This window comes from Salvelinus alpinus, chromosome 13 (assembly GCF_045679555.1).
Source record: "Salvelinus alpinus chromosome 13, SLU_Salpinus.1, whole genome shotgun sequence".
Taxonomy (NCBI): Eukaryota; Metazoa; Chordata; class Actinopteri; order Salmoniformes; family Salmonidae; genus Salvelinus; species Salvelinus alpinus.
Window position 1 is genome coordinate 710,324 of NC_092098.1, and position 144,179 is coordinate 854,502.

The 144,179-nt window shown below is 41.9% G+C and overlaps 3 protein-coding genes, 3 long non-coding RNA genes, 2 other non-coding genes and 2 pseudogenes across 9 annotated transcripts; 6 read left to right on the plus strand and 4 right to left on the minus strand.

The window, feature by feature from the left end:
* Positions 1-9,645: 9,645 nt before the first annotated feature.
* Positions 9,646-38,744, plus strand: LOC139536777 (rho guanine nucleotide exchange factor 15-like; annotated as a pseudogene).
* LOC139536776 (uncharacterized) lies at positions 38,732-56,261 on the minus strand. Of its 2 annotated transcripts, XM_071337387.1 has the most exons (19): positions 55,867-56,261; positions 55,126-55,178; positions 54,950-55,039; positions 54,077-54,201; positions 53,691-53,834; positions 53,482-53,550; positions 53,071-53,271; positions 52,704-52,800; positions 50,694-50,911; positions 50,148-50,301; positions 49,496-49,692; positions 49,229-49,346; positions 48,827-49,032; positions 48,539-48,656; positions 39,925-40,094; positions 39,606-39,703; positions 39,368-39,513; positions 39,162-39,208; positions 38,732-38,910 (listed from the first exon to the last, which is right to left on the minus strand). In XM_071337387.1, the coding sequence occupies exons 1-18, from the start codon at positions 56,013-56,015 to the stop codon at positions 39,174-39,176; spliced, it is 2,388 nt and encodes a 795-aa protein (XP_071193488.1). In that variant the 5' UTR covers positions 56,016-56,261; the 3' UTR covers positions 38,732-38,910; positions 39,162-39,173. The 2 variants fall into 2 exon arrangements, with proteins under 2 accessions (XP_071193488.1, XP_071193489.1); XM_071337388.1 differs by lacking the exon at positions 55,126-55,178.
* A 779-nt stretch (positions 56,262-57,040) lies between these two features.
* LOC139536779 (mitochondrial fission 1 protein-like) lies at positions 57,041-63,586 on the plus strand. Its single transcript, XM_071337389.1, has 5 exons — positions 57,041-57,239; positions 57,656-57,788; positions 57,969-58,045; positions 58,621-58,726; positions 60,731-63,586. The coding sequence occupies exons 1-5, from the start codon at positions 57,123-57,125 to the stop codon at positions 60,835-60,837; spliced, it is 540 nt and encodes a 179-aa protein (XP_071193490.1). The 5' UTR covers positions 57,041-57,122; the 3' UTR covers positions 60,838-63,586.
* A 1,079-nt stretch (positions 63,587-64,665) lies between these two features.
* Positions 64,666-64,773, minus strand: LOC139538076 (5S ribosomal RNA; annotated as a pseudogene).
* Positions 64,774-70,063: 5,290 nt separating this feature from the next.
* Positions 70,064-72,261, minus strand: LOC139538003 (uncharacterized). The gene is made up of 4 exons (XM_071339928.1): positions 72,075-72,261; positions 71,448-71,932; positions 70,365-71,033; positions 70,064-70,230 (listed from the first exon to the last, which is right to left on the minus strand). Exons 1-4 carry the CDS (start codon positions 72,143-72,145, stop codon positions 70,064-70,066), a joined length of 1,392 nt encoding a protein of 463 aa, XP_071196029.1. The 5' UTR covers positions 72,146-72,261.
* Positions 72,262-76,420: 4,159 nt separating this feature from the next.
* LOC139536780 (uncharacterized) lies at positions 76,421-79,909 on the plus strand. Its single transcript, XR_011667391.1, has 2 exons — positions 76,421-76,511; positions 77,386-79,909. It is a non-coding gene; the product is annotated as an uncharacterized lncRNA (long non-coding RNA).
* Positions 79,910-87,287: 7,378 nt separating this feature from the next.
* Positions 87,288-87,969, minus strand: LOC139536646 (uncharacterized). Its single transcript, XR_011667360.1, has 3 exons — positions 87,787-87,969; positions 87,467-87,585; positions 87,288-87,334 (listed from the first exon to the last, which is right to left on the minus strand). It is a non-coding gene; the product is annotated as an uncharacterized lncRNA (long non-coding RNA).
* A 3,469-nt stretch (positions 87,970-91,438) lies between these two features.
* On the plus strand, positions 91,439-93,055 carry LOC139536647 (uncharacterized). Its single transcript, XR_011667361.1, has 2 exons — positions 91,439-91,520; positions 92,402-93,055. It is a non-coding gene; the product is annotated as an uncharacterized lncRNA (long non-coding RNA).
* Positions 93,056-99,412: 6,357 nt separating this feature from the next.
* On the plus strand, positions 99,413-99,599 carry LOC139538078 (U2 spliceosomal RNA). Its single transcript, XR_011667653.1, has one exon. It is a non-coding gene; the product is annotated as a U2 spliceosomal RNA (small nuclear RNA).
* Positions 99,600-99,903: 304 nt separating this feature from the next.
* On the plus strand, positions 99,904-100,019 carry LOC139538083 (U5 spliceosomal RNA). Its single transcript, XR_011667657.1, has one exon. It is a non-coding gene; the product is annotated as a U5 spliceosomal RNA (small nuclear RNA).
* The last annotated feature ends 44,160 nt before the right edge of the window (positions 100,020-144,179 follow it).

Consider the following 144,179-nt stretch of genomic DNA (forward strand, 5'->3'; position numbering starts at 1 on the left):
AGCCGGCTCTATTTTGCCATGCTGGGAGGACAGCTCCATGTGATCCGACCATGAGCCCAGATCCACCCCTCTATCCTGCAACTCAGGATCAGCACGCCCTCCTTAAGTGTAACAGTTAAGTTGAAGTAAAGACTGATACATTTCGCGTTCCAATTAATTGTGAATTGTTCTGCTAAGCTCTAGCTGAAGAGTGGAAGAATTTAATAAATGAATCAGGCATGATTCTAATATTCTTCAGCAGAGGGTGCTAGCATGCAAACTCCCCATAGCTGAAAGGGAACTGACAGACAATTGAGAGAATTTCCAATGAAGTGGCAGTTTCATTTCTCCAAAATAAATGTCCTGTTGTCATGAATGAAATCTACAAGACGGCATCAAAAGCACTTTTTCTTATTACTCTCATTTTAAATAACCTTTTTATTTCTCCAATAGGTTGCATTATAACAGTGAGGGTGAATCTCAATTGTATTTCCTTGATTCCTCATGTCCTCCCTCCTCGTTTCCCTCTCAAAACAAATTGGAGAACAAGATCTGATGTTCGTCAACTTGGATCTTCTCTTCAAGTGTGTGTTGAGAAGGAGACAAGGAGATAGGACATGAGGAATCAAGATAATACAATTGAGATTCACCCTGAGTGACGTGATCTGCCATGCAGCTAATCCCATAGCACCACTTCTGTGACCTTCCCTCTGGGCCAACAGTAGCCCTGGATGATGAGGACATGTGATGACACGCCAGGCATCGTCCGAGCAGAGCAGAGCAGGCCAGGTGACATCAGACACCTCTGTACCTGGACGGTTTAGGTCTTTGATTGACAGCTCCCTGTCACTTCAGGCAGGGATTCCATCATCCCGTCTGTGCGCACACACACACACACACACACACATGCATACACGCACACATGCACAGACACAAGCACATACACACGCACATACACCCACTATGTTCGGTCTGTGGTGTGTGAGCACAGCAAACTTGCAGGCCCCAGGTGAAGGTGAGGAATGCTCAAGCCCAGGTTCAGGTTCCATGATGAACCCAGCACAGTTCAGAGGTCACAATCCTCCCAGCCTGTCAGGGTTGAGCTGTGGGGTTCACTGGCTGTCAAAGAAGAACACACATATAGAAACAGGAACACAGGATTTCAAAATAGTATATTTGGTAATGCCATTTGACTTATTACTGTTATCAGGAATTTACATATTACAGTGATAAGTCATATACGGCATTACAGAATATCCCATATCATAAGAGGAAACTTTAACATTCTACATGTACATTCTATCTGACAGGTAATTACATATATCACAAATGCTCTGCTTCCTTTTTAAGCATAGCCACACATATACCACCAGTATGTCAACAAATATGTCCATTTGTGGGACAGTACCATAATGAGTACAAAAACACTTTTTTCTCATTCTAATGAGGAATAGATGGGACAGTAGCATCTTCAATGTTGGTAAATGGAATGACCTCTAATAAGCTCTGCTTATTAGTCAGGTGGTGGAGGGCACCTAGCTTATTAATAATTAGTGCCCAGAACACAGAGGGACATTAACATCCCATTAAGTCTCCACATGGCTGGCATGCTGCACACTGTCATGACAGATGATAAATGTAGCTAATATCTGCTCAATACTCAAGGAGCCTCCCCGATGGTAGACTACTAGCTTTACATTCACATCCACATTATAGGCCTGTTCAATAGTTAAACTGTCTGAAAACTTTACTTTATTGTATATGTACAATATATTTTCCACTGTTTCACTTCATTCCTGCTCAGTTCAAACTGATCTGTGCTATAGCCAGTGTGGCGATCTGATTCTGTATAATTGCAGTTGTTTTCCTGATGAAACACCGCCATCTAGTGGAAAATGATTAGATTGCACACTCATCCAACGGACGCTCAAAGAGCACCGCACTGGGCACAGGCGTCAGTTTAACGTCTGCCTGTGATTTACATTTGAATGAGTTGTCAACTAATGTGAATTCAACGTGAAATCCCCCCAAAAATCACCATGTCATTGGATTGAGGTTAAAAGTTGGGTGAAAAAAATACGAGATACCCTTACGTTGATGACTTTTGCATATCCAATTAGTTTTCCACATTTGTTCAATGTCGTCACATAGATTTTTGGGGTTGAAATACATGGGAAAAATGTTGATTCAACCAGTTTTTGGCTAGTGGGACTGGACAAGGCAACAAGGCTACACCACATGTTTTTACTTAGATAGAAACACACACTTGCAAAACTCAAATATATATATTCATTCTCAACAACAGCAACTAAACTCCACATTTCTTTATCCACTCCTTATTCCCATAATGATGTAGTTATTTTCATTGGTGGATTGACCAGGCTAGAGAATAGTGAGAATTGGCAGTGAACTCCCTTGCACACTGTGAGGTGGAGCGGAGAAGTCTCCATCTCAAACCCAGGTTCTCCTGCTGCCCAGCCCAACCCAGCCCCCCTACTGTGCTCATTAGCAAGAAGCAGCTGGCAGCTGGGTGTGAGAGGGAAGCTTGGGCCTTTTATTTTATTTTCAATCCGGAAAATTGTATAAAATGGCTGGGTTGGAAGATTCAACTGCTGGTCTTAAATTTTTTTTTAAAGTGCTGCTGGTTGTTCCCCCATAGTAATTGGGTTGTTCAGGGGTCAGTTTGAATTTAAAGGGGGAATGGTCACAACAAGGTGTATTTAGTAGTAGTAGCTAGTGGTTTAATAATAATATTACATCTATGCTGTACTTGGCAGCGAAAAATTGAATTGCAGAACATAACACATAAGTAATTTGAGTCGTCAGGACGGAATCTACTGGGCACACACCACATCATTTCAACGTGGACACTTGGGTAACATTTGTTTGAGACGTTGATCAATGAGATTACAACGATATTCACCCACTCAAAAAGAAAACCAAAAGTTTGTTGAATTTCCATTGTGTTATCCTTTTGCTTTCAACGATCTGAAAGCACAACCAAATTCCAATGAAAAACAATGTCAGATTTGTTGTTTATTTATACAACAGATTAATATGTTATGACTGTGCTTCATTTGATAGCTGAACCAAACTATCTGGATTGCAGTTGAAATTACATTACATTACAAATCAAATCAAATATTTGTCACATACACATGGTTAGCAGATGTTAATGCGAGTGTAGCGAAATGCTTGTGCTTCTAGTTCCTGGTGTACATGGTGCAAGTGATCAATGCCGTTTGAGATTCTGCACAGATTATTACAGCAATTGTGAACATCTCCACAGACCTGCAACGACCTACAGTATGCACGCTATCTTGAACATGCAAGCTTTATATGATTACATAAGAAGAAATGCATAGTTACAGTAACCTCAATGTGGCCATGGATGTGATACTCATTTTAAAATTGAATGTTACATTAGTTTGTACATTTTCTTACCATTAGGTTATTTACTGTATTACAAAAGTAATATTGAATTGTGTTTGGTTGACAAAGCAAGTAAATATCAACATTTAAAGGAGACGTACCTACTGCTCGGTGTCACGAATACTACCGAAGGTGACTCCCCTTCCCGTTCGGGTGGCGCTCGGCGGTCGTCGTCGCCGGTCTACTAGCTGCCACCGATCCCTTTTTCCTTTTCGTTTATGTCTGTCTAATTGTTTTCACCTGTTTCTTGTTGGGGTTTTGGGAGGTGTACTATTTAGGTTAGTTTCGCCCGCTAGTGTTTGTGCGGGCTTATTTTGTGTGTTCATGTTACGTCGGGAGTGGATTATTTGATTGTGGGTTTTTCGCTGTCCAGCTTATTTTAAACAGTGGTCTGTGGGTTGTGTTTGCGCCTGTGTTTTGGCGTCACCCCTTTTGTACCTGTTCCTGTTTTCACTGTGGACATTAAAGCGTTTTGTTCCCGTAAAACTTTTGCTCTCTCTGCGCCTGACTCTACACCCATCATTCACCTGACGTTACACTCGGATAGTTCCATCTGAGCAACTGGCTTAATCCCGTTCTTTATCTTTTATTTTTGGTTGAGTTGGAGACGTAAATCCAACATATAATTTCTTAACTTGTGGTCAATGTTATTTATTGTATTTCAAACGTGATATTGAATTGTGTTTGGAATTAAGCCAGACTAAGGCAGCAGTACAAATGGAACTAACCAAGCAGAAGATACATCTACTTCAAATTATGATGATATTTGGTCGTGTTGACAACCAAAGAAAATTTCATTTCACTAAATATCATAACATTTTAAATCAACCAGAGCTTGAAACACTAGGTCTATTGTGGGTCGAATTGAAACAATAGCTGTTAAATACTTACGCCTATACTTTACGCCTGTAAATAGCATCATTGATGATGAGTGATAAAGTAGGGTCACATTTCATTTGCTCTTTTAACTTTTTACAGCAGAAAGAGAAGACAGAGGGCTGCGAGACAGAGGTTTAAGCCTGGATACATGAAACGTGGGATGTATACGAAGGGTGCGAGGCAACAGAAGACGTACAGCAGAGGGGCTAATGATCTTGGAGATGGGGAAAGGGACGATAAAACGGGGGGAAAGTTTGCGGGACTCTACCCGGAGGGGCAGATCCCGAGCAGACAGCCATACCCTCTGCCCGAGACGATAGCGGGGAGCCGGGGGTCCGGTGGCGGTCCGCCTGTTGACGATACTTGGAGGTGGTCTTGAGAAGAGTGGACGGAGCTCTCTTCCAGGTACGCCGACAGCGGCGACCGTGTTGCTGGCCTGGTTTGAAAGAACTCTTGAATAAATATGTTAGCACTGTCAGAAATGCCACAAAAAGGTAACACATTGTTGTTTCTTAATGGACAGAAATGTAAATGTGAGAGTGATAAATTATACATTTAATGAAAAGTGTTGCACCTTCAAATTGAGTCAATCCGTAATTTCTTTAATTTAATGGTCACTTTATGGACGCTACAGTTTCGTTTTAATCCGATGTCTAGAATTTTATCTAGGTAGCCGCAAAAAATACTCTTAAATAAATTGCTAACAATCCTGTAAAAAAATCTAGATGTGTTTCTTTGTAACAGACGGACAGCTCGTGACGTTGTGTACCTCCAATGAAGTTGGTATTATGCATTTTCATTGTGATTGGTGTCATATTGGCTTAGATATGATGGTAGGGAAATATGAATTTAACAGTGAGCTTCAACCAATAGCTATATAGACAGATTGACCAAACTCCATTACTCCAAACTTACAGGACTTGTTAGAGTAAGTAATGGATAAGAATTGTGATGATGTTTAATGCTTTATAACGTAATCTCAGCAAAAAAAGAAATGCCCCTTTTTCAGGACCCTGTCTTTCAAAGATAATTCGTAAAAATCCAAATAACTTCACAGATCTTCATTGTAAAGGGTTTAAACACGGTTTCCCATGCTTGTTCAATGAACCATAAACAATTAATGAACATGCACCTGTGGAATGGTCGTTAAGACACTAACAGCTTACAGACGGTAGGCAATTAAGGTCACAGTTATGAAAACTTAGGACACTAAAGAGGCCTTTCTACTGACTATGAAAAACACCAAAAGCAAGATGCCCAGGGTTCCTGCTCATCTGCGTGAACGTGCCTTAGGCATGCTGCAAGGAAGCATGAGGACTGTAGATGTGGCCAGGGCAATAAATTGAAATGTCTGTGCTGTGAGACGCCTAAGACAGTGCTACATGGAGACAGGATGGACAGCAGATCGTCCTCGCAGTGGCAGGCCACATGTAACAACACCTGCACAGAATCGGTACATCCGAACATCACACCTGCAGGACAGGTACAGGATGGCAACAACAACTGCCCGAGTTACACCAGGAACACACAATCACTCCATCAATGCTCAGACTGTCCACAATAGGCTGAGAGAGGCTGGACTGAGGGCTTGTAGGCCTGTTGTAAGGCAGGTCCTCACCAGACATCACCTGCAACAGCGTCGCCTATGGGCACAAACCCACCGTCGCTGGACCAGACAGGACTGTCAAAAAGTGCTCTTCACTGACGAGTCGCTGTTTTGTCTCACCAGGGGTGATGGTCGGATTCGCCTCCTTGTCATTGCAGGAAATCTCAATGCTGTGCGTTACAGGGAAGACATCTTCCTCCCTCATGTGGTACCCTTCCTGCAAGCTCATCCTGACATGACCCTCCAGCATGACAATGCCACCAGCCATGCTACTCGTTCTGTGTGTGATTTCCTGCAAGACAGGAATGTGTTCTGCCATGGCCAGCGAAGAGCCCGGATCTCAATCCCATTGAGCATGTCTGGGACCTGTTGGATCGGAGGGTGAGGGCTAGGGCTAGGGCCATTCCCCCCCAGAAAGGCCTGGGAACTTGCAGGTGCCTTGGTGGAAGAGTGGGGTAACATCTCACAGCAAGAACTGGCAAATCTGGTGCAGTCCATGAGGAGATGCACTGCAGTACTTAATGCAGCTGGTGGCCACACCAGATACTGACTGTTACTTTTGATTTTGATCCCCCTTTGTTCAGGGACACATTATTCCATTTCTGTTAGTCACATGTCTGTGGAACTTGTTCGGTTTATGTCTCAGTTGTTGAATCTTGTTATGTTCATACAAATATTTACTCATGTTAAGTTTGCTGAAAATAAACTCAGTTGACAGTGAGAGGACGTTTCTTTTTTTGCTGCGTTTATATATGTTGTAGTTGTTTATAACCATCAGATAAAACATCTTTGTAGTTGACTTTCAGATTGATTTGTCTTGTATGAGCCTGTATAAAACCCTGCCATGCACTCCTGTAAATGCACACTTATTTATTCTCATTCAGTTTTACCTCACAATCCAGAAGAGGTTTCTGTACACACTCAAGTTGTACAACTACTGTACAACACATTTGGCACAAAAGTTTTGATAGAACGGAAAGTCTGTCCACACAAAAAAAGTATGTGTTGTGGGAACACCGCACAGTGGTAAACATTTTTGTGCAGACAAATTCTCCATTATATCACAAAAATATGAATTGTATTACAACCATTGTGTCAAATGCGTTGTACATGAGTTGTACAACCTGAACCTGCATAGTACCCAGGATTGTGGTGTACTGTAGCACTTGTCAAAAAAATACACTTAACATGTTCCTCATTATATCTTTGAAAGAGAAATGAAATTAAGATGCGTGAAAGTAGTTCCCCATACGATAAGCACATTCCAAACTTCCTGTGCCTACATCTACCTCAAAAGCACACTGCTTCCAACCCAGTCACAGTCAGAATGGACTCTACAGTATCTCTTATCTCCCAGGGGATGAGACATGTTAGACTATCAGACACGCCAATCTATCGCTAAATGTTCTCCCTGATTGTCATACAGTATAAAGTGAAGGACGAAAATAATGTTGTAAAGTCAGAGCGATTAAAAAAAAAAAGTGTCAATCCACAATGATACAATAATTAGTTTAAAGACATGGTAGGTTATCATAGGCAAACAGTACAATGTGTTGTAACAAACGCATCACGTTGGATACACAGTATACATCATAAACAAAGTGAACCAAAAGCACAAGTTAAAGGGGAAGTTTACCCAAAAAACACATCTGGACCCTTTATAACAATTGCCTGTCAATGCCCCAGACAGTTTTAGGTCCATTGTTTGAGTATTTAGCATTCTGTATTTTTATATCAAAATGCAGATTTTTTCCCGAAATTACCTAAAATGCTTTAAAAACAGTGTATTTATTGTTACATAAACAACGATTGATGTCGCTGCATTGAATTGCCAAATAAATGTGGTGTTTAATGTAAAAAAAATAAAGAAAAACAAAGACCTTCTTCATGTTAGCGCAAAAGTCTTCCATATGGTCTGTAATCCGGTAGATACTGTTCTTCGTGGTTCTAAAATGGATAATTACAGGATGCGGGATGAAGGAGTGTCTTACTATTGGTCTTCAAGAAAGGAAATTAAAATGAAAGGAAGTAAACAAAGAGATGGTAGCTAGCTAGGCTACCGTTTAGTAATCTCTGAAGGTAAAGTAAGGTTAACCGAATAATCGTCTCTTATGACCGAAAAGAGCTTCTGGTTATCAGGACAGCGATTTTTCACCTCGTACTGGACAAAACATTTTTCTTTAACGAGTCGGACACAAAGGATTTATTTTCAGACACCCGATAAGGCCCACATCCCCATCATTCGCATGGGAAAGAGACAGAGATATTGGGGACATAGGTTGGGGTGCCTTGTAAGGATCCAAAGGCGAGTGGGTAATCTGCCTCTACCATCAGTCCTGTTAGCTAACGTACAATCATTGGATAACAAAGTAGACGAGCTATGATCACGAATATCCTACCAACGGGACTATAATAAAACTATAATATCTAATAATATAATATATAATATAATAAAATAATATATAATATAATATTTTAATATTACTATAATATAATATTAAAACTATAATATCTTATGTTTCACCGAGTCGTGGCTGAACGACGACATTCATAAAACACAGCTGGCGGGTTTTACGCTGTATCGGCAAGATAGAATAGCTGCCTCCGGTAACAGCTGCCAGACGGATTATCAGGACGTGTTCTCCAAACATGTGCTGACCAACTAGCAAGTGTCTTCGCTGACATTTTCAACCTCTCCCTGTCTGAGTCTGTAATACCAACATGTTTCAAGCAGACCACAATAGTCCCTGTGTTTAATAACACTAAGGTAACATGTCTAAATGACTACCGACCTGTAGCACTCACGTCTGTAGCCATGAAGTGCTTTGAAAGGCTGGTCATGGCTCACATCAACACCATTATCCCAGAAACCCTAGACCCACTTCAATTTGCATACCGCCCCAACAGATCCATAGATGATGCAATTTCTGTTGCACTCCACACTGCCCTTTCCCACCTGGACAAAAAGGAACACCTTTGTGAGTAGGCTTTTCATTGACTACAGCTCAGCGTTCAACACCATAGTGCCCTCAAAGCTCATCACTAAGCTAAGGACCCTTGGACTAAACACCTCCCCCATGCAGTTGGATCCTGGACTCCCTGACGGGCCGCCCCCAGGTGGTAAGGGTAGGTAACAACACATATGCCAAGCTGATCCTCAACACGGGGGCCCCTCAGGGGTGCATGCTCAGTCCCCTCCTGTACTCCCTGTTCACCCATGACTGCATGGCCAGGCATTCCCCATCCAACGTGACATAGCTTCAGAGGATCTGCAGAGAAGATTGGGAGCAACTCCCCAAATACAGATGTGCCATGCTTGTAGCATCATATCCAAGAAGACTCGAGGCTTTAATCACTCCCAAAGGTGCTTCAACAAAGTACTGAGTAAAGAGTCTGAATACCTACATAAATGTAATATATATATATTTTTTTAATGATCTAAAAAACTGTTTTTGCTTTGTCATTATGGGGTATATTGATGAGGGGGGAAAATATTTAATACATTTTAGAATATGGCTGTAACATAACAAAATGTGGAAAAAGTCAAGGGGTCTGAATACTTTCCGAATGCACTGTACATCTAAATACTGAAGCAATGACCCGAAAAACTGTCTGGGGAACTGACAAACGACCAGGCAACTGTTATAAAGGGCCCAGAAGTGTTTTTGGGTGAACTTCCCTTTTAAGGACTTCCCCTATGACTAAAAGAGTACGGGGTAAATCTACAGACAAAACGCAGAAGTGACCCCCTATCTGGCCCACTGTAAAATGAAAGTAGTCTACAGCACACCACTCTCAGTCTCACAGAGGACTGCATTGCAGGAAAAGACATGATCGGGGTATGTAAATATTCATAATATCTACTAATTATCATCAAAGTCATTCTGGCGTCCCAATTGGCACCCTATTCAACTTCATGGTTCAACTTCACATGCTGAAAGTGTCACCGACAGTTATTTATGATGCTTTGGATTAACGTGTCTGCTGAATGATCATTTTATGAAAGTGATTGAGTTCTCCTGTGTCAACTCCCTTGTGGTGATCTTTAACTTATTTTCCCAGCTGATCTACGTAGCGTTTCAAAGATCTAGAGAGTAATAGCGGAGGCCCTTTTCAGCTGCACTGAACAAAAATATAAAAGCAACTTGATACAATTTCAAGGATTTTACTGAGTTACAGTTCATATAAGCAAATCAGTCAATTGAAATAAATGAATTAGGCCCTAATCTATGGATTTCACATGACTAGGAATACAGATATGAAGCTGTTGGTCAAAGATACATAAAAACAGTAGGGGCGTGGATCAGAAAACCAGACAGTATCTGGTTTGACCACTATTTGCCTCACGCAGCGCAACACATCTGTTTTGCATAGAGTTGATCATGCTGTTGATTGTGGCTTGTGGATTGTTGTCCCCCTCCTTTTCAGTATCTCTGTGCATTCAAATTGCCATCGATAAAATGCAATTTTGTTCGTTGTCCATAGCTTATGCCTGACCGTACCATAACCACACTGCCACCATGGGTGCGCTCTGTTCACATCAGCAAACCGCTCGCCCACACAACGCCGATATGTGCAGAGATTCTTTAATCGTGCAAACCAACAGTTTCATCAGCTGTCCGAGTGGTTGGTCTCAGACGATCCTGTAGTTGAAGAAGCCGGATGTGGTCTGCGGTTGTGAGGCCGGTTGGATGTGCTGCCAAGTTCATCTCGAAAACAACTTTGGAGGTGGCTTATGTTAGAGAAATGAACATTCAATTATCTGGCAACAGCTCTGATGGCATGAGACTATCTGGCAACTTGAGATCTGTGGCATTGTGTTGTGTGACAAAACTGTACATTTTAGAGTGGACTTTTATTGCCCCCCGGCACAAGTGCACCTGTGTAATCATTATGCAGTTTATTCAGCTTGTGTATATGCCACATTTGAGAGAAATACAATTTTTTTGTGCCTATGGAAAATGTCAGGGATCTTTTATTTCAGCTCATGTAACATGGGACCAACACTTTACATGTTGTGTTTATATTTTTGCTCAGTGTAAAAGTAACAAATAGTGGTGAGTCATAAGAATAATTGCTTTGATAATAACGTTTTTAATCAATGTTCTTGTTGTTAATGAAGTCCAGACTTCGACCCAGAGCCGTCGTTCCCCCAAATCCTTCCAACCTCAAACCCTTGGGGCCAAACATCCCAAACCACTTCCAGACCAGAAACCAGAACAGACCAAACCCGAACCAACCCCCATCAGGGGAGAGGAGCCAGGAGAGGAAACAACATCAACCACCGGAGGGGAAGGTGAAGAGGATTGTGCGTAAGTTCAGCAGCCAGGAGAATGAGGTGATGGGGCAGGCAGGACTAGAGACAAGAACAGGGGTAGAGGCAGGGGCAGAGACCGTGACTGGGGCAAAGCAGGGAGACGGTGGGGTGCTGGGGTGGACAAGGACAAGGACAGAGGCAGGACAGCAGGCAGACAGTAACAGAGGACAGACAAGGGCCCGGCAGGCCGACTATGATGCTATAATAATGAGCCCTTCTGTGGAACTCAGCATCATACCACCTCCGGTACCATTGAGAAAGCCACGTTCTGGCCCTCACACACAACCTACAGCACAGAGTGTTGCCGTGCCCCTGGGGCAGGAGACAGACAACCATCCGTGCACCCTTCTCACACCTGGACATGGACGAGGAAACAGATCAGGTAAGCCGAGTCACATCTCTTAACCTCAGAACGTTCCTTTGTAAAATGATTAGAAGTCAGCGCTATTTTCTGACAACGAATTACGTGAGAAAGGGTGCGTTGCTGCACATGAAGGAACAGAGAAAACCTTGTGGTATATTGATGTTCCTATATATCCATGTCCATAGGTCTATGAGGAAGAGAAAGAGTAAATAACGATCATGTCTCAGACGTACAGAATCTGTTTTATGTTCCAAGTAGTCTCTTGTGACATCAATGTAAAAATTGAGTAGCTGGAGATTTGGTTCTGGGTGCCGAGGTTAGGTTCACATGGAATGGATTATTTGATATAATAATGTTGCACTAAGTAAGTAACAAATGAACAAACAAGCACAGTGTATTTCAGACTCACAACACAATATCACGCACTGTCTTTCAGCTCCCGATGGTAGTGAGGTGGATGAAGCGCCTGTGTGTGTTGCCATTGAGAGCGGACAAACCACAGGCTCGGCAGCCACCCCTAGTGGTCACCATGGCAACACGGCACAGTGCCAGTGCATCTGTCACCTGAGGAGAACTGGCATGAAGTTAGTCTGGGTTCCCCTGGAGGAAGAGGAAGATAACTATTTAGAGGTGATAGGGGATGAAGAAAAAGACAAACGAGGAAATGAGCACCAGAAGAGGGTGGTGAAGGAGGGGAAGGAAGAGGAGGAAGATGACTACATAGACGTGGCAGGGGATGAAGAGAAAGAAAAACAAGGGAATGAGGACCAGAAGAGGGAGAGGAAGGAGGTGAATGAAGAGATGTTGGGACCTTTCAGAGCAGATGAGCGAGGGGGGAAAAGTCAGACAGGGTGCCAGACAGAGACAGCTGCAGTGTTCAGTGAGCACAGAGAGGTCAGAGTTCACGAGGTCAGCGAGAATAACAGCCAGAGATCCTTCCCTTCAAAACATAACACATCATCCAATGCAGAATCTTCCCTGGCCCTGATGATCTGCTCACAGCACAGCTCATATCGCATAGCACACAACAGCACAGCTCACACCAGCACAGCTCACACCAGCACAGCTCACACACCAAGCAGATTAGACCCCCTCAAAACAAAACTGAGACATATGATGAGGTTACATATGAGGCCATGCCCATGTTTGACAGAGAAGAACCACATCCACCCCCACCCCCACCCCCACGCCTGATGAAACCTCCACTGACACACAAGACGCAGCATCCCTCTCCTCCGAAGGATCATCTCCAAAGAATCCTTCTCCAGAGCATGTCCACTCCCTCTCGCTCTGGCCTACTAACCTCAATTTCAAAGTCAGACATCCAGAAGAGTACCCCTTCCCCTCAGACTCCTCCCTCCATCTCCAATGGCAACTCCCATCAGCCAATCCTGCGACCTCTGCCTCCACTTCCTGTTTTACATGATCTCCGCCTTCTCCCCAGCCCCATCATGCCCCGCCCTCCTCAACTCAGACCTCAGATTCCAATGAAACCTCTTCCACCTAACCCTGAGCCCAGTGGCCCTAGCTGTCCCAGGCGACGCTCATCCACAGGTGGGTAGAAGAAGAACTTTAAAATATGGATTTTATGGTTGATTTGGTTATGAATCTAGAAATTCTATTTATATGGGGAAAATGCTCACAATTGAATAATGAATCAATGGAGAAATATTAGAAACCAGATGAAATCACCACTTTCCCTCCCAGATGCTGATGTTAGGGATGACTGGGTGACTGTGGACGAGGAGGACATAGAGGAGTAAGTCTGAGCTGCCATAGAAGCAACTCTCAACATACAGTACAACACAAACACTGTACATGTGTTTACATCTATGCTATGAATCATCTCAAACGTTTAAAAGATTGATAGATATGTTTTACATTCAGCATTGTGCTTCCACAGGCCACAGGAACAGGCAGATCGTCCCAGGAGGATCTCCTCAGACTGGGGACCTTTGAGGCTGGACGGTACAGACTCTCGGTTTTGTTTTATTTCTGATATTACAACACAGAGATATATACACCGAGTATACCAAATAGGAACACATATTGAGTTGCACGCATTCTTGATACACACGGGTAACTGTTGAGCGTGGAAAAACCCAGCAGCATTGCAGTTCTTGACACAAACCAGTGCGCCTGGCACCTACTACCGTACCCTGTTCCAAGGCACTTAAATATGTTGTCTTGCCCATTCACCCTCTGAATGACACACCTACACAATCCATGTCTCAAGGCTTAAAAATCATTCTTTATCCCGTCTCCTCCCCTTAATCGACACTGATTGAAGCAGATTTAACAAGTGACATCAATAAGGGATCATAGCTTTCACCTGAATTGACCTGGTCAGTCTATGTCATGCAGAGAGCAGGTGTTCTTAATGTTTTGTTTACTCAGTGTATCTTTTTACCTCTCCTCTCTTCCTCTCTCTCCCTGACCCTGAATATCTCTCCCTGGCCCTCTCTCTCCCCCCCTCCTCCCTCATTATTGCTCCCCCACCTCACCTCACCCCACCACTGCCAACCCCCTCCCCTCCACTCTCAGAACCTCTGTACCAGATCTACCAGGCTAAGTCCATCAAGGAGGCGATCCAGCTCCAGAGCATCAGCCGGAGTGCCAGCAGGGCCACCGTGGACCTCCATATGAGGCTGAGGGGCGGTGGGTCCTTAGGGGCCCCTATGGGCCAGTCCTCCAGGGCCAGGAAGGGCCCCGCAGAGGTCAGTCTCAGTAAAAAATGAGAGTGCTCAACTCTAAATCCTCTCCTGTAAACAAGTAAAAAGGGTGTTTTGAACCAAAAATGTATCACATAAAAATGAAAAAGGCCAGCACTCGAATATGATGATTTTTTGGGGATAATAATATCATATATATGATTATTTTTTTGGACTCCGCGGAGGTCACACTGTGGCAGGAGTTACCGGTGGTCAGAGACAGTGGGATCCTGGAGAGACTCAGTCCAGAGGAGCTGCAGAGACAGGAGGTGAGAGGAGGGGAGGAGGAGAGGGGAGGGGAGAGGGAAGGGAAGGGCAGGGGGAGGAGGGAGGGAAGGAAGGAGAAGGAGGGAAGGGTGGATATGTGGGAATGGGAGGACGGGGTGAGGAAAGGAGGGGAGAGGAGAGAGAGGAGTCAGTTATATTGTCAGTTACCAGTCCTTTATACCAGTCCTTTATCGTACCAAATTCCTATGTGAAACATTTTCTTAACAGTTCAACAATATTTCACTAATGTTTTTTCTATCAGAGCATGTTTGAAGTATTGACATCGGAAGCCTCGTACCTCCACTCACTGAACGTTCTCACTGATCACTTCCTAATGTGTCGGGACCTTGATGACACACTGGTGATCCATGACAAGAAGACCCTCTTCTCCAACATACTCCAAGTGTATGAGGTCAGCCAGAGGTAAATGTTGTCTGGAAAACAGACAGATGGAGGAGGAGTGGTAGGAAGGCGGGAGGGAAGGAGAGAGAGGGGATGGAGGGAGAGGGACGGAGTGGATGAAAGGAGAGGGGATGAAAGAGATGGGATGGAAAGAGAGTGGATTAGGGGGAAGGGATGGAGAGAGGGGATGGAGGGAGAGGGGATAGAAGGAGAGTGGATGGAAAGAGAGGGGATGGGGAGAGGGTTTGGAGAGAGAGGGGGAGGGAGTGAGCGGGACTAGAGAAAGGATGATACAGGGGACTGCAAAGAAAGAGAGATCCAACCTACGTAAGTTGAAACATCCCTCACTCAAATTCTTCTCACAGGTTCCTGAAGGATCTTCTGAATAGGATCGATGAGAACATTCTGATAACTGATGTGTGTGACATCATCCACCAATACGCCCTGTACGACTTCTCAGTCTACATTGATTACATCCGTAACCAGGGTTACCAGGAGAGGGCCTACAGCTCCCTCATGTGAGTAAATAAGTTCACCCACAACACCTTATAAGGCCCATGTACTTATGGATTGTGTGCTTCTGAGTTTTGAAATAAATATATATATTTATTTATCTTAAGACTATTGGGCAAAACATAACCCAAAACACAACCAAAACAAACTGCAAATGCATCCAACAAGTTTGTAGAGTCACAAGCTTGATGTAGTCATTGCATGCAAGGAATATGGGACGAAATACTGAACTGAATATACAGTACTATAAGAGAATTTGTCCAAATACTTATGACTTCTTCGGGGGCTAGATACATTTCTAAACGGTAAAACATATGTATGAAAATACCCTCAAATAAAAGGTGACCTTTTGTCACCTCATACAAAATATTTGATCTCCAATCCAAAATGCTGGAGCATAGAGCCACATTTGAAATTATAGCTTCCCTCTTATGTATTTGGACAGTGACGTAACATTTTCACATTTTGCTCTGTACTCCAGCATATCTTTTGTTTTTTTTGTCTACAAATGTCTTTTATTGTTATTGGTAAAACAAGTACACATGGACAAATTGACAGACGGAACAAGAACAAGACAAACATGTCCCTCCCACTCACAGGACTTCCCTAACTAATAGTTAGATTAGTAGTTCATACTAGCAATCTTACTGAGTCACATGCTGATGAAAGAACTGTTATGTTTCTTTCGCTAGCCTCATGCATATGTGCTACAGATATTTCCATGTTTATAATGTCTTTGAATGACAGCAACCACTGATGTCTGTTTGAAAATGCAGGAGCCCACCAACTTGAGGCTATCGTTTGTTGGCTGCTGTTAATCCAGCCAGACAAATATGTCACTGCTTGAGAGACAGGTCCAAAGTAGTGTCATCATTTAACAGTAAAAATAGATGGTGAACATGGAACATTTCTCCCCATTATGTCAGAGAAACAGGATGAAACACATCTCCAGAAATGAAAAAAATTGCCAGGAACCCCCTGAGGGCACAGTGAGCAATTTGGAGATTGTTGTGCAGTAAATCCTATGGGCAAAATTGTAATGTTTTATTTGATGATCGGAGATTCTTGAAGCAATTTATATATTGGATCACGCTCTGGTCCAATTGATTACAGTAGTACGCATGGATTGGTCTTTCTTCCAAGAAGCATGGGAAGGAATTGCTTTGTGGGTAATTGTGATTAACAGACTATGTCATTTCGAAAACAAATCCCTGTGTACTGAATAAACAATTTGTGAGTTGGGTATATAGAGCATTCTTTCCCCCATAGGCATGCAAAGCGGAACAGAGCTGTAAGTAATAGAAAAAGGAAGTGCCAGGTTTCTGGAGGTCTTGTAATGCACGGAAACAGTAGCCTTCAGTAATGTCTGAGACCATTGAGGAAAAGAGATATGTTTTCCAAACAGGTGCCAGACTGAAATAAGTTGCGAAACGCCAGTGCCAAATTTGAGTTTGCAGTGTTTGCGTGGGATATCAGAATGGGTTATGTCTTGGAGTCTGTGAGGGGCAACTCGATTTTCCTCCAGGGGGCGCCAGGATACAGCGGTATTAGGATTTAGCCATGAATACAGAGAGCGTAAAATAAGATTTGGCCACCGGTTTTGGTCACCTGCACATTTTCCCCACTGAAGGGTAGAGAATTTAACATGAGGGAGGTCCTCTTCCAAATGAATTTGGCAAGCAATGAATGTAGCCTATCCCAATCTACTGATGGTGGTGAAAGAGGGATCATGGAGGTATAAAAGTTGATTCTTGGCAGTATATTCATTTTAATGATCGAGTCTTGAGCCTGGAATGAGTTTGGGATTTGCTCCCATCTTTCCACATCCGACTCTATGCTTCTTAACATGGTATTGAAGTTGTTTTTGACTATTGACTAGAAAGAAGGATAGATTTCTATTTCCAGTTTGCGGAAATGCTGGACTCTGGGAATGTTTAGAGGCAGCTGTGAATTACACATTGCCTAGTTCAAGGGGTAATCGAGCAGAATTTGTCCAGTTTTTATAGCCAGATATAAAGCTGTAGTTATTAAAAACGCTGAGAAGTTTAGGTAATGACTGAGGTGCGTTGCCAACATAGAGCAGTTTATCATCTGCATAGAGAGATACAGTATGTGGTGGTCTGTGCCAAGTACAGTAATGGGATCATAATGTTGTGACTGTCGGACCACTTGCACAAGCGGTTCGGGGGATAAAGCAAATACCAAAGGACTCTGGCAATCTTGGCAACAAGATCTGCCTATGTTGAAGTGGGATGGCCGTATTTTGCCAGTTGGTAGCATGGCATTGGTATAAAGGACTTGGATATGAATTGTTCACCAATTCCCATACGTCGTAGGACGAGCCATAACAATTCCCATACGTCGTAGGACGAGCCATAACAATTCCCATTATAGGCGCTTTTTCTGCGTCTAATGAAAATATACGTAGGGGATGGAGAGTCAGTATTTATAGACCCCCAAAAAATATAGAGCAAGTGAAATTATAGCAGTGTTCACGTCTCTATTGAAGGAGCCCATATTACTGAAATAATGAATAATGTCTAGGAGTAGTTGACCTTAAAAGATACAAATAACTGTGATTTCCTGGTATTCATTGTTTGGATATTTTTTTTCAAATCAGCTCAAATCAGAGTAATAGGGAGTAACAAGTCCCTCTAGTGTTGCAGGAATGAGCATCAGGGTGATGCTGTGGCAGTTGCAAGTCACGGAGTAAGGAGATACGTTTATCATTATCATGTGGGATCTCAGATCTATTTAAAGTCCCGGAATGTTGAATGTATTAATACTGGGTCAGAGTGTATGATGGCGTCCATGTGCCAACCAAGTTTTGGTTGGCACATAGTCTCCGGGCTAATAGAAGGCTTGGGCGAGCCCCATGAAAATAATAGAAGTGTTTCAGGAAACTGAGATTCTGGCCAGTGTCTATGTGAATAATTAAGTTATTTTCTGACAGTCTACTGATCAAGAATAGCTTGTGGAGACGTCAGAGTGCATTTTTGTTTCTAGTGGTGATCATTTATATTCCAAATCAGTCATTTGTCATTGTTTAAATTAGATTAATACGAGGTAGAGTATGAGCTAATAAAACCTTTGACCGCATACCACAGTATTCGAGGGCCCTGAACAGTCATTGTTTATACCAATGAATTCAGATAATTGCTCTTCCATCTGAGACATGAGCTGAGGATTTCACCAAGAGAGGCTTTGCATAAAATACCCTTGTGGTCAGAGAAAGCAGTGGGTAATATTCCAACATTTTGAATGTTATCAAACAGATCTTTAGAATAAGAAATATATTTGATTCTTGCGGTGTCTCAATTAATAAAAATAGAAATCTCTGGCTGTAGGATTAAGAGAGCCAGAGGTCAATAATTGCGATTTCATCAGCCTAGCACCATAGCACCATAGTTGATAGTTATTGGTCTCTCACTTTTGTTGGTCCAGTTCTATTACGCACATGATCCCATTTAGCATTAAAATCACCACCAATAATCAGTCTGAAATCATACAATTGTTGCAAAATATTTGTTAATGAGCCATGGAAGTTTTTCTCAAATGTGTTTGGTGCACAGACTGACACCAGAGCAATCGTATGCATAATGATCGTAGTTTTGATAAAAGTTATTATATCCTCAGAGTCATGACCTAAGTTAATGAATTGTACATTTCACTTTACTACTATCATTGCCCCTCTTGTTTTTTTGTTGTACAAGGATATCACTTGATATTGCTTGTTGCCGAGTCAATTCACATATTTTTGTAAAATTTTTCCTTCTTAATAAATCTAAGCTGCTAGCCCGCTTGCGAGGCATATTTAAACCATCTACATTCCAAGACAGCGGTGTGAAATGATTCATAAAACATATTTAGACACAACAGCAATGGAATTAAATAAGGTCCTGTCCCTTTCCCGAGTCCCCACACAAACCCTGAGGTAGACACAGTGACAAGCCATTCCACCTACAAGTACCCACAAAAAAACAACAACCCATTACCCACCCATTACCCAAAGATGGCAGAGGAAAAATCCCCACTCGACCACTCCCACCCCAAAAAAAGTATGTCCGTGTTCATTGTGAGATCGCATGGTGTAAGAATGAATGCAATCAATTGATTTTTGAACGTTATCGATGGACACAGTTTTGTAGAACCAAAACATACACAGTCTGCCTCTGCTCAACTCTCAAACTCAAGAAGAATAGTTTCGGGGGCAGCTGCAGTTCGCGAATGATAGCTAGGCTATTGGGCAAATCTCCTTCGTGGCAGTCAAGCAATTGCATTCCGCCAAGTCATTCACAATCTAGTCTGGTTGCAGCAGCAACTAGACCTAATTTAAAAGGTGTCAATAAAGGATCTTATTTGTATGCCTAGCAATCCCAAATGTACATTGTTTGAAGCACAGTTTTATAAGTTTCAGTCACAGATGACAGCTCCAATAAGCCACCTAATGTGAATGAGAGGCTTGTAGAATCATGATTATTTTGTTTTTAGATCATCGTTCACCGGTAGGGGGTCCTGCGTGCTCTGGGTATTAAAACCAATTTGTGGTCTTTCTGGAATCTGCATTGGCCATACAGCATTTACTGCGATGCGGCCTCTGCAGAAGTCAGGACATTCATACTTCGTGTGCTTTGCGGAGCAGAACTGGTGTGAAGGAAGTTGTCAAGGAAGTGAGTTTGTGTTTATACAGATCTTACCAACCCCACCTACCGTCAACCAATCATGTCAATGCAGAGCTATACGGAGCCCTCCTCATTGTTCATTTTTTTTGGGGGGGGCAAGACGATGCGGTAAATGCTCTGCCTGGTCTTTCCGGTTTCTGCATTGGTCGATAAAGCATGAATCGTCCTTTACTGAACTCAAATGAACAAAACCAGTCGAAAGATTCAGTCGGAAAGATCCGAGTCAGTAAAAAGAGCCGACCTTCCCGTCACTGTTCGTTAACCCACCGACCCACTTTGCAGGCAGACCAACAACCCGTTTGCGTTGGTGATGCGGAGGCTGGAGGAGTCTCCTCTATGTCGTCGTCTTCCCTTCTCCTCCTTTCTGCTCCTTCCTTTCCAGAGGATCACACGCATCAAGATCCTTGTACAGGTCAGTGGCTGCATCTCTCCAACCCAGAATCATCATAATGTAATAATCATTTGAATAAATTAGATAGTGGTAATTCCATCACATGCATCGACATCCAGTGTCCGATTTCCCAAAAGCATCTTAAGGCTAAGTTAATTGTTAGAACTTTCATAGGATAATCGTTAAACTTCTTGCTGAAGTTACACTTGAAAGTGCTCGTTACTTAACGACTGCCTCAGCCACTCATAGAACGGCTAAGTGCGTCATTTGCCCTTGTATATGTTACATCCCTTTATACACAGGCAACCTCCGCTAAACATAGAATCAAGATGTTTATCTGTCTCTCTGTGACCACCGATAACTTCTGGACAAAGTTGACTACAAATACAAAGTTGCAAATGTCTTTTGCAATTGTTACAAAAAAGCGAAGGATGAAAACCGAGATGACTGCAGTGTTGAATACTGAAGGCCATTAGGCTACGTAAACCAATATATTACAATCATATTGAAATCAATTTCATGTTCATTTCAATGAGTTCTATTACTGTCTGTAATTTTACCTCAGTATATTTCATGATGTGTAATAACATGTGCTCAATGACGTGCCAAATCTTGATTTAGTGCATTATTACAGGGTAAGCATCGTCGGTATTGTGGAATAATTTGAATGTTAGGGTAAGATTTCAATGGATACAACTGTTCCGAGAGCGGCGCTGTCTTTCTTTCGATCCTATCGGTATCGACAAATGCCTCAACGATGCACTTAGAGAACGTTCTCTCTGCGTGGTGTTTCGGGAAACGAGTGGTGCATCTTCGGCGTTTGTAAGAAAGATGCATTGGGCCCTGGTCAGTAACAGTGGCTGGCACCATCTCTAGGTCACAGGTCAAATTACATAGCAATGCAAGAAAAATGTATGCACTCACTTTACTGTACGGCTGCATCCCAAATGGCACCCTATTCTATACAGTGCACTACTTTTGACCAGAGCCCGATTGGTCCTGGTCAAAAGTACTTCAATATATAGGGAAAAGGGTGCAATTGGGACACAGCCTAAGTCTGCTTTTCCACACAGAACATCCTGAAGAGGACTAAAGAGGGAACTAGGGAGGAGAACACTGCCTCTAGAGCCCTGACCTCCGTGTCTGAGGTAACACCTATTCCATCCACCCCAATTTGATACACTATATGACCAAAGGTATGTGGACACCTGCTCATCGAACATCTCATTCCAAAATCATGGGCATTAATATGGAACTGGTCCCCCCTTTACTGCTATAACAGACTCCACTCTTCTGGGAAGGCTTTCCAACAGGTGTTGGAACATTGCTGCAGGGACTTCCGTTCAGCCATAAGAGTGTTAGTGAGGGTGAGAACTGATGTTGGGCGATTAGACCTGGCTCGCAGACGGCGTTCCAATTTATCCCAAAGGTATTCGATGGAGTTGAGGTCAGGGCTCTGTGCAGGCCAGTCAAGTTCTTCCACACCGACCTCGGCACACCATTTCTGCATGGACCTCGCTTTGTGCACAGTGGCATTGTAATGCTGAAATAGGAAAGGGCCTTCTACAAACTGTTGCCACAAAGTTAGAAGCACAGAATAATCTCGAATGTCATTGTGTGCTGTAGCGTTAAAATTTCCCTTTACTGGAACTAAGTGGCTTAGCTCAAACCATGAAAACATCCCCAGACCATTGTTCCTCTCCATCAAACTACAGTATACAGTTGAAAGTATGCATTGGGGCAGGTAGCGTTCTCCTGGCATCCACCAAACTCAGATTGGTCTGTCGGACTGCCGAATGGTGAAGAGTGATTCATCACTCCAGAGAACGCATTTCCACTGCTCCACAGTACAATGGCGGTCGGCTGGAGGCTTTACACCACTCCAGCCGACACTTGGCATTGCGATCTTAGACTTGTGTGTGGCTGTTCGGCTATGGAGACCCATTTCATGAAGCTCCCAACAAACACTTATTGTGCTGACGTTGCTTCCAGAGGCAGTTTGGAACTCAGTAGTGAGTGTTGCAACCGAGGACAGACACGCTTCAGCACTCGGCAGTCCCTTTCTGTGAGCTTGTGTGGTCTACCACTTCGCTGCTGAGCTGTTGTTGCTCCCCTAGACGTTTCCACTTCACAATAACAGCACTTATTAATTTTTTTATTTTTTACTTTGTTTAACTAGGCAAGTCAGTTAAGAATAAATTCTTATTTACAATGATAGCCTACCAAAAGGCCTCCTGCGGGGACAGGGGCTGGGATAAAAAAAAATATAGGACAAAACACACATCACGACAAGAGACACCAAAACACTACATAAAGAGAAACCTAAGACAACAACATAGCATGCAGCAACACATGACAACACAGCATGGTAGCAACACAACATGGTAGCAGCACAAAACATAGTACAAACATCATTGGGCACAGACAACAGCACAAAGGCAAGAAGGCAGAGACAACAATACATCACACAAAGCAGCCACAACTGTCAGTAAGTGTCCATGGTTGAGTCTTTGAATGAAGAGATGTCCGGGGCAGCTCTAACAGGGAAGACATTTTACGAACGGACTGTTGGAAAGGTGGCATCCTATGACGTTGCCATGTTGAAAGTCACTGAGCTCTTGAGTAAGGCAATTCTACTGTCAATGTTTGTCTATGGAGATCGCATGGTTGTGTGCTCGATTTTATACACCTGTCAGCAACGGGTGTGGCTGAAATAGCCGAATCCACTAATTTGGGGTGTCCACATACTTCTGTATATATAGTGTACCGTTGGATTCTGGGTTAAACTTGGAACATTGTTATCCTAGAGACTGGTTTTTACATCAGAAGTTAATGGTTATCTGTAGGAGCCAGATGGCTTTGGAATGTGCTGGGTGGACAGGAGGAAGTCACAGGATTGCTATAGGGGATACGGGTGGAGATCTTTGGATTAGGCATCAACGGGGTTGAGGTCAGGTCAGATCCCCTTAAGGGAGAAACAATGGTTTATTACCCAATCACTTCGTCTTCCTGTCAAACCATTAAATATGTAAGGATTGGAGAGAAGGAGGAGTGGCTAAATTGGAGTATATATACTTGTGGTGGTGGAAACATGTTTTGTCTAATGCAGCTGCATTGATCCTCTGGGAAGAATTAAACTTGGTTAAGCTTTCATTGTGTCCGTTGAGTTATTTACTCTGATAATTAGAACCTAACAGTACGTATTGGTCACTGTAGACATGCAAGTAGTATAAAATATTACACATACACTATGAACAATGTGCCATTGAAAATAAGTAGGCCTGTTGAAAAGATTTGAAATCCATTAGGAAATGGACAGCAGTCTTTCTGTTGGATACTTGTTCAAAATACTGGGCCAACAAAACCTTACCAAAATGTGCTCCACTACACCTCCAGTCTTTGTTGTTATTCTCCCTCTTCCAGATCATCAAGGAGTCCAACACCCAGGTGGGCCAGATGAAGCAGATGGAGGAACTCATACAAGTCAGTAACACACTGGAGTTCAACAAACTCAAGGTATGTTCATATACATGTCATTACCACACAGGAGTTCATCAAATGAAAGGTATGTTCAGAAACATGTAATTATTACCACATTGGAGTTCCACAAACTCAAGGTATCTTCATATATAGTACCAGTCAAAGGTTTGGACACACCTAATATTCAAAGTTTTTTAAATTAAATTTGTCCTATTTTCTACATTGTAGAATAATAGTGAAGACATCAAACCTCTGAAATAACACAATCATGTAGTAACCCAAAAAAGTGTTAATGAGATTCTTCAAAGTAGCCACCTTCACTCTTGGCATTCTCTCAATCAGCTTCATGAGGTAGTCACCTGGAATGCATTTCAATTAACAGGTGTGCTTTGTTAAATGTACATTTGTGGAATTTCTTTCCTTCTTAATGCGTTTGAGCCAATCAGTTGTGTTGTGTTATACAGAAGATAGCCATATTTGGTGAAAGACCAAGTCCATATTATGGCAAGAACATCTCACATAAGCAAACAGAAATGACACTCCATCATTACTTTAAGACATGAAGGTCAGTCAGTACTGAACATTTTAAGAAATTTGAATCTTTCTTCAAGTGCAGCAAAAACCATCAAGCGCTATGATGAAACTGGCTCTCGTGAGGACCGCCACAGGAAAGGAAGACCCAGAGTTACCTCTGCTGCAGAAGATAGGTTCATTAGAGTTATCAGCCTCAGAAATTGGCAATTAACTGCACCTCAGATTGGACCTCCGAGTTCAAGTAACAGACACATCTCAACAGAAGAATAGAGAGTGATGGAGTGCTGCATCAGATGACCTGGCCTTCACAATCACCCGACCTCAACCCAATTGAGATGTTTTGGGAGAGTTGGACCGCAGAGTGACGGGAAAGCAGCCAACAAGTGCTCAGCAAATGTGGGAACTCCTTCAAGACTGTTGGAAAAGCATTCGAAGTGACTAACTCACGAAGCTGGTTGAGAGAATGCAAAGCTGTCATCAAGGCAAAGGCTAGTTTGAAGAATCTAAAATATATTTTGATTTGGGCACTGACAGATATAGCTCCTAAGCAACCTAAGCAACTTTGCAGTATTTTTTTTTTGTGTGTTATTTCTTACATTATTAGACCAGAAAATGTTTTGTGTTATTACATACGGCCGGTAACCAGCATTACGACCAGGAATACGACTTTCCCGAATTGGATCTTTTGTTCGTACCTCCCAGGGCAATTTAACTTATTCCAGAGGCTACTCCAAAACACCGCCGGCGGAGAAGAGGTTTTTGCAGTGGACTTCTAGTCTGACTCTGGAAGCGTGCACACCATCCACCGCTTCAGAGTATATTACTTGCTAATGTTCAGTCTCTGGATAATAAAGTAGATGAGCTCAGGGCGAGGATCTCCTTCCAGAGAGACATCAGGGATTGTAACATACTTTGTTTCACGGGAAACATGGCTCTCTCTCTCAGGATATACTGTCCCCGTCCATTCAGCCAGCTGGGTTCTCAGTACATCGTGCAGACAGGAAAAAAGAACTCTCCGGGAAGAAGAAAGCTGGAGGTGTATGTTTCATGATTAACTAATCATGGTGCGATTGTCATAACATACAGAAAATCAAGTCCTTTTGTTCACCCAACCTAGAATACCTCATGTAAATGACATCCCAAGAGAATTCTCTTCAGTTATAGTCACAGCCGTGTATATTCCCCCTCAAGCCAATACCATGACGGCCCTCAAAGAACTACGCTGGACTTCATGCAAACCACATATCCTGAGGCCGCATTAATTATAGCTGGGGATTTTAACAAAGCAATTTGAGGAAAACGCTACCGAAGTTCTACCAACACATTGAATGTAGTACTCGTGCTGAAAAAACATTGGACCACTGCTACTCAACTTTTAGAAATGCCTATAAGGCCTTCCCTCGCCCTCCCTTCGGCAAATGTGATCACGACTTCATTTTGCTCCTCCCTTCCTATAGGCAGAAACTCAAACAGAAAGTCCCCGTCCTAAGGTTTATTCAATGCTGGTCTGACCTATCGGAATCCATGCTCAAAGATTGTTTTGATAATGCGGACAGGGATATGTTCCGGGTAGACTCTGAGAATAACATTGACGAATACAGTGACTGAGTTCATCAGGAAGTGTATAGGAGATGTCGTACCCACTGTGACTATTAAAACCTACCCAAACCAGAAACCGTGGATAGATGGCAGCATTCTCGCAAATCTGAAAGCACAAACCACCTTATTTAACCATGGCAAGGTGACTGGGAATATTACCAGTTACAGTGTAGTTATTCCCTCCGTAAGGCAATCAAACAGGCAAAACGTCAGTACAGAGGACAAAGTGGAGTCGCATTTCAATGGCTCAGACACTAGACGTATGTGGCATGGTCCATAGACAATCACGGACTAGAAAGGGAAAACCAGTCACATAGCGGACACCGATGTCTTGCTCCCAGACAAGCCAAACACCTTCTGCGCCCGCTTTGAGGATAACACGGTGCCACTGACAAGGCCCGCAACCAAGGACTGTCGGCTCTCCTTCTCTGTGGCCGACGTCAGTAAGACATTTAAGCAGGTTAACCCTCGCAAGGCTGCCGGCCCGGACGGCATCCCTAGCCGCGTCGTCAGAGCATGTGCAGACCAGCTAGGTGGAGTGTACAGATATATTCAATCTCTCCCTATCCCAGTCTGCTGTCCCCACTTGCTTCAAGATGTCCACCATTGTTCCTGTATCCAAGAAAGCAAAGGTAACTGAACTAAATGACTATCGCCACGTAGCACTCACTTCTGTCATAATGAAGTGCTTTGAGAAGCTAGTTAAGGATCATATCACCTCTACCTTACCTGACACCTACACCCACTTCAATTTGCTTACCGCCCCAATAGATACACAGATGACGCAATCGTCATCACATTGCACACTGCCTTATCCCATCTGGACAAGAGGAATACCTATGTAAGAATGCTGTTCATTGACTATAGCTCACCATTCAACCCCATAGTACCCTCCAAGCTCATCATTAAGCTCGGGGCCCTGGGTCTGAACCCCGCCCTGTGCAACTGGGTCCTGGACCTCCTGATGGCCGCCCCCAGGTGGTGAAGGTAGGAAACAACACCTCCACTTTGCTGATCCTCAACACTGGGGTGAAGTGTGCGTGCTCAGCCCCCTCCTGTACTCCCTGTTCACCCATGACTGCGTGGCAACACACGCCTCCAACTCAATCATCAAGTTTTCAGATGACAACAGTATTAGGACTGATTACCAACAATGATGAGAAAGCCTACAGGGAGGAGGTGAGGGCCCTGGGAGGTGAGGGCCCTAATCTCTTACTCAACGTCAACAAAACAAAGGAACTGATCGTGGACTTCAGGAAACAGCAGAGGGAGCACGCCCCTATCCACATCAACGGGACCGCAGTGGAGACGGTGGAAAGCTTCAAGTTCCTCGGCGTACACATCACTGACATGCTGAAATGGTCCACCCACAAAGACAGCGCCTCTTCAACCTCAGGAGGCTGAAGAAATGTGGCTTGGCCCCTAAAACCTTCACAGATGTACAATTGAGAGCATCCTGTTGGGCTGTATCATCACCTGGTACGGCAACTGCACCGCCCGCAACCGCAGAGCTCTCGAGGGTGGTGCGGTCTGTGCAACGCATCACCGGGGGCAAACTGCCTGCCCTCCAGGACACCTACAGCACCCGATGTCACAGAAAGGCCAAAAAGATCATCAAGGACATCAACCACCCGAGCCACTGCCTGTTCACCCTGCTATCATCCAGAAGGCGAGGTCAATACAGGTGCATCAAAGCTGGGACCGAGAGACTGAAAAACAGCTTCTATCTCAAGGCCATTAGACTGTTAAATAGCCATCACTAGCCGGCTTCCACCCAGTTATGCAACCCTGCACCTTAGAGACCGCTGCTCTATATATATAGACTTGGAATCAGTGGAACACTAGTCACTTTAATAATGTTTACATACATTTCTCATCTCATATGTATTCTATTCTACTGTATTTTAGTCAATGCCACTCCGACATTGCTCAATCTAATGTTGATATATTTCTTAATTCCATTATTTTACATTTAGATATGTGTGTATTGTTGTGAATTCTTAGATACTACTGCATTTCGCCATACCTTCAATAACATCTGCTAAATATGTTTATGTGACCAGTAAAATGTCATTTGATTTGACTTTCTGGTTACTACATGATTCCATATGTGTGATTTCATAGTTTTGATGTCTTCACTTTTTTAATACAATGTAGAAAATAGTAAAAATAAAGAAAAACCCTTGAATGAGAAGGTGTGTCCAAACTTTTGACTGTTGTGTTATTACCACACTGGAGTTCCACAAACTCAAGGTATGTTCATATACATGTCATTACCACACTGGAGTTCCACAACTCAAGGTATGTTTATACTTTGACAGATTTCCCAACACACTGTGTGGCCTCAGGCCCCTACTCCACCACTACCACATATCTACAGTACTAAATGTATAGTGCGTATGTTATCCTGTGTGTGTGTAAGTATGCATGTGTCTGTCTGTGCCAATGTTTGTGTTGCTTCACAGTCCCCGCTGTTCCACAAGGTGTTTTTTATCTGTTCTTTAGATCTAATTTTACTGCTTAAGTCAGTTACTTGATGTGGAAGAGAGTTCCATGTAGTCATGGCTCTATGTTGTACTGTGTGCCTGCCATAGTCTGTTCTGGACTTGGGGACTTTGAAGAGATCTCTTGTGGCATGTCTTGTGGGGTATGCATGGGTGGCCGAGCTGTGTGCCAGTAGTTTAGACAGACAGCTCGGTGCATTCAACATGTCAATACCTCTCATCAATAAAAGTAGTGATGAAGTCAATCTCTCCTCTACTTTCAGCAAGGAGAGATTGACATGCATATTATTAATATTAGCTCTTTGTGTACATCCAAGGGCCAGCCGTGCTGCCCTGTTCTGAGCCAATTTCAATTTTTTTGTGGCACCTGACCACACGACTGAACAGTAGTCAAGGTGCGACAAAACTAGGGCCTGTAGGACCTGCCTTGTTGATAGTTTTGTTAAGAAGGCAGAGCATTGCTTTATTATAGACAGACTTCTTCCCATCTTAGCTACTACTGCATCAATATGTTTTGACCATGACAGTTTACAATCTAGGGTTACTCCAAGCAGTTTAGTCATCTCAACTTGTTCAATTTCCACATTATTTGTTAAAAGATTTAGATGAGGTTTAGGGTTTAGTGAGTGTTTTGTTCCAAATACAATGCTTTAAGTTTTAGAAATATTTAGGGCTATCTCATTCCTTGCCACCCACTCTGAAACTACCTCCAGCTCTTTGTTGAGTGAACACAGTCATTTCAGTTGCTGTAGTAGCTGACGTGTATAGTGTTAAGTCATCCGCATACATAGACACTCTGGCTTTACTCAAAGTCAGTGACATGTCGTTAGTAAAAATTGAAAAAAGCAATGGGCCTAAACAGCTACCCTGGGGAATTCCTGATTCTAACTGGATTATATTTGAGAGGCTTCCATTAAAGAACACCCTCAGTGTTCTGTTAGACAATTAACTCTGTATCCAAATTATAGCAGGGGATGTAATGCCTTAACACAAGTTTTTCCTGCAGCAGAATATGATCGTTAATGTCAAAAGCTGCACTGAAGTCTAACAAGACAGCCCCCCCAATAATTTTATCATCAATTTCTCTCAGCCAATCATCATTCATTTGTGTAAGTGCTGTGCTTCTTGAGTGTCCTTACCTATTAGCATGCTGAAATTCTGTTGTCAATTTGTTTACTGTGAAATAGCATTGTATCTGGTCAAACACAATTTTTTCCAGAAGTTTACTAAGGGTTTGGTAACAGGCTGATTGGTCGGCTATTTGAGCCAGTAAAGGGGGCTTTACTATTCTTGGGCAGCAGAATGACTTTAGCTTCCCTCCAGGCCTGAGGGCACATGCTCTCTAGTAGACTTAAATTGAAGATGTGGCAAATAGGAGTGGCGTCTGCTATTATCCTCAGTAATTTTCCATCCAGATTGTCAGACCCCGGTGGCTTGTCATTGTTGATAGACAACAATAATTTTTTCACCTCTTCTACACTGACTTTACGAAATTCAAAAGTACAATTCTTGTCTTTCATAAGTTGGTCCTATGTACTTGGATGTGTAGTGTCAGCGTTTGTTGCTGGCATGTCATCCCTAAGTTTGCTTATCTTGCCAATGAAAAAGTCATTAAAGTAGTTTGCAATATCAGTGGGCTTTGTGATGAATGATTCAATGAATGAAAGAGCTGAGTTAGCTTTTTTCCCAAATTTTTTATTTAAGGTGCCCCAAAGCTATTTACTATCATTATTTATATAATTTATCTTTGTTTCATAGTGTAGTTTATTTTTCGTTTAGTCACATGATTTATTAATTTGCAGTACGTTTGCCAATCAGTTGGGGTGCCACACTTAATTGCCATACCTCTTGCCTCATCCCTCTCAACCATAACATTCTTCAATTCCTCATCAATCCAAGGGGATTTAGCAGTTTTTACAGTCATTTTCTTAATGGGTGCTTGATTATTAGTAACTGGAACAAGTAGTTTCATAAATGCGTCAAGTGCAGCGTCTGGTTGCTCCTCATCACACACCACAGACCAGCAAATATTCTTTACATCATCAACATATGAATCACAACAAAACTTATTGTATGACCTCTGAGATGTGTCTGTTACTTGAACTCTGTGAGGTGCAATCTGAGGTGCAGTTAATGCCGATTTCTGAGGCTGGTAACTAACTTATCCTCTGCAGCAGAGGTAACTCTGGATCTTCCTTTCTGTGGCGGTCCTCATGAGAGCCAGTTTCATCATAGCACTTGATGGTTTTTGTGACTGCACTTGAAGAAACTGAAATATTCCGTATTGACTGACCTTCGTGTCTTAAAGTAATGGACTGTTGTTTCTCTTTGCTTATTTGAGATGTTCTTGCCATAATATGGACTTGGTCTTTTACCAAATAGGGCTATCTTCTGTATGCCACCCCTACCTTGTCACAACACAACTGATTGGCTCAAATGCATTAAGAAGGAAAGAAATTCCACAAATGAACTTTTAACAAGGCACACCTGTTAATTGAAATGCATTCCAAGTGATTACCTCATGAAACTGGTTGAGAGAATGCCAAGATTGTGCAAAATTGTCTTTAAGACAAAGGTGGCTACTTTGAAGAATCTCAAATATTAAATATATTTTGATTTGTTTAAAAAAATGGTTTCCTACATGATTTCATATGTGTGATTTCATAGTTTATGTCTCCACTATTATTGTACAATGTAGAAAATAGTAAAAATAAAGAAAAGTCCTGGAATGAGTAGGTGTGTCCAAACTTGTGACTGGTACTGTATGTGTTATGGCTTTTGAACCTCAGATAGCTATGAATCCAAGATATGGCAATCTACTAGAACACAGGTGATTTTCGTTAATTGAAGCTGCTCTAATGTTACACATGTAAAGTGTGGTGTACCGCAGGGCAGCTCTCCAGGCTCTTTACTCTTTTTACCAATGACCTGCCACTGGCATTAAACAAAGCCTGTGTGTCTATGGATTCTTATGATTCAACCCTATAATTTTCAGTAACCACTGCTAGTGAATTCACTGCAACCCTTAACAAAGAGTTGCAGTCAGTTTTAGAATGGGGGGGCAGTAGTTAACCGTTCCTGAACATCTCTAAAACTAAGAGCATTGTATTTGGTACAAATCATTCGCTAAGTTCTAGACCTCGTAATGAAATGTGTGGCTCCTCAGGTTGAGGAGACTAAATTACTTGGTGTTACCTTAGATTGTAAACGGCCATCGTCAAAATATATTGATTCTATGACTGTAAAGATAGGGAGAGGTCTATCAGTGATAAACAGATGCTTTGTGGATCGTGGTGTCAAAAAAAATCGTCATACAAATCGTCAGTCCTCGGTTGCAACACTCACTACGGAGTTCCAAACTGCCTCTGGAAGCAACTTCAGCACAAGAACGGTTTGTCGGGAGCTTCATGAAATGCGTTTCCATGGGCAAGCAGCCGCACACAAGCCTAAGATCACTATGCGCAATGCCAAATGTTGGCTGGAGTGGTGTAAAGTTCACCGCAGTTAGACTCTGGAGCAGTGGAAGCATGTTCAAATCTGGGTTTGGCGGATGCCAGGAGAACGCTACCTGCCCGAATACATAGTGCCAACTGCAAAGTTGTGGTTTTTCACAATTCTGTGCTTTGTGGCAACAGTTTCCTGTTTCAGATGACAATGCCCCCGTGCATAAAGCGAGGTTAGTACAGAAAGGCTTTGTCGAGATTGGTGTGGATGAACTTGTATGACCTTCACAGAGCCCTGACCTCAACCCCATCGAACACTTTTGGGATGAATTGCAATGCTGACTGCGAGATAGGCCTCATCGCATCGCGCAAAATATCAGTGCCCGACCTCACTAATGCTCGTGGCTGAATGGAAGCAAGTCCCTGCAGTAATGTTCCAACATCTAGTGGAAAGCCTTCCCAGAAGAGTGGAGGCTGGTATAGCAAAGGGGGGACCAACTCCATATTAATGCCTGTGATTTTGGAATGAGATGCTTGACAAGCAGTGTCCACATACTTCATTTCGTGTATCTTGAAAGACTGTTTGCAAGAAGGACTAAGGTAACACCAACATATTTTAGGGAACGGTATTGAGGTGACCAATAATGGTTGTAATTGAGATGAATGAATGAGATGTTTGACTAGCAAACGCCCACACACCTTTGTTCATGTAGTTATCGTGTCTTTGCCATCATTAAAGTGAAGACTTACTTTATCAAATCAATTCTCTAATTATTATTACGTGATTCAACTAATCATGTAAATGTAATTAACTAGGAAGTTAGGGCACCAAGGAAAATCTTCAGATTACAGTTACAATTTTCCTAAAATAACTCCAGATATTTTAATATCTTATCAATTTGTCTTCTAATTAATGAATTATTCTTTACCTCACGTTATTCTCATTCCAAACGTCGTAAATTGTTGGTTATCTGCACAAACCCAGCCTTTACTATGAATCATCCATACACCAATTGTCTTATTCATTTATTTTCTAACTAACTAAATAATCACAGACATGCATAAACAAACAAACAGTAGATATGGTTACAAGGAAATGATAGGGGAGGTTCCCTAGTGGGCTAAGCCGATATGACGGCTTGGTGGACAAAGGGAAGTGGGTGTGGACTGAGAAGTGCGGGAATTACAAAAGAGTCACTACACAGTTGATAATTACATTAATTGAAATGATAATCCTTTGCACATGAACGCTCACTCATTCAGGAATAATTGCAATCAATATATATTTACACCCAGTGTGTCGTCGTGATCTCTGTTGGAATCGTCAGTCCCTATGTTGGAAGTTTCAGCCGAGGGTCTCTCTTTTCTTCCCTGAAGTATTTCGTGATTAGAATGGATACTTCAGAGTACCATTCAGAAATGTTCTCATGGAATAGGTGTTTCGGCGGTTGACGGTCTTCGCATCCCAGGTTAACAATTTCTAGCTGCATACTAGTAATTAGTATCTAAGATTTGCTCTTATTCTGTCGGGTTCGATAGTCTCAGAGTTTAACCATTTCCACCCGTGTAGCCAATGCTCCGTGTGTTATGGCTAGGAATTCAACAACCATTACAACAGCTTACACTGAGGTTTTTGTGGTCTCTACTCAAACCTTTGCCACCTCAGCTGACCGAGGTACGGGTATTTCTTCAGGTGGGGTTTTTATTCGTAACAGTAGAAAAGAGCTGTTCCATGATGCCAGATCATGTCTGTGCTCATGGGGGCGGGCCAATGACTTAGTTAAACTCACATATCATTACACAAATAGTTTAGAGTAAATCTTTACTCATTCATTTTATACAATAATTAGGCGTAAACCTCATAATGGAGGCACCAATATAAACAGAGTTATGGTAATGTGGCTGTATTGTCTTTTATGAGGTCACAAAAATGAAACAAAACGGACCGGGTCGTAGCTGGCTTCTCCACCGACCGTTTACACATTCTCCAAAACATGGATTTTGTTCAGTTCTCAAGTTGTGATGTAGAAGAAGTTTGTTCTACCGTGAAACCCTCTCTCTCTATACTGCATGGCCGCAACAGTAGCCGCAACAGTACTCTGTAGGGATAGCACAATGGTGTAGCCCGGAGGAGAGCTAGCTTCCATCCTCCTCTTGGTACACTGACTTCAATACAAAACCTAGGAGGCTCTTGGTTCTCATCCCCTTCCATAGACTTACACAGTAATTATAACTTCCGGTCCTTCAACCTATCAGAGCTCTTACAGCATGAACTGACATGTTGTCCAGTACTGAAAGCATAAACTACAGCTAGCTAGCACTGCAGTGCATAAAATGTGGTGAGTACTTGGCTCAAAGAGAGAGAAAGACAATAGTTGAACAGTTTTGAACAAATTAATTTCTTCCAAAATTAAGAAGCAAATGACACTTTTTCACTTACTTAGCTAGCAAATGCAGCTAGCTAGTTTAGCCTACTGAAACACCCTGCTTAAAACAGAGGGATGCTATGTTAGCTACAGTAGCTCGCTATGACTTTCCAACACAACACTGGAACTCTTCTAAGTCAAGGTAAGCTTTTGCTATTACAAATGTATTTGCCGGTGTGACTGCACAATAACGTTACTGCGTGATTGTAGTAGGTTTACTAATGCGTTAGTTCTATTAGCTATGCTGACTATGACTTTATTTAGCTAATATGGTGACAACAATGTAGACTGTGTGCAGCTTTTTGGCTTGGAAACATTTTTTCGCCTAGTCACATAGAGCTGATGGGTTGTGCATTGAAGTCCACACATGAAGGGAAGAGGTGAGAGGAGAGCCAGGAATAGGAATTTTTACCTCATCTTTCAGGGGTTCGATCTAGCAACCTTTCGGTTACGTGGCTGCTATGAAAGTGAACTGTGTTCAGGTGTTATCAGGGGGTGTATTCATTCCATTGATTCTGTTAAAACGTTTCTCTAACTGAAGCAAACAGAACAAAAACAGGGATAAACACCTGAATTTTTCCAATAAAAACTAGTTTGCAACGGTTGGACTAATGATTACCGTCTGTCACCTCAAATGTCTCTCGACCTGTGTGCACCTACGTTGTAAACTTTCAATCATAGGCTAGGTTGTAGCAACCTTATGATGGGTATAGGGATCATTTTAGTATTATGTAGTAGCCTAAACCTATTGATGTTACATTGAACTGGGTGAATGGAATATGAATGAGAGTAATCCAATGTGCTGTAATAGAAATAAGGCCGTTCCAAAAATTTTTTCTCCATAACTGGTGAAAATGCCCTTAAGATGCTTTTGGGAAATCGGTCCCCAGTTGGTCAAAAGACAAATGAGTGAGAGAAAAAATTTCATAATTGGGCTGCTTGTGTAAACGAAGGATTTGTGACAACTGCAGAAAAGGTCTTTATAAATGATTGATTGGATGAAGCTCACTGATTGAGACCCTGCCTCTCCCCCATGTCCACATGCAGGCTGTTCCCATTGTCTCGAAGGCTCGCATCCTGGAGAAGAGAGGAGAGCTATATGAGCTATCAAAGGGGGCCTCCCTCTTCAGTGCTCGTCTCAAACTCACCCCCATCTACCTCTTCCTCTTCAATGACCTACTCATCATCACATGCAAAAAGAGGCAAGCAAAAGGACATACTCCACATACTGACCAACCGTTACAATGTTTTCTGACCATTTAAGTAAATGCGTTGTGGGCAATTGGTTGTCATAATATTTCAACCTTGTTTTGCCTGCTGGGTGGTGAATATGCAAGTTGAGTATAGTTTCTCTCCCCCTTTCCTTTCCAGCTCAGAGCGCTATATGGTGACAGACCACACCCACCGCTCCCTGGTGCAGGTCCAGCCCACAGGGTTTGGGGCTGGAGCGGAGGACCCAGGGCCCAAGTTGGAGCACTCCTTCTGTCTGCTACTGCTGGAGAACCACCGAGGCCTGGCCTGTGAACACCTGCTGAAGGCCCATTCAGAGTGAGAGAAAACACACACACACAGCCTCCCAACCAACCACCTCTCAGATAATGCACTATACACGAAAGAGTAAAGACAAAAATGCATTCCACAGTGTTGTACCAAGTTTCTACTCTCTCTCTCTCTCTAGGTCAGATATGCACAGGTGGATGGCAGCATTCCCTTCTATAAATGACCCAAACAGAAAGAAGGAAGAGGTGATTTATGAGGACTGGGGTGAGTAAAAAGATGTGACTGACCCAGTTATAAAATATTAACATTATTAGTTAGATGCACATACTTCCCTGAAGTGAAATTGTAGCTTTAACCTTTTATGGGATTAAAGATTGTCCCCAGGTGCAGTGTGTGGAACAATACGTTGCCCAGCAGGCTGATGAGCTCACCATGGAGCCTGCTGACATCATCAACGTGCTACGCAAGACCCATGAGGGTAGGTGGAACAAACAAGGAAATATACTTTCAGTACAAAATTCCTACTGAATTGTCAAGCATCTTGATTGGAAGACTTACTGTTCATCCGGAAAGTATTCAGACCCCTTGACATTTTCCCCCTCAATTACATTACAGCCATATTCTAAATTGGATTTTGTTTTTTTTCCCCTCAATACCCCATAATGACAATGCAAACCCGTTTTATTTTTTATTGTTTGGAAATTCATCAAAGAAACAATACCTTATCTACATAAGTATTCAGACCCTTTGCCATGAGACTGAAAATTTAGCTCAGGTGCATCCTGTTTCCATTGATCATCCTTGAGATGTTTCTACAACTTTGTCGTCCATCTGTGGTAAATTCAATTGATTGGACATGATTTGGAAAGGCACACCTGTCTATACAAATGTCGCACAGTTGACAGTGCATGTCAGAGCAAAAACCAAGCTATGAGTTCGAAGGAATTGTCTGAGACAAGATTGTGTCTAGGCACAGATCTGGGGGAAGGGTACCAAACAGTTTCTTCAGCATTGAAGGTCCAAAAGAACACAGTGGACTCCCTCATTTTTAAATGGAAGAAGTTTGGAACCACCAAGACTTTCTACAGCTGGCCGCAGTGCCAGACTGAGCAATGCGGGGAGAAGGGCTTTGGTCAGGAAGTTGACCAAGAAACCCCTATGGTCACTGACAGAGCTCCAGAGTTCTTCTGTGGAGATGGGATAACCTACCAGAAGGACAACCATCTCTGCAGCACTCCACCAATCAGGCCTTTATGGTAGAAGTGGCTTCCGTCTGGCCACTCTAAGTAAAAAGGCACATGACAGCCAGGTTGGAGTTTACCAAAAGGCACCTAAATGAATCTCAGACCAAGAGAAACAAGATTCTCTGGTCTGATGAAAACAAGATTGAACTCTTTGGCATGAATGCCAAGCTTCACGTCTGTAGGAAACCTTGCACCATCCCTACGGTGAAGCATGGTGGTGGCAGCATCATGCTTAGGGGATGTTTTTCAGGGGCAGGGACACTAATCAGGATCACGGGAAAGATGAACAGAGCAAAGTACAATGAGATCTTTGACGAAAACCTGCTCCAGAGCACTCAGGACCTCAGACTGGGGTGAAAGTTCACCTTCTAACAGGACAATGCACAGCCAAGACAACGCAGGAGTGGCTTCGAGACAAGTTTCTGAAGGTCCTTGAGTGACCCAGCCATGGCCCGTACTTGAACCCGATCTAACATCTCTGGAGAGACCTGAAAATAGCTATGCAGCGACACTCCCCATTCAACCTGACAGAGCTTGAGAGGATCTGCAGAGAAGAACGGGAATAACTCCCAAATACAGGTTTGCCAACATTGTAGCGCCATACCCAAGAAGCCGCCACTAGGGTGTAATCATTGCCAAAGGTGCTTCAACAAAGTACTGAGTAAAGGGTCCGAATACTTAGGTAAATGCAATAAAAATGCAACTGTTTTTGCTTTGTCATTATGGGGTATTGTGTATAGATTGAAATTAAAATTTATTTTAGAATAAGGTTAACGTAACATTTTGAAAAAGTCAAGGGGTCTGAATACTTTCCCGAATGCACTGTACAAATGTGAAAACCTTTTCCATTAATCACAATGTAATCTCTCTCTGAAGTATATTTTGTCACCACAGTACATTTTTAATCCCTCTTTTCCCCTTTATGACTACTGGTATGCCCTGCGTCCGTCAGGTTGGTACAAGGGGATGCGTCTGTCTGACGGAGAGAAGGGTTGGTTCCCTAGCAAAAGCGTGGTGGAGATAACCAACGAGCATCGGAGGAGACGGAACCTTCAGGAGCAGTACCGCATCGCTCAAGCTGCAGCTAATGTCACAAAGAACTAACTACCTGCATATTTGTATGTGTCTCCCAAATCACACCCTATTCCCCATATAGTGCACTAGTTTGGAGAAATGTCCAATGGGTCCTGGTCAAAAGTAGTGCACTATAAAAAGGTATTACAGTGCTATTTGGGACAAAGCCTGTCAAACCAAGGATTTCTCTAACCCTATTTTTCTTGTTTGCACTTGAGCTTTAACTCAAGTGCATCATATACATACACGTTTGTAGCTGTATTAGTTAAACTAATAGTGCTATACTACTCTTACCTACACCTGCTGCCAAATGCTCCCCATCCACTGCTGGATGTACTGTATTGATGGAAATCTTTCCTAGACAAAAATCAATCAATAAACATGTTTATATGCCAAATTATTATTTTATTAGACAAACATTACGTGTCATGATGTTGTATAAGGCTGGGCTGTGACTGGCCAAATCAGGGACAGCCCAGTATACAACGATAATACCAGGACCCCCTGGCATCATGGTGACCAGGTTTATCATTGGTACGCGTACACTTCAGAGGACAGGGGGCCTGCGAATACAATACCATGCAACACACAAACAAGATAGGACATTTAGTGACTGTTTATCTTAGGTAGTTGCCTCTCCAATGCCTTCAAGGTATCAAAGCTGTGTACAGTAGTAGTATTAATTATTGAAAGTTGTGGGAAATGATTTAAGTCAACATGAAATATGTTCCGGAGAACATAAAAATGTAAAAAAAAGTTGCTCAACAGTAAAAGATAGCAATGCTTAAACAGTGTAATCTGCAAAGACACATACCTGCTACTGATGTCAACCTCCAGCTGGTAGCCCATTACGTTTTCTTCCTATAGGGACTCAGAGGACAAGTGGTTGGAAAATGCAATCGTAGCCATGTCAGAATAGAGGCATTAAAAAAAGGGACAGTATTGGCAAATGTTGCCAATAGAAATGTCAAGAATAGAGTTGACATTACTCCTTATTCTATTCAGATGGATGAAGCTCACCTCTGATGAAGGGATGTTGCTGGGACCCTGGGTGATGGTGGTGGGAGCGAGAGGCTCGGCTGTGGGGCCAGGCAGGGAGGGCCCGGGGCTGGTAGATTGTCAGGGCACGGGTCCCATTCGCTGGGTGGATGCAACCAATTGGGATACTATAAAGGAATTAATGGAGCCAATCAATCAAAAACAGACTGAGTGGAAATATTGGAATATGGTTGCAAAAGGTGGAGAAAATATGTCTCACCTGAAGTGGGGATATGGGGAGCTGAGGGTCTTCAGATCTATGGGGACTTTGGGCCGATACCGGACTTCATTGGTGTACACCAGGTGATCCTCCACCAGCTGGGTAGAAAGGAGAGTCATCAGGTGTTGTAGAGAATAAAATCCAAAACAATGGCACAAGAGTAGAGATTCTTCAACTCTTCCCTTTATCGAACCCCATCCCATGATATTTCTCATTTAGTCAGACCTCGCAACAAAAGACCAACAAAAGTAATATGGTATTATTGAACAGAGGAAATCAAAGTTGCTGATGCTGTAGAGTCGAGATGAGGACCACTCACAGTTGTGGAGGTGCCACAGGAGTCTAGAGAGAAGCTGTACAGAGCCCTAGCTCCATCAGTCTCTATGGGAACACAGGAGGCATCCAGCAGGGATGTTACCCTGGGGTTGACGGCTGAAGAAACCCTGGATGTATCCACCAACACCACCATCCTGTTGTCTGGGAGGCACACTGCATGGAGAGAGAAGGGAAGAACATCCAGACTTCAGAAAAGCAAAAGGACCACCAGAGGAATATCATTTATTTTTGGGAGGACCACTTTCTAAACTACTGTGAGCACTGATAACATGCATTTAATAAGGAGCCACAGATTTTTGACTTCAGTCAATATACAGTATCATCACTAGTGATAATAGATTGACTGAAGTCAAAGAGAAATCGAATAATATTTAAGACGAAATAGTTAAGTTCTCTTTTATTTAAGCAGACTAACATCTCTACACTTGAAAAAGAAAAAAGGAGAGCCTCACGAGGAGCTCAGATGCAATATTTGTATAGCTTCATTAGGGTATAATTTCCAACACTGTGGGTCACTAATTTAAATACTTTGAAAGGACACACATGGACGTCTAATCATGGCCGGGTGTGACGTGATTTCATTGGTTGATTTACAGAACATGTAAAAAAAGCATGAATGATAACATATGATCATAGATACAAACATTAACAATGGAGAGCAAAAACACAATCACAAGAATGGCTTCAGATCAAGGTAGCAAGGGTCTTTAAATTAACGATCCAGGCGGCCTCCCGTTTTAACAATAAATTGTCAAGGTCACCCCCTCTCTTAGGGAGGGTGACATGTTTGATGCCGATATAGCGAAGAGACAAAATAGCTTACAAAAAAGTGGGCCACAAATGGGTACGGCGAGTTTTTGCACAATTCATTTGCGCTTTGTTCTACCCACATCATTTACCACAAGGACAAGTTATCAGATAAATAATTGCCTTAGTGGAGCATGTGATAACACCTTTGATTGAGATCTGTTTCACTGTTTGGAAGTGCCATTGCACTTGTAGTTTCTATCCGGTAGAGGCGCAAATAGACGGTGTGCAGGGGTATTCTGGGGTGGTAAATCAAAGTTTACCAATTGATCTGAGATTTCTGCCCCGCAAAAATACAACCGGCAAACATTATCAACACTCATCGGATCAAAGAATGTGCCAATGTTTGTGAAAGATTCCCTTAATTTGTTCAGAGCACTTTGAATAGTTTGTAGTAAGAACGCAAAAAAGCTTATTTTTGCTACACTGTCCTTGAGAGGTTTCGATTATCTCAATAGCACTACTGATCTGACCATTTTTGTAACCCCTCTCCTTGAATTGTCTTTGCATCTCAGCTATGTTTTCTGTCGAAATCTGGATAATTTTTTGCTAATTCTTTAAATTCCACAGAATTGGCTGTAGGGCAAACTGTTTTTCAAGGGCAGCGGGTGATCTCCATAAGCCCTCAACAAACTTATGATCGGTAGGTTTCCTGTCAAGATCAGTGTATAGAACATTATCCTCACACAAAATCAAAGGTTACAGGAAACTGATTTGATGTGTGTCAAACTGCATAGTAAATCTCAGGTGTTCAGAACAAGAGTTAAGAAAAGCATGGAACGCCTGGAACTGTTTTGCATCACCCCTCCACAGAACAAAAATATAAATGTAACGTTTCCAAATAATAATGTTAGGCCCCAAAAATATTTTTGAGAAGATTGAGAATTGACTGTTTCTCCATGTAACCCACATACAAATTAGCATTGTTAGGAGCCATAGGGGGATCCCATAGCAGTACCCTTTGTCTGGATAAAGAAATAGTTTAGAAACATGAAATAGTTATGTGTGAGTACGATTTCATCCAATGTTATGAACTACCTTCCATTGCATGCATTATTTGGGTCACCGTTGCAAAAGATACTGAGATACCTACTGCAGCCTTCATCCTCCACATACTGTACAACACCCATTCTGCCAGTCACATTCTGTTAAAGGTCCCCAAAGCACACACATCCATTGATCACTACTCTTTCCAGCTCACTGCAGCTATCGACTGGAACGAGCTGCAAAAAACCCCACTCAAACTGGACAGTTTTATCTCCATCTCTTCATTCAAAGTCTCAATCATGGACACGCTTACTGACAACTGTGGCTGCTTTACTATTGTTGTCTCTACCTTATTGCCCTTCGTGCTGTTGTCTGTGCCCAATAATGTTTGTACCATGTTGTGTTGATGCCATGTGTTGCTATCATGTGTTGCTGCCATGCTATGTGGTTGTCTTAGGTCTCGCTTTATGTGGTGTCTCTAGTCGTGATATATATTTTGTCCTATATTTTATTTATTTATTTTTAATCCCAATCCCTGCAGAAGGCCTTTTGGTAGGCCGTCATTGTAAATAAGAATTTGTTTTTAACCGACTTGCCGAGTTAAGTAAAGGTTCAAGAAAAATAAATATAGCTGCCCTCGGATTGCCGTGCAGATGAAATTTCAGCCCGCCCTGAGAAGCACGAGATTGAACTTCACGCAACTTTCTAGAATTTTCCCCTTTAGTTAACACTATCAACGGTTCGCTCTGTTGTGGGAATTGTGCTCGAATCAACGTAATATTAGGCACTTTTAATGTAACATACCGAAACAAATGAACTATGCGAAACTGTGCAAGTGGTTTTCTTGTAGGCAGAGCCCATTGGAGTAGGATTCTATTGCATTGACATGCACAACTCAAAGCCACTTTATGCTTGATCCGAAAATGTGTTCGGAGGCGCCATATGGATGGTGTGACGCACTTGCGAAGCCTCCACAGGTTTGCAGAGGCCAAATTGAGCTCCGTACCGCATCGCCATGCGCCTCAAATTTTTAACAAATGCGGAGGGCACCGTATATCTCCGCATTGACATGATTGGTTGATGGTATGTGAGGGCGGGAGGTCCTGTATAAACACAAACTCACTTCCTTCACAACTTCCATCACCGCCTGGTACGGCAACTCTACCGCCCGCAACTGCAGGGCTCTCCAGAGGGTGGTGCGGTCTGCCCGTTGCATCACTGGGGGCACACTGACTGCCCTCCAGGACACATACAGCACCGAATGTCACAGGAATGCCAAAATGATCATCAAGGACATCAACCACCCAAGCCACGGCCTGGTCACCCCGCTACTATCCAGAAGGCAAGGTCAGTACAGGTGTATCAAAGCTGGGACCGAGAGACTGAAAAACAGCTTCTATCTCAAGGCCATCAGACTGTTAAATAGCCATCCCTAGCCAGCTACCAGCCAGTTACTCAACCCTGCACCTTAATAAGAGGCTGCTGCCCTATATACATACAATCAATCACTGCTCACTTTAATGTTTACATACTGCTTTACTAATTTCATATGTATATTCTGTATTCTCTTCTACTCTATTTTAGTCAATAACATTGCTCGTCCTAATATTTATATATTTCTTAATTCCATTCTTTTACATTTAGATATCTGTTAGATACTACTGCACAGTAGGAACTAGGAACACAAGCATTTCACTACACCCACAATAACATCTGCTAAATATGTGTACGTGACCAATAAAATGTGATTTGATTCCATGTTTTGTCGGTTTACTAAACTGATTTAGAACCAGAGTTACCGCAAGTCAGGAGCACTGCCTCCGCTATTCCAGCACCATTTCAACTTAAACATCAAATCAACTAGGCTATATATGCTTAGTTTAATTAATACAATGAAAACAATCTTAAAAAAGACACCAAAAACTATTTAGACCAATCAATGTTCCTAAATATCATGTTGCTGTTCACGGTACTGATTTCTGTGTGTGTGTGTGTGCGGCGCAAGTAAAGAATTCAAGTTGACTCAACGTAGTTGTTGCCATCCTCTCTTTCATGTTGGCAAAACAGTCTATGGCTTTGTCATACAGTACACTTTTGTTTTTTGTTGTCATGGGCTACCTAGCTAAAAAGCTTGCTAGCCTAACTTCCTCGCATGGGCAACAAAGAATCAGCTAAGCTAGCCAGCTAGTTAAAGGGAGCTTACTGGGATACAAATGTAACTTCAATCGTCTCAGGCCAGTGGCACAATATAAGAATTAATGGTTAGAAAAGATTCGCTGTCTTAATCATTGGCCTGTACAGACAATTAACTGAAAACCACAAATCCAAATTCCCAATCCATGGTTTAGGAAAGGGATGATTTAGCCTATTTCACCTCCTTAAAATCCCCAGAATGAAATCGAAGATAACTCAAGAAATCTGTAATTCATTTAGATGTTTTTGCCAAGGATTTCTTAATTGCACAACTAACTAAGGTGTTTGGTGCCGTATTTCTCAAGTTACAAAATGTGCAACGCGTTGTCTTATGTATCTATTATGGATCCCCATTAGCTGCTGCCAAAGCAGCTACTCTTCCTGGGGTCCAGCTAATTTTAAAAACATTACAATACATTCACAGATTTCACAACGTGTGCCCTCAGGCCCCTACCACATATCAACAGTACTAAATCCATGTGTATGTATAGTGCATATGTTATTGTGTGTGTGTGTGTGTGTGTGTGTGTGTATGCATGTGTCGGTCTGTGCCAATCTTTGTGTTGCTTCACAGTCCCCGCTGTTCCATAAGGTGTTTTTTCCCCCAATCTAATTTTACTGCTTGCGTCAGTTACTTGATGTGGAATAGAGTTCCATGTAGTCATGGCTCTATGTAGTACTGTGTGCCTGCCATAGTCTGTTCTGTGGACTGTGACTAGTCTGACTTAGGGACTGTGAAGAAACCTCGTGGCATGTCTTGTGGGGTATGCATGGGTGGCCGAGCTGTATGCCAGTAGTTTAGACAGACAGCTCGGTGCATTCAACATGTCAATACCTCTCATAAATAAAAGTAGTGATGAAGTCAATCTCTCCTCTACTTTCAGCAAGGAGAGATTGACATGCATATTATTAATATTAGCTCTTTGTGTACATCCAAGGGCCAGCCGTGCTGCCGTTCTGAGCCAACTGCAATTTTCCTAAGTCCTTTTTTGTGGCACCTGACCACACGACTGAACAGTAGTCAAGGTGCGACAAAACTAGGGCCTGTAGGACCTGCTTTGTTGATAGTGTTGTTAAAAAGGTAGAAACTAGGGCCTGTAGGACCTGCCTTGTTGATAGTGTTGTTAAGATGGCAGAGCATCGCTTTATTATAGACAAACTTTTCCCCATCTTAGCTACTACTGCATCAATATGTTTTGACCATGACAGTTTACAATCTAGGGTTACTCCAAGCAGTTTAGTCAACTCAACTTCCACATTATTTATTAAAAGATTTAGATGAGGCTAAGGGTTTAGTGAGCGTTTTGTTCCAAATACAATGTTTGTAGTTTTAGAAATATTTAAGGCTAACTTATTCCTTGCCACCAACTCCGAAACTAACTGCAGCTCTTTGTTGAGTGTTCCAGTCGCTGACGTGTATAGTGTTGAGTCATCCGCATACATAGACACTCTGGCTTTACTCAAAGTCATGTCATTAGTAAAAATTGAAAAAAGCACAGGGCCTAAACAGCTACCGTGGGAAGTTCCTGATTCTGGATTATATTTTAGAAGCTTCCATTAAAGAACACCCTCTGTGTTCTATTAGAAAAGTAACTTTATCCACATTATAGCAGGGGGTGTAAAGCCATAAACCTACATTTTTCCAGCAGCAGACTATGATCGATAATGTCAAAAGCTGCTCTGAAGTCTAACAAGCCCCCCCAATCATTTTATCATCAATTTTTCTCAGCCAATCATCAGTCATTTGTGTCAGTGCTGTGCTTGTTGAGTGTCCTTCCCTATAAGCATGCTGAAATTCTGTTGTCAATTTGTTTTACTGTGAAATAGCATTGTATTTGGTCAGTTTTTTCCCCCCAAACTGAATGTAAACAAAGTCGGAACTGCTGGGCAGGTCTGTCTCACGGTCTATGCTATTGGATAGAGAACAATCACTGCAGCTGTTCACCCCATGTGTAATCAGTGCCTGTAATCTGGATCAGGTTATTAAATCAACCTACCAGGGTGTTTACAAACACTACAGGAACAAGATCATCCACATGCATTGATCACATTTGTACTAATACTGTAGAGCTTCTTACTGAAGCTGTATCCATATTAATTTGATGCAGTGATCACAATATAGTTGCTGTTATCCAGGAAAGCCCAAAATAGTATATGTTTTTTAAAAAGGGGTCTAAGATTTTGCTGTGACTTATGTCGATTATGTAAGAACTATTTGTTGGTCTGATTAATAAGGAGCATCCAGAAGCTGCACTTGTAAATATGAAATTGCTTCTTCCAATTATTGATAAACATGCACCTGTTAAGAAACTAACTGTAATTGAAAAACTATGGTTGAAATAGATGAGGGAAAAGGAGTGGCTAATAAGTTTGGCTGAACATTTGACTGACTGACTGCAAATTGAGAAATTATGTGACTAAACTCAACAATAAGAAATTGTATTATGAAGCCAAAATCAATTATATAGAGAATTCTGGAAAACATTGGAGTACTTTAAATTAAATGGGTAGAAAGAAGTTAAACTCCATCTTCAGTCGAATCAGATGGCTTATTCATCACAAAACCATTTGATGTTGCCAATTACTTTAATTATTTCTGCTTGGACACCCCATGCCCACATTTACCAGTCTTCCACACCAAATAGCCTGAAGCCACAGGGCTCTTCTTGCAGGCTCTATTTCCCTACATGGGAGCATTGCAAACCACAGGTCAGGGTTTTTGACCTGGCTAGATGTACTGTACATTGAACAACACCTCAGCTTTTTTTCTGTATAACAAAACAAAATAATCATCAATGAAGTTGCCTCTTTCTTCTACAATGGGGGTCAATAGGAAATAATGTTGGTTTTCCCAATTCGTGGGCATGGTTGAGGGGAATTCCATATTATTAAAAGAATACCAGTCTATACCGGTCTATGCTGGAACTAATGGTAGGATGGTAGGATGATGCTATAGTAACCGTGCTATTCCAAACAAAAAAATCACAGCGGAATATAAACTGGATAATACCATTTGGGACGATGACATGCTTCTTTTGAGCCTAAAATGAAAGAAAATTGTCACGCCATTATAAGAGGAGATCCTCCCTCGGTTTATAATCCTTACCGTATTGTATACAGGGCACTCGGAAGGTATTCAGACCATTTTTTTTTCACATTGCATTACGTTACAGCCTTATTCTAAAATGTATTAAATTGTTTTTCCCGTCATCAATCTACACACAATATCCCATAATGACAAAGCAAAAAGTGTTTTTTAGACATTATTGCAAATGTATTAAACAACAAACGGATATATCACATTTACGTAATTATTCAGACCCTTTACTCAGTACTTTGTCGAAGCACCTTTGGCAGCGATTACAGTCGTTTTGGGTATGACGCTACAAGCTTGACACACCTGTATTTGGGGAGTTTCTCCCATTCTTCTCTGCAGATCCTCTCAAGCTCTGTCAGGTTGGATGGGGAGCGTTGCTGCACAGCTATTTTCAGGTATCTCCAGAGATGTTCGATCGGTTTCAAGTCCAGGCCACTCAAGGACATTCAGCGACTTCTCCCAAAGTCCCTCCTGAGTTGTCTTGGCTGTGTGCTTAGGGTCATTGTCATCCCAGTCTCAGGGCCTGAGTGCTCTGAAGCAGGTTTTCATCAAGGTTCTCTCTGTACTTTGCTCCATTCATCTTTCCCTCGATCCCGACTAGTCTCCCAGTTCCTGCTGCAGAAAAACATCCCCACAGCATGCTGCCACCACACTTCACCGCAGGGAAGGTGCCAGGTTTCCTCCAGACGTGACACTTGGCATTCAGACCAAAATAGTTCAGTCTTGGTTTCATCAGACCAGAGAATCTTGTTTCATGATCAGAGTTCTTTAGGTGCCTTTTGGCAAACTCCAAAAGGGCTGTCATGTACCTTTTACCGAGGAGTGGCTTCCGTCTGGCCATTCTACCATAAAGGCCTGATTGGTGGAGTGCTGCAGAGATTGTTGTCCTTCTGGATGTTTCTCGCAGAGTGACCATCGGGTTCTTGGTCACCTCCCTGACCAAGGCCCTTCGCTCTCGATTGCCCAGTTTGGCCGTGCAGCCAGCTCTAGGAAGAGTCTTGCTGGTCCCAAACTTCTTCCATTTAAGAATGATGGAGGCCACTGTGTTCTTGGGGACCTTCCCATATCTGTGTCTCGACACAGTCCTGTCTCGGAGCTCTAAAGACAATTCCTTTAACCTCATGGCTTGGTTTTTGCTCTGACATGCACTGTCAACTGTGGGACCTTGTATAAACAGGTGTGTGCCTTCCCAAATCATGTCCAATCAAGTTGTAGAAACATCTTAAGGATGATCAATGGAAACAGGATGCAGCTCAGCACAATTTCGAGTCTCATAGCAAAAGGTCCAAATACTAATGTAAATAAGGTAGTTTTTATTTTTATACATTTTCAAAAATGTCTAAACCTGTTTTTGCTTCGTCATTTTGTGTGTAGATTGGATGAGGAAAAACATTTATTTAATCCATTTCAGAATAAGGCTTTAACGTAACAAAATGTGGAAAAATACTTTCTGAATGCACTGCATAATATGTATGCATGTAGGAGGGTACTGTAAATGCATTGGTTGTTTTACCCAGTAGTTCCTTCACAAGGAAGACACAGCGCTGGGTGAAGGTGTGCTCCTGTATGGCCGTCTCTCTGTCCTCCAGTGTCATTCTCACAGTTACCACCAGCCCCTGCAAACTCAGACCCTGACGGAGAACGAGAGAGCAAAAAAGAGGAACCGGCTGGGATCAAGAGATGAAGGCTAAATATGGATATAGAGCCACTTTGATTCGACTTTGTTATACCCACTACAAAAACGTACATTGCCACCCATAACAAATAGAACCCAACAGCTAAACTGGTTTAGTCCCCACACCTCGTAGGCCATGCCAAGGCCGTAAAGAGGGATCACCATACTGAAGTAGTCCTGCCTGGTCTCCAGGGCGTAGTCGCCCATCTCCACCAGCTCCCAGTCCAGCCTGCGACCCCCCACGTACACCTCCCACTGGGTGTCCATGTTTCCGTAGTGCAGCTGCAGACGCACCCCTTTATCAGAGCACCCCCCCTCCACTCTGGGCAGGACTGGAGGACAGGGGAGGGAGAACAGAAGGAGGAATGGATGGGTTGGAGGGATTGATGGATAGGCATAATTCTCAAGTCATGGGATCGTTTCAGGTGTTAGCCTACCTTACAGTAGCCTACCATTTGAGTTTAATTTAACCTTATAAGCGCACAGACGGGCTGTGCTTGTATGGGAATGCATGCGAGTCATACATACCAACATCCTGTAGGACAGCCTCCACGGTGGCAGGGTGGTGGTACAGGTCAGAGTGGGGGGAGATGGAAAGAGTGAAGGTCACTGCCAGACTGTACCTCCTGTACCCCTGCCCAAGATACTACAGGACATCAGCAAAAAATATGTAGACTAAGGTCAGAGCTTCAGTATTGAACACACACACAGAGCAGTTTCACTGTTCCTTAATCTCATACATGAACTGCTTCAGTGTTTCTAGTATCACACTGACTGGTACTAACATGCCCTCACCTTCTGGGAGACCAGATGGTGTGAGAAGGGGGTCTTCAGTAGGTAGGCATGGGTGCCATTGGGGAAGGGGACCTGTGAGAGGGAAACCCCTAGCTGCTCTGCCATGGACTGGTCCCCCACGGTGATGTTGGACAGAGACACGTCATGGGGGAACAAGCCCAGAGACACAGAGAACTGTCCCTCAGAGGGATTGGTTTCTGCAGGAGGAAGAACAGTCATAACTTACAGTATGGAATGTTCCCTCATTAACATGTTGGTGGAAGTTAACCTGGTTCCAGATCCGTTTGTGCCCTCTTGCCAACTCCTATGGTCATGTCGTTGTCAGACGACGACCATAGGATTTGGCAAGACAGGGATGAGCACACCCGGGTGCAGAGTTTCCCCAAACTTCGTCCTGCCCCCCCTGGTGCAAGTTTTGTTTTTTGCCCTAGCACTACACAGCTGATGCAAATAATCAAAGCTTGATGATTGGTTGGTTACTCGAGTCAGCTGTGTAGTGCTAGGGCAAAAACCAAAATGTGCACCTAGGGGGGTGCCCCGGGACCGAATATGGGAAACCCTGCCCTGCTGGAGGCTCTTAAGTTGGCCAAAGCGACAGAAAGGGGAGATAAGCAACTTTCTTTTTAATTTGTATGGTATGAGGACTACTTGCCGTTGATAAGGATTGGTGTCTGAGGCAGATGGATGATAGAAAGGGGTCTAAAGGAGCGGTATTCAGTGTGAGCCGACTGAGAATCCTCCCACTGGTGCATGTAGAACAGGTCAATGAAATAGGACTGGGAGTACTGGCCATCCACCACCTGGCTCTGAGGGAGAGAGTAATGGTTAAGGCAACATAAATCAATGGCATTATGAAAAGCATAATGAAGCTGCAGCATCAAGGAGACAAATCAAAGAAAGGAGAGGCTGGGACACTGCACATACGCTGCTTCTGAGTGCTTTATTCCCCACAAAATAGAAACTCCATAGAAACATTTGTCAGTTGTGCATGTCACCTGCTCACACTTCAAATCAAGCCACCCATTTCTTCACTAAAATAGTTGATACAATTATTTATAATAATAAAATAATCAATACTTGACTGACATACCACCTGTATTTGTTAGGAAATTAACTAAGTACAGTTCGTGATTAAAAAACTGGGATAAGAACTAAAAAAACGGTGAAATTAAAGCTCCATCTCCTTTGTCTGTAATACCTTGATGTAGCCACCTTCTGCACCAAATGGAATCCTGATCTCCACGGCTCCATCCTTTTCCTGTATGTCATATCCTCTCTGACGGGCCACACAGTCACTCAGGTAGCGTCCCTCCACTCCCACCGTCAGGCCCTTGTCTCTGAAGGGGGGCTGCACCAGGGTGGACAGCACCTTGGGGAACCTCCACAGAATGTGCTTCCCATCCATGGAGGCCTTGGCTGGAGAAGAGGGGGTAAGGTACTAAAACTGCTGTAGAGGCCAATTAGACCTGATCCCAGAACAGTTTATGCAGTCTTGCCAACTCTTATGGTTATGGGCAGGTGTGTTTGGAGTTACAATGACCATATAAAGTAAAAGTTGGAAGTTCACATACACCTTAGCCAAATTAAAAATAATAATAAACTCAGTTGTTCACAATTCCTGACAATTAATCCTCATAAAAATTCCCTATCTTAGGTCAGTTAGGATCACCACTTTATTTTAAGAATGTGAAATGTCAGAATAATAGAGAAATATTTATTTCAGCTTTAATATCTTTCATCACATTCCCAGTGGGTCAGAAGATTACATACACAATTAGTATTTGGTAGCATTGCCTTTACATTGTTTAACTTGGGTCAAACGTGTCGGGTAGCCTTCCCACAATAAGTTGGGTGAATTTTGGCCCATTCCTCCTGTCAGAGCTGGTGTAACTGAGTCAGGTTTGTAGGCTTCCTTGCTTGCACACGCTTTTTCAGTTCTGCCCACAGATTTTCCATAGGATTGAGGTCAGGGCTTTGTGATGGCCACTCCAATACCTTGACTGTGTTGTCCTTAAGCCATTTTGCCACAACTTTGGAAGTATGCTTGGGGTCATTGTCCATTTGGAAGACCCATTTGCGACCAAGCTTTAACTTCCTGACCGATGTCTTGAGATGTTGCTTCAATATATCCACATAATTTTCCTACCTCATGATGCCATCTATTTTGTGAACTGCACCAGTCCCTCCTGCAGCAAAGCACCCCCACAACATGATGCTGCCACCCCCATGCTTCACGGTTGGGATGGTGTTCTTCGGCTTGCAAGCATCTCCCTTTTTTCTCCAAACATAACAATGATCATTATGGCCAAACAGTTCTATTTTTGTTTCATCAGACCAGAGGATATTTCTCCAAAGAGTACGATCTTTGTTGCAAACCGTAGTCTGGCTTTTTTTATGGCGGTTTTGGAGAAGTGGCTCGTTTTACTGCGGATATAGATACTTTTGTATCCGTTTCCTCCAGCATCTTCACAAGGTTCATTGCGGTTGTTCTGGGATTGATTTGCACTTTTCGCACCAAAGTATGTTCATCTCTAGGAGACAGAACGCGTCTCCTTACTGAGCGGTATGATGGCTGCATGGTGTTTATACTTGCGTACTATTGTTTGTACAGATTAATGTTGTACCTTCAGGCGTTTGGAAATTGGTCTTGGCTGATGTCTTTTGATTTTCCCATGATGTCAAGCAAAGAGGCACTGAGTTTGAAGGTAGGCCTTGAACTACATCCACAGGTACACCTCCAATTTACTCTAATTATGTCAATTAGCCTATCAGAAGCTTCTAAAGCCATGACATAATTTTCTGGAATTTTCCAAGCTGTTTAAAGGCACAGTCAACTTAGTGTATGTAAACTTCTGACCCACTGGAATTGTGATACAGTGATTTACAAGTGAAATAATCTGTCTGTAAACAATTGGAAATATTACTTGTGTCATGCACAAAGTAAATAGATATCCTAACCGATTTGCCAAAACTATAGTTTGTTAACAAGACATTTGTGGAGTGATTGAAAAATGAGTTTTAATGACTCCAACCTAAGTGTATGTAAACTTCCGACTTCCGACTTCAACTGTATGTTGGCAAGACCACACAATCAGATCTGGGACCAGGTTAGAGGCAAATGGGGTCATGTTCACATATCATGCATTCAATTACATGAATGAAATTCAGTTATAAACCGTCTATTTTCCAATGATCAAAAGAGATGTACTTGTGGTGCAAGCAACCGAGGTGTCCACTCTTAGAAGTGTCCAGTGGTGTTTGTAAAGAATGGTGGCACTGACCACCTCCACCTCGATACCTTTCTCCTGAAATAGTTAGAAAAGGTTTCACATTACTTAGCCAAGCAGAACTGAGTCAAGCTGCACTGGACAGTTGTTGGAACTGCACTGGAGAGGACATTGTGAAAAGAAAATATCCAATCCAGAACAGCATGGTTTAGGTTATCGCGATAGCGTGAAAAGGGTATTGGTGAATCTGACCAGTAATCCATAGGAAATAGAGCAAAGCAAACTGACCTAAAGCAGTATTGATATACCAATGGAAACAGATCTACAGCCCTGGCTCTGCAGTCTGACCTGTAGGGTGTAGGCGAGGCGGGAGCCATAGGCACAGCGCAGCAGAACACGTGTCTCTGTGGTGTTGATGTGGTAGCCCAGGAGATGGGCCATCTCTACAGGCAGGGTCTTCTCTTTCATAGAGGGTCTCCCATCACTCCCCTGCTGGTCACCTGGCACCCGGAACACCACACGCCACTCCCTCAGACCCTCCTCCGACCACTGGAGAGAGATCACAAGGTATTAAATCAAGAATTCAAAGGCATTGAAAGAGGTGGATATGGGGAACAACAAAACACTATTGAATTGAATTTTATTTTGACCAACAGATAAAGTATACATCTACAAGATGTGTATTTGATCACAGTGGAAAGCACTTGAAAGCATGAATGGCCCTCTCGTTGGCCTCTGTGTGTGAAAGGGAATATGTACCACAGGTGGTGGTGTCATCCATTCCAGACCCTTGTGGTTGGCGGGAGGGACCTGTTTAATGGCAGACACCTAATATTGGAAAATAAAGAATTGAACAACGATATGCAAAAACATTCTATCCTAATGAATATTGAGTAAATCATGTCAGACGATAATACATCAAAAAGGTACAGTCAGTCACATATAGCTCAGTTAAAATTTTCCATGACCTCCATATAGTTCTCCTCACAGACGATCTCCCGGGGATTCCATGGCTGTTGTAAAGGGCAGGTCAGCTGGAGAGGGTAGGACATCTCCTCACCGTCAACATCTCTGTTCACAAACCACACCAGCATTCGGAAAGCAGTGTCTTTCTGAAGAACATAATATAGCAGGAGGCATACTAATGAAAATGCTAAAGGTAGAAACTGACTCAGGCACACATGATCATTTTGTTCACACTTGAATCATTAGGAACCCTTAGAAGAAAAACAGGTGAACACTCACTCACAATTAAAAGTTGATGTCTTAGTTATTCAGAGGCTGCCCCCTGATTCCCCCCTATTCGTTATGAATCCCCAAACTGTGACTTCCAGACACTGATAGTAATAATCACCTCATTGTGTACATGACAAGCCAGGTAGGAGGCACGGAGGACCAGGTCCCCCCAGGAGTCCAGCACCATGGTGTAGCCACATTCTGCAGCCCCCTGGCCTGAGAGGGTGTGGGCACCACTGCCGTCTGGTTGGTTGGTTGGTTGGTTGGGTGGGGTAGAGTAGAGTGGTCATTTCTATGACCTGTTCTTGTGATGCAGTGATACAAGCCTGATACTTGGTAGATACATTTTAAAACAGCAGTGATACGTGAATTCTTCCATACAGCCATTACACAGTATGTAGCGTAAAGCATAGCATGGAGAATTTACGACCAACCTTTACTTGGCGATGCTTCCTCAAGTCCTAACTTGGAAGAGAACAAGTCTTCTAAATGTTCATGTCTAGTTACAGGGGGTTAGCTTAAATGTAGAAAATGTTCTGTTATTAAATGTTTTGCTCTGTGAAGTAATCCAACAATATTGTACTCTGCCATCTTGTCTATTTAAAATCTTCTCTCACTGATTGAGACAGGTGGGTGTCCACCCCAAAGTGACGCATGTCAGGATGAAATTCACCAGTCTCGATCAATGAGAAGATTTGAAATAAACAAGACATTGTGTACACATTGTTGGATTACTTCATGGAGCAAAAAAATACATATTTTTTTAAAAATGGAGCATTTTCTAAATTCAAACGAACCTCCTGCAACTAGACATGGAAGTTCAGAAGATGTGTTGTCTTACAAGTCGGGAATTTAGGAAGTATCGCCAAGGTTGGCTGAATTCTCTGTTTTATGCTTTACACTACCTCCTGTCTAACAGCTGTATGTATGGGTTGCATTCACATATCACCACTATTTCAAAGTGTAGTTACTTACTAGGCATCTCACTCACCTTCAACATCAAACCTAAACTTCTGACCAAGGAGGCTCGACTTGACTGACAGCCAGAAGTGGCGATCCTGACACTCAGTTCTGAACATTCCTTCACAAAATAAAGAGGATAGTCAGGTTGTCACTGGTTATGAAGTGAGTAGAGACTAGAGGGATGCAGGTTTGATACCAACTTACCAATGGGTATGGTGTCAGTAGCATAGATGGGAAGTATGCAAAGCAAAAGTACACTAAAGAAAATCAAATAAGTCAGTCACAGCACACAAATTAATTCCTTGGGCATGACACCAGGTGTGAAATCATTAAGGTGATTCTGTTGCAAAACATTTCGCAACAAACCATTTACTTCAAAAAGAAAAGAAAACGAGAGTTTCTATTGTACAAATTCAGTAAGTCCCTCCCTGTTTTATGTTTGCTCTGGGGTGTATTCATTCCACCGATTGTTGCAAAACATTTCTTAAACTGAAGCAAACAAAATGGGGAAGGACCTTCCTGAATTTTATTTTTAACATTTAACTAGGCAAGTCAGTTAAGAACAAATTCTTATTTACAATGACGGCCTACACCTAACGACGCTGGGCCAATTGTGCGCCGCCCTATGGGACTCCCAATCACGGCTAGTTGTAATACAGCCTTGAATCAAACCAGGGTCTGTAGTGACACCTCTAGGGCTGAGATGCAGTGCCTTAGATCGCTGCGCCACTCGGGAGCCCAATTTGTCCAACAGAAACTAGTTTGGTCCGTTTTCTTTAGATTGGTTCTTAAACAATAAACGGTTTCCGTAATGAATACACCCATGCAATATATCAACTGTTACAACAGTCAAATCTGAATACCAACTCCACTCCAACGCTTTGGACACTTTTTTTTTTTACATTCGTAGGCCTAATATACTTTTAAAAAACCAAAGCAGCTCACCAGATAACTCTTTCATCTTTCATAATTGTGATTTCATAAACAACAAGGTTCTTGTGCATTTGTAAAGTTAACTTATAATTCCAAAATTCATTTTTTCTTTCACATTTGTTGTACTCTTGAATCAGGCACATTGTCTTATCAGCTGCCATTTTGACTGGGTGAGGACCACACACCTGGCAGGTGAATCAACAATTAGCCTAATTGCATAGGCTATGTCTCTACCGTTTTTTAAGCTATATTACAGTCAAGACTTCCCCACTAATAGTAATTATGGCAATGTTGTTGTAGCATTTTCATTCAAAGATTGTAATGCAAAAGGGAAACAAAGCGCTCATTTTCAGCTTCATGAGCCAGGTGGAATAACAAGGGCGTTTCTCTGCCCAGGCGTTGTTGACGCAAGCCAGATCTTACAACGCCTTGATTGGTATTTTAAGTATGAGCTAACCACATCATCTGTTACAGCAGTCTGTCAGTCGATGACACAGCCGATAATGTGGCGCGCAACCATTGGTCTGACAGGATTTACACTATGGGAAGATCTCAATTGCAGCCTGGTTTTCTATTATTTTATTTATTGTATTCACAGGAATGTCCCTGTATTGATGTGTAATACTGTTATATTGTGGCAAAAAAAGAAAAAAAATTACGACACCCAAATTGAAATAAAAAAAATGATAATACAATCACAATTGCATTCTCCTTGAATCCTTCTCAAAACCAATTGGAAGAGAAAGCCAAAGGTCCCTCCCCTCTGAACTTCTCCTCCTATGGAGGAGGCCGTCATTTCTAGCAACACGCTAAATGGTGCTAGCCAGCCAATCTTGTAGGTGATGGAAGATATAGTGAGTTGAGATTGGTCAATTATCCGCGATGTCAGAGAATTAGCAAAAACTTCAGATGTGCGTTCAATTCGCTTGAACGTTTGCTACGTTGCGGAATGGTTTGTACTGAATGACACGTTTCCCCAAAATGTGGGGGTGTATTCATTACGCTGATTCTGTTGCTAAACGCTTCGTCTGTTAAGCGTTTTGTAACAGAAACCGTTTACTCCAAACAGCTCTATTTAGTTATTAAACTGAAGTTGTTGTTCAGTCCTGTCTCTCCTCAAAAAATAAGCAAGAAGTTGGAAGGAACCCTGTGGACTTCACATGGAAGAATTTATCATTTATGCGCAGCTTGTGCCAAAAACGTCGGACTATTCAGATTGGAAAGGCAACGTGTGGAAACCATACCCACTTTGAAGAGCGTTTGAGTAAATGGTTTATTTTGCGAAACTTTTGCAACAGAATTTGCGTAATGAATACACCCTTGTTACTTCATCCGGAAACATGGAGGCTGTCGTCTGTGATGTTGTTTCACCAGAGGATCTCTTGGTAAGTTTTATTCATCCTACATGGCTTCTTTGGCGATTTGACCTAGCTGACATTGAACGTTTAATTTGGCCTTATCGGGGTATCATTTATTGGAAATATCGAGGCCAATTCAGTACTAGTTACAGTAACGTAAACTAACGTTAGCTAGTTAACGTTACTGTAGCTTCTAACTAACGTTAACTAGCCTGTCGTTGTTGTTTGGATATTAAAGTTATGTTATACAGTGGTTCTAGATAGCATTATTCGCTAGCAAGCTAGCCATGTTTTTGGAGATAGCTAATGAATCAGATGTGAGCGACAATACGAAGCTCTAGCTAACTAAGAGAACGTGTCATAAGCTCAACCATTATTGCAATTTAATAGCCGGCATTGCATCATTCACCATCAGCCATTATTGCTGGACATTTTTTTTGCAGAAATTTGAGAAGAAGTATTCTACAGAGTTGGCTAAAGGGGATTTGACCAAAGACACAAAGTTTGAGTATGCGTGGTGTCTGATCAGGAGCAAATTCCCAGATGACATCAATAAGGGCATCGTTCTGCTGGATGGTAAAACATCAATTGGACACCGACTCATTAGCTTAGTCACATATATGATTGTGCATATAGCCGACTGTTATGATCGATGTGAATGCCAAACAGATATGGGACCAGGCTACTAACATTACACCCCCACCATTTAAACTGAAAGTGAACAGAGATGCTAATGTTTTTTTTCTGTCCCTACAGAGCTGGTTCACAAGGGTACCAAGGATGACCAGAGGGACTACTTGTTTTACCTGGCTATTGGAAACTACAAACTGAAGGTGCTGTGAATGTAGTTTTTACCCTTGCCACTGTCCTACTTGCTGTTGGGGGTCTAGGCTGGGTTACTGCAAAGCACTTAGTGTCAACTGCTGATGTAGGCTTCACAAACAGTTGATGGGTGCATGCGATACAATTATGTCTTAATTTGACCATGTCCAGGGATTGATGTTAAAGTCTGAAAGGCACTTTCCCATCTGGCAAGTCGGGAGTGTTTTTTTGTTTCCCAAAGATTATGATCACTTGTAAAATAGCTATTTACACTCTAAAATACATTGCCTGCCTTTTCCCCTACAGGGGAGGAATCAGAAAGATCCGTGCTGGAATTCTTTGTCTTTTGGTTGTTATTAGTAAAAACATTACCAGAGCAGCTCAACTTTCCCTACTACCATAAATTGTATGTCTTTCAATTAAACAATGGGGAGGAACCAGAAAGACCAGTTTTAGACTACTAGAATTATTAGCAGTTTGGTTGTTTTTATCATCTACCCAATGGGGTAACCTCAAAGTATGTTCAGTGTACTTGCCCCAGGCAATAAGGCAACGCTTAATATCCATCCCTGATGTCACGCCACAGGAGTATGAGAGGGGCCTGAAATGCATCCGGATCCTCCTGAAGAATGAACCAGGGAACACGCAAGCTCTGGATCTGGAGAAGCTCATAGTGAAGGCCATGAGGAAAGGTGAGGTCAGGGTTAGTCTGAGTACCAGTATGTTTGTGTTATCATGCCAACTCCTTGTAAATCACTGTCATGCCAAACAATTCTATAAAGAGTTGGCAGGAAAGCAGAAACAGACATGGCAACCAGGGTAGGGTAGAGTGGTCAATCAGGAGTTTACTGTAAGATGTGTGTCCCACACATCCATCAGCAATATTTGGTATTGAAGATTAATCTTCAATGTTATATGCATAGCAGTAGGTACAATTTAAGTCTACAGTCAAAACAACCATAGGTGTGTTTGAACACCTGGTGTAGTTTAACAGAAATGTTACGCTTTAAAAATGTGTAAGTATGAAATTTGATAAATACTCTACGGGGATTGGCTTGCTTGAATGTACAGTTGAAGTCTGACGTTTACATACACCTTAGCCAAATATATTTAAACTCAGTTTTTCACAATTCCTGACATTAAATCCAAGTAAAAATTCCCTGTCTTAGGTCAGTTAGGATCACTACTTTATTTTAAGAATGTGAAATGTCAGAATAATAGTAGAGTGATTTATTTCAGCTTTTTTTCTTTCATCACATTCCCAGTGGGTCAGAACATTACATACACTCAATTAGTATTTGGTAGCATTGCCTTTTAAATTGCATAACTTGGGTCAAACGTTTCTGGTAGCCTTCCACAAGCTTCGCACAATAAGTTGGTTGAATTTTGGCCCATTCCTCCTGACAGAGCTGTTGTAACTGAGTCAGGTTTGTAGGCCTCCTTGCTCGCACACGCTTTTTCAGTTCTGCCCACATATTTTCTATAGGATTGAGGTCAGGGCTTTGTGATGGCCACTCCAATACCTTGACTTTGTTGTCCTTAAGCCATTTTGCCACAACTTTGTATGTATGCTTGAGGTCATTGTCCATTTGGAAGACCTATTTGCTTTAACTTCCTTACTGATGTCTTGGTGTTTGTTCAATATGTCCACATAATTTTCCACCCTCATGATGCCATCTATTTTGTGAATTGCACCAGTCCCTCCTGCAGCAAAGCACCCACACAACATGATGCTGCCACCCCCGTGCTTCACGGTTGGGATTGTGTTCTTCGGCTTGCAAGCTTCCACTTTTTCCTCCAAACATAATGATGGTCAAACAGTTCTATTTTGTTTCATCAGACCAGAGGACATTTCTCCAAAAAGTACGATCTTTGTCCCCATGTTCAGTTGCAAACCGTAGTCTGGCTTTTTTATGGCGGTTTTGGAGCAGTGGCTTCTTCTTTGCTGAGTGGCTTTTCAGGTTATGTCCATATAGGACTCGTTTTTACTGTGGATATAGATACTTTTGTACCTGTTTCCTCCAGCATCTTCACAAGGTCCTTTTCTGTTGTTCTGGGATTGATTTGCACTTTTCGCACCAAAGTACTTTCATCTCTAGGAGACAGAACGCGTCTCCTTACTGAGCGGTATGACGGCTGCATGGTCCCATGGTGCTTATAGTTGCGTACTATTGTTTGTACAGATGAGTGTGGTACCTTCAGGCGTTTGGAAATTGCTCCCAAGGATGAACCAGACTTTTGGAGGTCTGCAACTTTTTCCTGAGGTCTTGACTGATTTCTTTTGATTTTCCCATGATGTCAAGCAAAGAGTCACCGAGTTTGAATGTAGGCCTTGAACTACAGCAACAGGTACACCTCCAATTGACTCAAATTATGTCAATTAGCCTATCAGAAGCTTCTAAAGCCGTGACGTAATTTTCTGGAATTTTCCTAGCCGTTTAAAGGCAAAGTCAACTTAGTGTATGTAAACTGCTGACCCACTGGAATTGTGATACAGTGAAATAATCTGTTTGTAAAAATTACTTGTCATGCACAAAGTAGATGTCCTAACTGACTTGCCAAACTAGTTTGTTAACAAGAAATTTGTGGAGTGGTTGAAAAACAAGTTTTAATGACTCCAACCTAAGTGTATGTAAACTTCTGACTTCAACTGTAGCTATATATATTAGGCCAAAAACATTTGCTTGTCTCCCCAGATGGTTTGGTCGGCATGGCGATAGTTGGAGGGATAGTTGGAGGAGTCGGCCTTGGCGTCGCTGGATTGGCTGCACTCATTGGGATGGCTGCATCAAAGAAGCTCTAAACTATTTGCACAACCCTACTGCCAAACCCCTCCAGATACCCAGAATGCCTCAATATAACACTGGCTGAATTGAGTATAACACTCTCCTACCTACCTATCTTTTCTTTCAATAAATATAACAATTAATCCTCCCTTTCCAAACTAATTAAAAGTGAAATTATATTTTGTAAAAGGGAACATTAAAGTAAAATGTTGGGACAACTGTTTTTGTTGCTGTACTGAAAGGATGTAATCTTAACACTGTATTCATGAACAGAAGTTTTGCTAATTTATTCATTACTATGAGTTATTGTAAGACAAGCCACCATTGCTCTATGCTGAAATCATTTTAGGAAGGTTTTGAATGCTTTTCTTCTGCTTTCCCTATTATTTTAACTGCCTCGGTATCCATACAGTTGAAGTCAGAAGTTTACATACATCTTAGCCAAATACACTTTAATATTAGAAAATATTCTGTTTTAGGTCAGTTAGGATCACCACTTTATTTTAAGAATGTGAAATGTCAGAATAATAGTAGAGAATGATTTATTTCAGCTTTTATTTCTTTCATCACATTCCCAGTGGGTCAGAAGTTTACATACACTCAATTAGTATTTGGTAGCATTGCCTTTAAATTGTTTAACTTGGGTCAAACGTTTCGGGTAGCCTTCCACAAGCTTCCCACAATAAGTTGGGTGAATTTTGGCCCATTCCTCCTGACAGAGCTGTTGTAACTGAGTCAGGTTTGTAGGCCTCATTGCTCGCACATGCCTTTTCAGTTCTGCCCACACATTTTCTATAGGATTGAGGTCAGGGCTTTGTGATGGCCACTCCAATACCTTGACTTTGTTGTCCTTAAGCCATTTTGCAAGTATGCTTGGGGTCATTGTCTATTTGGAAGGCCCATTTGCGAGCAAGCTTTAACTTCCTGACCGATGTCTTGAGATGTTGCTTCAATATATCCACATAATTTTCCTACCATGATGCCATCTATTTTGTGAAGTGCACCAGTCCCTCCTGCAGCAAAGCACCCCCACAACATGATGCTGCCAACCCCGTTCTTCACGGTTGGGATTTTGTTCTTTGGCTTGCAAGCCTCCCCCTTTTTCTTCCAAACATAAAGATGGTCATTATGGCCAAACAGTTCTATTTTTGTTTCATCAGACCAGAGAACATTTCTCCAAAAAGTACAATCTTTGTCCCTATGTACGTTGCAAACCGTCGTCTGGCTTTTTTATGGCGGTTTTTCAGCAGTGGCTTCCTTGCTGAGCGGCCTTTCAGGCTATGTTGATATAGATACTTTTTGTACCCGTTTCCTCCAGCATCTTCACAAGATCCTTTGCTGTTGTTCTGGGATTGATTTGCACTTTTGGCACCAAAGTACGTTCATTTATAGGAGACAGAACGCTTCTCCTTCCTGAGCGGTATGACGGCTGCGTGGTCCCATGGTGTTTATACTTGCATACTATTGTTTGTGCAGATGAACGTGGAACCTTCAGGCTTTTGGAAATTGCTCCCAAGAATGAACCAGACTTGTGGAGGTCCACAATTGTTTTTCTGAGGTCTTAGCTGATTTCTTTAGATTTTTCCCATAATGTCAAGCAAAGAGGCACTGAGTTTGAAGGTAGGCCTTGAACTACATCCACAGGTCCACCTCCAATTTACTCAAATTATGTCAATTAGCCTATCAGAAGCTTCCAAAGCCATGACATAATTTTCTGGAATTTTCCAAGCTGTTTAAAGGCACAGTCAACTTAGTGTATGTACACTTATGACCCACTGGAATTGTGATACAGTGAATTATAAGTGAAGTAATCTGTTAACAATTGTTGGAAAATTACTTGTGTCATGCACAAAGTAGATGTCCTAACCAACTTGCCAAAACTATAGTTTGTTAAGACATTTGTGGAGTGGTTGAAAACGAGTTTTAATGACTCCAACCTAAGTGTATGTTATCTTCTGACTTCAACTGTATATGCTTTGATAACTCTAAATCTCTGTGTAATAGATAGGAATGTTTAGATTTGATGAAGGAAATGCATACATAAAGGATATTGTTATGTGTATGTGTTGAACCGTTTCAGTAAGTTTGTTGGTATGTGGTTCTGCTTCTCAACCAACAGAGCAGTGTTGTCTCAGCAATTTATCAGATGAAGCATCAAGCCGATAGTTTGCTTGAAGACCCATGCATTTAGCCTGGACCCAGATGTTTGTGTTGTATAGCTGACAGCAACCATATGCATTATGGCTATATAGCACAAAGAGATCTGGGATGAGGCTACAGTGAGGTCAGTCACTTGTAGAAGTTTTGTCATGTGCTGCTGGTGTTAGGCTGTAGATAAGGGACTTTCAGATGGACTGTGGGGATACCCTTACTTGTCAGTGGGTTTGTAGTTGACTAGAAGGTAGTTTTGATGCAAGTTGAAGAAATCCTTTCCATACATGGATAAAAGGTCTCGTTCTGCAGTATTTCTTTGATTTTGCTCAGTTTTACCAACCCGCAAGACCAGAATGCAACTAGGGGTCTGTTGAGTGCAGAGCTGCTGATTACACTGAAAGTGACAGTCACATTATTGTGCAATAAAATATATATTAGATTTGAGCAAGTATGGAATCCGTTGGAATGTTTGCACTCAATGCACTGTAGCAATATAACTGAGTGATGTTTTCTTTCTGCTTATTGATTTTTTTGTTGTAGTGCCTAATAAAAGGCATGCTGCCAAATATAAAACATATGAGTATTGTAAATAAAGACAAGGTTGTAAGGAAATTACACAACTCCCTTCATTCTTTGGTAACAATGAGGATTGAATTAAATTAAACCCACAATGTAGAACTAAACCAATGCTACAAAAAAATACTTTTTACAATAACCTTTTAATTTGAATTTCAGGGAAATGTATTTGAATCTCAACACACACCAGAATGTTCTCTGGAAGGAAGGTATACCTTTGTCTCTGGAATTGTGTGGTCAAGTATGGAGGGGTTAAACCACCTTCAGGTCCATGTTTTTTCCGTTGTGCATTGCCTTTGTCCTTGTCCATTCCGTTAGTCTTTGCATGTTGTCCGTCATAGTAAACCAAAATAGGACCCCAAAGCTCTCCTAGCAGCAAAACTGCAAGGGGGGAAAAACGAACCAAACTTGAACTTATTCAAATGCAAAAATCTAAATTATACTTTGAAAAAGTTTGAAACATAACCAAAAAAGCTCTCAAGCAAACACTCACTCACAGCTCTATCACCGACCCCTGTCTCACTTTTCCAAACCGGAAGGGCGTATTCAGGCTGGTATGGCCGTAAGCGAGAGAACATCTCTTGGTACACTATATAAAGTCAAAGTGAGTCTGATTAACAGATGTTGCTTTTTCACATATTAGAGAAGCAGCTTCAACTTTGTGTCACTCAAAAAGTGGAAGAAATTGCATATACTGTAGCCATCACTTTGTAGCACAGATAGTTGGATGAAATACAAACAAACCTTGCTTACATTTCAAGGCGAGGGCACATATTTCAGCCTTGTGGGAAAAAACAGACAAAGGGTTTTATTTCCACCATGGAAAACACACGGCCATCAGACACCAGTCCAGTTCCACTAACCAGCATTATTTCCTTTGATCAGGGTAGGGAGCACAAAGCACACAAGCTGCATTCAGTAACAATATTCTTATTTGTCTTATAAATTCAAGGCAGTTGCTCCCTGACAACAAAAGGATCAATGATCCTATTAATAGGACAGGGGAGACTAGCCCATACAAGATTAATTTAGTCAAATAAACATTCAGTATCAAATGATTACACAAGGCAGTGTTACTGATGAAATAATGCAAGAGCACATCCTAGTGGACAAAAGGCTTACAGCACCTGGTATTCCCAGGCGGTGTCCCATCCAAGTACTCACCAGGCCCGACCCTACTTAGCTTCCGAGATCGGGGTACTCAGGCTGGTATGGCCGTAAGCGAGAGAACATCTCTTGGTACACTATATAAAGTCAAAGTGAGTCTGATTAACCTGTCTAGGACTGGAAATTGCAGGGCGCCAAATTCAATCAACAGAAATCTCATAATTCAATTTTCTCAAACATACAAGTATTAGACACCATTTTAAGGAAGCCGGTAACTCCCCTTTTTCTATTGATTCTTGAAACATAGCAAGAATGAAAGGAATCAATTTATCATTGAATGCTTTATAAAACTTGCTTATTAAACCATCATTTCCAGGGGACCTATTGTCCTTATGTCACGCCCTAACCATAGAGAACCCAGAGGGTTCTCTATGGGTCATAGCGTGACTTTCTAGTGTTTGTATGGTTCCCAATTAGAGGCATCTGGTTATCGTTGCCTCTAATTGGGGATCATATTTAGGTAGCCCTTTTTCCCAACTGTGTTTGTGGGATATTGTTTTGTGTGAGTGCATTCAGCACCACGTAGTTCACGGTCGTTGTATGTTTATTGTTTTGTTTAAGTTTTCACTGCAAATAAAGATGTGGAACTCAACACACGCTCTGCCTTGGTCCGTCCATTATCACGACCATGACACCTTAATACAGTCTTATCTCAATTTCAGATAACATCACAAAAATCCCTGAAATCATTATCTATCTTCTTAGCAATGTTTGCTACATTGTCTAAGAAAATATCCATATTGGAAGTTGGCTGGGCTGATGTATACAGATTCTGATAAAACTGGGCAACATGCTGAGAGATTTCTTTTGGATTTTTATTGGGAGTATCATTAATTTACATATGGAAGTCTTTTCCCATGCCCTTTTTTCTAAATTATAGAAATATTTTGTATTTTTCTCTCCCTCTTCCATCCATTTTCGTCTTGATCTTACAAACGCTCCCCGGGCCTTTTCCTCGTAGATACAGTCTAACTGCATTTGCAATGATGATAGCTCCAGTAATTCCTGATTAGTTAGTTCACTGTTTTTAGTATAATCCATTATTCCCTTTATGATGTCATATTCTTTCTCTCTTGGCACGAGCAATTTCTTTCCCCATTGAAATAGCCAAAAGCCTTAATCAAATTTCATTAGCTCCCAGTAACTTCCAAACGTATTCATAACACAGGCACAATTCCAGTATTTATCATTAATTCCTGCTACTTCCTTCTTAAATACTTAATTCATACTTAATTTTACTTCATACATCATTCTCTAGTAAAGTCTTGTTCATTTTCCAGTAACCTTTGCTAACTTTTTGTTGTTGACAAACCATGCATATTTATCTTTATTGAGATCCCTTTGTGGTCTGTTAAAATCGATGGTTCAATCGAGACTGTATCAACCTTGTCAGCCATATCTTCAGATATCAGCCAGAAATCAATTTCGGGATTGTATAGATAAATCTTTGGTACTCCATGTAAACATAATTTTATCTGGGTTCTTATGTCTCCAAATATCTAGAACACCTAACCTTAAGGAATATATGTCTATCTCACAAACAGAATTGCTATCCTTAGGAGGCCATCTATGTCACGTCCTGACCTTAGTTCCTTTTTTATGTCTCTATTTTGGTTTGGTCTATGCGTGAGTTGGGGTGGGCATTCTATGTTTTGTTTTATGTTTTGTATTTCTGTGTTTGGCCTGGTATGGTTCCCAATCAGAGGCAGCTGTCTATCGTTGTCTCTGATTGAGAACCATACTTAGGTAGCCTGTTCCCACCTGTGTTGGTGAGTAGTTGTTTTGTGTTGTGTCACCTGATAGGACTGTTTCGATTTTTGTTGTTTCACTATTGTTATTTTGTATTTCAGTGTTCAGTTGTAATAGATTTAACATGGACACATACCACGCTGCAGCTTGGTCCGATCTTTCATATTCCTCGTCCGAAGAAGACGACGATCGTTACAATCTATCTAGATTATCATGTAAAACTGTATTAAAATCTCCACCCCATATTACTTTTGCCAATGAAAATGTAGACATAATTTTACTTATTTTCCTCTCAATGTCTCTAAATAAAATACAGTTACTTGACATTGGAAGCATAAGTTTTTACAACAATGAATTGAACATGGTTGACATCTACAAATGGTATAATCCATCTCCCTGTATTATCTGCTTCATGACTCAATATATGACCCTTAAAGTTGCCTTTTAAAATAGCGACACCTGCTGACCGATTAGTACCAAATATCATTCCCCCATTGACACTTCCAAAACGCAGTATCTGTGGAACAGGCATGAGTTTCTTGAATGAAATAAGTCGGCACTCTTACCCTTACAATACAAAAATTAAGATTTCCTTTTCAAAATATTACAGATTCCCCTGGCATTAATAGAAAAAACAGAAATGAACATTTACTATCACAGTGACTATATGAAGAATATTAAACTTGTATACGTTCACATGAATCAGGGTCTCACAAAAAGAAAAGTTCTTACTAGTTGCAAATATAAACAGTCCTTTGCACCACGCAAGTGGTTGACCTAAATTATATATATATTTTTATACAATTGCAAATAACATTGTACCATAGATTGGTAAAAATGAATAACCATCTAGCTAACATTAAGTGTCAGTGTGAATTTCCCTGCCATAAAAAAATATATATAAATAAAATAAGTTTGGCTCACACAAACAATGCTCATTCCTCAAGAAATATAAAATTTTATCAGATGCAAATAAAACTCAGTCCTGCACACCACACTTGATAAGTCCAGCAGTCAACAATCTAGGCGTCAGCGTGAATTTCCCTTCCATTAACAAAAGCCTTAGCTCCCGCAAAGTATGTACTTTTCCCTTCCTTCCTTGCTCTCTCAATTATCGGCCACAGACGATTCCGAGCTTCTGCAAATGTCCTTCACTCTTGCTTTGATGTTCTCGTCAGATTTTTCTGCTATTCCATAAATTCGAAGATTCCATCTTCGACTATACCGGTCATTCTCGTTTACCTTTGACTCCATTTCAGTCAGTTTCTTCCCCTGCTTTGCAACCTGAATGTTCAATGTTGCGTTCTGCTGCTTCAGAGTTTTTACTTCCTCAGCACTGAAATCAATCAATTTCTTCAGGTTAACGATACTGATAGTGTTCTTTTACACCAAATTCGTGATGTCATCTGCGCTCTCTTTGATTTTAGTCGTGAGGATGCGGACGATGTTGTACTGTAGCTGGCTCATTGATGGATCACTTCTCAGCTTCTTTGGAAGTTGCTCCTTGGTTGGGGTATTCGGGTATGAATCGTGTAACAGTATAACTTTAGACCATCCCCTCGCCCCGACACGGGCGCGAACCAGGGACCCTCTGCACACATCAACAACAGCCACCCACGAAGCGTCGTTACCCATCGCTCCACAAAAGCCGCGGCCCTTGCAGAGCAAGGGGCAACACTACTTCTAGGTTTCAGAGCAAGTGACGTAACTGATTGAAACGCTATTAGCGCGTACCCGCTAACTAGCTAGCCATTTCACATCCGTTGCATTCACCCCCCTTTTTTACACTGCAAGCATATGAGTGAGTTTCAACAATGCCTCTTTTCTCCTTGGAAGTTTCAACATCCATTATCTCAGCAACAGTTTGGTCATGTCCTGATTACATGCTACTAGCTATGAAGACGTTAGCAGGCTAACTTAACTACACACGCTGACACTTTTCGATAGCTAGCTTGTTCGTTGGAAATCGTCAAAAATATATTTCAATGGTTTGATTAATTACAACATTTTTCAAAATAGCTACATTGTATGGTTAGATATCATTTTTTGTGAAAAAAAACTAATTGCAACTGCAGTCTAAAACTATCAACTTTGTGAGAAAACCCTAAAATTGTTCCTCAGCTAGAAATGTTACACCCTCTCATGTCGCCATCTTGAGCGCAACCGGGCACTTTTGTAAAATAGATGTTTAATGTCAATGTGACTCCCTGTTTAAATAAAAGTTAAATACAATTTTAAAAAACATCAACACAAACACAGGATATGGGGTACACATGGTATTACATACTAGGCCCTACTGCACCTGCATTCCAGCACCATTTCAGCATCTGGAATTGACTCAACATGTTTGAGGTGGGGGATCAATACATGTGGGGGAAGAGGTGGCTGTTGAATGTATGATTCTGATATGTACAGGTAAGTTCATTGTGTGTGTGTGTGGGGGGGGGGGGGGGGGGGCGTCCATGTTTGTGTACTCTGAGGTGTGTTTGAATATGAATGAGCAGCAGTGTTGTGATGTGTCCTATCCCATCCTTGCAGAGTGATCTTCCTTGGCCTCATCACATGTCTCAGTGGCTCCTCCTTAGGAGGGAGGGGGACACCACCACGGGACAGACCCCACAGTCATCGCTAGAGATCAAATTTCAGACTCCCTCCAAAACCACTGAACCCCTCAACACACCGAAAGAGATTACGGTGCACACCCTTAGAGGGAGCCGGAACAGGATAACTCCCTCCAAACTCACAAAGACACAGAGGAGGAGGAACTATCCAACACCCAGGGAGAGAGAACGAGTGACCTCAGTCGAACACAGTCAGAAAGAGGAGGTGGAAGAGGCGTTAGATAGAGGAGGAGGTTACCCCAGAGGCCATTCCTCCTGTTCATGTGAGCAAGAAAGAGCAGAAGGCTTCTGATCAATCAATCAATCAAGGCGAGGGAGAGGTCATAGTGATTCATACCCACAGAGAGAAAGACAACCCACACAACCTCTTGGTTGAGATGAACCACACAGAGGTAGAGGCAGAGGGCCTTCAGGGCTAGCCAGTCAGCCTGCCTGCTTTGATCCTCAAGTCAATTGTATTTAAATTCATGTTCATTAAAGATTTTTATTCAAGAATTGAAAAGCCCCATTTACTTAATGATCATTTTTCACTGTCTTCAACCCTCAAGAACCAGTGTCTGGGTCACCCTTTTACTGAGCAAACACAACTTGCATATCGTCATAGACTAGGCCGAAACGTTAATCTTTTAACCTTGCTTGAATAAAATAATGCATTTTTATAGTGAGCAAGAGTTGCGCTTTTTCCTTTTCTATGATGATTCATGTTTTTGGTTGCAACTCAAATTAGTTGAGCCCCCTTCGTTTTTTTGTTGTCAAATAAGATATATATTTTTAAATGTACTAAGTAAATTATTAAAAGCATTAAAATTGGGATGTTTCCCAGGTATTTACACAACCTACACTTGCTAACTGAAAGTTTATAGAAAAGTTCTGAAATTAAGTAGCACACAGAAGAAAAGCAGAATTGAGTCCAATTATAATGCGAATAATTTAATGTTCTATGGTTCAATCCCATTTCTGAATGTCTGATGAAAAATTAATATTGTTCCTCCTCTTCCTTGTGGCAGGCGCAGCAGCACACTGCCCTCCAAAGACTGCAAAAAAATCGCCGGACTGCCCCTTTCCTTGCTCTGCATGGAACATCCAGTGTCACATCCTTGGTGACGTGTGGGGTGACATCTGGGATGACCACAGCAACATCCTCTGGAAAGGGAGAAAAGAGGGACAGAATGTAAATAAATGCAAACCGTAGGTTCTAAACACTGGCCAGTTGAAAGGTTCTACTAAGATGTCATGACAAACGGCACCTGTCAGAGTGCTCTCTAAGTGTTACTCACCTGCTTGGATGTTAGCTGGCAGAGGGGCGAAGACGGCCATCGTGAGAGTCCTTTCTTCAGGTGTGACGTCAACTACCTCCAAGAGGGAAGAGATGGGCTCTGCCTCTGTGTAAGTGGTGATGTCCAAAACATTCAGGTGGGAAGAAGCCTGGTCTGCCACTGTGTTAGGGGTGATGTCTTTAACCTCCAGGTGGGAAGATGCCGGGTCTGCCTCTATGTTAGGGGTGATGTCCACAACCTCCAGGTGGGAAGAGATGGGCTCTGCCTCTGTGTAAGTGGTGATGTCCAAAACATTCAGGTGGGAAGATGCCTGGTCTGGCATTGTATTAGCAGTGATGTCCACAACCTCCAGGTGGGAAGAAGCCTGGTCTGCCTCTGTGTTAGCGGTGATGTCCACAACCTCCAGGTGGGAAGAAGCCTGGTCTGCCTCTGTGTTAGGGGTGATGTCCACAACCTCCAGGTTGTAAGTGGTGATGTCCAAAACATTCAGGTGGGAAGAAGCCTGGTCTGCCACTGTGTTAGGGGTGATGTCCACAACCTCCAGGTGGGAAGATGCCGGGTCTGCCTCGATGTTAGGGGTGATGTCCACAACCTCCAGGTGGCAAGAAGCCTGGTCTGCCTCTGTATTAGCAGTGATGTCCCCAACCTCAAGGTGGGAAGAAGCCGGGTCTGCCTCTGTGTTAGGGGTGATGTCCACAACCTCCAGGTTGTAAGTGGTGATGTCCAAAACATTCAGGTGGGAAGAAGCCTGGTCTGCCACTGTGTTAGGGGTGATGTCTTTAACCTCCAGGTGGGAAGATGCCGGGTCTGCCTCTGTATTAGCGGTGATGTCCACAACCTCCAGGTGGGAAGAAGCCTGGTCTGCCTCTGTGTTAGGGTTGATTACCACAACCTCCAGGTGGGAAGAAGCCTGGTCTGCCTCTATGTTAGGGGTGATGTCCACAACGTCCAGGTGGGAGGAAGCTGGGTCTGCGTCTGTGTTATGGGTGACAACCACAATCCTGATGAGTTCTAATACTACAAGTCACCAAGATGTCATCAGAACAGGCATCTGTCAGAGTGCTCTCTATCATTGCTACTCACCTGCTTGGATGTCAGCTGGTAGTGTGGTGGAGACGGCCACCACGAGGACAGGGGGGACTGGTAGGGTGGCTGCAGGGGGCTGGAAGCAGCTCTGCACCTCGTCCGCCACAAAGGCACAGACAGAGCTCATATAAAAAGGGCTCTGGAGGTCATCCGTGGAGAAGAACTGACTGATTCTCCCGAGGATCGACCGCACAGAGTCAAAAGCAGCAGCCCGGGAGAAAGGGATGTGAGGGGAAGGGTCCTTTAACATGCAGGAGAGCTTCTCCACTACGGCCGCCACCATGCCCACGGCCATCCCGCTTATAAGGATTGGGTGCTCTGAATGGCCTTCCTCTGGCTGAAGCCACAGGGCCAGGAGGAGCCTGGGCACCACCTCCACCACCACCTGAGATGGGCTGAGCAGGTTGCTACGGGGCTCATTGGACTGCTCGCCCAGAATGCTCCTCACAGCTCTCTCCACGATGCTGTGGACCTTAGGATCGCTGAAATCAACAAAAAGGAGAAGACAAAGCTAAACGATGTGCAATGTTCTCACATAGAACACTGTCTTAGTCTGTTTCTGCGTAGTTACAGATGTGTAGATAAATGGATCAAGTCATATGCAGGGCAGTACATGGAACTCACATGTCAGCTGGCGAGGTGGGGTGCATGGAGCGGCGGAGCTTGCAGAAAGCCTCGTGCTCTATGTCCATCATTTTTAGGCAAGTGTTTACTTCCCAGGCCTGCAGTATGAAACAGGAAGTCCCATTAGTGTAATTTCACAACAGATCTATCCTGCTGTGCTAACTAGTTGTTGAAAGGCTAGTAAAGAGCTCACTAACTTGTAGTATGTCTCTAACTCTCATTCTCTTACCAGCCGAGCGAAGTCGTTTCCCTCCTCCAGGGTTTCCTTCCACACCCTTCAAATAAAACACAGAGCAATTCAACTATCCTGGCTCCTGATTTTTCTGTTGTTTATTTTACCCACACCTCCTGGAGTGCTGCTGGTGGCAGGGAATGGCAGTGAAGGTGAGTGCTGACGTGGTACTCACCTCTCCCTAAGGGATTTTTTGCCCTGAGACACCAGCCAGTTGCTCATGTGCTCCGTGGTGACATGGGGCGGGACCTGGCCTTGACTCTGGAGCAGCAGATAGTGGACCTTGAGCTTCTTCTGCAAGATGAGGTAAGGTGTGAGACCGTGCCACGAAATACCATATCATGTGCTTTCAGAAGGGCCTCTCGCAACATTTCACAACTGCTCATGCCTGACAATTTGCAAGTGATATTAAGAACTCTTATGAGCAACTTCTCTAAACTGTCTTGAAATACAACTCTCTTTCTGTTGTTTATGTTTTTGTGGGATGAATCTTACCTGTTTATTGTAATATGTTTCCTCCCAGCAGGCCTGCAGAGTCTGAAAATAAAGGCTGCTTCTACAGAATTCCTTTGAAGATAATGAAAATAATTATGCTTTGTTATGCACATTATGCACAGGCATTTACAGTCTGTTACAATTAATTTCTCCTAAGATTACCTTTGTGGGACCATAAGTGAACTCCGGAATGCACCAAACCCTATCCATGTTGAGATGGGGAATAAATGCAGCGCTATAGATATACGGGATGCTCTAGAGATAACAGGAATGACTCAAAGTCGCGAATGATCAATGACTGTGGAGTCGTCCAATATGCTGCACTTAGAATTGAGTTGTAGGCGATGTTTGGCGCAAAATAGAATGTTTACATTCTATTGCCATGGAGAAATGGAATGTGTAGAACCTGTATAATTGGGTATGCTTCTATGTCTTTATTTCGTGAAAGATTAAGCTCTTTATTATGTCATAATGTGTATATGAGGACGTAGGAGCCCGTCCCAATTCATGAAGCGATTATCCAGGTGCATGTTGCTTAGACCTACTAATCCAACCTTGGTTTACAAGTTAAATACATAGATTTGTATAGGCATATATAAACAATCGACCACATCCATTTAAAACAATGATTGTCAATTGAAAATGTGGTTGTGTTATCCTGTTGTGCGCCTTGAATGTCAGTTCCCTTAAGCACATTATTCCAATATTTCCGAGCTCTGAATTGACACAATGAACACTTTTGCAAAGATATTCGGTTAAAAATAAGAGTATAAATGACAATAAACGTATGACTTGGATTGTATGCATAATGTGTAGTAAACAATATCGCTCAGCGTGGGAACTTTGGTGTTTGGAAAGTATCCGTTATAAGACTCCATGGCACGTTGTCTTGTTGGTAATAGTACAAATGCATGACAGTCCGCATTGTAATGGACTAACAGGTGTTTTTCATTTTTTTCTCTCACATTAAACAGACATTTGAGAACGGAATTGCTTACAGTTGTACCTATGATGCACAGACACACTAAAGCTGTACAGTGTAATTTGAATAGTCAGTTTCAATTATTTGCAGATGTATTCCCTATTATTTACAAATCGAAAGATGTAACATTTGAAATGAATGTGGCAGAACAGTTTAGCATAGAGTTCCTGTGGGAGTCTTCTCCTTCAGTCTTTTTGCCTCCTAGGCCTCGTTTCTCATTACATGGGATTTCCCCAGTGCCAACTCCACATGAGATGGCCGCTGTCTACTGTCATGTGATGCTGAATGACAGATATTGCTCTGCCGATATCGCTGCTGTCCACGGTCCTGAAATATACAATCTTGGCTATTTGCATATGTACGACCGTCCAAACTTGACCCCCCCACACATACACACATATTAATGCTAATCTCTCACACACCTTTGAACATTGCACAACCTGCAACAAGACACTGAAAGAGCATTTTATGTTTGTGTTTGAATAAAGAGCCGAAGAATGAAATCAATGTGTGGATGTTGATTGGACAATGTTTATGTGCTTTGCAGAAGCGATTTTTTTGCATTCCCTGTAGCGTGTATTTTACTGGAGCATGATCAGATTGCTTTGTTTATTCCAGAATGAAGATTTGGTCTGAGAAACTATGCCAATTATAGCATGATAGCTATTTTCTTTTAAATAAGGCAATGTTTATATGACCCCCTTTCAAAGAGTCGCTCATTTATCACTTTCTTGCAGATATACAGTGCCTTCAGAAAGTGTTCATACCCCTTAACTTATTCCTCATTTTGTTTTCTTACAGCCTGAATTCCAAATGGATTCAATTCTAGTTTTTTTTATCATCTCACCCAGCTACAGACAATACCCCATAATGACAAAGTGAAAACATGTTAACATTTTTTTCCCAAATGTATTGAAAATGAAATACAGAAATATCTCATTTACATAAGTATTCACAATACATGTTAGAATCACCTTTGGCAGCGATTAAAGCTGTGAGTCTTTCTGGGTAAGTCTCCAAGAGCTTTGCACCCCTGGATTGTACCATATTTGCAATATCACACCAACACACCTACTCATTTAAGGGTTTTAATTTATTTTTACAATTGTTTACATTTTAGAATAATAGTGAACACATCAAAACTATGAAATAGCACAGTTGGAATCATGTAGTAAGCAAAAAGTGTTAAACAAATCAAAATATATTTGAGATTTTAGATTTGAGATTCTTCGAAGTAGCCATCCTTTTCCTTGATGACCGCTTTGCACTCTTGGCATTCTCTTAAACCTTTTTCGGAATGCATTTCAATTAACAGGTGTACCTTCTTAAAAGTTAATTTGTGGAATTTCTTTCCTTATTAAAGCGTTTGAGCCAATAGGTTGTGTTGTGACAAGGTAGAGATGGTTTACAGACGATATTCCTATTTGGTAAAAGACCAAGTCCATATAATGCCAAGAACAGCTGAAATAAGCAAAGAGAACCAACAGTCCATCATTACTTAAGACATGAAGGTCAGTCAATACGGAAAATTTCAAGAACTTTGAACGTTTCTTCTAGTGCAGTTGCAAAAACCATGAAGCGCTAGGATGAAACTGGCTCTCATGAGGAAGACCCAGAGTTACCTCTGCTGCAGAGGATAAGTTCAGTAGAGTTAACTGCACCTCAGATTGGAGCCCAAATAAATGCTTCACAGAGTTCAAGAAACACACACATCTCAACATGCACTGTTCAGAGGAGACTGCGTGAATCAGGCCTTCATGGTCGAATTGCTCCATTGAAACCACTACTAAAGGACGGACACCAATAATAAGAAGAGACTTGCTTGCGCCAAGAAACACAAGCAATAGACCTTAGACTGGTGTAAATCTGTCCTTTGGTTTGATGAGTCCAAATTTGACATTTTTGGCTTTCAATGTGTGTGTAAAGAATCCAGGGTGTTTAGTTGGGTCTACTCTTCATTATAAAACTATTTGTTGAATGGTTTAAAATCCGTCAGAAGCTGCTTTCAATTCATGGTAGCTCTGAATAAGTCTTGACGGAGACAGAGCTTGTTTTGCCAAGGAAAGTGAAAAGAACTGAGGGAAAGTAAAATGGAAAATACATGGAAAGGAACATGGAAGAACCTCAAAGAACATTGCATTTTCAAGATCATGTAACATCAAACATAACATCAAAATGCATCTTATATTCCTGCCCTTACAGAAAAACCACATGATTTCAACTAACATTTTATGTGAAATCATGTGAAAACATGTTTTGGAACACAACGTGATCACGTTTTCACATGTGTAGTTTAATGTAATCACATGTTATCACATTATCTTCACATAAGATTACATGAAAACATGTTTTTTGAACACTTCCCATGTTCACATGTGAAATTCATGTGGTTTTTGCATAAACGCCCTGCAGTTCCACACTCAAGGTTCTTAATAATGCTTTAAAATGCACATGTACAATTGTGCATGTGTAATGGGTTTAAGACAAAGTTACTAAAAACAGACACCCATTTATTATCCCCCCCAATTTGTTTATGTATTTGTCTTAATTAATCTAAATTGTATTTTCTACATACTTTAGCGTTAGCAGTCCATCAGGCCAATAGATGGCGCTGTTGCACTGTTGTAGCAGGAGAAACAGCAAGTTCTGGCCAAGCGCTCACCATTCTGCAGAATAAGGATCAGAACTTTACAGAGGTAAACTGTGTCTATTCTTTTTACTATTACAGGTATGTAACAGAACTTCCAAACGTTCAAATATATTCACAATATGTAAAAACATGCTATTTAACAACTTTGTCAAGATATTATCACGTTAGGAAAGGTTTTGTTTTGGCTTTGTGTCGAACTGAGTGAGAGGCACGTGATTTACATTAAGTGAGAGTAAATGTTAGCTAAATGCTAGCTGAGGTAAAAAACGATTTACGAGTCACAGAGACTATTTTTACTGAGTAGCTTACTTGTACTGGATTTTGTCTAGGAGATTTTTTATAAAGATTTGTTAGGGATTTCTGAGTTCGCTTTACATGTTATTGGTTTTGTGTAAAATTGTGCTCACTAGCTGGTAAACTGGCCGAGCACGCTCAGTCTGGTGGACTTTTAGTGCATACAGTGAGAGAGACGATTTTCTGGAGGTGCCACTATCTTAAAGCTGAATGTATTGTTGTCAGTTTTCTATAGAGGTAGCGGTATATAGAAAAACATTCAGTTATTTATGTTTTCATATATAGGTGTTTCTATTGTATGAATGTGAAATACAATGTGGTTTTCATGTGAAACCATACACTAAGACAGGGTTATTTGTGGAACATTTTTTAATTCTGCTTTAGGTAAAGTGCATTTATGTTGTGTAATTTAAAGTGTGCACTTTTTTGATGTGAATATTTTCAAAGTACTAACAAGAAAATAGACAATTGAACAAGAGAAAAAAAAACTTCTCCATATAAAGAAAGAGGCAGAACTTTGCAGACGTAAACTTGTGTCTGTTCTTTTTACTATTGCAGGCCACCTCAGCTACACATGCACTCTGTCTGCACACGCATCGATGCATGCACATACACATGGACAAACACACACTAATGTTCTCTCTCTTGTGTTAGTCAGCAGTTCATCATGGCCCTGTCATTCGCCTCCTTCACCAAAGCTCTGTCAGGGACCTACATGAAGAGTGCCATCACTCAGAGAGACACTTTGACCTGTCCAGCTCTCTCATCGGACTCATAGACGGCAGCTTTGAGATGGGTATCAACAATAACATTGAGTTGCTTGAGAATTCATGTATTTAAAACGAGATACAGACTACAGTATGATCCATTTTTTGTTGTGGTTCAATCAGAGTCTGCTCTCAATACTGTCCAGTTTTATAGTTGTTCCTATTAATTGATTGACTGGCTTTGTCCATAACTCTACTGTCAAACCCCTAACATTGCTATGTTGTTGCAGCCTAGTATCCAAACTGATATGCCATTTTTATTTTTTTATTTTTTTAAACAGCGTTTATAATTTGCGATTCCTGGCTACTGTAGTGTTGTGGTTTCTTGCAGGTAACCTGCTGTTCCTGGCTGTGGTCAGCCATTTTGGGGCGAAGCTGCACCGGCCCAGGCTCATTGCTATGGGCTGTTTCCTCATGGCTGTAGGATCCTTCCTCACAGGCCTGCCACACTTCTTCATGGGACGGTAAAACAACTGAAATACTGGTTAAACTTGTACTTGTAGAGATACTCCAATGCGGAGGGTAGTTTTACTCTAGAAATAAAGAAATGTATCTAGTTGTTGATTAATCTCAGTTAACTTAGAACTAAAGTCTTGCGTAATTGGTCAGCTGCTTGATTATGTTTTGGGGCCATACATGTTAAGAGAAGGGATTAAGAGATGCTATAACTATGACGTGGTAAGGTTGGACCCAGGTGCAGAGAAGAGTCCAGAAGATGAAGCAGTGGTTCCAAACAGTGTCTCCACTCCTCAAGGGCCCACTTAACTGCCAAGAGCTCCTGGTTGCCTATGTGGTAGTTGCCTTCCGCTGGTCGAGAACCGCTTGGAGAGAAAGGCGCATGGGTGCAGTTTCTTGTCCTCCTCGTTCGCTGTGAAAGGACCGCCCCAGCTCCGGTGTCCGAGGACTCCACCTCTACCACAAAGGGACGAGTAGGATCAGGATGAACGAGGAAGGGTCCGGAGGTGAAACGTCCCTTGAGCTCTATGAATGCCCTGTCAGCCTCGGGATTCCAGCAAAAACCTACTTGAGTGAGGTGGGACAGGGCTGTATGTGTTCCGGAAGGGTTTTTGGGGAAGATCAGGATGTCGTCGAGGTAAACAAAGATGAACCGATTCAACATTTCCCTAAGAGTGTCATTGATCAATGCCTGAAAGACTGCTGGTGAGTTAGAGATTCCGAAAGTCATGACTAGATACTCAGTGACCACTAGGGGTGTTAAAGGCAGTTTTCCACTCATCTCCCTGATTCTCACCAGATTTTAATCGTTGCGGAGGTCCAGTTTGGTGAAGAATTGGGCTCCTAGGGCCAACTCCAAGTTTGGGTCAGAGACAGAGAGACAAGGGATGCGTTTAGACAGGCAGCCCAATTATGATATTTGTTCCACTAATTGGTCTTTTGAACAATCACATTAGATATTTTCGCATCAGCTCTTTTTCAGAGCATATCTGATTGGTCAAAATACACATTACAAAAAAAAATGACTGAATTGGGCTGCCTGTCTCAACGAAGCCATAGAAACCTGGACATGCTCCAACTGAAATGTTCCCTCTTGTCAGTACTGATGTTGAATGGCATTAAATACACTTTTTTTGTTCTCTCCCATCCCCTGTAGGTTTGTTGAACATGAGTAGAAATGAAACTCCAGCACACTGTTAGCACTAAAGACGTGTGAGTATAACTTTTCCAGGTGAGTTGAACCTGCCTGTGGGTGCGGTGGGGATATTCCTGGGAGGTCTACTGATGAAGAGGTATAAGCTTGGCGTTGTGTCTGCAGCCCAGCTGTCTTTCGTCACCTCCTTCATGGCCTACCTCCTCCTCCCTCTGCAGTCTGGCACTAAGTGTGCCATATTGTTTAAACTCATTTATAAAGTGAAAAAAGTTAGGTTTTGAATTAGACCATTTGCATTTGTGAATATGAAATGTACCTATTATTATTAGCAGATGAATTAAATGTATATCATTATTTACGTTAGAATTTCTGAAATAAATCATTATATTTTGTAAGAAAATTCTGTATGTCAATCCAAAACATTCTGCTATAAATACAGGTAAAAAACAAATGCAAAATGGTCTCCTTCTCCATTCCACAGAAATCAGTTATATTCAATATTCAGCTTGTGTCACGCCCTGACCATAGAGAGCCCTCGGGGTTCTCTATGGTGTTTTAGGTCAGGGCGTGACTAGGGAAGTTTCTAGGTATTATATTTCTATGTTGGTGTGTGTGTATGGTTCCCAATTGGAGGCAGCTGATAATCGTTACCTCTAATTGGGGATCATACTTATTAGTGTGTCCTTTTTCCCACCTGCGATGTGGGATATTGTTTTGTGTGAGTGCCTATGTGCGCTACGTGGTTCACGATCGTTATATCTTTGTTGTTATTGGAAGTTTCACTATTATTAAAATGTGGAACTCTACTCACGCTGCGCCTTGATCTAATTATTCATACGACGGTCGTGACAGCTTGAATCTTTCCAAAACATGTTTCACAGGATAAATTCTATGTATAACATTTTAAATTTAACTTTCTTTACTTTGTTACTGACACAATATTTGTTAGCAATTTTCCATGCTTTCCCCCATTGTATATCACCATAGATATCTGACCAAAATAAACTTGCTGAGGGAATTGTAGTATCACAAACAATATTCCCAATCTGTTTATTACTACATTTATCTTTGATGTTAATATTGACAATTAATATATTTTCATGTAAATCTATGTTACTTACATCAACCACAGAGGAATTTAAAAGAGACAACCCCCCTTGGAATCGCATCAAAAACAATTGCATATTCTTTCGGGGGTTATTGGAATTTTAAACTTATCAAGAAATTCCCCATATGAGAGTAGATATCCATCCTTATTCAGTAACTGACCAACCAAAATAATTTTATTCTCAAACCAGTTGTGAAAAAAAAGACTTATTTTTAAATCGTATATCTTTGTTACATAAAAAGTATCTGTGAGGGGGAAAATTGTGTTTATAGGCTAACATCCAAGCTAAAATTGCCTGCTTATGGAATTTTGCCAACTTTACTGGGATTTTATCAATATCAAAATTACATCGAAGCAAAAATTCTAAACCACCAACAGAGTCAAATAAATACTTAGGGAAGACATTCCAAATAATGTTCTGGTTCTTAACATACTTCAGAATCCAATTTATTTTCAAAGTATTTAGAGTATTGAAATCTAAAACTATATGATGCAAGCCTTGTTTCAATCTCTTAGCAAATACAAGGGCAAATAATTTCCCATCATTATTCAACAGGCTAATGGGTCTCCAGTTGTCTATATAAAGAGTATCCTTATTAGGTTTGGGAATCAAAGTAATTACACCTTGCTTTAAGGAAGCCGGTAACTCCCCTTTTTCTATTGATTCTTGAAACATAGCAAGAATGAAAGGAATCAATTTATCATTGAATGCTTTATAAAACTCGCTTATTAAACCATAATTTCCAGGGGACCTATTGTCCTTATGTCACGCCCTAACCATAGAGAGCTCTCTGGGTTCTCTATGGGTCATAGCGTGACTAGGGGGTTTCTAGTGTTTGTATGGTTCCCAATTAGAGGCATCTGGTTATCGTTGCCTCTAATTGGGGATCATATTTAGGTATCCCTTTTTCCCACCTGTGTTTGTGGGATATTGTTTTGTGTGAGTGCGTTCAGCACCACGTAGTTCACGGTCGTTGTATGTTTATTGTTTTGTTTAAGTTTTCACTGCAAATAAAGATGTGGAACTCAACACACGCTGCGCCTTGGTCCGTCCATTATCACGACCATGACACCTTAAGGCTTTTAATACAGTCTTTTATCTCAATTTCAGATAACTCATCATCACAAAAATCCCTGAAATCATTATCTATCTTCTTAGCAATGTTTGCTACATTGTCTAAGAAAAGATCCATATTGGAAGTTGGCTGGGCTGATGTATACAGATTCTGATAAAACTGGGCAACATGCTGAGAGATTTCTTTTGGATTTTTATTGGGAGTATCATTAATTTACATATGGAAGCCCTTTTTTCTAAATTATAGAAATATTTTGTATTTTTCTCTCCCTCTTCCATCCATTTTCGTCTTGATCTTACAAACGCTCCCCGGGCCTTTTCCTCGTAGATACAGTCTAACTGCATTTGCAATGATGATAGCTCCAGTAATTCCTGATTAGTTAGTTCACTGTTTTTAGTATAATCCATTATTCCCTTTATGATGTCATATTCTTTCTCTCTTGGCACGAGCAATTTCTTTCCCCATTGAAATAGCCAAAAGCCTTAATCAAATTTCATTAGCTCCCAGTAACTTCCAAACGTATTCATAACACAGGCACAATTCCAGTATTTATCATTAATTCCTGCTACTTCCTTCTTAAATACTTAATTCATACTTAATTTTACTTCATACATCATTCTCTAGTAAAGTCTTGTTCATTTTCCAGTAACCTTTGCTAACTTTTTGTTGTTGACAAACCATGCATATTTATCTTTATTGAGATCCCTTTGTGGTCTGTTAAAATCGATGGTTCAATCGAGACTGTATCAACCTTGTCAGCCATATCTTCAGATATCAGCCAGAAATCAATTTCGGGATTGTATAGATAAATCTTTGGTACTCCATGTAAACATAATTTTATCTGGGTTCTTATGTCTCCAAATATCTAGAACACCTAACCTTAAGGAATATATGTCTATCTCACGAACAGAATTGCTATCCTTCGGAAGCCATCTATCTAGATTATCATGTAAAACTGTATTAAAATCTCCACCCCATATTACTTTTGCCAATGAAAATGTAGACATAATTTTACTTATTTTCCTCTCAATGTCTCTAAATAAAGTACAGTTACTTGACTTGTTATTGGAAGCATAAGTTTTTACAACAATGAATTGAACATGGTTGACATCTACCAATAGTATAATCCATCTCCCTGTATTATCTGCTTCATGACTCAATATATGACCCTTAAAGTTGCCTTTTAAAATAGCGACACCTGCTGACCGATTAGTACCAAATATCATTCCCCCATTGACACTTCCAAAACGCAGTATCTGTGGAACAGGCATGAGTTTCTTGAATGAAATAAGTCGGCAATACAAAAATAAAGATTTCCTTTTCAAAATATTACAGATTCCCCTGGCATTAATAGAAAAAACAGAAATGGACATTTACTATCACAGTGACTATATGAAGAATATTAAACTTGTATACGTTCACATGAATCAGGGTCTCACAAAAAGAAAAGTTCTTACTAGTTGCAAATATAAACAGTCCTTTGCACCACGCAAGTGGTTGACCTAAATTATATATATTTTTTTATACAATTGCAAATAACATTGTACCATAGATTGGTAAAAATGAATAACCATCTAGCTAACATTAAGTGTCAGTGCGAATTTCCCTGCCATAAAAAAAAATATATACATAAAATAAGTTTGGCTCACACAAACAATGCTCATTCCTCAAGAAATATAAAGTTTTATCAGATGCAAATAAAACTCAGTCCTGCACACCACACTTGATAAGTCCAGCAGTCAACAAACTAGGCGTCAGCGTGAATTTCCCTTCCATTAACAAAAGCCTTAGCTCGCGCAAAGTATGCACTTTTCCCTTCCTTCCTTGCTCTCTCAACTATCGGCCACAGACGATTCCGAGCTTCTTTGTCAAATGCTGTCAGATCCTTCTTGAACCTCAGGTTGTTCTTCTTTAAATAGTAATTTTTCTTTGCACTTTTCCATGTCATATCCCTCACTGTCCTGGAGATGAATCTCATGATCATTGGTCGTGGTGGCTGGTTGTTTTCCCCATTTCTCAGCCTACCCAGGCGGTGCACTACATCCAGAGAACCTGCAACAACATTTCGCTCCTCCTCCAGGACTATTGCCCTGCAAATGTCCTTCACTCTTGCTTTGATGTTCTCGTCAGATTTTTCTGCTATTCCATAAATTTGAAGATTCCATCTTCGACTATACCGGTCATTCTCGTTTACCTTTGACTCCATTTCAGTGAGATTCTTCTCCTGCTTTGCAACCTGAATGTTCAATGTTGCGTTCTGCTGCTTCAGAGTTTTTACTTCCTCAGCACTGAAATCCATCGAGTTCTTCAGGTTAACGATACTGATAGTGTTCTTTTTCACCAAATTCGTGATGTCATCTGCGCTCTCTTTGATTTTAGCCGTGAGGATGCGGACGATGTTGTCCTGTAGCTGGCTCATTGATGGTTCACTTCTCAGCTTCTTTGGAAGTTGCTCCTTGGTTGGGGTATTCGGGTATGAATCGCATTCACCCCCCTTTTTTACACTGCAAGCATATGAGTGAGTTTCAACAATGCCTCTTTTCTCCTTGGAAGTTTCAACATCCATTATCTCAGCAACAGTTTGGTCATGTCCTGATTACATGCTACTAGCTATGAAGACGTTAGCAGGCTAACTTAACTACACACGCTGACACTTTTCGATAGCTAGCTTGTTCGTTGGAAATTGTCAAAAATATATTTCAATGGTTTGATTAATTACATTTTTCAAAATAGCTACATTGTATGGTTAGATATCATTTTTTGTGGGGAAAAAAACTAATTGCAACTGCAGTCTAAAACTATAAACTTTGTGAGAAAATCCTAAAATTGTTCCTCAGCTAGAAATGTTACACCCTCTCATGTCGCCATCTTGTGCGCAACCGGGCACTTTTGTAAAATAGATGTTTAATGTCAATGTGACTCCCTGTTTAAATAAAAGTTAAATACAATTTAAAAAAACATCAACACAAACACAGGATATGGGGTACACATGGTATTACATACTAGGCCCTACTGCACCTGCATTCCAGCACCATTTCAGCATCTGGAATTGACTCAACATGTTTGAGGTGGGGGATCAATACATGTGGGGGAAGAGGTGGCTGTTGAATGTATGATTCTGATATGTACAGGTAAATTCATTGTGTGTGTGGGAGGGGGCGTCCATGTTTGTGTACTCTGAGGTGTGTTTGAATATGAATGAGCAGCAGTGTTGTGATGTGTCCTATCCCATCCTTGCAGAGTGATCTTCCTTGGCCTCATCACATGTCTCAGTGGCTCCTCCTTAGGAGGGAGGGGGACACCACCACGGGACAGACCCCACAGTCATCGCTAGAGATCAAACTTCAGACTCCCTCCAAAACCACTGAACCCCTCAACACACCGAAAGAGATTACCGTGCACACCCTTGGAGGGCGCCGGAACAGGATAACTCCCTCCAAACTCACAAAGACACAGAGGAGGAGGAACTATCCAACACCCAGGGAGAGAGAACGAGTGACCTCAGTCGAACACAGTCAGAAAGAGGAGGTGGAAGAGGCGTTAGATAGTGGAGGAGGTTACCCCAGAGGCCATTCATCCTGTTCATGTGAGCAAGAAAGAGCAGAAGGCTTCTGATCAGCCAAATGGCAGGCAGAGGGAGAGGTCATAGTGATTCACACCCACAGAGAGAAAGACAACCCACACAACCTCTTGGTTGAGATGAACCACACAGAGGTAGAGGCAGAGGGCCTTCAGGGCTAGCCAGTCAGCCTGCCTGCTCTGATCCTCAAGTCAATTGTATTTAAATCCATGTTCATTAAAGATTTTTATTCAATAATTGTCTTCAACCCTCAAGAACCAGGGTGAGTCTGGGTCACCCTTTTACTGGGCAAACACAACTTGCATATCGTCATAGACTAGGCCGAAACGTTAATCTTTTAACCTTGCTTGAATAAAATAATGCATTTTTATAGTGAGCAAGAGTCCTTTTCTATGATGATTCATGTTTTTGGTTGCAACTCAAATTAGTTGAGCCCCCTTCGTTTTTTTGTTGTCAAATTATACTTTAAAAAAATGTACTAAGTAAATTATTAAAAGCATTAAAATTGGGATGTTTCCCAGGTATTTACACAACCTACTCCACACTTGCAAAGTGAAAGTTTATAGAAAAGTTCTGAAATTAAGTATCAAACAGAAGAAAAGCAGAATAGAGTCCGATTTTAATGCGAATAATTTAATGTTCTATGGTTCAATCCCATTTCTGAATGTCTGATGAATAATTAATATTGTTCCTCCTCTTCCTTGTGGCAGGCGCAGCAGCACACTGCCCTCCAAAGACTGCAAAAAAATCGCCGGACTGCCCCTTTCCTTGCTCTGCATGGAACATTCGGTGTCACATCCTTGGTGACGTGTGGGGTGACATCTGGGATGACCACAGCAACATCCTCTGGAAAGGGAAAAAAGAGGGACAGAATGTAAACAAATGCAAAACGTAGGTTCTAAACACTGGCCAGTTGAAAGGTTCTACTAAGATGTCATGACAAACGGCACCTGTCAGAGTGCTCTCTAAGTGTTACTCACCTGCTTGGATGTTAGCTGGCAGAGGGGCGAAGACGGCCATCGTGAGAGTCCTTTCTTCAGGTGTGACGTCAACTACCTCCAAGAGGGAAGAGATGGGCTCTGCCTCTGTGTAAGTGGTGATGTCCAAAACATTCAGGTGGGAAGAAGCCTGGTCTGCCACTGTGTTAGGGGTGATGTCTTTAACCTCCAGGTGGGAAGATGCCGGGTCTGCCTCTATGTTAGGGGTGATGTCCACAACCTCCAGGTGGGAAGAAGCCTGGTCTGCCTCTGTATTAGCAGTGATGTCCACAACCTCCAGGTGGGAAGAAGCCTGGTCTGCCTCTGTATTAGCGGTGATGTCCACAACCTCCAGGTGGGAAGAAGCCTGGTCTGCCTCTGTGTTAGGGTTGATTACCACAACCTCCAGGTGGGAAGAAGCCTGGTCTGCCTCTATGTTAGGGGTGATGTCCACAACGTCCAGGTGGGAGGAAGCCGGGTCTGCGTCTGTGTTATGGGTGACAACAACAATCCTGATGAGTTCTACTACTACAAGTCACCAAGATGTCATCAGAACAGGCATCTGTCAGAGTGCTCATTGCTACTCACCTGCTTGGATGTCAGCTGGTAGTGTGGTGGAGACGGCCACCACGAGGACAGGGGGGATTGGTAGGGTGGCTGCAGGGGGCTGGAAGCAGCTCTGCACCTCGTCCGCCACAAAGGCACAGACAGAGCTCATATAAAAAGGGCTCTGGAGGTCATCCGTGGAGAAGAACTGACTGATTCTCCCGAGGATCGACCGCACAGAGTCAAAAGCAGCAGCCCGGGAGAAAGGGATGTGAGGGGAAGGGTCCTTTAACATGCAGGAGAGCTTCTCCACTACGGCCGCCACCATGCCCATGGCCATCCCGCTTATAAGGATTGGGTGCTCTGAATGGCCTTCCTCTGGCTGAAGCCACAGGGCCAGGAGGAGCCTGGGCACCACCTCCACCACCACCTGAGATGGGCTGAGCAGGTTGCTACGGGGCTCATTGGACTGCTCGCCCAGAATGCTCCTCACAGCTCTCTCCACGATGCTGTGGACCTTAGGATCGCTGAAATCAACAAAAAGGAGAAGACAAAGCTAAACGATGTGCAATGTTCTCACATAGAACACTGTCTTAGTCTGTTTCTGCGTAGTTACAGATGTGTAGATAAATGGATCAAGTCATATGCAGGGCAGTACATGGAACTCACATGTCAGCTGGCGAGGTGGGGTGCATGGAGCGGCGGAGCTCGCAGAAAGCCTCGTGCTCTATGTCCATCATTTTTAGGCAAGTGTTTACTTCCCAGGCCTGCAGTATGAAACAGGAAGTCCCATTAGTGTAATTTCACAACAGATCTATCCTGCTGTGCTAACTAGTTGTTGAAAGGCTAGTAAAGAGCTCACTAACTTGTAGTATGTCTCTAACTCTCATTCTCTTACCAGCCGAGCGAAGTCGTTTCCCTCCTCCAGGGTTTCCTTCCACACCCTTCAAATAAAACACAGAGCAATTCAACTATCCTGGCTCCTGATTTTTCTGTTGTTTATTTTACCCACACCTCCTGGAGTGCTGCTGGTGGCAGGGAATGGCAGTGAAGGTGAGTGCTGACGTGGTACTCACCTCTCCCTAAGGGATTTTTTGCCCTGAGACACCAGCCAGTTGCTCATGTGCTCCGTGGTGACATGGGGCGGGACCTGGCCTTGACTCTGGAGCAGCAGATAGTGGACCATGAGCTTCTTCTGCAAGATGAGGTAAGGTGTGAGACCGTGCCACGAAATACCATAAAATGTGCTTTCAGAAGGGCCTCTCGCAACATTTCACAACTGCTCATGCCTGACAATTTGCAAGTGATATTAAGAACTCTTATGAGCAACTTCTCTAAACTGTCTTGAAATACAACTCTCTTTCTGTTGTTTATGTTTTTGTGGGATGAATCTTACCTGTTTATTGTAATATGTTTCCTCCCAGCAGGCCTGCAGAGTCTGAAAATAAAGGCTGCTTCTACAGAATTCCTTTGAAGATAATGAAAATAATTATGCTTTGTTATGCACATTATGCACAGGCATTTACAGTCTGTTACAATTAATTTCTCCTAAGATTACCTTTGTGGGACCATAAGTGAACTCCGGAATGCACCAAACCTTATCCATGGTAAAATGGGGAATGAATGCAGCGCTATAGATATACAGGATGCTCTAGAGATAACAGGAATGACTCAAAGTCGCGAATGATCAATGACTGTGGAGTCGTCCAATATGCTGCACTTAGAATTGAGTTGTAGGCGATGTTTGGCGCAAAATAGAATGTTTACATTCTATTGCCATGGAGAAATGGAATGTGTAGAACCTGTATAATTGGGTATGCTTCTATGTCTTTATTTCGTGAAAGATTAAGCTCTTTATTATGTCATAATGTGTATATGAGGACGTAGGAGCCCGTCCCAATTCATGAAGCGATTATCCAGGTGCATGTTGCTTAGACCTACTAATCCAACCTTGGTTTACAAGTTAAATACATAGATTTGTATAGGCATATATAAACAATCGACCACATCCATTTAAAACAATGATTGTCAATTGAAAATGTGGTTGTTGTGTTATCCTGTTGTGCGCCTTGAGTGTCAGTCCCCTTAAGCACATTATTCCAATATTTCCGAGCTCTGAATTGACACAATGAACACTTTTGCAAAGATATTCGGTTAAAAATAAGAGTATAAATGACAATAAACGTATGACTTGGATTGTATGCATAATTGTGTAGTAAACAATATCGCTCAGCGTGGGAACTTTGGTGTTTGGAAAGTATCCGTTATAAGTCTCCATGGCATGTTGTCTTGTTGGTAATAGTACAAATGCATGACAGTCCGCATTGTAATGGACTAACAGGTGTTTTTCTTTTTCTCACATTAAACAGACATTTGAGAACGGAATTGCTTACAGTTGTACCTATGATGCACAGACACACTAAAGCTGTACAGTGTAATTTGAATAGTCAGTTTCAATTATTTGCAGATGTATTCCCTATTATTTACAAATCGAAAGATGTAACATTTGAAATGAATGTGGCAGAACAGTTTAGCATAGAGTTCCTGTGGGAGTCTTCTCCTTCAGTCTTTTTGCCTCCTAGGCCTCGTTTCTCATTACATGGGATTTCCCCAGTGCCAACTCCACATGAGATGGCCGCTGTCTACTGTCATGTGATGCTGAATGACAGATATTGCTATGCCGATATCGCTGCTGTCCACGGTCCTGAAATATACAATCTTGGCTATTTGCATATGTACGACCGTCCAAACTTGACCCCCCCACACATACACACATATTAATGCTAATCTCTCACACACTTTTGAACATTGCCCAACCTGCAACAAGACACTGAAAGAGCATTTTATTCCAAGTGTGATTGTGTTTGAATAAAGAGCCGAGGAATGAAATCAATGTGTGGATGTTGATTGGACAATGTATATGTGCTTTGCAGAAGCCATTTTTTTGCATTCCCTGTAGCGTGTATTTTACTGGAGCATGATCAGATTGCTTTGTTTATTCCAGAATGAAGATTTGGTCTGAGAAACTATGCCAATTATAGCATGATAGCTATTTTCTTTTAAATAAGGCAATGTTTATATGACCCCCTTTCAAAGAGTCGCTCATTTATCACTTTCTTGCAGATATACAGTGCCCTCAGAAAGTGTTCATACCCCTTATCTTAATCCTCATTTTGTTTTCTTACAGCCTGAATTCCAAATGGATTCAATTATAGTTTTTTTATCATCTCACCCAGCTACAGACAATACCCCATAATGACAAAGTGAAAACATGTTTACATTTTTTTCCCAAATGTATTGAAAATGAAATACAGAAATATCTAATTTACATAAGTATTCACAATACATGTTAGAATCACCTTTGGCAGTGATTAAAGCTGTGAGTCTTTCTGGGTATGTCTCCAAGAGCTTTGCACCCCTGGATTGTACCATATTTGCAATATCACAATATATACAGTACCAGTTAAGTCTGGACACACCTACTCATTTAAGGATTTTTCTTTATTTTTTTTACAATTGTTTACATTTTAGAATAATAGTGAACACATCAAAACTATGAAATAGCACAATTGGAATCATGTAGTTAGCAAAAAAGTGTTTAACAAATCAATATATATTTGAGATTCTTCGAAGTAGCCATCCTTTTCCTTGATGACCGCTTTGCACACTCTTGGCATTCTCTCAAACCTTTTCATGAGGTAGTCACCTGGAATGCATTTCAATTAACAGGTGTACCTTCTTAAAAGTTAATTTGTGGAATTTCTTTCCTTATTAAAGCGTTTGAGCCAATAGGTTGTGTTGTGACAAGGTAGGGATGGTTTACAGACGATATTCCTATTTGGTAAAAGACCAAGTCCATATAATGCCAAGAACAGCTGAAATAAGCAAAGAGAACCAACAGTCCATCATTACTTAAGACATGAAGGTCAGTCAATATGGAACATTTCAAGAACTTTGAACGTTTCTTCTAGTGCAGTCGCAAAAACCATGAAGCGCTATGAAGAAACTGGCTCTCATGAGGAAGACCCAGAGTTACCTCTGCTGCAGAGGATAAGTTCAGTAGAGTTAACTGCACCTCAGATTGGAGCCCAAATAAATGCTTCAGAGTTCAAGAAACACACACATCTCAACATGCACTGTTCAGAGGAGACTGCGTGAATCAGGCCTTCATGGTCGAATTGCTCCATTGAAACCACTACTAAAGGACGGACACCAATAATAAGAAGAGACTTACTTGGGCCAAGAAACACGAGCAATAGACCTTAGACTGGTGTAAATCTGTCCTTTGGTCTGATGAGTCCAAATTTGACATTTTTGGCTTTCAATGTGCAGGGTGTTTAGTTGGGTCTACTCTTCATTATAAAACAATTTGTTGAATGGTTTAAAATCCGTCAGAAGCTGCTTTCAATTCATGGTAGCTCTGAATAAGTCTTGACGGAGACAGAGCTTGTTTTGCCAAGGAAAGTGAAAAGGACTGAGGGAAAGTAAAATGGAAAATACATGGAAAGGAACATGGAAGAACCTCAAAGAACATTGCATTTTCAAGATCATGTAACATCAAACATAACATCAAAATGCATCTTATATTCCTGCCCTTACAGAAAAACCACATGATTTCAACTAACATTTTATGTGAAAACATGTTTTGGAACACAACGTGATCACGTTTTCACATGTGTAGTTTCATGTAATCACACGTTGCTTTACATGTTATCACATTATCTTCACATAATATTACCTGAAAACATGTTTTTGGAACACTTCCCATGTTCACATATGAAATTCATGTGGTTTTTGCGTAAACGCCCTGCAGTTCCACACTCAAGGTTCTTAATAATGCTTTAAAATTCACATGTACAATTGTGCATGTGTAATGGGTTGAAAAGAAAGTCACTAAAAACAGACACCCATTTATTATACCCCCCCAATTTGTTTATATATTTGTCTTAATTAATCTAAATTGTATTTTCTACATACTTTAGCGTTAGCAGTCCATCAGGCCAATAGATGGCGCTGTTGCACTGTTGTAGCAGGAGAAACAACAAGTTCTGGCCAAGCGCTCACCATTCTGCAGAATAAGGATCAGAACATTACAGAGGTAAACTGTGTCTGTCCTTTTTACTATTACAGGTATGTAACAGAACTTCCAAACGTTCAAATATATTCACAATATGTAATAACATTCTATTTAACAACTTTGTCAAGATATTATCACGTTAGGAAAGGTTTTGTTTTTGCTTTGTGTCGAACTGAGTGAGGAACGTGATTTACATTGAGTGAGAGTATATGTTAGCTGGATGCTAGCTGAGGTAAAAAACGATTTATGAGTCACAGAGACTATTTTTACTGAGTAGCTTACTTGTACTGGATTTTGTCTAGGATATTTTTTTATAAAGAATCCATTTGTTAGGGATTTCTGAGTTCGTTTGACATGTTATTGGCTTTGTGTAAAATTGTGCTCACTAGCTGGTAAACTGGCCGAGCACGCTCAGTCTGGTGGACTTTTAGTGCATACAGTGAGAGAGAGACGATTTTCTGGAGGTGTCACTATCTTAAAGCTGAATGTATTGTTGTCAGTTTTCTATAGAGGTAGCGGTATATAGAAAAACATTCAGTTATTTATGTTTTCATATATAGGTGTTTCTATTGTATGAATGAGAAATACATTGTGGTTTTCAAGTGAAACCATACACTAAGACAGGCTTATTTGTGGAACATTTTTGAATTCTGCTTTAGGTAAAGTGCATTTATGTTGTGTAATTTAAAGTGTACACTTGTTTGATGTGAATATTTTCAAAGTACTAACAAGAAAATAGACAATTGAACAAGAGAAAAAAAACCTTCTTCAGAATAAAGAAAGCGGCAGAACTTTGCAGACGTAAACTTGCGTCCGTTCTTTTTACTATTGCAGGCCACCTCAGCTACACATGCACTCTGTCTGCACACGCATCGACGCATGCACATACACATGGACAAACACACACTAATGTTCTCTCTCTCGTGTTTGTCAGCAGTTCATCGTGGCCCTGTCATTCGCCTCCTTCACCAAAGCTCTGTCAGGGACCTACATGAAGAGTGCCATCACTCAGAAAGACACTTTGACTTGTCCAGCTTTCTCATCGGACTCATAGACGGCAGCTTTGAGATGGGTATCAACAATAACATTGAGTTGCTTGAGAATTCATGTATTTAAAACCAGATACAGACTACAGTATGATCAATTTTTTGTTGTGGTTCAATCAGAGTCTGCGCTCAATACTGTCCAGTTTTATAGTTGTTCCTATTAATTGTTTGACTGGCGTTTGTCCATGACTCTACTGTCAAACCCCTAACATTGTTTTATGTGATGCTATGTTGTTGCAGCCTATTATCCAAACTGATATGCCATTTTTAGTTTAAAAAAAAACAGCGTTTATAATTTGCGATTCCTGGCTACTGTAGTGTTGTGGTTTCTTGCAGGTAACCTGCTGTTCCTGGCTGTAGTCAGCCATTTTGGGGCGAAGCTGCTATGGGCTGTTTCCTCATGGCTGTAGGATCCTTCCTCACAGGCCTGCCACACTTCTTCATGGGACGGTAAAACAACTGAAATACTGTTTAAACTTGTACTTGTAGAGATACTTCAATGCGGAGGATAGTTTTACTTTTGAAATAAAGAAATGTATCTAGTTGTTGATTAATCTCAGTTAATTTAGAACTAAAGTATTGCGTAATTGGTCAGCAGCTTGATTATGTTTTGGTGCCATACATGTTAAGAGAAGGGATTAAGAGATGCTATAACTGTGACGTGGTAAGGTTGGACTCAGGTGCAGAGAAGAGATCAGAAGACGAAGCAGTGGTTCCAAACAGTGTCTCCACCCCTCAAGGGCCCACAACTGCCAAGAGCTCCCGGTTGCCTACATCGTAGTTGCCTACCGCTGGTCGAGAACCGCTTGGAGAGAAAGGCGCATGGGTGCAGTTTGTTGTCCTCCTCGTTTGCTGTGAAGGGACCGCCCCAGCTCCGGTGTCCGAGGCGTCCACCTCTACCACAAAGGGACGAGTAGGATCAGGATGAACGAGGATGGGTCCGGAGGTGAAATGTCCCTTGAGCTCTATGAATGCCCTGTCAGCCTCGGGATTCCAGCAAAAACCTGCTTGTGTAATGTGGGACAGGGCTGTATGTGTTCCGGAAGGGTTTTTGGGGAAGTTCAGGATGTCGTTCAACATTTCCCTAAGAGTGTCATTGATCAATGCTTGAAAGACTGCTGGTGAGTTAGATATTCCGAAGTTCATGACTAGATACTCAGTGACCACTAGGGGTGTTAAAGGCAGTTTTCCACTCATCTCCCTGATTCTCACCAGATTTTAAGCGTTGCGGAGGTCCAGTTTGGTGAAGAATTGGGCTCCTAGGGCCAACTCCAAGGCGGCGGACATCGTGTGGGGGGTAACGATTCTTTTTTTTTTTTTACCCCCTTTTTCTCCCCAATTTCGTGGTATCCAATTGTTGTTAGTAATTACTATCTTGTCTCATCGCTACAACTCCCGTACGTCGCTACAACTCCCGAAAGCCATGCGTCCTCCGAAACACAACCCAACCATGCCACACTGCTTCTTAACACAGCGCGCATCCAACCCGGAAGCCAGCCGCACCAATGTGTCGGAGGAAACACCGTGCACTTGGCAACCTTGGTTGGCCCGCCACAGGAGTTGCTGGTGCGCGATGGGACAAGGATATCCCTTCCGGCCAAACCCTCCCTAACCCGGACGACGCTAGGCCAATTGTGCGTCGCACCACGGACCTCCCGGTGCGAACCCAGAATCTCTGGTGGTACAGCTAGCGCTGCGATGCAGTGCCCTAGACCACTGCGCCACCCGGGAGGCCCTGGGGGTAACAATTCTTGATCGTAATCCTTTTCAGCCCTCTGTAATCGATGCAAGGACTGAAGTTTGGGTCAGAGACAGAGAGACAAGGGATGCGTTTAGACAGGCAGCCCAATTATGATATTTGTTCCACTAATTGGTCTTTGGAACAATCACATTAGATATTTTCACATCAGCTCTTTTTCAGAGCATATCTGATTGTTCAAAATACAAATTACAACAAAAAAAAGACTGAATTGGGCTGCCTGTCTCAACGAAGCAATAGAAACCTGGACATGCTCCAACTGAAATGTTCCCTCCTGTCAGTACTGATGTTGAATGGCATTAAATACACTTTTTTTGTTCTCTCCCATCCCCTGTAGGTTTGTTGAACATCTTTCCAAAACAATTTCTATGTAACATTTTAAATTGACTTCCTTTACTTTGTTACTGATACAATATTTGTTAGCAATTTTCCATGCTTTCCCCCATTGTATATCACCATAGATAACTGACCAAAATAATCTTGCTGAGGGAATTGTAGTATCATAAACAATATTCCTAATCTGTTTATTACTACATTTATCTTTGATGTTAATATTGACAATTAATATATTTTCATGTAAATCTATGTTACTTACATCAAGCACAGAGGAATTTAAAAGAGACAACCCCCCTTGGAATCGCATCAAAAACAATTGCATATCCTTTCGGGGTTATTGGAATTTTAAACTTATCAAGATATTCCCAATATGAGAGAAGATATCCATCCTTATTCAGTAACTGACCAACCAAAATAATTTTACTCACAAACCAGTCATGAAAAAAAAGAGACTTATTTTTAAATCGTATATCTTTGTTGTTCCATAAAAAGTATCTGTGAGTGGAAAAATTGTGTTTATACGCTAACATCCAAGCTAAAATTGCCTGCTTATGGAAATTGGCCAACTTTACTGGGATTTTATAAATATCAAAATGACATTGAAGCAAAAATTCTAAACCACCAACAGTCAGGGAAGACATTCCAAGTACGTTTCTGGTTCTTAACTTCTCTAGGGTAGGGGGCAGCATTTTCACGTTTGGATGAAAAACATACCCAAATTCAACTGGCAGTTACTCATCGCCAGGAGATAAGATATGCATATTATTAGTAGATTTGGATAGAAAACACCCTGAAATTTCTAAAACTGTTTGAATCATGTCTGTGTATAACATAACTTATTTAGCAGGCGAAACCCCGAGGACAAACATTCAGATTTTTTTTTTTTTTGAGTTCAGTCTTTTCAATCAGATTTCTAAGCAACTTGCTTGCAGTTCCTACGACTTCCACTGGATGTCAACAGTCGTGAGAAATAGGTTGAGGTTATTCCTTTGTGTAATGAAGAAATACGGCCATCTTGAAGTCGAGGCACTCCTGGTGTCCTAGACATGCTTTTTAATCAAACAGAAGGCATGCTACATATCGTTTTAATCCTGTATTGAACACATATCATCCCGTCTTCAATTTTATCGATTATTAACGTTAAAAAATACCTAAAGTTGATATATTTTGTTGTCATGTTTGAGCTGGAACCAGTTGGAACCAGTGTTTTTCTGGATCAAACGCGCCAAATAAATGGACATTTTGGACATATATCGATGGAATTAAATCGAACAAAAGGACCATTTGTGATGTTTATGGGACATATTGGCGTGCCAACAATAGAAGCTCGTCAAAGGTAAGGCATGAATTATATTTTTATTCTGCGTTTTGTGTCGCTCCTGCAGGGTTGAAATGTTTTCTCTCTTTTGTTTACAATGGTGCTATAATCAGATAATAGCATCGTATGCTTTCGCTGAAAAGCCTATTTGAATTCTGACATGTTGGCTGGATTCACAACCAGTGTAGCTTTAATTTGATATCTCATGTGTGATTTAATGAAAGTTTGATTTTATAGTAATTTTCATAGTCATTCATTTTAATGTGGCGCATTTTCTCAGGCTTTTTGCCAAGTGATACAGTAGCGTCTTGCCTAAACTCATATTTTTGGAAATAAATATGAACTTTACCGAACATAAAATACATGTATTGTGTAACATGAAGTCCTATGAGTGTCATCTGATGAAGATGATCAAAGGTTAGTGATTAATTTTATCTCTATTTCTGCTTTTTGTTAACCTTTCTAGCCCCGGCGTTCCGCTAGCTGAACTCCTCCCACATTCCACTGAAAAGGCAGAGCGCGAAATTCAAAAAATATTTTTTAGAAATATTTAACTTTCACACATTAACAAGTCCAATACAGCTAATGAAAGATACACATCTTGTGAATCCAGCCAACATGTCCGATTTTTTAAATGTTTTACAGGGAAAACACAATATATATTTATGTTAGCTCACCAACAAATAGAAAAAAGCAGACATTTTTCACAGCACAGGTAGCATGCACAAAATCAACCAAACTAACCTAGAACAAACCAAAGAAACCAAGAAACAACTTCATCAGATGACAGTCTTATAACATGTTATACAATAAATCTATGTTTTGTTCGAAAAATGTGCATATTTCAGGTATAAATCATAGTTTACATTGCGGCTACAATCAGAAATTGCACCGAAAGCAGCCAGAATAATTACAGACACCAACGTGACATACCGAAATACTCATCATAAAACATTTCTGAAAAATACATGGTGTATAGCAAATGAAAGACAAAGATCTTGTGAATACAGCCAATATTTCCGATTTTTTAAGTGTTTTACAGCGAAAACACAATATAGCATTATATTAGCTTACTACGATAGCCTACCACACTACCGCATTCATTCATCAAGGCACGTTAGCGATAGCAATAGGCACGTTAGCGTTAGCGAATAAACCAGCAAAAGATATTAAATTTCACTAACCTTCATAAACCTTCCTCAGATGACAGTCCTATAACATCAGGTTATACATACACTTATGTTTTGTTCGAAAATGTGCATATTTAGAGCTGAAATCCGTGGTTATACAATGTAGCATAACGTGCTAACGTAGCATATTTTTCCCAGAATGTGCGGATATTTCTATTAGACTCTCACCTATTCTGACCAAATAGCTATTCATAAACATTACAAAAAAATACATGTTGTATAGGAAACGATAGATCCATTAGTTCTTAATGCAATCGCAGTGTTAGAATTCAAAAAATATCTTCATTACGACATAAGACTTAGTTATGGTAAGGGAATAACCAAAACCTGAGCGCAAAGCTACTAGTACACAGTTCGACAGATATATGAAATAGCATCACAAAATGGTTCCTACTTTTGCTGATCTTCCATCAGAATGTTGTATAAGGGGTCCTTTGTCCAGAACCGTCGTTGTTTTGGATTCAGAACGTCCTCTTTCCCTCTTGAATTAGCAAGCACACTGGCCAGGTGGTGCTAACCTCTCCTTCGTGAACAAACGCAAACGACGCAACACGCCTAATGTCCCGAATAAATGTCAATAGTCTATATTGAAAAAACATACTTTACGATGATATTGTGACATGTATCAAATAAAATCAAAGCCGGAGAGAGTATTCGCCCATAACGACAGCTTTCCAGTAGGCAATAACAGGTCCCAACACGCGCCTTGCTGAGAACAGAAAATGGGGGACACGTTGTTCCAAGATGGTTTATTCAACCTCAGACCGAGATAATCAACTCCTTTTTCCTCTCACTTCCTCTTGACATCCAGGGGAAGGTGTATGACATGCACGTATAGTCATACGTATCATGCCCATTTATAGGCAGCCACTTGAACACAGCATCGATTTCAGACTTTCCACTTCCTGGTCAGAAAGTGTGCTGCCAAATGAGTTGTGTTTTACCCAGACAAAATTCAAACGGTTTTAGAAACTAGAGAGTGTTTTCTATCCAATAGTAATAATAATATGCATATTGTACGAGCAAGAATTGAGTACGAGGCCGTTTAAATTGGGAACGATTTTCCCCCAAAGTGAAAACAGCACCCCCTGTCCTCATCAGGTTAATGCTCTCTTTAGCTGGAAACATGGCTGACTTTTTCTGTGACTTGGCTCATACCTTACATAATCGTTTGGTGTGCTTTCGTCGTAAAACCTTTTTGAAATTGTTTGGCTGGATTTACAACAAGTGTAGCTTTAAAATGGTGTAAAATACTTCTATGTTTGAGGAAATTAAATTATGGGATTTCTGTTGTTTTGAATATGGCGCCCTGCAGTATCACTGGCTGTTGATGAGGTGGGACGCTAACGTCCCACATACCCTAGAGATGTTAACATACTTCAGAATCCAATTTATTTTAAAAGTATTATTTAAATTGAAATCTAAAACCTCAAGACCTCCTTGTTCTTTGGTATTGGTGAGAATATATTTTCGTAGATAGTGAGGCTTGTTCCTCCAAATAAAATTGTAACGAATCTTATCTAAGTCCTTTACAATTTCAGGTCTAACACGGGTCATCGGGCGGAACAGCTGCCGTGGCACTTTGGCCAAGTGGCTGCATGCGCTTGAAGTTGCCCGAGTAAGTTTAGATCACAGGCACCTGTACGAGGATGTCAGACAGGCAAGGAGTCCGGCACCTGTAGTGGGCGTCCTGGCAGTGGTCTGGGAGGGAGTGCAGGCGCGAGGCCTGAAACAGGCTCAAGGACCTGAATTGGTTGAGCCTCCACAAGTGCTTGCCGGTGCGTTCCATCATGTACCGGCATAGCTTGGCGCGATCCCCCACCTGTCCAAGACCATCTTGTGGCAGGGAGGAGACAGTGCGCCATGCCTTTTGGGACTGTGCCTTTGCCGGAGTAGTATGGGCTAGGGCACGGGTGTGGTTAGGAAGGGTAAGAGGGGATTTTGTTTTGACGTGGGCAAGGTTAGAGAGAGGTGTAGGGAGAGCGAGAGGGACGGATAGGGATAGGTTTCTGCTCTGGCTTCTCATGAGTCTCTTTAAACTGGGGCTGTGGGAACCCATGCAGAACATGGTAAAGACAGGGAGAGATTGAGGGGTGGAGGGGATAGTTAGGAGGGTGGAAATAGATTTGAGAGGGAGGCGAGTAAGTGGGGGCAGCATGCTGATCGGGAGAGGTGGAAGGGGGTTTTAGGGCTGGGATTAATTTAGATATTTTACGGGGATAGATTGGGGACGTGGAGATAGGGAATTTTTGTGTTGTAATTTAAAAATGCCTAAATTTGATTTTGATTGTAATATATGGTTTTGTATTGAACAGCATTGAAAGTAATACATAATTTTTCCCAGTTTAATATCTAATACGTCCCCCATCGGGGGACTACATATTAATTAGATTTTTCGAACAGGGAGTCGGAAATGGGGCTTGCTCCGTCCGCTCCACGCATCGACCCGGTATTGCAGTACCTCCAGGAACGGTGCAATACATTTCTCCCATTGTCAAGGGGAAAAAATACACAAAGCTATGTAAACAGCTAGCAGAAGAAGAGAAGGAAAGAAAAAAGACGAAACATCCAAACTGAAAGAAGGACGAAGCGCCCTTCACGGGGTCCCCCGTTTCCCTCCATTTTACTTAAAAAAAAATAACATTGGCCAGGATAGTGTGTGTGTCTGTCTGTGACTTTTTACCCACAGCCCTCGAAAACTTGGAAGAGTGTGTTCGGGGACCACCCGTAGGATCCCGGCCTAGAGTGCACAGAGTGTGTCTCAGGCCCCGACCACTGACTTCCATACGACTCTGGTTTCTCTTCATTACGCACAAGCCTTTCGCCTTTTACTAAAGACTTCCGTGGAAACGAACACTTACAAGTTAACGTATTTTTGGAGGGGCTTTTCTTCTGGCAGAGCCCGGTATATCTTGTTTCAAGAGAAATCGACAGAGATGACGCCGAGACTTTTTGCTCAGGCGTTTGACTTCAATCGGGCTGACCGACCGGTGTATTTTTCCACTCAAAGTAGTCGCTCGGGCAATTTGAGTTCAAGCCCAACGATGACGACGACTGGCGTATTTGCCGGGCTTTGAACAAATAGTTGCACTAGGCGTAAAGAGCTTGTGACGCATTGGCAACTTAAAAAAGAAACACCTGCCTGTCACCAGGGAAACGTTGGGTGGGGAGGAGCCAACTTTTGCCAAACCGGGTGCACGGCGGGTGCAGGGGTCATCGCTTCTCGGCCTTTTGCTCTTGGCTCAGCGTGCTTTGAGACACCTCAGTGCCAAGCATGATCTGAGCCAAGAGCCGAAGGCCGGTAAAGTTTTTTAGATTTTTTGGGTATTGACTCTCGGCCATTTTGGTATTTCTTTTCAGGTATTTATTTTCTGGGTAGAGAGCAGGAGCGGCGTCGAGTGCTCCATTCTCCTTGCGGAGATGGCGCAAAATTCATCATACAGGTCGGTCCCGGTGATCGGGCTTGCAAACACGGTTCGTTTTACGTTGAAGGACAAGGAGATTGAACCTTTTGGACGGGAATCTTTTGGAAGGACCATCTTGATCGGGATCCTCAAACTGACGGTGAAGGATGTGTTCTGCCTCCAAGGTAACCCGTTGGAAGGAGCTTACGACGTGGCTTTACACACAGAGGAAAAACACGACGAGGTCCTGAGAATGGTAACAGCAGTAGGAGGTGCGAGGCCGATGTGCAACTATGAGGTGACCAGCCTGGCGAGGAATAATTACAGGGTTGTAACTGTAAACATTTATAACCCTTATGTCGAGGATGAGGTGAGGGCCTTTCTGGGGAGATACATGGATAAGGTCTCCTCAGCAAGGCACCTCAAAGATTCGCTGGGCTTTTGGAACGGGAGGAGAGGCTTCCAGGCCCTCCTCAGGGAGGACCCGAAGGGGCTGGGCGGCTACCTTCATCCTCCAGCTATGTTCTCCCTGGGGGCTGACAGGGGGACATTATTTTATGCACGTCAGCCACCGTTTTGCAGGCGCTGTATATCCTAGCCTCATCCAGCACAAGAGTGCAGATTTTGTGGATCTGGGGAGCACGAGGCTAAGGACTGTGATGAGCCTAAGGCGTGCCACAGCTAGTCACACCTGTGGCGGGGATGCCCGGCTCGTCAGAGGTCATACACATCTGCAGCTGGGGGGGGGGGGGGGGCAGGAGCAGGGGAAGAAGAGGAGGGGGAGGAGGCCCAGACCAAGACCCGACCACAGGCCCAGAGGTGACGGCCTCACAGGAGGAGGAAATACCGGCAGCAGGAGGAGAGGGGGACGGAGATGGTACGGGAGCAGGAGAACCGGGAGGAGAGGAGGGAAAGGAGGTTGGAAGAAGCAAGGAAGTGGAGAAGCCAGAAAGAGCAGCAGAGGAGGAAGAGGTGGGGGAGAATGAGACGGCGGAAGGACCAGTAGAAGAGGGGGTGTGGGGGGACAGCATAATGTCGAGCGCTCTCGTGGAAGAGATGAGGGGAATGGTGGAGGAGCTGGCGGGGAGGGGAGGTGGTGTCTCCCTGCTACCGACAACGCCTAAGAAGAAAGGGAAGAGGAAGGGGCCAAGCGAGCGATGGGGGTGGGAGAAACCTATGTGTCCTCGCTGGTTTCCCCAGGCCCTCAACTCCTGGTGGATTTTGATACACCAAACAAGGCTGAGGAGGGGTCGCAGTTCCTGATTGGGGACATGGGCTCCCCTGTTCTCTACCCAACCAGCTACGGGGCTGGGGAAGTGGAGGAGTGTGGGGGTCAACCCAGGATGCAGGGCACTCCGGTGCCAAACACCATTCCTGCATCCTGGATTGGCGAGATGGAGGAAGACGGGGCGATGTCAGGAGTGCGGACGGCGTCCCCGCCGGTGGAGATGGAGCAGGGGAGCATCGGGTGAGCCTCCTGTTTTGTTTTCATTTGGGCTTAGTTTTTGGGTGATGGTAGTTATTTGATTTGATTATACATTTTTTCAAGATGTGTATGATTACTTTTGTTAGCTTAAATGTAAGAGGGTTAAGGTACTTTGTTAAGAGGAGGGCGGTTTTTAGTTATTTAGAGGGTGTGGGTTTTGATTTCTGTTTTCTACAGGAGGTTCACCTGATGTATGTAAGAAGGTATGTAAGGGAAGTCGACAAGTCAGATCCGTAACTTTGGGATAAGGATTGGCTCTAAGGGCTGGGTCGGTCGGGCTGGGGTGCGAGCGCAAGGGGCTGAGTGTGGGGGTTCATCGGAGTGGTGTCCGCAGGTGGGCTGAGGCGGACCGGTGAGTGGTTGGGTCTGGCGGTGGCAGCGGCGACTCTGGACACATGCCGGGCCCTTCGGTGCTCGTCGGGCACATTAACGCGGGGTCTCCGGTGGGTTGCTTCGGCCAGTGCCTAGCAGCACAGGTTAGTGTAGGGAGGTAAGGGGGGTCCCTCTAGTAGGGCCTCTTCAGCCCCTACTGGTAGGACTCCTGGCAGATACGTACCAAGGGTGGAAAACTAAAGGAATTTACGGGGTACAAGTGACTACTTGACCGAATCCTAGCCACTTGAGCACCAGAGAAATATATTCGAGCCAATTCTCAACCCAAAGTGTCCAAACTGGGGTATCAACCATGGACCCACACATGCTACGCCAGGGGCATGATTGTGAGCAGCAAAGCCTGGAGATGCGGAAAGGAAGCGATCAGATAAGAGATGATATGACAAATGCGAAAAGCGAAATTGTAAAATCGAGCATTGCTTGAAATGTAGATGGTCGAGGATGTCCGGACAACAAAGGGGGAAGAAATCTCCTCCTCGCAAGAGAGGAACTTGGGAAAACGTATCCTTCCAGGATAAGTCTCAGGCCTCAGGCCCAGATCCTCCCGATGCCCCGGAAGCGAGGGAGGACATGGGCTCGGTGGCGCCTCAGTGTGTCGGCGAATCAAAAACACCTACCCTAGCATCGCGGGATGGGGGTAGTGATGTCGTGCTGCCACCACAACCAGTTCCATCGGTGGAAAAGGCCCCAGTCAGCTGCTCAGTGGAAACGGCTACACAAAGTACCCCCCTGGTATCAATTCCCGTCCGAGATTTGAGATATCACTTGAGACCGTTGGGAAGGCGGTGAAGCACTATGCGGTGGTTCATTAAGCGGTCTCGGTGGTATTTGTGTGTCGAATGTGTGGGAAGTCCAGCGAGAATAGCCACTCCATCTCCTGCCATACCCCTAAATACAAGGGAGCGCCAGAGACCCAGATAGAATCGGACAGTGATTATGTTTGTGGACACTGTCCGGAAAGATTTACAACGGCTAGGGGGCTGACTCAGCACAAAAGACACAGACACATTGTTCTCTATTTTCGGGAGAAGGAGGTGGAGATGACAGCAAGCAAAAGGGGAAGTAAAGATGTAGCAGAGAAGTGGAGCGAATGGGAGGAGAGTGAGGTGTCGAGATTGAGCAAAGGGCTGGCGGGGCTAAACAAGATCAACACGTGAATCGCAGATAGCCTGGGTACTGGTAAAACCGCTGAACAGGTGAGGCAGAAAAGACGAAGAATGAGACCTGAGAAGATATGATGTGACAGATCCAAGGAAGCTACTGATCGAGAGGAATCTTATCAGGATGCTGTCCAAGCTGGGAACACCACCAACACCCCGAACTGGTCTCCAAGGAATCCTTGAAGAACTAAATGAGGGTGCTACCAAAGGTGAAGTTCAGATTGGAGAAGTGACCTTGTCCCTAAGGGGGGTGGTGCAAGACTCAGCCTTGCTCAATATGTCCGCCCTTGAAATGCAGCGGTTGTTAGGAGGGAGATCGAGGAACTCGGGTCCGATGAACCAACAGGGAGAACACGAGACCGCATTGCTAAGTATATATATATTTTGTTTGCCTTCACCTCCCTTATCTCACCTCACTTGCTCACATTGTATATAGACTTATTTTTCACTGTATTATTGACTGTATGTTTGTTTTACTCCATGTGTAACTATGTGTTGTTGTATGTGTCGAACTGCTTTGCTTTATCTTGGCCAGGTCGCAATTGTAAATGAGAACGTGTTCTCAATTTGCCTACCTGGTTAAATAAAGGTGAAATAAAAAAATAATAATAATACAAAAAAAGTACCAGAAGAAAAACGAAATGAGCCGAGTATCGGAGTGTACAGAGGATGTTTCGTGGCAATGAGAAGAAGATTGCTAAATATATTCTGGATGGCAATGGAGATGGTAAAGCTGCCTTGCCTCCCCGCCACTGGTGATTGCTTTGGCATTCAAGAGTTGGTGGGAGACAGCCGAGACATTTCATGGTCTTGGTCAGTTCTGCTCGAGTGGCGACACGGATAACGGGGTCTTTCGGTCTCTTATTTCAGCAGCCGAAGTATGTGAGAACCTTAGGGCAATTAAAAACTGTACAGCAGCTGGGCAAGATGGGATAACGAAAACGGCATTGCTACCTTTTCCGTATGGTTGACGTTGGGTACCCTGCCTGGGCCATTCAAGAAGTGCAGATCAACTTTAATGCCCAAGACCGATGACCCGATTTTACTCACCCAGTTGGCTGGGTGGAGGCCTCTCACTATCGAGTTGGTGGTATTGAGGCAATACTCTCGAATTTTGACACACAGGCTGGCGCAAGCGCGCCAGAGAGGATTTGTTGCCTCACCTGGGTGCTCAGAAAACTTGATGATCTTGGGAGGTCTAATCAAGCAAAGTTGGGCAAAAGGCGAGAGGTTGGCCGTGGTGTTGGTTGATTTTGCGCATGCATTTGAGTCATTTGCACATCTTGGAGGTACTCAGGCAGAGAGGGCTTGATGAACACATCATTGGAATTGTAGGTGACTCATACATCGATGTAGCGACCGCAATAACAGTGAGGGTAGGGGTCAAACAGGGAGATCCAATGTCTCCTCTGTTATTCAATCTGGCCCTGGACCCAATGATAGAAAACCTTGAACGCTACGGCTTGGGTTACAGACTGGATGATCGTCAGATCACGGCCTTGGTCTTCGCTGATGGTGTTGGTCTTCGCTGATGACCTAGTTCTGGTGAGCGGTTGTTGGGAGGGCATGGCGCACAATATCCGGATTCTGGAAGAATCTTGCTGACTGATTGGACTGAGAATTCAGCCCAGAAAGTGCCATGGTTTTCTCACTCAAAAAGTTTGGGGAACGCGTCTGATCAACCTCTGTGAACCCTGGATAACGTGTGGAAAAGAACTGCACATGGTCGGGCCAGAGGAGTCGGTTGCATACCTGGCGTGAGGGTGAGTCCGTGGTATGGCATTATGGAGCCAGAACCTGTCGAACGACTCCGTGACTGGATTAGGTCGATTGGGCGGTCAACGCTGAAGCCTTTTCAGAAGGTGAGGATGTTGAATGTCTATGCGGCTCCGAGGATGGTATATCAGGCTGATCATTGCGGGCTGGGGCCAAAAGTACTGAATGTACTCGATGGGATGATCAGGAAAGTGGTGAAGGTGTCGCTTCATCTTCCGCCGTGTACCTGTGACGGGTTGCTTGACTCAAGATGCCAGGATGGTGGGCTGGGGATAGTAAAGTTAGCTTGTCAAATCCCATCTATCCAAGCTATGAGGGTCTACCGCCTGTGGCATTCTGAAACGCGGTTAATTACCTGCAGGACAGTCGAGCCGAAAGAGTACCTTGGGATGTGGCTGAGAGCCGGTGGGGATGAGGCAGGATTGCCTCCCCTGGATGAAAGGGAAGATAGAACTGTACGGAGTACAGACCCTGCTGACTAGGTGAGGCAAAAATTCCCAGTCACCCCTGATTGGAGGCAAGTAGAGTTCCTGAGATGGCAGAACCTGACATCGCAAGGAAATGGAGTGCAGGCCTTTGGCAGAGACAGAATCAGCAATCACTGGTTGGCAAATCCGGAACGTTGGGAATTAGAGAGCGCCACTATATTGCAGGTCTCCAGCTGAGGGCTAATGTATATCCAACTCGCTAGGGGCAGGAAAGACTTACTGAAAGTCTGCCGCCACTGTCTATCAGGAACTGAATCTTGCTCGCACATTCTCGGACAGTGTCTTGCAGTGAAGGATTGTCGCATCAAACGGCATCACAAACTGTGTGACCTGTTAGCAAATGAAGCCGAAAGCGCCGGATGGAACGTCATCAGAGAAATGTGCTGCAAGACCCTTGCCGGTGTATTGCGGCGTCCAGACCTGGTATTCGTTAAAGATGGTAACGCTTTGGTGGTGGATGTTACTGTGTGGTACGAGATGGCCTTTGATACGCTCATGGTCGCGACTGCTGAGAAAGTTGACCGGTACACCCCGATTGCTTCGTACGTTGCGACTGCCCTGAAAGGGAGGAAAGTAAAGGTGTTTGGCTTTCCACTGGGAGCTCGAGGCAAGTGGCCAGCTGCATGCTTTGGGGGTAAGTTGCGGTAGGAGGAAACAACTGGCCAAACTGTTCAGCAGAAGGGCTCTTCTGTACTCCTTGGATGTCCTCAGGGACTTCTACAGAACGGATGGGGAGGTAGTGGACTCGGAATGCGAGAGCGAAGATAGCCATGCCCAGGCTCGATAGGCGACTATGATGGGAGCACTTTCACTGTCGTCCCTTAAATTCTGCCCTGATTCCGATCAGATCCTCACACTCGAACGCAGCCCTAGCCTTGCTAGGAAAACCAATATGACTTGGCCTATGGAGCATCATGATGGTGGAAGTACTGGGGAGGTGGCGGCAATGTTGAGTCATGGTGTACTGAGCGAACCCCTAACTTCAGTTGGGAGAAGAAGGCCAAGGAAGAGCTGGGTTGTCTAGTACAACCAAGCTCACAGGCAAGAGGGTATGGAAGAAGATCATTACTGGGCTCAGTGTCATCTCACCCTAGGAAATGCGGTGGGGCCACGGTTGTACACTTACCCATACCGGGATGGGTGAGTGGATAGGCCGGTAAAGGGTCGGAGTTGGTCGGAGGAAGGAAGTTAAGAGCGGTTGCTCATTTGTTAAGTTATATAAGGTTGAAGTTAAATCCTGAGTCAGCAGGTTTCGAACAAGGCCAGAAGATGCCTAGAAGCAGAAAGTATAATTTGAGGAAGCCTGAGGGTTACAGATATATGAAGGCAAAGGGCCACGGTTGGTTGGTGTGCCTATTTAATTTAAGGGAGCCTGAGGGTTACAGGCTCCACGAAGGCCGGAGGGCGCACATTTGTTTTATTATTATTTATTTTTTTAAATTATAATAAACTTTAACTGCAACACATGGGTAATTTCCTGACAACATATTCTCTTAGGGCAAGATCACTAATTCGTAATATTTAAATAACAGCCCTACGTAATCATTCTGTCTCACCTCCTGCTACAGATACATTTACACATAACGATAGCCCCATTACGGTCCCTACCGCAACTGCCGTAAGAATAACTACTGCATGTAATCAGAGGCTGCTGCACGCGCTAGTGACAGTTAGGTCTACTTGTATCTAACATTTTGGTTAACGTTAGCTACTGCTGTGGCTTGAGACTGCTAGCTAACAGTAAACTGACAGAAAAAGGCTCTGACAGGACGGATTCATGCAAATAGGCTACGATGTGAATTTGTGGTAAGTTAGAACACAGAGAGAGAGAGAGAGAGAGAGAGTATTCACTACTATAGACTTTGGTCATAATCAAAGCTTTGTTAACCAATACGTTTTTATGTGAGGCTGCCCGTAAGTTACAGTGTAACAGACGTTGCGAGCTAGCTAACGGTAACGGTGTCTTTTAAATTTGACATGAGTTATGTGGCGATGATGTCGAGTTAACGTTGTATTTAATGCAGTTTTGCTATCTGTGCCAGGCTATAAATGAGACAGATGATATCTAATTAACATTATATTTAATGTAGTCTTGCTATCTATGCCAGGCTATAAATGAGACAGATGACGTAACATCATGCACATATCTTTTCATAGTCAATTGCTTTCATTCAGTAGGCCATTGCAAAACAATTATCAGTAGGTCATGTGTAGAAAAGGTGACAGTGTTGATCACAATGTCATTGTATTATCCTCAATTTCTCAACTGTAGGTTAGCTAACGACTAACGTTAGATGGATATACGGAAATCCTTCAACAGAGGTAGTGTCATCAGCTCTGCCGAAGGCCAAGCCGGTGAGAAATTAAGATTTTACCAGTTCAAACAAACAAATTAAAACGTAAACTGATTAATCACTTATTAAGCCTTGAGTTATTGTAAATATGAGTTTAATAACAATACATGTCAAAACACAACAGACACGAATTTGTACAGCATCTCTTACTTTTGTTAGGCATAAATAAATGATGTTCATGATATTTTAAAGGGTCATGCAGAAAGAGAGGCTTCTATGCACGGCAGAGATCAACATGTGAGCTGTATAAGTGAGAGAGAGCAAGCATGCCCAGAGAAAGAGGGACAAGAAACAGAGGGAGGGACAACAAACAGATCCAGACAGGGAGATGAGAACAAACAGATCCAGAGAAAGAAAGTAAACAAGCCGCTGCAGCAACTCCTTCCAGAAATGAGAGCGATTTAGGTGACAAAGACACTGGGCCCAGACAAGTGAAGCTGAATTGCTACCCACACTAAAGTTTTGGTACACAGAAAAGGGCATTTCAGCACTGCTGGTTTGAGAAATACAATTGGGTAGAGTACTCTGTCCACAAAAACTCAGCGTTCTGCTTTCCATGTAGAGTTTTTGGCAAAAACATAAAATTTGAATATTTTGTCAGTAATGGCTGCAAAAAAGCTTTGTTTGTCTTCGGTAAACATGAAATGGCACAAACACACAGAGACAGTATTGTGGCATGGCAAAGCTACCAGGCAACTAGCAGTCATGGGAACATTGCTCAAATTTTAACATCTGCCCGTGCAGATATAGTGATATTGCAGAGAGAAGGCAGTATCTGAGGAGAATTGTTGCGGTCACCTCAATGTTAGGAAGACAGGGACTCTCTTTCCGTGCCAATGATGAATCTAGTGAAAGCACAAATAGAGGGAACTTTCTTGAATGTATGGAGCTTTTGAAAGAGTTTGACCCTTTCCTGCAAAAGAACAATACTCCATCAAATGCGAAGTATGTCTCTCCAGAATCTCAGAATGACATGATCGAATGCAGTGCTCAAGAGATTATGGACACCATGGTCTCTGAGATGTCAAAGTCTGGAATGTATGCCATTATGGCGGATGAGGCCAGGGTTGGGCAGTCTGAACAGTTGGCTCTGTGTGTTAGGTATGTGACAGAGGGGACAGTTAAGGAGCGTTTGCTATGCTCATGAGCTTAATTTGGTGTTGTGTCATACTTGCAGGGCTATTCCGGAGGCTGCTGAGTTTTTCAGTTCCTTGGAGAATGTGTATTCGTTTTTCAGTACACCCCTAGTTAACCACCACACATTTAATAGTTGTTTCACCGTAGATTGTTCCTGTTAACAATTCTAAATGTAATACTTTTTCCTGTCGCAAATGTAGTCAATTTCTCAGGCATCTAATAAAAAGTTGTTTTAGACATGGTCACCTATGTCTCCCTTAATTTTTCCTGGAAGCAAGAATTATATATTCAAGGCCCATCAGATAATATAATGTTCCATTAAGTGGAATTGACCCCATTTTAAAATAATCAATCCCAGAGCCCCTTTCCAGTAATCCTATCAGTTTATCCTTCTGCATTAGTTTAGTACAATACAAAACTGTTGTTTAACAAATGTAGAAGCTTCAAAAAGTTGGTGCTGTCTTATCATCTTGATAGTCAATACTTAATTAATACTACTTGTATTACTGGACACTGTACCAAGTAATGGAAACAGATGATCATTTCTAGAATACATAACTTTCCTGCTCAAATTTACTGGTGTTACCTTACTATAAAACCAAGCAATAGTCATGTCTCTTCATACCTTTACTGTCATGACTTCCGCCGAAGTCGGTCCCTCTCCTTGTTCAGGCGGCGTTCGGCGGTCGACGTCACCGGCATTCTAGCCATCGCCGATCCACTTTTCATTTTCCATTTGTTTTGTCTTTGTTTTACACACCTGGTTTCAATTCCCAATTACATGTTCATTATTTAACCCTCTCTTTTCCCCATGGTTTTTGTGCGTGATTGTTTATTGTATGTTCGGTCCGTCATTGTGGGCTCGGTATTACAACATGTTATTGGAATATTTGAATAAAGTTTCTTGTGTTTCTCATCTCTGCTGTCCTGCGCCTGACTCCTCTGCACCAGCTACACCCAGACCACTACATTTACTTTAAACATCCCACTAGTTGCTTGCCTCCAACCACAGTGTCACGCCCAGACCATAGAGAGCCTTTGTTTTTCTATGGTATAGTAGGTCAGGGTGTGACTGGGGGTTGTTCTAGTTAGTTATTTATATGTGAGGTTCTAGGTTATTATTTATATGTTGGTGATTGGTATGATTCCCAATTAGAGGCAGCTGTTAAATCGGTGTCTCTAATTGGGGATCATATTTAGGTAGCCTTTTTCCACCTGTGTTTTATGGGATATTGTTTTGAGTTAGTGCACGTAGCACCTCTGTAGTCACGGTTCGTTGTATGTTTATTGTTTTGTTTTGCTAAGTTTCACTTTCTAATAAATTATGTGGAACTGTCACGATCGTCTTGCTGAGAGAAAGTGGACCAAGGGGCAGCGTGTGCAAAATACATTCTCTTTTATTGTAGAGAAAGGGAAAAATCACGCAACAAACACTATAAAAAACTGAAACAAAACAACAAACGAATCATGAAGCTAATAACGTAAGTGCACACACAGGCTACAAACGTACAACATAGACAATTACCCACATTAACCTAGTGCCTATAGCTGCCTTAAATATGGCTCCCAATCAGAGACAATTAATGACATCTGTCTCTGATTGAGAACCATTCAGGCAACCATAGACACAGCTAGACACCTATATTAAACACAAACCCATCTACTCTATTTAACCCCCTAAACCATACAACCACCCTAGACAATACAAAAACACATACATTCCCCATGTCACACCCTGACCTAACTAAAATAATAAAGAAAACAAAGAATACTAAGGCCAGGGTGTGACAGGAACTCAACATCCGCTGCGCCTTGGTCCGATCATTATTCCAGCAAACGTGACACACAGCTAATCTTTTTTTACAATCTCAAGGCTCAATCTCTACTCATCATAAAACCTCAGATTTTCAAATTACTATACTATCGCATCATCAGAGTGCTGTAAAGACACTAATAATATATTATCATTCACATGCTGTCAACACTCATTATGTTTACATCAATATGATTTTTTATCATTAACCACTGCTTCACACTCATTAAACATTCATTAGTTTAAGACTAACCTGTAATGCTCCAAATGTAGAAAATACATCAGCCAATTCTTAATCAATCCAAACAATAAAAGTACAAATTCTTACTTTCCAATTGACTTACGTTAATGATTTTTTGTTACCTCCCCTGGTCTACATCTCATCCCTGAAATTCAGAAAACTCTCTTCAATCCCAACTAACCTCCACCATTCTTGTCGCTAATGTTTGTTAATTAACAGGTACATTTTTATTTCAATTAGTCAAAACAAACCTATTTCTACATTTTACAGGGAGGTGTAATAAATATCATTTATTATAACACAAGCATATTTGCTATTACGTTGTTATAACTAACTTCTTTCCAAATAGGGTTTCTCACAAACTCATAAGCAGATACTGAGACCCACACACACCCAGAGACAGATGGCTGACACAGACCTTTCATAAACACTGATAAGAAAAGGGTGCCTGGTACTGGATATCACGAGATACTGAGACACACACATACCCAAGGACAGAGGGCTGACGCAAACCTTTCATAAACACTGATAAGACAGGAACATCTACGCACACACAAAATCTCCTCTTCAGTCTGAACATTTTACAGAGACACACAGAAATGTCAAAATAGGAACATCTACGCACACACCTAATCTCCTGTTTTAGCTGAACATTTCTGAAGACAAAGAACTCTACTCAGAGCCAATGAGACAGTGATACTAGCCTGAAGGGGACCTCGCCCAACTCATCAGGACCAACCAGAGGACAAGAACTTCCAGACTCAACCTACTTTCTATCTTTGTATAAAATGTCTATGCACTCTGTTATCTGGGCTTCTTTCGGATAGTTCCATTTGAGCTTGATGAAAGGGTCCGTGCACGCTATTTCAGATATCTTTACCTCTGAATAAATTGCTTTTAATTAAACCTTATCCACCCTGTCCAGAGTCTCTACTTCGTCTCAGTTCTCCAGTAAACTTGTGATATCAACAGAGGTCACTTTAATCTCCTCCTCCCTTACGTCAATTCAATAAATCTAATTTGAATAACGTAACAAGGACTAAGTTTTTCTTGAGTCGCATGGTTCTCGAAACCCCTAAATATGTTGTCTTTTCGCCAGTAGTACTTTACCATAGCTATAATTCCTTGTGATCCTGCTCTACCACATAGCATACATATTTTATCAACACAGAATCCCCAAATCTAAGCCTTTTAGCAATGGTTTGAATGCGGCGTGATAAAGTTAGACTGTTCGTAAACATTACTTAGTCGTGCTCTCGCCCATACTGTCCATTTTAATGTTATCTAATATTCACTGTCCCTTGTTTCTGACAAGGATTATTCAACCCCAAAATACGCTAATGAACAGGGTTGATCCAAACTTTCTGAATCATAATTCCTATAATATTTTCCCCACAAGGCAGTCAAGCACTCAAGCTAACGTTAACTGGCCAAAGTTGGCTAATTTAGCTAACGCTACTTCCAGATATAAACAAGAAAATACATCTTCACTCTCCATTCTACTCACCTAGCAAAGCTGATTAGGCTCTTTACTTGTTTGTTAAACGTAGGTGACTAACTGTGCTCCTTGCAATAATTCAAATGATGTTATTTCCCTGGCGTTTACTGGCACCGAAAATATTCAATCCGACGAGCATTTGTAAACTCATCAGTTATTCTGCACTCTGGTACATCTAATCTAGTGCTTTGAAATCCAACCAAAATAGCCTGAACGACATTACCAAGCACCACATTTTACACCATCCCTTCTCAAAATAGTCCTGTTAGCGCAATGGCGCTGATAAAACGCTAATTTCAATACTCTTGTATATTGAGCTTCTTATTCTAGTTTTATGTGATTGTTCCAATTCATAATTGCCTCCCTAAATTCTTCATTTGATTTGAATTCTCCTGTTAACAGGGTAATGTTGCCCTACATTATCTAGTTTGCTCTTTCATATTTGAGCCGAATTGGTAGAATTTTCATGCGCTTCTTTCAGGGACTCCATGGTTTTAAAATAACTATTTTCCAAACAATTTTCCTGTGATAGTCATATTTATTCTCTGCTCCTAACATGCTGACCAGACACGTTGCGTGCGCGAGCGTTGCAAAATAAATTTAGAAATCCATGTTATTCAATTATTTCACCCACACTGCTTGCACGCGCCAACAAGCGTCTGCGACACCAAGGGCTAAAATAGATGTCGTTCCTATTTCTGACGCAGATCGCGCTGCAAGTCCTGCCTCTCCCATCTCCTCATTGGCTTATAGAAGCAGGTACCCACGTGCCATCTCCTCATTGGTTATACCCACGTGGGTGACTGAAAGACGAACTGCAAGGTACACACTCCAGTCCAGTTGGTGGTGGAATGCGCCTTAAATTGGTTGCTAACCGCCATATCAAGTCTGGAAGTTCCGCCTCCCATCAATTAATTGGTTCTCACAACAAACATACGTCCCCAACTTCCTGTAAACAAAAGCCAACGTGGTGCTTGAAAGATGGACGAGGAGAGATTTATCGTTGAAGTAGAGAAGTGCTCACGTTTATATGACCCATCTTCAAAATTCTACAAGGATCCAACTAAAAAAGATGCGTTATGGAGAGAGATTGCAAAGACCATGTGCATTTCAGGTAAAGTTTAACAACCCAATGTTCATCCTCGGTATAAAATGAACTAGCTAGCGTTAGCTGAATGTAAATGCCATGTGTGCTGTATGCTTTTTTTTTTTTTTTTTTTTAAATAAATACAGAAATCCTCTGAAGCTAACAGTCATGTGAGATTTTTGTGTTGTTGAAAATTACTAGTATTTCAATTTTTCAAATGTTCATGTTTATTTTTTGTTCGTTGTTGAAATAATGGTGGAATTGTACAATAGTTTTAAAGTGTAGAATGAATACACAAAACAAATGAAGATGTCAAAGTTGAACTTAATGTCCCACTCACACAGTGCATCTAAGTAGGCCTAGCTACAACCATTCTGTCCTGAAAGTCAATTCTGCCTTCCACAGAGGTGAAATACTTTCATTTTTGATACCTTACGTCCAGCCAAGAAGGTAAGTTATAATATACATTTGAATTTATTGCACAGAATTTTAAATCTCAACAAATTGCAGTATTGCTGGCTTTATTTTCTACCTACTAAGTCACTACGTGATTGGTTCATGTCAGATGGTATCCCATTTCTGAATGAGTGATTATATAGGCCTATAGATTATGAATCAGTCTCTTATTACAGAGGGATGATGAAAACCAGTACTATTAGACATTGTGACCTAGATTTCAGAAATAGGATTAATTGAGCCTGAGCTGAGGTTTCTAAAGTTTAATTAAAACACGTTTAACTTTTAATTTATGTTGACCTTTTTTCAGCTCAAGAGGCAACAGCCTTGAAAATGCTGATTCGCCTCAGCCACAACCTATGGAACCCGATGAAGACAACGCTGAAGACGACGTGGTGTCCCTGAGCCATGACCCTGTGCTTCAGATGCCTGAACACCACTACAGGCACAGCTCAAGACTGGCAGCCAAGAAAAAGACAACAGAAAGTGAACTATCAAGATGTGGACGAAGAGCTGCTTGCATTTGTCAGGAAGCCAATCCCTTCTGCTGTTACCTCAGAGGATGAGGCATTTGAGCTTGATGAAAGGGTCCGTGCACGCTATTTCAGATATCTTTACCTCTGAATAAATTGCTTTTAATTAAACCTTATCCACCCTGTCCAGAGTCTCTACTTCGTCTCAGTTCTCCAGTAAACTTGTGATATCAACAAATTGGTAGCAGAGGATGGTTTTCTTCTCTGAATTCGGTCCATAAAAAGTTGATAGAGAAAAGAGACAAGTGAGAGACGGATCAGAAAGGAAGGGTGACCTGTCCGAAGGAGCAGCCGGGAATCCAGCTCACCTCAGGAAACTGATCTATAAGGCCTACAAAACAAAGGTAAGCAGAAACCTGTTAAATCAAAAATCTGCATATTGTATATTAGGAAAATCCAAATTAAAGATCAGAAGTACTGAGGTTGAGTATGGGTTACTGTCAAATTTATGATAAATGTCTATTGTAAATGTAAAAGTAAACATGTAAAGATATCTGAGATATAGAGAGTCACATAGTCGGGTAGAAGCCGTGAGACTCAGAGTCACATAGTCGGGTAGAAGCCGTGAGACTCTAAGGTAATTAAAGAGAGATTCACATAGTCGGGTAGAAGCCGTGAGAATCCAAATAACTTATAGAGAGTCACATAGTCGGGTAGAAGCCGTGAGACTCAGATTCATATAGTCGGGTAGAAGCCGTGAGAATCTAAGTAAATGTGTGTTGTGATAGATCCACATAGTCGGGTAGAAGCCGTGAGAATCCAATGTATTGTGTTATAATTGTAACTGACTTGATAAAAAGATTCAGACAGTCGGGTTGAGTGAGAATTCCGTGAGAATCCAAGTCTAGAAAAGGTTCCCCAGACTTAACAACATTTGATTGGTTAAAACACTTGGAAGTTACCTAGGGGGAATTAACAAAATAAAACAAAAATACAAGTTCAGATAGTCGGGCAAATGGTTGACTTGGCACTTAACTAGATGCACTGTGAAGAACTTAACCTGCGATCAATGTATTAATGTTGTTATGTAATAAAATACAAATGTGGAAATGTTAATTTGAAATGTTGTGTAAGATTGGCCTTTTCACGAGACTCACTAGTTGATAACTTTTGGGAGGACAGCTGGGTTTTCTTTTGGCCCGTGGTGCAGCCGCCGAGCTGAAAACTGACTTGTATTTTTCCTCTATTGTGATGTTGGTATTTCCATAATTCCTAAAATTGAATTGATAATTATTTTAGCAGCGCTTGAGTTCGTAGATATATTGTTCCGGAAGGGCGATTCTGATACCTTCTGGGAAAGTATATAACAACTCGAAAAACTGAAAAGCGCTGATAACTTTTGCAAAATAATTCCTAAAATTGAATTGATAATTATTTTAGCAGCGCTTGAGTTCGTAGATATATTGTTCCGGAAGGGCGATTCTGATACCTTCTGGGAAAGTATATAACAACTCGAAAAACTGAAAAGCGCTGATAACTTTTGCAAAATAATTCCTAAAATTGAATTGATAATTATTTTAGCAGCGCTTGAGTTCGTAGATATATTGTTCCGGAAGGGCGATTCTGATACCTTCTGGGAAAGTATATAACAACTCGAAAAACTGAAAAGCGCTGATAACTTTTGCAAAATAATTCCTAAAATTGAATTGATAATTATTTTAGCAGCGCTTGAGTTCGTAGATATATTGTTCCGGAAGGGCGATTCTGATACCCTCTGGGAAAGTATATAACAACTCGAAAAACTGAAAAGCGCTGATAACTTTTGCAAAATAATTCCTAAAATTGAATTGATAATTATTTTAGCAGCGCTTGAGTTCGTAGATATATTGTTCCAGAAGGGCGATTCTGATACCTTCTGGGAAAATATATAACAACTCGATTAACAAAAACTGATTAACAGTAATAACTGCTGTAAATAATTCTTTGTGTACGAGTGTGGGGCACCAGAGATAAGTCGGTGTCAGCACCGAGAATACATTGCTGGCCTCGGCCAGTGACGGGCTAAGTGCACTAAGATAGTCAAACCTGATCCTGAAATTTACCATGGCAGCCGCTAATGGCCCAAAACTAAAGTTCAATGAATACCTAGAAAAAAAAATACAGGACAGGGCAGGGGGAAAGGAACAATATAAATGTACAGGCCCCAATCTCAAGACCTCGTGGGAGGGCCAATCAGACTTTGAAGGCTAAGATAGCCAAGGTATGTGCTGGGTCCAAACTGTCGTGGGTAGAGGCCTTTCCCCTGGCGCTGATGGCCATGAGAGCCTCTCCAGGGGCAGGGACTCATCTGTCTCCTCATGAGATCATAACAGGAAGGGTGATATCTGGTCCACCAAGAGAGGGAGGTCATATGCCCGCTCTTGATGTACAACAAATTGCAATGTCTGACTATGTGAGAAAACTGACGGAACTTTCTGCAGCTCTCTCCAAACAGATTCACAAGGTCCAATGGCAGGGTATAAAGTATTTTGGGGAGAAAATTTGGAGAAGGACTGAATGAGTTACATGAAAAGTCACTAGAGGGCGCCATTGGTCAACTTGTGGAGGTTCATGGAATTGGGAGAAGGCAGACAGTTACATGAAACAGAGGATATTTAAAACGAATGATTTGAGGGTATTATCATAATTATTATGTTTTGTTTGTAGTAAACATTTGGGTTAAGGGGATTTACATGTTCCCAGAGACAAGGTATCTTAAAGGGGCACACTCACTTATGGAATATTCTGAGTTTTATTTTCTGAGTTTTAATTAGACAAGGAAATTTTTAATTTTTAAAGATAAGGGGTTCTTTAATAGGTCTAGACATGGTATGGAACACGAATATAAGGGGGTGTTGTAACCTTTGACCTGCATCATGGCTGTCTCTTGAAGTCTGATCAGCTTCGGGGGAGGGCCATGTAAATAATGCATTTGTGGTCATTTGGTATACTGGTTTTGAGGTAAATTGGTGTAAGTCATTATTTAGAGTAGGTAAGGTTGTTACCTGGCCAGGGCCAGGTATCAAACGGGGGAGGGGTACATTGTGGTCTAGGATAGGATGGGGCCTATTGAATAATAAACTAATTTAAAATTTAAAAAATTCTAGCTAAAAAATAGGCATAGAAGTTAAATATATAATCAGATAGAACAAATGAGAAACTGTTTGTTAACCAAACCTGTATGTCCAAGATTTTATGCATTACAGATGAATTAAAGGAGAAGGTGATTCACTCGACCTGGGGGCATATCGCACTTGGAGGGTGAGACACACTGACACTGCCGAATGATCACAGAGTTAAGGAGAAGAACTGTTGCTAATAAAGCTCAGGGGTCAACTCCTTAATGAAGAATTCCCTGACCCCGACCTTTCCTCACTGTGTACGTTCATAGAAGTGAAAGTGTTGCTTGATCTCTAGCTGATGATGTGTTCTCTGGGAGAGGATGGGGCTTTACAGGACTGCTTGTGGTCCTGAGCTGTCTGATTAGGATACGATGGGGATGTTACCATCACAGTACTGCCAGAACCACCACCAGTTCCAACAGACCAGGGTTCAGCCGGCCTCCTCCACCACTTCAAGACCAAGTCCCACGCCATCACCTAAGCTCTCCAATCTGGTACAGGTAATAAATGTAAAAGACATCTCAGATAGTGAACAATTGGGGACTGAAACTGGTTATGAGGAAAGGGAGAATATGTGGTTGGCCTACAAAACAATAAATAGAAAGGACTGTGTCGTATGTGGACATGCCAGACCTATTCTGGCTGCTCACCCATTTGCCCTAAGTAATGGGGAAGGTTGGATGTGTACATTGGAAAGTTTAAGCCAAATTCAACCCTGTGTAAAACTCTGAGTCTTGTGTTCCCAGAAGTCCCTCCCCAGAAGACACCATGGGGGGTTAAGGCATATGGGGGATATTACAGCTGTAACACTGGTACAGGTAGGGGTATAGACTATGGGGGGCTCCCATCTACTGCCTGCATCACTAATGTCACTATTAACTAGAGGTGTTGCTGATGTATGGTGGATGTGGGGACCTGCCAGGCGATTGACCCCATTTTGAAAGGATATTGTCGTTGCACATGTGCTTTGGCCAGTCTGATAACACCATTGCCTATTATTGAGGTTACAGCTAACCAACTTCTGGGAGCTGCACATGACACAGAGACTCGGTACCAACCCAGGAGACGGCAGAACCGTGACGCTCCTTGGTCCGAGGGTACAGATAACATGCACACCAACCTGTTGGGGTCCCAATAGGGGTCCCCCACGAATATCAGACATCAAACAGGAATGATGGCCTGTGGCATTTATTGCCCATTTTTGGCCCAGCTATTGTTGATGCTAAGCAGAATGCCTGGATCAATTACATCTACTATAATCAACAATGATTTGTTAACTACACCCACACAGTACTTACGGGGATGGCTGAACGATTGGATGCTACCTCTCAAACCAGTAGACAAAATAGACTAGAACTGGACATGATTCTGGCCAACCAGGGAGGTGTATGTAAAATGATTGGAGAACAGTGTTGCACGTTTATCCCTAACAATACCAGTCCGGATGGGAGCATTTCAAAAGCTCTGAGCGGGTTGGAAAAGTTATCTGTGGAGATGAAGGGTCTTGCAGGTGTGGAGGAGAGTGGACTGTTCCCCTGGCTGGGTGGTTGGTTTGGTAAGTGCACTACAATGATGGTTACTGGATTTCTGACTCTAGTTGTTGTTTTTCTTATGCTCATGTGCTGTGCTGCCTGTATCATACCTTGTTTGAAGAAGTCTGTTACAGATGTGGCAAGGACCTCTGGTATGATGCCGTTGCTTGATGCTCCAGTTGGAGAGGCTGATACGGAATCAAGCTTTCGCAGGAGAGTGGGCCTGACAGAGGAGGACCCTTGGTTTGCTGTAGTAGAGATTGTCGAATGAATAAAAAGTGATGTTTGTCCTCCCTGTTGTGAAGGTTTGAAGTTCCCGGGTGGCGACGAGCCCACCTGGTACAGGTTGTATAGAGGGATGGACCTGAGGGTTTATCATTTTCTCGTTTTTTGGTTAAAAATTAGGTAATTGGACTCAACAAGGCTTCGAGGCGGTCCATGGCCAATTGGAAGCTACATCCCTGATGGCATTCCAAAATAGAATCGCGGTGGATATGTTGTTGGCTGAACGCGGAGGTGTTTGTGCCATGTTCGGGGAGCAATGTTGTACTTTCATTCCCAATAACACAGCAACTGATGGTAGTCTTACTGTTGCCTTAGAGGGTCTTCGTACACTTAATGAGAAGATGAAGCACCACTCCGGGGTTGACACCTCTATGTGGGACTCTTGGATGGATGCGTTTGGTAAATATAAGATGCTTGTTTCCTCCATACTGGTATCTATATCTGTCTTCACTGCGATACTGGTGCTTTGTGGATGCTGCTGCATTCCATGTATTCGAACGCTGACCACTAGGATCATAACTACTGCTATTGATCCCAACCAGGCAGAGAAGGGACAGATGTTTCCTATGCTTGCCCTGGAGGATGCTGAGCCAGGCTATTGGACTGATGACTAATTAAACGCCATTTATAGCTTTTGTCACGTCTCTGGTGAGACGTGAAGAGGGGGAATCAAAACTTTATCTTCTGATAAAGTTTACCCTATTCTGCCATTTATAGCTTTTGTCACGTCTCTTTGGAGACGTGAAGAGGGGGAATTAAAACTTTCTCTCTGAGAAAGTTTCCCTGGTTGTTTACTTTTGCTTTTCTTACTTTTACCTAGTTTATGTCACGTCTCTTTGGAGACGTGAAGAGGGGGAATCAAAACTTTATCTACTGATAAAGTTTACTCTATTTTTTGCCACTTGTAGCTTTTGTCCTAGCTTTTGTCACGTCTCTTATGAGACGTGAAGAGGGGGATTTGTAATAAATATCATTTATTATAACACAAGCATATTTGCTATTACGTTGTTATAACTAACTTCTTTCCAAACAGGGTTTCTCACAAACTCATAAGCAGATACTGAGACCCACACACACCCAGAGACAGATGGCTGACACAGACCTTTCATAAACACTGATAAGAAAAGGGTGCCTGGTACTGGATATCACGAGATACTGAGACACACACATACCCAAGGACAGAGGGCTGACGCAAACCTTTCATAAACACTGATAAGACAGGAACATCTACGCACACACAAAATCTCCTCTTCAGTCTGAACATTTTACAGAGACACACAGAAATGTCAAAATAGGAACATCTACGCACACACCTAATCTCCTGTTTTAGCTGAACATTTCTGAAGACAAAGAACTCTACTCAGAGCCAATGAGACAGTGATACTAGCCTGAAGGGGACCTCGCCCAACTCATCAGGACCAACCAGAGGACAAGAACTTCCAGACTCAACCTACTTTCTATCTTTGTATAAAATGTCTATGCACTCTGTTATCTGGGCTTCTTTCGGATAGTTCCATTTGAGCTTGATGAAAGGGTCCGTGCACGCTATTTCAGATATCTTTACCTCTGAATAAATTGCTTTTAATTAAACCTTATCCACCCTGTCCAGAGTCTCTACTTCGTCTCAGTTCTCCAGTAAACTTGTGATATCAACAGAGGTCACTTTAATCTCCTCCTCCCTTACGTCAATTCAATAAATCTAATTTGAATAACGTAACAAGGACTAAGTTTTTCTTGAGTCGCATGGTTCTCGAAACCCCTAAATATGTTGTCTTTTCGCCAGTAGTACTTTACCATAGCTATAATTCCTTGTGATCCTGCTCTACCACATAGCATACATATTTTATCAACACAGAATCCCCAAATCTAAGCCTTTTAGCAATGGTTTGAATGCGGCGTGATAAAGTTAGACTGTTCGTAAACATTACTTAGTCGTGCTCTCGCCCATACTGTCCATTTTAATGTTATCTAATATTCACTGTCCCTTGTTTCTGACAAGGATTATTCAACCCCAAAATACGCTAATGAACAGGGTTGATCCAAACTTTCTGAATCATAATTCCTATAATATTTTCCCCACAAGGCAGTCAAGCACTCAAGCTAACGTTAACTGGCCAAAGTTGGCTAATTTAGCTAACGCTACTTCCAGATATAAACAAGAAAATACATCTTCACTCTCCATTCTACTCACCTAGCAAAGCTGATTAGGCTCTTTACTTGTTTGTTAAACGTAGGTGACTAACTGTGCTCCTTGCAATAATTCAAATGATGTTATTTCCCTGGCGTTTACTGGCACCGAAAATATTCAATCCGACGAGCATTTGTAAACTCATCAGTTATTCTGCACTCTGGTACATCTAATCTAGTGCTTTGAAATCCAACCAAAATAGCCTGAACGACATTACCAAGCACCACATTTTACACCATCCCTTCTCAAAATAGTCCTGTTAGCGCAATGGCGCTGATAAAACGCTAATTTCAATACTCTTGTATATTGAGCTTCTTATTCTAGTTTTATGTGATTGTTCCAATTCATAATTGCCTCCCTAAATTCTTCATTTGATTTGAATTCTCCTGTTAACAGGGTAATGTTGCCCTACATTATCTAGTTTGCTCTTTCATATTTGAGCCGAATTGGTAGAATTTTCATGCGCTTCTTTCAGGGACTCCATGGTTTTAAAATAACTATTTTCCAAACAATTTTCCTGTGATAGTCATATTTATTCTCTGCTCCTAACATGCTGACCAGACACGTTGCGTGCGCGAGCGTTGCAAAATAAATTTAGAAATCCATGTTATTCAATTATTTCACCCACACTGCTTGCACGCGCCAACAAGCGTCTGCGACACCAAGGGCTAAAATAGATGTCGTTCCTATTTCTGACGCAGATCGCGCTGCAAGTCCTGCCTCTCCCATCTCCTCATTGGCTTATAGAAGCAGGTACCCACGTGCCATCTCCTCATTGGTTATACCCACGTGGGTGACTGAAAGACGAACTGCAAGGTACACACTCCAGTCCAGTTGGTGGTGGAATGCGCCTTAAATTGGTTGCTAACCGCCATATCAAGTCTGGAAGTTCCGCCTCCCATCAATTAATTGGTTCTCACAACAAACATACGTCCCCAACTTCCTGTAAACAAAAGCCAACGTGGTGCTTGAAAGATGGACGAGGAGAGATTTATCGTTGAAGTAGAGAAGTGCTCACGTTTATATGACCCATCTTCAAAATTCTACAAGGATCCAACTAAAAAAGATGCGTTATGGAGAGAGATTGCAAAGACCATGTGCATTTCAGGTAAAGTTTAACAACCCAATGTTCATCCTCGGTATAAAATGAACTAGCTAGCGTTAGCTGAATGTAAATGCCATGTGTGCTGTATGCTTTTTTTTTTTTTTTTTTTTAAATAAATACAGAAATCCTCTGAAGCTAACAGTCATGTGAGATTTTTGTGTTGTTGAAAATTACTAGTATTTCAATTTTTCAAATGTTCATGTTTATTTTTTGTTCGTTGTTGAAATAATGGTGGAATTGTACAATAGTTTTAAAGTGTAGAATGAATACACAAAACAAATGAAGATGTCAAAGTTGAACTTAATGTCCCACTCACACAGTGCATCTAAGTAGGCCTAGCTACAACCATTCTGTCCTGAAAGTCAATTCTGCCTTCCACAGAGGTGAAATACTTTCATTTTTGATACCTTACGTCCAGCCAAGAAGGTAAGTTATAATATACATTTGAATTTATTGCACAGAATTTTAAATCTCAACAAATTGCAGTATTGCTGGCTTTATTTTCTACCTACTAAGTCACTACGTGATTGGTTCATGTCAGATGGTATCCCATTTCTGAATGAGTGATTATATAGGCCTATAGATTATGAATCAGTCTCTTATTACAGAGGGATGATGAAAACCAGTACTATTAGACATTGTGACCTAGATTTCAGAAATAGGATTAATTGAGCCTGAGCTGAGGTTTCTAAAGTTTAATTAAAACACGTTTAACTTTTAATTTATGTTGACCTTTTTTCAGCTCAAGAGGCAACAGCCTTGAAAATGCTGATTCGCCTCAGCCACAACCTATGGAACCCGATGAAGACAACGCTGAAGACGACGTGGTGTCCCTGAGCCATGACCCTGTGCTTCAGATGCCTGAACACCACTACAGGCACAGCTCAAGACTGGCAGCCAAGAAAAAGACAACAGAAAGTGAACTATCAAGATGTGGACGAAGAGCTGCTTGCATTTGTCAGGAAGCCAATCCCTTCTGCTGTTACCTCAGAGGATGAGGCATTTGAGCTTGATGAAAGGGTCCGTGCACGCTATTTCAGATATCTTTACCTCTGAATAAATTGCTTTTAATTAAACCTTATCCACCCTGTCCAGAGTCTCTACTTCGTCTCAGTTCTCCAGTAAACTTGTGATATCAACAAATTGGTAGCAGAGGATGGTTTTCTTCTCTGAATTCGGTCCATAAAAAGTTGATAGAGAAAAGAGACAAGTGAGAGACGGATCAGAAAGGAAGGGTGACCTGTCCGAAGGAGCAGCCGGGAATCCAGCTCACCTCAGGAAACTGATCTATAAGGCCTACAAAACAAAGGTAAGCAGAAACCTGTTAAATCAAAAATCTGCATATTGTATATTAGGAAAATCCAAATTAAAGATCAGAAGTACTGAGGTTGAGTATGGGTTACTGTCAAATTTATGATAAATGTCTATTGTAAATGTAAAAGTAAACATGTAAAGATATCTGAGATATAGAGAGTCACATAGTCGGGTAGAAGCCGTGAGACTCAGAGTCACATAGTCGGGTAGAAGCCGTGAGACTCTAAGGTAATTAAAGAGAGATTCACATAGTCGGGTAGAAGCCGTGAGAATCCAAATAACTTATAGAGAGTCACATAGTCGGGTAGAAGCCGTGAGACTCAGATTCATATAGTCGGGTAGAAGCCGTGAGAATCTAAGTAAATGTGTGTTGTGATAGATCCACATAGTCGGGTAGAAGCCGTGAGAATCCAATGTATTGTGTTATAATTGTAACTGACTTGATAAAAAGATTCAGACAGTCGGGTTGAGTGAGAATTCCGTGAGAATCCAAGTCTAGAAAAGGTTCCCCAGACTTAACAACATTTGATTGGTTAAAACACTTGGAAGTTACCTAGGGGGAATTAACAAAATAAAACAAAAATACAAGTTCAGATAGTCGGGCAAATGGTTGACTTGGCACTTAACTAGATGCACTGTGAAGAACTTAACCTGCGATCAATGTATTAATGTTGTTATGTAATAAAATACAAATGTGGAAATGTTAATTTGAAATGTTGTGTAAGATTGGCCTTTTCACGAGACTCACTAGTTGATAACTTTTGGGAGGACAGCTGGGTTTTCTTTTGGCCCGTGGTGCAGCCGCCGAGCTGAAAACTGACTTGTATTTTTCCTCTATTGTGATGTTGGTATTTCCATAATTCCTAAAATTGAATTGATAATTATTTTAGCAGCGCTTGAGTTCGTAGATATATTGTTCCGGAAGGGCGATTCTGATACCTTCTGGGAAAGTATATAACAACTCGAAAAACTGAAAAGCGCTGATAACTTTTGCAAAATAATTCCTAAAATTGAATTGATAATTATTTTAGCAGCGCTTGAGTTCGTAGATATATTGTTCCGGAAGGGCGATTCTGATACCTTCTGGGAAAGTATATAACAACTCGAAAAACTGAAAAGCGCTGATAACTTTTGCAAAATAATTCCTAAAATTGAATTGATAATTATTTTAGCAGCGCTTGAGTTCGTAGATATATTGTTCCGGAAGGGCGATTCTGATACCTTCTGGGAAAGTATATAACAACTCGAAAAACTGAAAAGCGCTGATAACTTTTGCAAAATAATTCCTAAAATTGAATTGATAATTATTTTAGCAGCGCTTGAGTTCGTAGATATATTGTTCCGGAAGGGCGATTCTGATACCCTCTGGGAAAGTATATAACAACTCGAAAAACTGAAAAGCGCTGATAACTTTTGCAAAATAATTCCTAAAATTGAATTGATAATTATTTTAGCAGCGCTTGAGTTCGTAGATATATTGTTCCAGAAGGGCGATTCTGATACCTTCTGGGAAAATATATAACAACTCGATTAACAAAAACTGATTAACAGTAATAACTGCTGTAAATAATTCTTTGTGTACGAGTGTGGGGCACCAGAGATAAGTCGGTGTCAGCACCGAGAATACATTGCTGGCCTCGGCCAGTGACGGGCTAAGTGCACTAAGATAGTCAAACCTGATCCTGAAATTTACCATGGCAGCCGCTAATGGCCCAAAACTAAAGTTCAATGAATACCTAGAAAAAAAAATACAGGACAGGGCAGGGGGAAAGGAACAATATAAATGTACAGGCCCCAATCTCAAGACCTCGTGGGAGGGCCAATCAGACTTTGAAGGCTAAGATAGCCAAGGTATGTGCTGGGTCCAAACTGTCGTGGGTAGAGGCCTTTCCCCTGGCGCTGATGGCCATGAGAGCCTCTCCAGGGGCAGGGACTCATCTGTCTCCTCATGAGATCATAACAGGAAGGGTGATATCTGGTCCACCAAGAGAGGGAGGTCATATGCCCGCTCTTGATGTACAACAAATTGCAATGTCTGACTATGTGAGAAAACTGACGGAACTTTCTGCAGCTCTCTCCAAACAGATTCACAAGGTCCAATGGCAGGGTATAAAGTATTTTGGGGAGAAAATTTGGAGAAGGACTGAATGAGTTACATGAAAAGTCACTAGAGGGCGCCATTGGTCAACTTGTGGAGGTTCATGGAATTGGGAGAAGGCAGACAGTTACATGAAACAGAGGATATTTAAAACGAATGATTTGAGGGTATTATCATAATTATTATGTTTTGTTTGTAGTAAACATTTGGGTTAAGGGGATTTACATGTTCCCAGAGACAAGGTATCTTAAAGGGGCACACTCACTTATGGAATATTCTGAGTTTTATTTTCTGAGTTTTAATTAGACAAGGAAATTTTTAATTTTTAAAGATAAGGGGTTCTTTAATAGGTCTAGACATGGTATGGAACACGAATATAAGGGGGTGTTGTAACCTTTGACCTGCATCATGGCTGTCTCTTGAAGTCTGATCAGCTTCGGGGGAGGGCCATGTAAATAATGCATTTGTGGTCATTTGGTATACTGGTTTTGAGGTAAATTGGTGTAAGTCATTATTTAGAGTAGGTAAGGTTGTTACCTGGCCAGGGCCAGGTATCAAACGGGGGAGGGGTACATTGTGGTCTAGGATAGGATGGGGCCTATTGAATAATAAACTAATTTAAAATTTAAAAAATTCTAGCTAAAAAATAGGCATAGAAGTTAAATATATAATCAGATAGAACAAATGAGAAACTGTTTGTTAACCAAACCTGTATGTCCAAGATTTTATGCATTACAGATGAATTAAAGGAGAAGGTGATTCACTCGACCTGGGGGCATATCGCACTTGGAGGGTGAGACACACTGACACTGCCGAATGATCACAGAGTTAAGGAGAAGAACTGTTGCTAATAAAGCTCAGGGGTCAACTCCTTAATGAAGAATTCCCTGACCCCGACCTTTCCTCACTGTGTACGTTCATAGAAGTGAAAGTGTTGCTTGATCTCTAGCTGATGATGTGTTCTCTGGGAGAGGATGGGGCTTTACAGGACTGCTTGTGGTCCTGAGCTGTCTGATTAGGATACGATGGGGATGTTACCATCACAGTACTGCCAGAACCACCACCAGTTCCAACAGACCAGGGTTCAGCCGGCCTCCTCCACCACTTCAAGACCAAGTCCCACGCCATCACCTAAGCTCTCCAATCTGGTACAGGTAATAAATGTAAAAGACATCTCAGATAGTGAACAATTGGGGACTGAAACTGGTTATGAGGAAAGGGAGAATATGTGGTTGGCCTACAAAACAATAAATAGAAAGGACTGTGTCGTATGTGGACATGCCAGACCTATTCTGGCTGCTCACCCATTTGCCCTAAGTAATGGGGAAGGTTGGATGTGTACATTGGAAAGTTTAAGCCAAATTCAACCCTGTGTAAAACTCTGAGTCTTGTGTTCCCAGAAGTCCCTCCCCAGAAGACACCATGGGGGGTTAAGGCATATGGGGGATATTACAGCTGTAACACTGGTACAGGTAGGGGTATAGACTATGGGGGGCTCCCATCTACTGCCTGCATCACTAATGTCACTATTAACTAGAGGTGTTGCTGATGTATGGTGGATGTGGGGACCTGCCAGGCGATTGACCCCATTTTGAAAGGATATTGTCGTTGCACATGTGCTTTGGCCAGTCTGATAACACCATTGCCTATTATTGAGGTTACAGCTAACCAACTTCTGGGAGCTGCACATGACACAGAGACTCGGTACCAACCCAGGAGACGGCAGAACCGTGACGCTCCTTGGTCCGAGGGTACAGATAACATGCACACCAACCTGTTGGGGTCCCAATAGGGGTCCCCCACGAATATCAGACATCAAACAGGAATGATGGCCTGTGGCATTTATTGCCCATTTTTGGCCCAGCTATTGTTGATGCTAAGCAGAATGCCTGGATCAATTACATCTACTATAATCAACAATGATTTGTTAACTACACCCACACAGTACTTACGGGGATGGCTGAACGATTGGATGCTACCTCTCAAACCAGTAGACAAAATAGACTAGAACTGGACATGATTCTGGCCAACCAGGGAGGTGTATGTAAAATGATTGGAGAACAGTGTTGCACGTTTATCCCTAACAATACCAGTCCGGATGGGAGCATTTCAAAAGCTCTGAGCGGGTTGGAAAAGTTATCTGTGGAGATGAAGGGTCTTGCAGGTGTGGAGGAGAGTGGACTGTTCCCCTGGCTGGGTGGTTGGTTTGGTAAGTGCACTACAATGATGGTTACTGGATTTCTGACTCTAGTTGTTGTTTTTCTTATGCTCATGTGCTGTGCTGCCTGTATCATACCTTGTTTGAAGAAGTCTGTTACAGATGTGGCAAGGACCTCTGGTATGATGCCGTTGCTTGATGCTCCAGTTGGAGAGGCTGATACGGAATCAAGCTTTCGCAGGAGAGTGGGCCTGACAGAGGAGGACCCTTGGTTTGCTGTAGTAGAGATTGTCGAATGAATAAAAAGTGATGTTTGTCCTCCCTGTTGTGAAGGTTTGAAGTTCCCGGGTGGCGACGAGCCCACCTGGTACAGGTTGTATAGAGGGATGGACCTGAGGGTTTATCATTTTCTCGTTTTTTGGTTAAAAATTAGGTAATTGGACTCAACAAGGCTTCGAGGCGGTCCATGGCCAATTGGAAGCTACATCCCTGATGGCATTCCAAAATAGAATCGCGGTGGATATGTTGTTGGCTGAACGCGGAGGTGTTTGTGCCATGTTCGGGGAGCAATGTTGTACTTTCATTCCCAATAACACAGCAACTGATGGTAGTCTTACTGTTGCCTTAGAGGGTCTTCGTACACTTAATGAGAAGATGAAGCACCACTCCGGGGTTGACACCTCTATGTGGGACTCTTGGATGGATGCGTTTGGTAAATATAAGATGCTTGTTTCCTCCATACTGGTATCTATATCTGTCTTCACTGCGATACTGGTGCTTTGTGGATGCTGCTGCATTCCATGTATTCGAACGCTGACCACTAGGATCATAACTACTGCTATTGATCCCAACCAGGCAGAGAAGGGACAGATGTTTCCTATGCTTGCCCTGGAGGATGCTGAGCCAGGCTATTGGACTGATGACTAATTAAACGCCATTTATAGCTTTTGTCACGTCTCTGGTGAGACGTGAAGAGGGGGAATCAAAACTTTATCTTCTGATAAAGTTTACCCTATTCTGCCATTTATAGCTTTTGTCACGTCTCTTTGGAGACGTGAAGAGGGGGAATTAAAACTTTCTCTCTGAGAAAGTTTCCCTGGTTGTTTACTTTTGCTTTTCTTACTTTTACCTAGTTTATGTCACGTCTCTTTGGAGACGTGAAGAGGGGGAATCAAAACTTTATCTACTGATAAAGTTTACTCTATTTTTTGCCACTTGTAGCTTTTGTCCTAGCTTTTGTCACGTCTCTTATGAGACGTGAAGAGGGGGATTTGTAATAAATATCATTTATTATAACACAAGCATATTTGCTATTACGTTGTTATAACTAACTTCTTTCCAAACAGGGTTTCTCACAAACTCATAAGCAGATACTGAGACCCACACACACCCAGAGACAGATGGCTGACACAGACCTTTCATAAACACTGATAAGAAAAGGGTGCCTGGTACTGGATATCACGAGATACTGAGACACACACATACCCAAGGACAGAGGGCTGACGCAAACCTTTCATAAACACTGATAAGACAGGAACATCTACGCACACACAAAATCTCCTCTTCAGTCTGAACATTTTACAGAGACACACAGAAATGTCAAAATAGGAACATCTACGCACACACCTAATCTCCTGTTTTAGCTGAACATTTCTGAAGACAAAGAACTCTACTCAGAGCCAATGAGACAGTGATACTAGCCTGAAGGGGACCTCGCCCAACTCATCAGGACCAACCAGAGGACAAGAACTTCCAGACTCAACCTACTTTCTATCTTTGTATAAAATGTCTATGCACTCTGTTATCTGGGCTTCTTTCGGATAGTTCCATTTGAGCTTGATGAAAGGGTCCGTGCACGCTATTTCAGATATCTTTACCTCTGAATAAATTGCTTTTAATTAAACCTTATCCACCCTGTCCAGAGTCTCTACTTCGTCTCAGTTCTCCAGTAAACTTGTGATATCAACAGAGGTCACTTTAATCTCCTCCTCCCTTACGTCAATTCAATAAATCTAATTTGAATAACGTAACAAGGACTAAGTTTTTCTTGAGTCGCATGGTTCTCGAAACCCCTAAATATGTTGTCTTTTCGCCAGTAGTACTTTACCATAGCTATAATTCCTTGTGATCCTGCTCTACCACATAGCATACATATTTTATCAACACAGAATCCCCAAATCTAAGCCTTTTAGCAATGGTTTGAATGCGGCGTGATAAAGTTAGACTGTTCGTAAACATTACTTAGTCGTGCTCTCGCCCATACTGTCCATTTTAATGTTATCTAATATTCACTGTCCCTTGTTTCTGACAAGGATTATTCAACCCCAAAATACGCTAATGAACAGGGTTGATCCAAACTTTCTGAATCATAATTCCTATAATATTTTCCCCACAAGGCAGTCAAGCACTCAAGCTAACGTTAACTGGCCAAAGTTGGCTAATTTAGCTAACGCTACTTCCAGATATAAACAAGAAAATACATCTTCACTCTCCATTCTACTCACCTAGCAAAGCTGATTAGGCTCTTTACTTGTTTGTTAAACGTAGGTGACTAACTGTGCTCCTTGCAATAATTCAAATGATGTTATTTCCCTGGCGTTTACTGGCACCGAAAATATTCAATCCGACGAGCATTTGTAAACTCATCAGTTATTCTGCACTCTGGTACATCTAATCTAGTGCTTTGAAATCCAACCAAAATAGCCTGAACGACATTACCAAGCACCACATTTTACACCATCCCTTCTCAAAATAGTCCTGTTAGCGCAATGGCGCTGATAAAACGCTAATTTCAATACTCTTGTATATTGAGCTTCTTATTCTAGTTTTATGTGATTGTTCCAATTCATAATTGCCTCCCTAAATTCTTCATTTGATTTGAATTCTCCTGTTAACAGGGTAATGTTGCCCTACATTATCTAGTTTGCTCTTTCATATTTGAGCCGAATTGGTAGAATTTTCATGCGCTTCTTTCAGGGACTCCATGGTTTTAAAATAACTATTTTCCAAACAATTTTCCTGTGATAGTCATATTTATTCTCTGCTCCTAACATGCTGACCAGACACGTTGCGTGCGCGAGCGTTGCAAAATAAATTTAGAAATCCATGTTATTCAATTATTTCACCCACACTGCTTGCACGCGCCAACAAGCGTCTGCGACACCAAGGGCTAAAATAGATGTCGTTCCTATTTCTGACGCAGATCGCGCTGCAAGTCCTGCCTCTCCCATCTCCTCATTGGCTTATAGAAGCAGGTACCCACGTGCCATCTCCTCATTGGTTATACCCACGTGGGTGACTGAAAGACGAACTGCAAGGTACACACTCCAGTCCAGTTGGTGGTGGAATGCGCCTTAAATTGGTTGCTAACCGCCATATCAAGTCTGGAAGTTCCGCCTCCCATCAATTAATTGGTTCTCACAACAAACATACGTCCCCAACTTCCTGTAAACAAAAGCCAACGTGGTGCTTGAAAGATGGACGAGGAGAGATTTATCGTTGAAGTAGAGAAGTGCTCACGTTTATATGACCCATCTTCAAAATTCTACAAGGATCCAACTAAAAAAGATGCGTTATGGAGAGAGATTGCAAAGACCATGTGCATTTCAGGTAAAGTTTAACAACCCAATGTTCATCCTCGGTATAAAATGAACTAGCTAGCGTTAGCTGAATGTAAATGCCATGTGTGCTGTATGCTTTTTTTTTTTTTTTTTTTTTAAATAAATACAGAAATCCTCTGAAGCTAACAGTCATGTGAGATTTTTGTGTTGTTGAAAATTACTAGTATTTCAATTTTTCAAATGTTCATGTTTATTTTTTGTTCGTTGTTGAAATAATGGTGGAATTGTACAATAGTTTTAAAGTGTAGAATGAATACACAAAACAAATGAAGATGTCAAAGTTGAACTTAATGTCCCACTCACACAGTGCATCTAAGTAGGCCTAGCTACAACCATTCTGTCCTGAAAGTCAATTCTGCCTTCCACAGAGGTGAAATACTTTCATTTTTGATACCTTACGTCCAGCCAAGAAGGTAAGTTATAATATACATTTGAATTTATTGCACAGAATTTTAAATCTCAACAAATTGCAGTATTGCTGGCTTTATTTTCTACCTACTAAGTCACTACGTGATTGGTTCATGTCAGATGGTATCCCATTTCTGAATGAGTGATTATATAGGCCTATAGATTATGAATCAGTCTCTTATTACAGAGGGATGATGAAAACCAGTACTATTAGACATTGTGACCTAGATTTCAGAAATAGGATTAATTGAGCCTGAGCTGAGGTTTCTAAAGTTTAATTAAAACACGTTTAACTTTTAATTTATGTTGACCTTTTTTCAGCTCAAGAGGCAACAGCCTTGAAAATGCTGATTCGCCTCAGCCACAACCTATGGAACCCGATGAAGACAACGCTGAAGACGACGTGGTGTCCCTGAGCCATGACCCTGTGCTTCAGATGCCTGAACACCACTACAGGCACAGCTCAAGACTGGCAGCCAAGAAAAAGACAACAGAAAGTGAACTATCAAGATGTGGACGAAGAGCTGCTTGCATTTGTCAGGAAGCCAATCCCTTCTGCTGTTACCTCAGAGGATGAGGCATTTGAGCTTGATGAAAGGGTCCGTGCACGCTATTTCAGATATCTTTACCTCTGAATAAATTGCTTTTAATTAAACCTTATCCACCCTGTCCAGAGTCTCTACTTCGTCTCAGTTCTCCAGTAAACTTGTGATATCAACAAATTGGTAGCAGAGGATGGTTTTCTTCTCTGAATTCGGTCCATAAAAAGTTGATAGAGAAAAGAGACAAGTGAGAGACGGATCAGAAAGGAAGGGTGACCTGTCCGAAGGAGCAGCCGGGAATCCAGCTCACCTCAGGAAACTGATCTATAAGGCCTACAAAACAAAGGTAAGCAGAAACCTGTTAAATCAAAAATCTGCATATTGTATATTAGGAAAATCCAAATTAAAGATCAGAAGTACTGAGGTTGAGTATGGGTTACTGTCAAATTTATGATAAATGTCTATTGTAAATGTAAAAGTAAACATGTAAAGATATCTGAGATATAGAGAGTCACATAGTCGGGTAGAAGCCGTGAGACTCAGAGTCACATAGTCGGGTAGAAGCCGTGAGACTCTAAGGTAATTAAAGAGAGATTCACATAGTCGGGTAGAAGCCGTGAGAATCCAAATAACTTATAGAGAGTCACATAGTCGGGTAGAAGCCGTGAGACTCAGATTCATATAGTCGGGTAGAAGCCGTGAGAATCTAAGTAAATGTGTGTTGTGATAGATCCACATAGTCGGGTAGAAGCCGTGAGAATCCAATGTATTGTGTTATAATTGTAACTGACTTGATAAAAAGATTCAGACAGTCGGGTTGAGTGAGAATTCCGTGAGAATCCAAGTCTAGAAAAGGTTCCCCAGACTTAACAACATTTGATTGGTTAAAACACTTGGAAGTTACCTAGGGGGAATTAACAAAATAAAACAAAAATACAAGTTCAGATAGTCGGGCAAATGGTTGACTTGGCACTTAACTAGATGCACTGTGAAGAACTTAACCTGCGATCAATGTATTAATGTTGTTATGTAATAAAATACAAATGTGGAAATGTTAATTTGAAATGTTGTGTAAGATTGGCCTTTTCACGAGACTCACTAGTTGATAACTTTTGGGAGGACAGCTGGGTTTTCTTTTGGCCCGTGGTGCAGCCGCCGAGCTGAAAACTGACTTGTATTTTTCCTCTATTGTGATGTTGGTATTTCCATAATTCCTAAAATTGAATTGATAATTATTTTAGCAGCGCTTGAGTTCGTAGATATATTGTTCCGGAAGGGCGATTCTGATACCTTCTGGGAAAGTATATAACAACTCGAAAAACTGAAAAGCGCTGATAACTTTTGCAAAATAATTCCTAAAATTGAATTGATAATTATTTTAGCAGCGCTTGAGTTCGTAGATATATTGTTCCGGAAGGGCGATTCTGATACCTTCTGGGAAAGTATATAACAACTCGAAAAACTGAAAAGCGCTGATAACTTTTGCAAAATAATTCCTAAAATTGAATTGATAATTATTTTAGCAGCGCTTGAGTTCGTAGATATATTGTTCCGGAAGGGCGATTCTGATACCTTCTGGGAAAGTATATAACAACTCGAAAAACTGAAAAGCGCTGATAACTTTTGCAAAATAATTCCTAAAATTGAATTGATAATTATTTTAGCAGCGCTTGAGTTCGTAGATATATTGTTCCGGAAGGGCGATTCTGATACCCTCTGGGAAAGTATATAACAACTCGAAAAACTGAAAAGCGCTGATAACTTTTGCAAAATAATTCCTAAAATTGAATTGATAATTATTTTAGCAGCGCTTGAGTTCGTAGATATATTGTTCCAGAAGGGCGATTCTGATACCTTCTGGGAAAATATATAACAACTCGATTAACAAAAACTGATTAACAGTAATAACTGCTGTAAATAATTCTTTGTGTACGAGTGTGGGGCACCAGAGATAAGTCGGTGTCAGCACCGAGAATACATTGCTGGCCTCGGCCAGTGACGGGCTAAGTGCACTAAGATAGTCAAACCTGATCCTGAAATTTACCATGGCAGCCGCTAATGGCCCAAAACTAAAGTTCAATGAATACCTAGAAAAAAAAATACAGGACAGGGCAGGGGGAAAGGAACAATATAAATGTACAGGCCCCAATCTCAAGACCTCGTGGGAGGGCCAATCAGACTTTGAAGGCTAAGATAGCCAAGGTATGTGCTGGGTCCAAACTGTCGTGGGTAGAGGCCTTTCCCCTGGCGCTGATGGCCATGAGAGCCTCTCCAGGGGCAGGGACTCATCTGTCTCCTCATGAGATCATAACAGGAAGGGTGATATCTGGTCCACCAAGAGAGGGAGGTCATATGCCCGCTCTTGATGTACAACAAATTGCAATGTCTGACTATGTGAGAAAACTGACGGAACTTTCTGCAGCTCTCTCCAAACAGATTCACAAGGTCCAATGGCAGGGTATAAAGTATTTTGGGGAGAAAATTTGGAGAAGGACTGAATGAGTTACATGAAAAGTCACTAGAGGGCGCCATTGGTCAACTTGTGGAGGTTCATGGAATTGGGAGAAGGCAGACAGTTACATGAAACAGAGGATATTTAAAACGAATGATTTGAGGGTATTATCATAATTATTATGTTTTGTTTGTAGTAAACATTTGGGTTAAGGGGATTTACATGTTCCCAGAGACAAGGTATCTTAAAGGGGCACACTCACTTATGGAATATTCTGAGTTTTATTTTCTGAGTTTTAATTAGACAAGGAAATTTTTAATTTTTAAAGATAAGGGGTTCTTTAATAGGTCTAGACATGGTATGGAACACGAATATAAGGGGGTGTTGTAACCTTTGACCTGCATCATGGCTGTCTCTTGAAGTCTGATCAGCTTCGGGGGAGGGCCATGTAAATAATGCATTTGTGGTCATTTGGTATACTGGTTTTGAGGTAAATTGGTGTAAGTCATTATTTAGAGTAGGTAAGGTTGTTACCTGGCCAGGGCCAGGTATCAAACGGGGGAGGGGTACATTGTGGTCTAGGATAGGATGGGGCCTATTGAATAATAAACTAATTTAAAATTTAAAAAATTCTAGCTAAAAAATAGGCATAGAAGTTAAATATATAATCAGATAGAACAAATGAGAAACTGTTTGTTAACCAAACCTGTATGTCCAAGATTTTATGCATTACAGATGAATTAAAGGAGAAGGTGATTCACTCGACCTGGGGGCATATCGCACTTGGAGGGTGAGACACACTGACACTGCCGAATGATCACAGAGTTAAGGAGAAGAACTGTTGCTAATAAAGCTCAGGGGTCAACTCCTTAATGAAGAATTCCCTGACCCCGACCTTTCCTCACTGTGTACGTTCATAGAAGTGAAAGTGTTGCTTGATCTCTAGCTGATGATGTGTTCTCTGGGAGAGGATGGGGCTTTACAGGACTGCTTGTGGTCCTGAGCTGTCTGATTAGGATACGATGGGGATGTTACCATCACAGTACTGCCAGAACCACCACCAGTTCCAACAGACCAGGGTTCAGCCGGCCTCCTCCACCACTTCAAGACCAAGTCCCACGCCATCACCTAAGCTCTCCAATCTGGTACAGGTAATAAATGTAAAAGACATCTCAGATAGTGAACAATTGGGGACTGAAACTGGTTATGAGGAAAGGGAGAATATGTGGTTGGCCTACAAAACAATAAATAGAAAGGACTGTGTCGTATGTGGACATGCCAGACCTATTCTGGCTGCTCACCCATTTGCCCTAAGTAATGGGGAAGGTTGGATGTGTACATTGGAAAGTTTAAGCCAAATTCAACCCTGTGTAAAACTCTGAGTCTTGTGTTCCCAGAAGTCCCTCCCCAGAAGACACCATGGGGGGTTAAGGCATATGGGGGATATTACAGCTGTAACACTGGTACAGGTAGGGGTATAGACTATGGGGGGCTCCCATCTACTGCCTGCATCACTAATGTCACTATTAACTAGAGGTGTTGCTGATGTATGGTGGATGTGGGGACCTGCCAGGCGATTGACCCCATTTTGAAAGGATATTGTCGTTGCACATGTGCTTTGGCCAGTCTGATAACACCATTGCCTATTATTGAGGTTACAGCTAACCAACTTCTGGGAGCTGCACATGACACAGAGACTCGGTACCAACCCAGGAGACGGCAGAACCGTGACGCTCCTTGGTCCGAGGGTACAGATAACATGCACACCAACCTGTTGGGGTCCCAATAGGGGTCCCCCACGAATATCAGACATCAAACAGGAATGATGGCCTGTGGCATTTATTGCCCATTTTTGGCCCAGCTATTGTTGATGCTAAGCAGAATGCCTGGATCAATTACATCTACTATAATCAACAATGATTTGTTAACTACACCCACACAGTACTTACGGGGATGGCTGAACGATTGGATGCTACCTCTCAAACCAGTAGACAAAATAGACTAGAACTGGACATGATTCTGGCCAACCAGGGAGGTGTATGTAAAATGATTGGAGAACAGTGTTGCACGTTTATCCCTAACAATACCAGTCCGGATGGGAGCATTTCAAAAGCTCTGAGCGGGTTGGAAAAGTTATCTGTGGAGATGAAGGGTCTTGCAGGTGTGGAGGAGAGTGGACTGTTCCCCTGGCTGGGTGGTTGGTTTGGTAAGTGCACTACAATGATGGTTACTGGATTTCTGACTCTAGTTGTTGTTTTTCTTATGCTCATGTGCTGTGCTGCCTGTATCATACCTTGTTTGAAGAAGTCTGTTACAGATGTGGCAAGGACCTCTGGTATGATGCCGTTGCTTGATGCTCCAGTTGGAGAGGCTGATACGGAATCAAGCTTTCGCAGGAGAGTGGGCCTGACAGAGGAGGACCCTTGGTTTGCTGTAGTAGAGATTGTCGAATGAATAAAAAGTGATGTTTGTCCTCCCTGTTGTGAAGGTTTGAAGTTCCCGGGTGGCGACGAGCCCACCTGGTACAGGTTGTATAGAGGGATGGACCTGAGGGTTTATCATTTTCTCGTTTTTTGGTTAAAAATTAGGTAATTGGACTCAACAAGGCTTCGAGGCGGTCCATGGCCAATTGGAAGCTACATCCCTGATGGCATTCCAAAATAGAATCGCGGTGGATATGTTGTTGGCTGAACGCGGAGGTGTTTGTGCCATGTTCGGGGAGCAATGTTGTACTTTCATTCCCAATAACACAGCAACTGATGGTAGTCTTACTGTTGCCTTAGAGGGTCTTCGTACACTTAATGAGAAGATGAAGCACCACTCCGGGGTTGACACCTCTATGTGGGACTCTTGGATGGATGCGTTTGGTAAATATAAGATGCTTGTTTCCTCCATACTGGTATCTATATCTGTCTTCACTGCGATACTGGTGCTTTGTGGATGCTGCTGCATTCCATGTATTCGAACGCTGACCACTAGGATCATAACTACTGCTATTGATCCCAACCAGGCAGAGAAGGGACAGATGTTTCCTATGCTTGCCCTGGAGGATGCTGAGCCAGGCTATTGGACTGATGACTAATTAAACGCCATTTATAGCTTTTGTCACGTCTCTGGTGAGACGTGAAGAGGGGGAATCAAAACTTTATCTTCTGATAAAGTTTACCCTATTCTGCCATTTATAGCTTTTGTCACGTCTCTTTGGAGACGTGAAGAGGGGGAATTAAAACTTTCTCTCTGAGAAAGTTTCCCTGGTTGTTTACTTTTGCTTTTCTTACTTTTACCTAGTTTATGTCACGTCTCTTTGGAGACGTGAAGAGGGGGAATCAAAACTTTATCTACTGATAAAGTTTACTCTATTTTTTGCCACTTGTAGCTTTTGTCCTAGCTTTTGTCACGTCTCTTATGAGACGTGAAGAGGGGGATTTGTAATAAATATCATTTATTATAACACAAGCATATTTGCTATTACGTTGTTATAACTAACTTCTTTCCAAACAGGGTTTCTCACAAACTCATAAGCAGATACTGAGACCCACACACACCCAGAGACAGATGGCTGACACAGACCTTTCATAAACACTGATAAGAAAAGGGTGCCTGGTACTGGATATCACGAGATACTGAGACACACACATACCCAAGGACAGAGGGCTGACGCAAACCTTTCATAAACACTGATAAGACAGGAACATCTACGCACACACAAAATCTCCTCTTCAGTCTGAACATTTTACAGAGACACACAGAAATGTCAAAATAGGAACATCTACGCACACACCTAATCTCCTGTTTTAGCTGAACATTTCTGAAGACAAAGAACTCTACTCAGAGCCAATGAGACAGTGATACTAGCCTGAAGGGGACCTCGCCCAACTCATCAGGACCAACCAGAGGACAAGAACTTCCAGACTCAACCTACTTTCTATCTTTGTATAAAATGTCTATGCACTCTGTTATCTGGGCTTCTTTCGGATAGTTCCATTTGAGCTTGATGAAAGGGTCCGTGCACGCTATTTCAGATATCTTTACCTCTGAATAAATTGCTTTTAATTAAACCTTATCCACCCTGTCCAGAGTCTCTACTTCGTCTCAGTTCTCCAGTAAACTTGTGATATCAACAGAGGTCACTTTAATCTCCTCCTCCCTTACGTCAATTCAATAAATCTAATTTGAATAACGTAACAAGGACTAAGTTTTTCTTGAGTCGCATGGTTCTCGAAACCCCTAAATATGTTGTCTTTTCGCCAGTAGTACTTTACCATAGCTATAATTCCTTGTGATCCTGCTCTACCACATAGCATACATATTTTATCAACACAGAATCCCCAAATCTAAGCCTTTTAGCAATGGTTTGAATGCGGCGTGATAAAGTTAGACTGTTCGTAAACATTACTTAGTCGTGCTCTCGCCCATACTGTCCATTTTAATGTTATCTAATATTCACTGTCCCTTGTTTCTGACAAGGATTATTCAACCCCAAAATACGCTAATGAACAGGGTTGATCCAAACTTTCTGAATCATAATTCCTATAATATTTTCCCCACAAGGCAGTCAAGCACTCAAGCTAACGTTAACTGGCCAAAGTTGGCTAATTTAGCTAACGCTACTTCCAGATATAAACAAGAAAATACATCTTCACTCTCCATTCTACTCACCTAGCAAAGCTGATTAGGCTCTTTACTTGTTTGTTAAACGTAGGTGACTAACTGTGCTCCTTGCAATAATTCAAATGATGTTATTTCCCTGGCGTTTACTGGCACCGAAAATATTCAATCCGACGAGCATTTGTAAACTCATCAGTTATTCTGCACTCTGGTACATCTAATCTAGTGCTTTGAAATCCAACCAAAATAGCCTGAACGACATTACCAAGCACCACATTTTACACCATCCCTTCTCAAAATAGTCCTGTTAGCGCAATGGCGCTGATAAAACGCTAATTTCAATACTCTTGTATATTGAGCTTCTTATTCTAGTTTTATGTGATTGTTCCAATTCATAATTGCCTCCCTAAATTCTTCATTTGATTTGAATTCTCCTGTTAACAGGGTAATGTTGCCCTACATTATCTAGTTTGCTCTTTCATATTTAAGCCGAATTGGTAGAATTTTCATGCGCTTCTTTCAGGGACTCCATGGTTTTAAAATAACTATTTTCCAAACAATTTTCCTGTGATAGTCATATTTATTCTCTGCTCCTAACATGCTGACCAGACACGTTGCGTGCGCGAGCGTTGCAAAATAAATTTAGAAATCCATGTTATTCAATTATTTCACCCACACTGCTTGCACGCGCCAACAAGCGTCTGCGACACCAAGGGCTAAAATAGATGTCGTTCCTATTTCTGACGCAGATCGCGCTGCAAGTCCTGCCTCTCCCATCTCCTCATTGGCTTATAGAAGCAGGTACCCACGTGCCATCTCCTCATTGGTTATACCCACGTGGGTGACTGAAAGACGAACTGCAAGGTACACACTCCAGTCCAGTTGGTGGTGGAATGCGCCTTAAATTGGTTGCTAACCGCCATATCAAGTCTGGAAGTTCCGCCTCCCATCAATTAATTGGTTCTCACAACAAACATACGTCCCCAACTTCCTGTAAACAAAAGCCAACGTGGTGCTTGAAAGATGGACGAGGAGAGATTTATCGTTGAAGTAGAGAAGTGCTCACGTTTATATGACCCATCTTCAAAATTCTACAAGGATCCAACTAAAAAAGATGCGTTATGGAGAGAGATTGCAAAGACCATGTGCATTTCAGGTAAAGTTTAACAACCCAATGTTCATCCTCGGTATAAAATGAACTAGCTAGCGTTAGCTGAATGTAAATGCCATGTGTGCTGTATGCTTTTTTTTTTTTTTTTTTTTTAAATAAATACAGAAATCCTCTGAAGCTAACAGTCATGTGAGATTTTTGTGTTGTTGAAAATTACTAGTATTTCAATTTTTCAAATGTTCATGTTTATTTTTTGTTCGTTGTTGAAATAATGGTGGAATTGTACAATAGTTTTAAAGTGTAGAATGAATACACAAAACAAATGAAGATGTCAAAGTTGAACTTAATGTCCCACTCACACAGTGCATCTAAGTAGGCCTAGCTACAACCATTCTGTCCTGAAAGTCAATTCTGCCTTCCACAGAGGTGAAATACTTTCATTTTTGATACCTTACGTCCAGCCAAGAAGGTAAGTTATAATATACATTTGAATTTATTGCACAGAATTTTAAATCTCAACAAATTGCAGTATTGCTGGCTTTATTTTCTACCTACTAAGTCACTACGTGATTGGTTCATGTCAGATGGTATCCCATTTCTGAATGAGTGATTATATAGGCCTATAGATTATGAATCAGTCTCTTATTACAGAGGGATGATGAAAACCAGTACTATTAGACATTGTGACCTAGATTTCAGAAATAGGATTAATTGAGCCTGAGCTGAGGTTTCTAAAGTTTAATTAAAACACGTTTAACTTTTAATTTATGTTGACCTTTTTTCAGCTCAAGAGGCAACAGCCTTGAAAATGCTGATTCGCCTCAGCCACAACCTATGGAACCCGATGAAGACAACGCTGAAGACGACGTGGTGTCCCTGAGCCATGACCCTGTGCTTCAGATGCCTGAACACCACTACAGGCACAGCTCAAGACTGGCAGCCAAGAAAAAGACAACAGAAAGTGAACTATCAAGATGTGGACGAAGAGCTGCTTGCATTTGTCAGGAAGCCAATCCCTTCTGCTGTTACCTCAGAGGATGAGGCATTTGAGCTTGATGAAAGGGTCCGTGCACGCTATTTCAGATATCTTTACCTCTGAATAAATTGCTTTTAATTAAACCTTATCCACCCTGTCCAGAGTCTCTACTTCGTCTCAGTTCTCCAGTAAACTTGTGATATCAACAAATTGGTAGCAGAGGATGGTTTTCTTCTCTGAATTCGGTCCATAAAAAGTTGATAGAGAAAAGAGACAAGTGAGAGACGGATCAGAAAGGAAGGGTGACCTGTCCGAAGGAGCAGCCGGGAATCCAGCTCACCTCAGGAAACTGATCTATAAGGCCTACAAAACAAAGGTAAGCAGAAACCTGTTAAATCAAAAATCTGCATATTGTATATTAGGAAAATCCAAATTAAAGATCAGAAGTACTGAGGTTGAGTATGGGTTACTGTCAAATTTATGATAAATGTCTATTGTAAATGTAAAAGTAAACATGTAAAGATATCTGAGATATAGAGAGTCACATAGTCGGGTAGAAGCCGTGAGACTCAGAGTCACATAGTCGGGTAGAAGCCGTGAGACTCTAAGGTAATTAAAGAGAGATTCACATAGTCGGGTAGAAGCCGTGAGAATCCAAATAACTTATAGAGAGTCACATAGTCGGGTAGAAGCCGTGAGACTCAGATTCATATAGTCGGGTAGAAGCCGTGAGAATCTAAGTAAATGTGTGTTGTGATAGATCCACATAGTCGGGTAGAAGCCGTGAGAATCCAATGTATTGTGTTATAATTGTAACTGACTTGATAAAAAGATTCAGACAGTCGGGTTGAGTGAGAATTCCGTGAGAATCCAAGTCTAGAAAAGGTTCCCCAGACTTAACAACATTTGATTGGTTAAAACACTTGGAAGTTACCTAGGGGGAATTAACAAAATAAAACAAAAATACAAGTTCAGATAGTCGGGCAAATGGTTGACTTGGCACTTAACTAGATGCACTGTGAAGAACTTAACCTGCGATCAATGTATTAATGTTGTTATGTAATAAAATACAAATGTGGAAATGTTAATTTGAAATGTTGTGTAAGATTGGCCTTTTCACGAGACTCACTAGTTGATAACTTTTGGGAGGACAGCTGGGTTTTCTTTTGGCCCGTGGTGCAGCCGCCGAGCTGAAAACTGACTTGTATTTTTCCTCTATTGTGATGTTGGTATTTCCATAATTCCTAAAATTGAATTGATAATTATTTTAGCAGCGCTTGAGTTCGTAGATATATTGTTCCGGAAGGGCGATTCTGATACCTTCTGGGAAAGTATATAACAACTCGAAAAACTGAAAAGCGCTGATAACTTTTGCAAAATAATTCCTAAAATTGAATTGATAATTATTTTAGCAGCGCTTGAGTTCGTAGATATATTGTTCCGGAAGGGCGATTCTGATACCTTCTGGGAAAGTATATAACAACTCGAAAAACTGAAAAGCGCTGATAACTTTTGCAAAATAATTCCTAAAATTGAATTGATAATTATTTTAGCAGCGCTTGAGTTCGTAGATATATTGTTCCGGAAGGGCGATTCTGATACCTTCTGGGAAAGTATATAACAACTCGAAAAACTGAAAAGCGCTGATAACTTTTGCAAAATAATTCCTAAAATTGAATTGATAATTATTTTAGCAGCGCTTGAGTTCGTAGATATATTGTTCCGGAAGGGCGATTCTG

Excerpts from the sequence above, each read along its gene's own strand:
- LOC139536776 (XM_071337387.1), bottom strand. The coding sequence starts at position 56,015 with ATGGCAGCTGATAAGACAATGTGCCTGATTCAAGAGTACAACAAATGT. Across the intron at positions 49,693-50,147 it reads GACACCAATCCTTATCAACG|AAACCAATCCCTCTGAGGGA; the intron begins GCAAGTAGTCCT and ends TTCCTCCTGCAG. Across the intron at positions 39,209-39,367 it reads GCAACATCCCTTCATCAGAG|GAAGAAAACGTAATGGGCTA; the intron begins GTGAGCTTCATC and ends GAGTCCCTATAG.
- LOC139536779 (XM_071337389.1), top strand. The coding sequence starts at position 57,123 with ATGGTTTATTTTGCGAAACTTTTGCAACAGAATTTGCGTAATGAATAC. Across the intron at positions 57,240-57,655 it reads TTTCACCAGAGGATCTCTTG|AAATTTGAGAAGAAGTATTC; the intron begins GTAAGTTTTATT and ends TTTTTTTTGCAG. Across the intron at positions 58,046-58,620 it reads TTGGAAACTACAAACTGAAG|GAGTATGAGAGGGGCCTGAA; the intron begins GTGCTGTGAATG and ends GTCACGCCACAG.
- LOC139538003 (XM_071339928.1), bottom strand. The coding sequence starts at position 72,145 with ATGATGGACATAGAGCACGAGGCTTTCTGCAAGCTCCGCCGCTCCATG. Across the intron at positions 71,933-72,074 it reads CCCACCTCGCCAGCTGACAT|CGATCCTAAGGTCCACAGCA; the intron begins GTGAGTTCCATG and ends TGTTGATTTCAG. Across the intron at positions 71,034-71,447 it reads ACCAGCTGACATCCAAGCAG|ACCCGGCTTCTTCCCACCTT; the intron begins GTGAGTAGCAAT and ends ACACAGAGGCAG.